Source organism: Topomyia yanbarensis, chromosome 3 (genome assembly GCF_030247195.1).
Source record: "Topomyia yanbarensis strain Yona2022 chromosome 3, ASM3024719v1, whole genome shotgun sequence".
NCBI lineage: Eukaryota > Metazoa > Arthropoda > Insecta > Diptera > Culicidae > Topomyia > Topomyia yanbarensis.
This window is the reverse complement of record NC_080672.1, coordinates 235,025,052-235,169,230: the sequence shown is the minus strand read 5'-3', so window position 1 is coordinate 235,169,230 and position 144,179 is coordinate 235,025,052. Positions and strand designations below refer to the sequence as shown.

Here is a 144,179-nt window from a genome sequence, read left to right as displayed (position 1 = left end):
GACCGTGTTTTTTAGAGCGTTGCTGTAGTTGCTCTCTCCACATGAATCTCGGGGATGGATAACCGCGTTGAAGTCCCCCGCTAGTATCGTATGTGTGTTTGTTTGTCGGAGGTAGTGTGCGATGGTCTCGTTGAAGAAGCGTTCACGTTGTAAACGCATCTGATTGCCAGAAGGGGCATATACATTGCATAGGGTGATACACTCATTTATTCGAAGAGCAATAAGGCGTGAGTCGATACTTTTTTCGATTTGAGAGAATCGCATATGAAGTTTCAGCGCGATCGCAGTCCCTCTTCTGGTATAATCGACATTGGTTATAACGTTAAAGCCGGGAATTGAGAGATCGGACATTGCTACTTCTTGGAGAAACACAATATCGAGGTCTAATGAGCGTATGAACTTCCGAAGTGCGTTGAGTTTCGTTTCGTTAGTAATTGTACATATATTAATTGTTGCAAGATTGTAGCTATTGTAGTCCATTAGGGGAATGTTACATCCATCTCCGTGTCCGAACCGTTTTGTCCTTTGTTCCGTTTTGAGCGAGTTCGAATCCTACGCTCTGAGTTGATCGATGAAGCATTGGATGCATCACTGCCATATTCGTCGTCTTTGGAGCGTTTACTGTAGATGATCGCGCGCTCTGGGAGAATTGTCGTTGGTTGTTTGAACTCCGACACTGGAGTGTGAGTTTCAACCGTGAGGTCGGTTTTAGAGTGTGATTCGATCTGTTGAGAGTCTAAAGATGTATTCGAAGCAGGCTCCGAGATTTGATGACGGTCAGAGCGTGCTTGTTCGTTTACCTTGTTGAGTACAACCATTCCTTCGTCGCGGGGTGAAACAGGGAACGGTTGCTGCGAAAAGCCTTTAACAGCCGCAGCGTAGGAATTATCTGTCGATCTCAGTCGATCGTTTACACTTACTTTTTGCACAAGCAGTTTTTTATTTTGTATGCACGTTATACCATTGTGGATATATTCGCCACAATGGCGACATGTCTGCCTTTGGCCTTCGTAAGATACGTGTGTGGTCTCACCAGCAATATTGACGTAGGACTTTATATGTGCCCTAAGAATCATTTTCACCGAACGAATACCCGTTGGAAGACCTGCAAATAGGAATTTGTCGTCCCAGAGCAACTCCCTAATTGCTAGAACTTTCCCGCATTGAGATAGGTAACGTTTAATTTGTTCATCTGTTACCTCCTGTATCAGGTCATGAAGTTTAACTTCCACGCTGCCATCTTCCAGTCGCAGGCGAAGTTTGGCTTTATTTTTGTCATGTACTATTTCATGCTTATTATCGTGTTGTTCTACCACGTCTTTTTCGGTGGCAAGATCACTACATTGAACAAAGGCACAGTTTTGAGTATGATTGACTTGAATACGCACTAGCTGTTCACGAGTGAGACCTAATTTTTGTCCAACGAATTGGTGTACTTCTTCGAGATTCTGTCTACGAGGCATGCCAGCATACTCGATGCGGAAAGTGTTTTCGCGGCGTTTTGGTGGATTCATCTCGGATAATATCGACGAGACGAGTACATGTCGGACGCGAAACCGGTTAGACCGGAGCAACTGATTTTGCTATTATAATCACAGCTTCGATACAATCGTAGGAGAAATTTGATTTGCGACTTCTCTCCGCAACTGTTGAGAGCTAACTATATTGAGAAGAATCGCAAATCTTTCAAAAAGAATTACGATAAAAACACTCGCCAACTACCAGAGCTTCAAACCGGCTCACCTGTGTACGTACAGTTGCATCCAGATACTTCCAAACTGTGGACTGCTGGAACGATTGCAGACCGCCTTAGTGAACGCTCCTACCGCGTAAACGTTGATGGAGTTGGTGCATTTGAAGCCACGTAAGGAACCCAACATACTGTCTGACCGCCAATTACCGTCTTCGGTTCCACAAAATTTTACAGTTGAACGCACAACTCTACCAACTGCTACCTCTGGAGATGAAAACTTGAATAACTGTCAGCATGAAAATGTAACTAACCCAAAGCCTGCTGCGATGTATGCACCAGAAATTTTGCTTCCTGCGGTACCAGCCGTATCGCATGTCAGCCCACCTGCACATAAGAGTCCATCACAGAAGAGAGTCGCCGCGTCATCTACTATTACAAATTTTAGACCTAAGAGACAAATTCATATTCCAGATAGACTTAAAGATTTCGATGTTACTTTTGAATGGTTTTCTTTTTAAAGTGGAGAGGATGTTGCATTATTAATACCCTGTTATACTCATACAAGATGGCACCCTATGTATCACCTTGTAAAATATCTCACGCTTATATATACAGTTTGATTCAGTCTCATTTGATTCGTAGTCGAGTTAAGATCGTTGAATAAATGAATTATTACCCGAATAGTTCGAGTATTATTTGAGAATAAAACAGTTATTATTATATTTTTCATCCTATGTAATATTTTTATTCTTTTGTTTGTCAAACAGCGATACGGAACGAGTCCATTTTTTTCGGCAACGAGTCGTAAGCTTCCACTGTTAGATAAATGAGCATTATCGAGGAATAGAAATATGTGATTATCGAAATAGAATCAGGTTACATTTACTGAGTAAGATTGGTATCGTGGGTCATGACAGCAACTGCTCGGGTGAAGCAATAAGCTCCTGATGTTATTCCTAAGGATGCAGCTCGTCAGTTTCCCTTTCTGCGCTCATTTGAAGAAAATGCTATTTGGAAAGCAACTGATCAGTTGAAGCAAGAAGTTCCTGACGTTTATTCTAAGGATGCAGCCCGTCGTGTTCCCATCATGGAACACATTGACCTGGTTGATTATTTCTATGGTAGGTTATTATTATATTTTTCATCCTATGTAATATTTTTATTCTTTTGTTTGTCAAACAGCGATATGGAACGAGTCCATTATTTTTGGCAGCGACTCGTAAGCTTCCACTGTTAGATAAATGAGCATTATCGAGGAATATAGATATGTGATTATGTGGTTACATTTACTGAGAAAGATTGGTATCCTGCGTCATGACAGCAACTGCTCGGGTGAAGCAAGAAGCTCCTGATGTTATTCCTAAGGATGCAGCTCGTCAGCTTCCCTTTGTCAGATGTTTTGCTCGATTCGTGCTAAATTCTACCAGGTAGGAATTGCCAGGATCTTTGCATAGTTTATGTCCTGGCATAACGGGTTTTGCTCGGTTCCGATCAAAATTTGCCAGAAAGCGCGAGCGAAACCGAGTTCGCCCTAGCTCAACTAACCCGACAGGATACGCGCAGAAATCTGACAGGGCTGCCAAACCAAGACTTACAGAAATCTAGCAGAGCGGTCTCTGCCAGAAAATTTGCTCACTGGGAAGCTCCAGATGTTATTCCTAAGGATGCAGTTCGTCAGTTTCCCTTCCTGCGCTAATTTGAAGAAAATGCTATTTGGAAAGAAACTGGTCAGTTGAAGTAAGAAGCTCCTGACGTTATTTCTAATGATGCAACTCGTCGTGCTCCCTTCATGGAACACATTGATCTGGTTGATTATTTCTATGGTAGGTTATTATTATATTTTTCACCCTATGATGTATTTTTATTCTTTTGTTTGTCAAACAGCGATATGGAACGAGTCCATTATTTTCGGCAAAGACTCGTAAGCTTCCACTGTTAGATAAATGAGCATTACCGAGGAATAGAGATATGTGATTATCGAAATAGAATCAGGTTACATTTACTGAGAAAGATTGGTATCCTGCGTCATGACAGCAACTGCTCGGGTGAAGCAAGAAGCTCCTGATGTTATTCCCACAGAGAACAGACATCCATTATCGAACAAAAATATTTAAAAAACGTGTGTAAACATTCGAATTAATATACGATAAACATCAGCGCCGCCACACCAACCTATCCCAACTATCCGTCAAATCCATTCCGGAACCGGTTCGAAATCCTGAATGGATTCAGTATGGAATCTTGCTCAAATAAAACAACCGATACCGACTCTATCATATATGCCGACAGTAGCGCACCTGGTTTGGATATCCCAACTACCTTCGAAACCGGTAGGGATTTTACACAAGTTGAATGCTGAAGATGGACGTCTGTTCTCTGTGTTATTCCTAAGGATGCAGCTCGTCAGTTTCCCTTCCTGCGCTAATTTGAAGAAAATGCTATTTTGAAAGCAACTGGTCAGTTGAAGCAAGAAGCTCCTGACGTTATTTCTAAGGATGCAGATGGTCAGTTTCCCTTCCTGCGCTAATTTGAAGAAAATGCTATTTCGAAAGCAACTGGTCAGTTGAAGCTAGAAGCTCCTGACGTTATTTCTAAGGATGCAGCTCGTCGTGTTCCCTTTATGGAACACATTGATCTGGTTGATGATTTCTATGGTAGGTTATTATTATATTTTGCATCCTATGATATATTTTTATTCTTTTGTTTGTCAAACAGCGTTATGAAACGAGTCCATTATTTTCGGCAACGACTCGTAAGCTTCCAGTTTTAGATAAATGAGCATTACCGAGGAATAGAATAAGTGAGAGAAGCTCCTGACGTTATTCCTAAGGATGCAGCTCGTCAGTTTCCCTTCCCACACAAATTCGGAGAAAATGCTATTTCGAAAGCAACTGGTCAGTTGAAGCTAGAAGCTCCTGACGTTATTTCTAAGGATGCAGCTAGTCGTGTTGCCTTCATGGAACACATTGATCTGGTTGATTATTTCTATGGTAGGTTATTATTATATTTTTCATCCTATGTAATATTTTTATTCTTTTGTTTGTCAAACAGCGATATGGAACGAGTCCATTATTTTTGGCAGCGACTCGTAAGCTTCCACTGTTAGATAAATAAGCATTATTGAGGAATAGAGATATGTGATTATCGAAATAGAATTAGGTTACATTTACTGAGACAGATTGGTATCCTGCGTCATGACAGCAACTGCTCGGGTGAAGCAAGAAGCTTCTGATGTTATTCCTAAGGATGCAGCTCGTCAGTTTCCCTTCCTGCGCTAATTTGAAGAAAATGCTATTTGGAAAGCAACTGGTCAGTTGAAGCAAGAAGCTCCTGAGGTTATTTCCACAGAGAACAGAGTCCATCTTCAGCATTCAACTTGTGTAAAATCTCTAACGGTTTCAAAGTTAGTTGGGATTTCCAAACTAGGTGTGCTACTGTCGTCATGTTTTTTTGTGGCTGAGTTCGACAGAATTGACAGCGGTTATTCCTCTACCCAGTCAAACTAGTCCGGAATCGGTTCGGACTTCTAGCATGAATTCCAGCTCAAATGAATCAACCGATAGAGTCGGAATCGGTTGTTTTCTTTGAGCAAGATTCCATACTGAATCCATTAAGGATTTCGAACCGGTTCCGGAATGGATTTGACGGATAGTTGGGATAGGTTGGTGTGGCGGCGCTAGTGATTATCGTATATTAATTCAAATGATTACGCACGTTTTTTAAATATTTTTGTTCGATCATGGATGTCTGTTCTCTGTGCTGTTACCAAACTTAGGAAATTCCTAGGAATTGCAAATTATTATCGGCGTTTTATTTCCCAGTTTAGTGGTGTTACGTCCGCCCTTACCGATTTGTTAAAACAAAAACCAAGAAAATATGTTGGACCGATGACGCTGAAAAGGCGTTCTGTACCATTAAAGAGTTATTAATTACAACTCCCATTCTTGGTAGCCCAAATTTCACTAAACAGTTCACAATTCAAACCGATACCAGTGACGTAGCTGTTGCTGGCATCCTTACTCAAGAACAGGAGGGAGAAGAGAAAGTAATCTACTATTTCTCTCACAAGCTTACGACTCCGCAGAGAAATTACCATGCTGCGGAGAAGGAGGCTTTGGCCGCCTTATTAGCCATATGCATTCAGGTGCTATATTGAGGGGTATCACATTACCCTTGTCACTGATTCATCTGCGCTAACCCACATTTCAAAAACTAAGTGGAAATTAGGGTCCCGCTGTAGTAGGTGGAGCTTAGACCTACAGCAGTATAACATGACAGTGGTGCACAGGAAGGGAAAAGACAATGTGGTCCCAGACGCCCTATCACGCAGTACTTCTGTCGTCCAAGATTCACCTACCCCGTCATGGCACTCGAAACTTAAAGACAAAGTGACAAAATAGCCCGATAAATTTGTCGATTTCAAGATGGAAAATGGCCAATTGTGTAAATTCGTAACTGCGAAGAACGAATTATATGATTGTACATTTGAATGAAAACAAGTTCCCGAACCTGATACAATACAATCAATTCTTAAAGAGAGTTTTCTATCTCCTGTTTAACAGAACCTTAATCCGCATTCAAAAGCGCTACTATTGGTCAAAGATGGCTTCAACCATACATTCCTATGTGCAAAATTGTCAAACTTGTAAGGAGGTAGAACCTTTTTACGTACCGCTAGTCCCCGAAATGGGAAAACTTCGGGAAGCGTCTCGTCCCTGGCAAATAATCTCGGTAGATTTCGTTGGTCCACTTCCTCGAAGTCGCAAAGGTCATCAACATCTGTTAGTCGTAACAGACTATTTTTCCAAATAGGTGATGATTCATGCCATGAGGAAGATTGAAAGCTCATTGACTTGTGCTGTACTCCGAGACCAGTGGTTCTTTCGGAATTCTGTCCCGGAAATTATCATTTCAGATAACGGCAGTACGTTTGTCTCGAAAGAATTTAAAGCACTGTTGGATCGATTCGGAATAACGCACTGGTTGAACTCCAGGTACCACTCTCAAGCAAATCCAGTAGAGCGCGTAAACCGAACCATAAACGCCGCTATACACACCTACGTCAAAGACGACCAACGTTTGTGGGACACTAAGCTTTCGGAAATTGGGCTTATGCTCAACACGAGCATACACTCGTCAACGTGGTTTACCCCGTACTATATAACACACGGGCAAGAATTATCGGAGAATGGTTGGGATCATCGCCTCTTCCGACACGATGAAATTTTGACCGAAGAAGAGAAACAAACTCAACGAAAACTAAGGTTCTCTAGAATGTATGAACTAGTCATCCGCAATTTGACCAAAATCCATGAATCATCACAAAAGCAGTACAATCTGCGACACCGAAGGTTTGCCAAAGCTTTCACAGCAGGCCAGTTAGTTTTCAAGAAAATATGAAACTATCGAACGCCACAGAACACTATAATGCCAAATATGGGCGGCAGTATTTTCCCTGCAAAATAGTATTCAAAATAGAAACCAGTTCTTATGAACTGGAAGATCTGTCCGAGAAAAAACTGTTTATCTGGCCAGCAACCCACTTGAAACCTGGATGAATTAAAACGCGCGCATTTCTACCGTTTATATTGCCAGTTTTATTACAGATCGGTACAAATAATTAACCGAGAAAAAACATCACTGATCGGGTTGCGATGCTCGTGTAGAACCAGCCGCAACAATCGCATATTTGATGAGCACTTTCATCTGGGGCTGGGCGCTTCCACAAATAATGGACATGTCCGTCCGATTTCGAAGGAGCGGCCCTTGTCTTTGAAAAAAAACTAGCGCAATATATTCACCAGCAAATGGGATCCTAAAAACGAAAAAAATCCAGGTAGTTCTTCATTTTAATAATGATTTAACCCTTTTTACCTGTGAAACTTTCAAACTTAGTCATCTTCCTCGATTCACACGCCATTGAAGAAAATATTATTGTTGACAGCCCAGTTCGTTGACAGCTCAAACGGTTGGCCTACCGGGTACCCGGTCAGCGTGGCAAACAGAGAGTTAGTGTAGGGTCTTACCCCTCGCTATAAATTCCACCTGGCACTGACAGTATTGTAACTGTAGGGTCTTACCCCTCGATATAAATCCCACCTGGCACTGACAGTATAGCAACCTTGCCTATTGAGTGTGTTAGCGTTGGTGGTGCGCTAAAATAGTACAGTTGTGCGGCAGTGAGGATTAAGTGTTTAGACGAGTCAAACGTGTTTTTTTTTATCTTAAATACGTTTATTTAGGCCCAAATGCTTTAGCTTAACGAGGCCGATAATTCATTTTTTTTAATTACATGTCACATGTTAGTGGGGGAAAGGAAAGCCGTATTTAGGGGCGGCTTGCTCCCCTCTTATGTAAGTAAAGGAAAAAGGTAGGAAGTGGGATACATATTGTGTAATTGACATCGTCGTTTGCTGATTGATCATTGTGGCGGATATGCACACTTTGTTGTAGTGTTGTAGTTTCCAGCCTGTAATCGCAGGGGCCAGGGGAGGGTCGATATTTCGGATAATTATTGGCACTCTGATACTGTCATGATGTTCTCTATATCATCTGCATGTGAGGTATGTCATGATGTTCTGGGTAGACGGTTATCAAGAAGGGTATGCACCGAGGACTCGTGAAGCAATGCCATATTGTAGATACAGGGATAGGTTGGTGAGATTCTACTGTGAATGAGAGAGGGGAAAATGTATTAAACTTGGACATCAATGGTTTTCAAAAAGATATAGATGAGAAAAATATAGGGGTGGTCACGGCTTGCCAGGACGTCCCGGACTGGCACATAGGGTGATCTACCTCGGACCCGAAGGGAATCTATTAGTTGGGACCTGGCAACACAGTACTCTGCGCACAGCCAAACAACATGCTCGATGTCGTGGTAGCCGTTCTCACAAACACAATGATTACTTTCAGCAAGCCCTATACGACGGAGATGCGCGTCAAACGAGTAATGGTTGGACATGATCCTTGACATCGTACGAACAAAGTCCCGGTTCACATCCAACCCCTTAAACCAAGCATTCGTTGATACCTTCGGGATAATGGAATGTAGCCACCGTCCCAGATGCCCATTGCTCCATGAGGTTTGCCAACTATCGAGCGTCCTCTGACGAGAGATACTGAAAAATTCGTTGAAGCAAATTGGTCTTTCGTAAGTGTCGCCTTCTAATGCGCCCACCTTGGCTAAAGAGTCCGCCTTCTCATTCCCCGCAATACAACAATGTGACGGGACCCAAACCAAGGTAATCTGGTAAGATTTTTCAGATAAAGCACTCAGATATTCCCGTATTTTCCCCAGGAAATACGGTGAGTGCTTTCCAGGCTTCGCCGCACGGATGGCCTCAATGGAGCTGAGACTATCCGAAACGATGAAGTAATGGTCTGAGGGCAGGGTGTCAATGATCCCGAGAGTATACTGAATGGCAGCTAATTCTGCGACGTAAATTGAAGCAGGATCATTGAGTTTGAATGAGGCAGCAAGATTTTCGTTGAAGATACCGAAGCGTGGACCCGTTGAGAATTGATCCGTCAGTGTAGAACATTTTGGCGCAGTCGACTTGATGGTATTTGTTATAGAAAATATTTGGGACCACTTGTGGACGAATATGATCCGGAATTCCACATATCTCTTCCTTCATGGATGTATCGAAAAATACAGTTGGATCAGAAGTATCTAAGAGATGAGCACGGTTGACGTTATACGTAGATGAATTGATGTTCTGTGCCATGTAATCGAAGTACAAGGACATGAATCGGGTCTGAGAATTAAGCTCGACAAGCCTTTCGCAATTTGCAATCACCAATGGGTTCAGAATATCGCATCGAATGAGTAATCGATATGAGAGGTCCCAAAATCGATTTTTCAGAGGAAGTACGCCCGCCAGCACTTCGAGACTCATCGTATGGGTCGAGTGCATGCAACCCAAGGCAATACGCAAGCAACGATACTGGATTCGCTCCAGTTTGATGAAGTGTATGTTCGCAGCGGAGCGAAAGCAGAAACATCCGTACTCCAACACTGATAATATCGTTGTTTGGTACAGCCTGATTAGGTCTCCTGGATGGGAACCCCACCATGTTCCAGTTATTGTACGGAAAAAGTTGATCCTTTGTTGGCACTTCTGTTTCAGATACCTAATGTGACATCCCCAGGTACCCTTAGAGTCGAACCATACCCCGAGATATTTGAATGTTGAAGCCTGAGCAATAGTTTGATCCATTAATTGAAGCTGTAGTTGCGCTGGTTCACGCTTTCTAGAAAACTCGAATACCCAGCTGGAGAGCCCAAGCAGACAAATTGTCCAAGGTATCTTGCAGTGGTCCTTGCAAGTCGACGGCTTTAGGACCTGTAATAGAGACCACACCGTCATCTGCAAGCTGCCTTAGCGTGCAGGAATTGACAAGACATTCGTCAATGTCATTCACGTAAAAATTGTAGAGGAGAGGGCTTAGACATGAGCCCTGGGGAAGGCCCATGTAGCTAAATCGTGATGTCGATAAATCGCCATGCGAGAAATGCATTTGTTTTTCAGACAACAGGTTTAGCAAAAAGTTATTTAAAATTGGCGAAAGACCATGCTGATGCAACTTCTCATAAAGAATGTTGATCGAAACTGAATCGAAAGCCCCCTTAATATCCAAGAATACTGATGCCATCTGCTCTTTGTTAGCATATGCCATTTGAATTTCTGTTGAGAGCAACGCAAGGCAATCGTTCGTCCCTTTGCCTTTGCGGAAGCCAAATTGCGTATCTGACAGTAAGCCATTTGTTTCGACCCAATTATCGAGGCGAAACAAGATCATTTTTTCGAATAACTTCCGGATACAGGACAGCATTGCAATCGGACGATACGAATTGTGGTCGGAGGCTGGTTTTCCTGGTTTTCGGATGGCGATGACCCTCACCTGTCTCCAGTCATGTGGGACAATGTTACCCTCAAGAAACCTATTAAATAAATTCAACAAGCGTCTTTTGGCAGAGTCTGGCAGATGCTTCAACAAGTTGAATTTGATTCTATCTGGCCCCGGGGCTTTATTGTTACATGATAAGAGAGCAAGTGAGAGCTCCACCATCGTAAACGGTGTTTCGTTCGCGGTATTGTAAGGCGACGCGGCGCGGTAGATTTTCTGTGCCGGGGCGGAATCCGGACAAACGTTCTTGGCGAAATCGAATATCCAACGGTTTGAATATTCCACGCTCTCGTTAGTACTGTTTCGGTTTCGCATACGTCGGGCCGTGCCCCAAAGAGTGCTCATCGATGTTTCTCTTGTTAACCCGTCGACAAATCGGCGCCAGTAACTGCGTTTCTTAGCTTTCATTAAATTTTTCATTCGCTTTTCTAATATCGCGTACACTCGATAACTAGCAACTAACCCGTCGTTCCGGAAGGTTTTATACGCGGCAGCTTTCTCCGCGTACACGTTTGAGCACTCTTTGTCCCACCACGGGTTGGGAGAACGTTTTTGGGTGTTCACGTCAGGTACTCGTTTCGTCTGAGTTTGAATCGCGCTATCGAGAATCGAGTTGGACAAAAACTTATATTCTTCCTCCGGGGGAAGTACCTGTGTTGAATCGATAGTTTTGGATATCGCAGCAGCGTAGCTCTTCCAATCAATGTTTCGTGTGAGGTCATAGGGAACATTGATTGGTGCCGATGGTCTTGAACCAGTGGTGATTGCAATTACAATTGGTAAGTGGTCACTACCGTGGGGATCAGATATTACCTTCCACTTGCAATCTAACCGTAGTGATGTGGAGCATAAAGATATGTCCAGTGCACTTGCTTGCGCAGGTGGTCTAGGGATCCGTGTCATTTCCCCTGAGTTCAGAATTGTCATATTGAAGTTGTCACAAAGGTCTTGAATTGTCGAAGATCGATTATCGTCGTATAGACAGCCCCACCCCGTACCGTGAGAGTTAAAGTCTCCAAGAAGCAGGAGGGGCGAGGGAAGATGTTCAATCACGTTGGAGAATCTTCGATATCCCAGGAATGTAAATAGAAGCAATGCAAAGATCTTTGCCTTTGATTGTTGTTTGACAAGCGACAACTTCAATGCCTGGCGTCGAAGGGAGGTTGATTCGATTGAAGGAGTAGCACTTTTTGATCCCTAAAAGTACCCCCCCATATGAGTCTTCTCGATCCAAGCGGATAATGTTAAAATCGTGGAAGTTGAGGTTTATATTAGAAGTTAGCCATGTTTCACATAGAGAAAATGCATCACAATGATTGTAATTTAGCAAGTGTTTTAATGAATCGATTTTGGGGATAATACTTCTGCAGTTCCACTGTAAAACAGTGATCAGATCCCTGATTCCGTCTAATAAGTTAGCCATCGAAGGATACGATCGCTGTAAGGAGGGGCCATTGTTCAGTCAACTGTTTTAAAAATGTTCTTACTGTTGGTAGAATAGCAACCAGCAAGCTTTACATAGGATCGGTAATGTTGAAAGCTGTGAATATCCAGTCCACAATGTCAGAAAATTTAAGGAATCCCGTTTTAGGTTGAGTTTCTGACTGTAAAATTGGAGCACTTGGGATTTTTGATGCCCCGGGGAGTGCTGGGAACTCCTGGTTGTATCTCAATTTCCCAAAACCAGGAGGTATTATCTTCGGATTTGTACCAGCACTTCCAGTTGATGAATTATTTTTATTTTGTACCCTTGTTTGGGACAACCTAGGACCCTTACGAGGAAGTTCAGGTGAGTTTTGATTAGGTCTTTTCCTAGAGTTTCCAAGCGGAGCCAAAGAATGCCCCTCGCAAGGGTCGTTAGAGGCATTATCGTCAGTTGGCAAGAGAGCGAATGGGTTTTCGGAGATAAGTGGAACAGCTCTTTTAAGCATTTCTGCGTAAGAGCGTCTGGAGCGATCTTTGGCGGATCGCTTCAGTTTATCCGCGCGAAGTTTGTACGTTGGGCATGTCAAAAGTGCATGCGGATTCTCCCCACAGTAAACACACTTCTCAGCGGGCCTACTGCAAGTATCATCCGCATGGCGTTCCCCACATTTACCGCACCGTTGCTTGTTGCTACAGTAGGTGGCCGTGTGACCTAGCTGCTTGCAATTGGAACAATTCATGACCCGCGGTACAAACAGGCGTACAGGTAGACGAGCTCCTCCCACTTCAACGTAGCTCGGAAGTGCAGATCCGGCGAAGGTTACGCGAAACGAGTCTGATGGATAGTAATTACCATCTTCGATGGACTTTGAGTGCAATTGCTTGCACTCCAAAATCTTAACTGATTGAAGGCTAGGGTCCTTAAAACAGCCAGCCCCATCATTCATCAGATCATCGACAGTTAGACCCGCATCACTTACCACACCGTCGATCTCCACATCACGAGAAGGGATGTAGACGCGATACTCCAGCGTAAAGAGGCTATTGCTAACGATATCATTGGCCTGTTTCAAGTCAGTAACGACTACGCGCAGTTTATCTGACTGAACCTTTTTAATCTCGGTTACGGCCGAGTAACGTTTTGTCAGCTCCCGTGCAACAGTTATGCTGTTTAACGGTTTATTTTTGGGCCGAAAGTATACCACCCAAGGACCAGCGGATCCATCCTGGTAAACCTTGACTCGGGGGGGCTGTGAGACATTGGGGGGAAGTGGATCGACCATAACATTATCTGTCTCAGTATCAGATATATGTTCTTCTTCCCCATAATATTCGTCTTCGGAGGGTGATCCTTCTGTTTGTTCCATTTTGTTGCGGGAGCAACACGCTCGACCGCACTGTTTAACTTAAATCAAAATAAAAAATCAAAAGCAATAAAAAGAAAAAAAAATCGATAAGAAAAGTAAAAAACAAAACACTTCACCAGTTGGTTCCTGACGAGCTGGTAGGTGAAGTGATCCTTCGTTTGTTTTATCCGTCACCCGCGTGACCTTCACACAATAGAGCTGATATAGCTCGTCTAAACAAAGCCGTCTTTCAGGCAAGAAAACTGTTTTGTAACTTCACTGCACCGATATCGCAGGTAATAATTATCACTCGCGGGACTGTTTATTACTAATGCTTTACTGCAGCCTCTGCCACAGCAAGCACCTTCGTACTACCGAAAAAACTAAACCACACCGGAGAGAACAAAAAGCACTTGTTTCCCGGTACAAAGTTGGGTTACGAATGAGTCAAACGTGTTATGTCGTATCTAATAAAACTATTCAACAGCGTTATTGAATCGAGTGCTTTATTTACGGGTAATCCTACAACCTTGCGACGAGGATTTAAAAACAGTAAGCATATAATTGTGAATTATTGCTGTGTTGATGTTGAGATGTAAAGAGAAAAATCTGTAAACGAAAAAAATAATAAAATAAGATGGCGGTATAGTGATGTGTTTTTATTAGAAACAAAACAAAATAGGATGGAGAATTTCGCAATCGCAGTATTTTTTTCTGTTTCCTTATAATATTGATCGAATGCGTTAGAGAGTGTACTCTTGCATAGAAGTTATTTAAGCTGTATGGAACAAAAGTGAAAAAAATCGCTTTAACTGTGATACCTATCGATTAAGTGTGTGTATGGTGAGCTACTCAACAAATCACCAGTACTGTGTATGGGTAGCAACGAGTAAAGGTAGGTGCGAAATATTTCATTTTTATAACGAACTGCATTTGTGTGGGTAAATTTTAACATGGATGCCAATGGTTGAAATTGAAATGAGCTTGGACTGAATCAGGGGCGTTCAAAGCAGTAAACATTTGAACCAGGAGCGTTCAGGGAGCTAAATGGTGGATGACAAACGATTATCTAGAAGCGTTTAGAGTGAATAAAATATGTTCTACCAGGAGCGTAGAATGGAGATCGACATTGAAAATGAAATTGCGTAAATGAATGAAGTGGACCGAAATGTTATAATATTTGAACCAGATGCATTCAAGGGTGATGATTTTGACAAGTTGTAGCTATGTTAATCATTTATCTGAACCAGGAGCGTTCAATGAGAATTGGATGTAGTATGTTTTGATGGATAAGTGAATTTAGTGGACTCGGTATACAGTTTTGTTAAAGAAAATAAATTGCTTGATCTGGAAATCTCCATCCAAAATAAGCGTTATATATATATATATATATATATATATATATATATATATATATATATATATATATATATATATATATATATATATATATATATATATATATATATATATATATATATATATATATATATATATATATATATATATATATATATATATATATATATATATATATATATATATATATATATATATATATATATATATATATATATATATATATATATATATATATATATATATATATATATATATATATATATATATATATATATATATATATATATATATATATATATATATATACATATTGATACTATATTGTTAATTTTAGTATATAGATAAATCAAGCTTTAGAATTATATCTCAATATTACCATCATAAAGTTGGTTTCAAAGTAGGTTGAAAACAATTGCTGTTTTTTCACAGATGGAGGATGGTCGACAAATTCCACCGTTTCGTTGTGAATCAATAGAGAAAAGCAAGCTATCGCGAGAGTAGGATGTAGGGAAAGTGTCTTTAGAATGCTATTTCGAAGCATATGGTATAACCGACCAACGGATGATGCGAGCAAAGTTGGCGGTGTTGGTTGGTGGTTGCATTGGAGCCGCAATTTTACGATTTGGCAATACAGCTTTTGGACAGCTATTTCCAAGTCGGCAGGCAAGATGTCATTGAACGAAAGAAGCTTCGCAAGCTTAAGCAGGAGCCGGGCGGAAATTTTTCACACTTTATTGTCCGTCTTCGACAGCAATCAATGAACTGTGGGTTTGAAAAGTATTCGATGGAGTTCACCGAAATACTGAGGGAAATGTACATCACTGATGTGGTTGTTGAAAACTGTCGGTCTGACGAGCTGCGCAGATATATATTGAAGCGGGACCGTACTTTAAGATGGATTGAAGAGTTAGCCGAAAGTATTGAAAATACGGAACATCAGTTGAAAGATTTACGGGAATCCACCAGTAGCGTGCGTAAATCAGCTGTTTATGAGATAAGTGAGAGAAAAAGACCGCTTGCAAGGACATTTGGCAAAGTCTCCAAACTGCCCTGCAAGGGGTCGTACCTGTCGTCGATGCAACCAACTAGGTCATTTTGAAGCAACTTGTCGCAAACGTAAGGACGATAGTAAATCCTGGCCTAAAACAAAGAGAATCTACAACGTTGAGCAGCCACTAGAGCCAGTTGTGGATACGAAATGTGAAGAAGATAACAAACTGCAAACTGATGATAAAGTTTACTATGCGTTCTACGGTAGAAACGATTCCAATATTCTTCCCGTAATAATTGGAGGCGTACCAGCGAAGTTTCTCGTAGATTCAGGTGCAGATTCGAATCTGATAACCTTGGAAACTTGGGAAATGCTGAAGAAAAAGAAAGTAAGTGTCGTTAATTCTGTTAAAGGAAGTACCAGAATTTTCAAGGGATACGCAAGCGACAAACCACTATCCGTTGCTGGAACGTTCCGAGCGGGAATAATTATTGGCGAAAAGGAAGTAGTTGCAGATTTTTTCGTTGTAGGGGGAGGTCAACGGGACATTTTGGGTGACCTTACCTCAAAACAGCTCGGGGTACTAAAGGTTGGGTTGAATGTGAATTAGATGACCATAGAAATGAAGCCATTTAGCAAAATAGCAGGAGTACAAGCACACATTCGTACACATGCGCACATCAAACCCGTATTCCAACCATAACTGGAACAGATCCTGGCCCGTGATATAATCGAAACAAAACAAGGGCCAACGTCATGGGTATCGCCACTGGTGGTAGTTGGTAAAGCCAGTGGCAAACTTAGGATTTGTTCAGATTTAAGGCAAGTTACTGAAGCGGTTGTGCGTGAAAGATTTCCAATGCCAATCGTCGATGAGTATTTAGCTCGTCTTGGCAAAGGAAAAGATTGGAGTAAGCTCGATATTCGGGATGCTTTCCATCAGGTTGAATTAGATGAAGACTCCAGAGATATTACGACCTTCATCACAATTCGTGGTCTTTTCCGATTCAAGCGTCTACCTTTTGGGCTTGTGACTGCCTTGGGAAATGCTGAAGAAAAAGAAAGTAAGTGTCGTTAATTCTGTTAAAGGAAGTACCAGAATTTTCAAGGGATACGCAAGCGACAAACCACTATCCGTTGCTGGAACGTTCCGAGCGGGAATAATTATTGGCGAAAAGGAAGTAGTTGCAGATTTTTTCGTTGTAGGGGGAGGTCAACGGGACATTTTGGGTGACCTTACCTCAAAACAGCTCGGGGTACTAAAGGTTGGGTTGAATGTGAATTAGATGACCATAGAAATGAAGCCATTTAGCAAAATAGCAGGAGTACAAGCACACATTCGTACACATGCGCACATCAAACCCGTATTCCAACCATAACTGGAACAGCTCCTGGTCCGTGATATAATCGAAACAAAACAAGGGCCAACGTCATGGGTATCGCCACTGGTGGTAGTTGGTAAAGCCAGTGGCAAACTTAGGATTTGTTTGGATTTAAGGCGAGTTACTGAAGCGGTTGTGCGTGAAAGATTTCCAATGCCAATCGTCGATGAGTATTTAGCTCGTCTTGGCAAAGGAAAAGATTGGAGTAAGCTCGATATTCGGGATGCTTTCCATCAGGTTGAATTAGATGAAGACTCCAGAGATATTACGACCTTCATTACAATTCGTGGTCTTTTCCGATTCAAGCGTCTACCTTTTGGGCTTGTGACTGCCCCAGAAATCTTTCAGCGTATAATGTTGTGGAAGGAGAGACAAAGGAAATCCATGACCGAAACTTGAACAAGGTAAAATAAACTTTTCTGATGTTTTAATTACTTATATTTGTTTATCCAATAAATATGAATTTGTTTTACCCAATAAATATTAATTTGAATTGGATTTGAATGAGTCTTTTTTTTACTCGTGCAGGTACTTGATAGGTTGAAGCAGAGAGGAGTTGAATTAAATTGGGAAAAATGTGCGTTTGGTGTTTCAGAGCTGACGTTTTTAGGCCATCGAATCTCAGTTAGTGGTATTAGTCCATCCCAAGCAAAAGTAAATGCAGTTTTATCCTTTCGACCACCATTATCGGAATCCGAAATAAGAAGTTTTTTGGGGTTAGCCAACTACATGGGTAAATTTATTCCTAACTTGGCATCACTTTCTGAGCCTTTGCAATGAATGAATGGACACAAATTCAAGATAATTCTTTCGATGCAATTAATAAAGCTATCGCAGCAGCGATAAATTAGGATTTTTTGACCCCAGTGATCAAACAGTAGTAATGGCTGATGCCAGCCCTATTGGTTTGGGAGCAGTCTTGCTCCAAACGGACAAGCAGGGTGCACAACGGATTATTTGTCATGCTTCTAAGTCATTAACGGAAACAGAACGCAGGTATTGTCAGACTGAGAAGGAGGCTCTGGCTTTAGTATGGAGCGTCGAACGATTCCGTATGTATCTCTATGGCCGGTCTTTTGATTTGATAACAGATTGCAAATCCTTAGAGTTCTTATTTACTGCCCGTTCAAAACCATGTGCCAGAATTGAGAGGTGGGTCTTGCGCTTACAGGCATTTGATTACCAAGTTCCTGGTAATCAGAATATTGCAGATGCACTTTCTCGTCTAGCTACACTGAAAGCTATCCCCTTCGACACGGAGGAAGAACTTTTCATCCAGGAAATTGTAGTCACCGCTGCAACAGATTCAGCTTCAAAGTGGGATGAAATTGAAGAAGAAAGTCGAAGAAATTAAAGAAGTCATTGAAATGATGAAAAGAGGAGCTCAAACGGATTTGCCATTGGCATACAAAGTTATAGCCAATGAACTTTGTATAATTAATGACGTTCTTTTGAGAGTAGACCGAATAATCATACCAACTAGCCTTCGCGAACGAGTGTTAAATTTAGCTCATAAAGGACACCCTGGAATGCGGATGATGAAATGTCATCTTCGGACCAATGTATGGTGGCCTAAAATGGATAGACAAGTAGGAAAATTCGTCAAAGAATGTAAGGGATGTTCTTTGGTAGCAGGTCCGAATCCACCGGAACCTATGATCCGACGAGAGCTTCCAGACCAACCATGGATAAATGTTGCAGCCGATTTCCTTGGCCCCTTGCCCGATGGTCAATATTTGCTACTTGTTGTAGACTATTATAGTCGATTTATGGAAATTGTTGAAATGACCTCAATTACTGCTACCGAAACTATATCTGAACTGGCTACTATATTTAGTCGATACGGTCTACCACGTACGTTGCGAACAGATAACGGACCACAGTTGAGCGAAAAATGTGAGGAGTTTCGCGCGTTTTTTGAGTCTAATGGTATCAGACTTGTTAACACTAAACCGTTTTGGCCCGCTATGAATGGTGAAGTAGAACGACAAAATAGGTTAATTCTCAAAAGATTAAAGATAGCTCAAGAACTCGGAAAGGATTGGAGAAGAGAAATGAGACACTACGTTTTGACTTACCACTCAACAAATCATACGACTACAGGAAAATCTCCAGCCGAACTTATGTTCGGCAGAAAAATACGCAACAAGTTACCACAAGTTCCAGCAACTAGATTGGAAGATGGAGAAGTTCGACACCGCGATAAAATAATGAAGGAGCAAGGTAAGCTGTATACAGACGCGAAACGAATGGCTAAAGCAAGCGATGTTGAAATGGGAGACTTGGTAGTCGCACAGAGGATGAGAAAAGATCAACTAGACGCGAATTTTTCGCCTGAAGAATATAGGTTATTCGTAAAAATGGTAGTGATACATCAATAAGATCGCAAACTTCTGGTAAGGAGTTTCACCGTAACATATCGCATCTGAAAAAGCTGGAAATCTCAGATACGCATCTTATACGAAGGACAACAAGAATTAGAGGAGAGCTGTTACGTTATAAAGACTACATTATACATTAACTCTATAAAAGCTAGGGGGATTGTAGGGTCTTACCCCTCGATATAAATCTCACCTGGCACTGACAGTATAGCAACCTTGACTATTGAGTTAGTGGCGCGCTAAAATAGTACAGTTGTGCGGCAGTGAGGATTAAGTGTTTAGGCGAGTCAAACGTGTTATGTCGTATCTAATAAAATTATTCAACAGCGTTATTGAATCGAGTGCTTTATTTGCGGATAATCCTACAGTTAGCAAAAGTTGAGCAAAGCAAAATTGAATTGATGCTGGCAGAGTTTCGCGAGCATTTTGCGCGATTTCTGCGAGAATTCTGGCAACGAATTCGCTCAAATGCAACAACCGTTTCTGACAGAAGCGGTTAAACCAACCGATGCTGCTCACTTTTATCCAGAATCCATCCAGAAATGTACGAATGATCTCTGCACGTTTCCTGCCACATCTTTGTCAGATGTTTTGCTTGATTCGTGCTAGATACTACCAGGTAGGAATTTCCAGGATCTTTGCACAGTTTATGTCCGAGTTATGCCAGGGTTTTGCTCGGTTCCTGTCAAAATTTGCCAGAAAACGCGAGCGAAACCGAGTTCGCCTTAGCTCAACTAACCCGACAGGATACGCGCAGAAATCTGACATGGCTGCCAAAACAAGACTTACAGAAATCTAGCACAGCGGTCTCTGCCAGAAAATTTGCTCACTGGGTAATTCCATAAATACCCAGGTGGTAAATATAAATTACCAAAATTTTAAGAGCGAGAACCCCTCGAACATTTTCGATGTTTTCGTCAAATGAAATAGGGTAAAGTAATTAATTGCAGAACCGGATGCTTATCACATTGTTCAACACAAACGTGATAGCCAACGTAAATTAACTTCTAAATTAGGGCGCCCTAGAAATTTTTAAGATATTTATGCATAAGTGTGCGAGTGGGAATCATGAATCAGAAGGGAATGATAGTGTATGCAAGAGAGGAGCAAATGGTTAGTGGGTAGAATGATCGAGAACGAATGAGAAAGAGTATGAAAGTGAAAGGAATGAATGATGGTATGTAAACGGAAGGAAAGGAAGAGAAACTATTGTTATTAAATTTGTTTTTGTCTTTGCCGAATGGCTTTAGACAGTATCGGGATAGAATGAAGACGGTAAAAAGTTTTGTCTTGTCTTCTACGAATTACATAACCTGTTTGGTTTGGGCGGCAGCTGTTGACTTTTTTTCTGGAGGAGCATGGGGATGGAAAATGCTTATTTTTTTCTGACGGACCCTGAGTAGGCTGAGGGATGGTGAGTCTCACCGTTGGAGATTCTCATAAATTGGAAGAAAAGAGCTCCCTCACGGGAAAAATCATTGTTTCAAATTAAATAGCATCTCCGAAGGAAGTAGGCCAATAGTTAAGGCCAATCTCCATATCTGTTTTGAGACTAAAAATTATTAATATTATTACTTTTTTTTGCTAAATCTATAAAACAGTTATTGTTTTGGCATGGCGAGTCTCACCGTTGGAGATTCGCATAAATTAGAAGAAAAGAGCTCCCTCATAGGAAAATCATTGTTCTAAATTAACTTGCATCTCCAAAGGAAGTAGGCCCATAGTTAATATCATTATTTATATATGCTTCGAGTTATTACTTAATTGCTATATTCATAAAGCTATTATTGCTTCGGTATGGCGAGTCTAACCCCTTAAGATTTGTAGCCCCTCGACTTGCTCAGTGGGTGGTTGGAGGGGGATTATGCTCTCTACTGCTGGTATACATTCAGGGTTTTAGTTGTACTCACCACGGAACTCATTCACTTCGGGAACAGGGGAAACCGGACCATCAATCGCTGCTGCAACCAAGGTGAACAACTAAAAAGGTAAAGCAATATTTTAATATGCTCAAAAGCGATACCGTGAATGCTCTTTCAGCGGAAACATCCTAGGACGAGGACTGACGACTCCTTTCGAGTCCGGAAACCGATTCAAAGTACTGGTGTTATTGTACGGACAATGTTATATGAGAATATACAGATGGTACAGAAATTTAATTTATACATACAATTTATTACCATACCCTAACTAAACTTAATGCTATGTGACGTCACGATTTAGCTACTTGCGGATCTTTTTATCTGGTGCAGGTTTACAGTGGTTGTGCGGCTGACTATTCCAGCCATGGCAAATTCTGGTGGTTCTGGGTTCGCTGGTGGCAGGAAAACGGTCCGGAAATTTGAAGGCGACAAACCTGCCGACCTCGTACTTGTACACCGTCAATAACAATGGCGGAGTTAGCCCACTGGCGGAGTTGCCAAAAATGGCGGCGAATCTCCCAGCGCGTCGGATCTAGGGTTCTTCAGCAAGGACTCTCGGTTCTCTAATCGGTTCGCTTTGAAGATTTCTGTTTAGCGTGCTTCCTGCGAAGAAACCCTTCGGACGTAGTCCGAAGCCAGAGAAAAAAAGGCCCGCTGTGGACCTGCACAGCGCAAATTAGCATATACTAAGGTGTTTCGAAACCCTATCCCGCACCATCTTTTAACCAATTTATGTAGCAATTTTACCTTTTTAACTTGATTTTAATTTGTATGTGATTCGTGCTTTTCAATTTCTTCGTTTTTTCTTCGTTTTGTGACACTGTTAAAATACATACAAAATTTACAATTTGTTTTATACTAGGACAATACGCTATCACTATTTACTAACCGTACTATAACCGTTTACTTTTACTTTTAATCTAATCTATCTATATCTAAAACAAAAAAAAAACATTATTCACACAATACACCACTTAAACTGTACAAGAAAAATCACATTGAATAATGAGAAAAAACCGCGCGCACTTCTGACTTCCTCGAATGTCGAGAACCGAAAGAACTATCTTGGCGACCGCCGAGCCTAACTCAGCTCGGATGATACCGAAAAACCTCAATTTTTGCAATATCATCCGAACTGACATTTAAATTGTCAAAACCTTGGCAGCCCTTCCAATGGCTGCGACAGCGATGGATAGCATGTTGCGCTACGTTATGCTCACACCGTTGTGATGAGACACCTTGGGTGAGCGCCTGCAACCCTTCTGCGTGAGTGACCCACCCGTCTCAGATGACAACCTGGACTTGGAAGGCCATCACTCACACATTTTGATGTTTTACACAGAGTAGGAGTTAGGGATTGGGAAAGGGAATGAGCAAACCTAGCGACACTTATCAATTTGGCAAAGCCAACTAACAACTGTCGTAACCGGTGGTTACAGATTCTCATAATGATCTGGAAGGAAAGAGCTCCGTGCTACGGAAAAATAATTGTTTTAGATTAATTGGAAACTTTAGAGGAAGTAGACCCATGCCGATGATAGTCATTAAAACAAAAACAATCTGCTTTTTTTATCCCGACTCCGTAAGGATTGTAACCTCCTAGTTCGGTTACCCTGACGGTTCCTATATGAACGTGCACAATTTGTTTAAAAATTACCTGTAAATAAAGGTATTGTAAATATTCCCTATCCTCTATCCCTAAGCTAAAAATAAAATAATTTAAATTTACATTACTATAGAATTAAATTAGCCTAAATCATACTATATACTTTCCTATTCCATAATGGTGTCAGAATTTATCCTATTAAATGAAAACAAATGAAGTAAAGCAAATGAATTATATTTATATCACAGATAACAGACGTTTAGGCTAGAACAAAATTTCTTCAAAAACCTGAGTAATCTTTCAAATTGATAAAGGTTGGAAATCCGTGTTTCACTATTGCCATCTGCGCAACTGTTTGCTTCACATGTTTGACAGCTGCACTCTAACTGCATTGTATCGATCACTGCGCCATCTGCAAACGTTTGCCAAACGTGTTTCAGACGTCTGTGTTTATATTAAATTAACTAAAACTATGAACCTACCCTATGGAATTTGAATTTGCTATAAATCATACTCATACCCCTTGACGCCATAATATCAATCCTTTGACATTACCCTCCACGGATATTAGACTGTCATTCGCCGGACCGACCTTCTCGGTCAGGACGTCAAGAGGGATAAAAAGGACCGAAGACGATGGACAAGCTCTCTTTTTCGGTAACAAAAGTTGATTAATACAAACTGTGTGCTTAACGTCAGTTCTTTCAGCGACAAAAGTTTCACATAGTGCACGTGTATCGCCAGTTTGGACAACCCTGCACCGGGTGACATCAAAAACCGATCTGAAGGAGGTGCCCAGTGTTTCATCGCACATAAGTTGGGCCAATCCGCCATTGGGTCGCGCCGAGCCGGTTTGTGCAATCGACGATGACATTATCGGTCGAATCGGTTTCGATCAAGCCGGAGACTAAATCGAGGAACGACAGGTGTTGTTGCTGCTGCGACCGCTCGATGGCGGTTCCCGACAGAGTCAACCAAAGAATCATCTGCTGACAGCTGCCTTGGTTTCTGTCGCTGCTACATGGCGACATTTGCGAGCGAAGCTGTGACATCTAGATGGATCTATTAACCGCATGGACAACCGTAAGCGTGTGTTACATTATTCCTATCTACCCTATCCAATAAATTTTGAAAGTTTTTTCGCTGAATTGAAATTAAATGAAAGGCCGTTTATAATTGTGCATGTTATATTTAATTAATGAATTTCAATACCAGACCCGTTTCCACTAGCGATTTTCGGTTGGCTTTGGTACAAATAGGGAAGTCAGTCCGCGCAATTCCTCCGGAGCGAATCGCCCAAGCCGGGAAAAGTAAGTAATGTAATTAGTTACAATTTGCTGCACATTTTATTTTGGGAATGTGTAGAGTTTGGACGAAAACGTGATATGGTTAATAACGAGTATAACACATTCCGAAAGTAAAGGGATTTTTTATGAAAAATGGCATTTTCCGTTCGACTCTAGCAGGTCCTGATCGATTTTGATGAGCATTTTGTTTTTGTTGTATTACCAATTATATGAATAGCTATAATAAATGTTCGAAAATAGTAATTTAAGGTCAAGATCACATCATTTTGAAACCGCCAATTTTGGAAAGTTACCATCTTCGATGCATTTTACAAACATTAAACAGCACATCATTTGATAAAATAATTTTGGCGCTATATCCTCCAAGAAGTATTTATGGAGAGTTTACTCTTCAAACAAATTTAATTCTTGGGGAACGCGCATAGCATAGTTGGTAAATCGATTGTTTTGTACGCAGCTCACCTGGGTTCGATTCCCAACCACGCACATAGGATCAGAGATTTTTCCACAAGAGATTTCTCTAACCCGAAAAGAGGCCATCGACCCTATGGTTTAAAGCTCTATATTCAAAATTTAAAGAAATAATTCGAGACTCAATGTCTTCAGCAAAATCTTGGGGAGTGTTATTACAAACCACTTTGTTGAAGACACGAAGGCTCCAATGGGGATGCCACATTGAATTCTGTACTGATTTTACTGTTTATGATAAATCTCTTCTACTGTTTATAATCAATAAAATTTACATTTAATAAAGCTTACAATAGAAAGTAATTTGAGAAAAAAATAGATTAGGGATCATTTCATAAATATCATTTTAAAACTCGATATACTGCCTACACGTAGTATTCATGCCAGCAATATTTTTTTTAAATGATGGTCTCAACAAATTCGCTAAAGACAGGAACTTTGCTACAATTTTTTGAAAAACTGATTCTCCATAATTTTAATACTTCAAAGATGACCAATTGCCAATTGGATATTAACTTCGATTTTCACCAAACCGAATTTCTGGCTATGCCGCTGACTCCAAGTAAGTAGCAGCAAAGTCGTTTTACACTCGTCCACAAGAAACTTCATCGAATACTGCCTATCCATCATAATACATTGAAGACCCGATTTGATCAGCCCCCGATTTAGTCTGCCTCCGATTTTGTCAGTCGCATATGAAAATATGTTTAGGCTCTAGCAGACTGAATTCGAGTAAATCCTTTCTTGAGCATGTTTTCCTTATCTTAAAGACGCCAATGAGCCATTTTTTTTTTTAAATTTGCGCTAGAAGCCCCTTTTAGAAAAATTTATATTAGATAATCAATCAAGAAGAATATTTCAACAGCTTCAGTTTATTATAAAGAAAGAAAAAATATGTCCCGATTTCAGTGGCGTAGCCAGAAATTTGGTTTGGAGGGGGTTTTGATGAAAATCGCAAATTTTTTGAAAAAATGCTAAAATTTAATATGAGTTTGATAAATTATTGAAAACTCAAAAACATAAGTAGTCTAACAGATGTCATTCCAGTCTACAAACAAGAAGGATCAACATGGAACAGTTTTCAAACCTCTATAGATTATTTTCTTGTATAATATGTCAATGAAGTCAAAAATTGCGATCTTTTATAGTGGGATAAATGATCTAAAAAATTTTCAACGTTCAAGATCACCTAATATAATAATCCTTGACTTTGAAGGTTTGACAACTTCGGGAAGTTATCAACATAAAACAGCTTTGATATAGAAATTTTAGTGATTAACTCTCATAGAGGTAATTATGGTGAATTAATTTTTCAAAAATATTAAGAGACATGGTGTCTTCAGCAAAGTTTTTGATAATGTCATTTCAAACAATTTTGTTGAAAATATGAAGGCTACATGAATTCAACATATAGGGATTTAAATGGACTGGGCCTGCTATATTTCTTTTTAGTGAAGAAAAATTTAGGTGAAAACTATTTTTTTCTGCGCTACGGATAAAATTGTTTGAAACAATCATTGCGAGTTGAGAACACAAAACCTATAACTAAATTATGGATGGATGGAACTGAAACTTGCGTTTCGACTTCATCTCATCAGAATCCGACACTAACTTGGTGGGCGGACTAAGCTAGCGCCGAATTGATGCTAGCTCCTGAAAATGGAATCACTCTTTGTGTTTTTGAGTCCTTTTAATATCTGGGAATTATTTGTTTTAAATCCAGTTCCCTTATTTTTTTTGTAAGCTTCAAAGGCACCTTGAACGCAATGTGAATTTATTATTTAATTACCGCAGAAGAGATTTATCAAATACAGTAACTTCAGAATAGCTTGTTGTAAAGGTTTTCTACTACTATATTTCGATACTCTGAATATGTGGGATATTTATGTCTTTGACAAAGTTGTTTGAAATAGCACTTTCGAAAACTTTTCTGGAGACATTAAGTCTCGACCCAAATTTGGTTGAAGAGTAATTCTTGTCTATAATTACTTCTAGGAGGATTAACTGTCAAAATTATTCTATCAGCAGGTGAACAGTTTTACGTTTCGAAATTCTTCAATGTTACTTAACATCGAAATTTGGCAGTTTCGAATGAATGTGATCGTGACCGTTAAAAATTTATCGAGCATTAATTTTACTTTTCTTCATTAGTCAACCTTACAACTTGCAGTACTAGGACATAGCATACAAAATTTTAGTACGCCATTCATTGCATCCTGCTAAGAGGCTATTCATTTAGTTGATAATACAACAAAAATCCAATGCTCATAAAACCGATCCTGACCTGCTAGAGACAAAATTACATCAGCTTTCAACTAGTTTATGAAATGTTATTCTTGTTGTTAACCATATTGAATTGTTGTCTAAACTCTACACAATCTAAAAAAATACATTTTCAGCAAATGTTGAAATGTATGTAAGTTTTCGGTAAACAAGCTTATGTTTTATATGCAATCAACCTATTCAAATTTAGATTCCCATTCGAAAAATTTTCTCTAATCCATATTTTGAAGCATCTTTCCAAAAAGGAGCTCATAATAATTCAGACAGTTATTTTATTTTACATTGAAGTAATTTGACAACTATGGGATTTTGGCTAAGAGATAAGTTACAAGATCCCCTTCCCACAATTTTTCAAAAGTTCTCATGACGCTTTAAACACAGTTCTCAATGTAGTTATCAGAGAATATTTTTCCAAAAATATTTTGTGGAATATTAAATTAAATTCGTCAGCATCAATTTTTTTTTCAATCCAATTAATTTTGGTTTGGGGGGGGGGGGGGGGGGGTTTAACCCCCAAAACCCCCCCTGGCTACGCCACTGCCCGATTTAGTCAATGTCCTCATCTTGTCAACCTAAAATACACCATAGGGCTGATAAAAACGGGTCTTCACTGAATGAATATTCAAAGTGTCCCACATTATTAGGTACATCCAATTGTGTAAGGATATTGTTATCAATTGCATCGAATCACACCAATTTTTTTTATAGTTTTCAAGGGGTTATTATATCGAATTCTTCTAAAATTTGACAAACCTGTTCCCATTCGTACGATAGTTTATGTTAAAAGGGTATCCTAAATTAATTGGTATACTTAGGAATTTATATGTTGCAGATTGAGAAAATACAGAAGTTTTCAGCTTTTCTCCTACACAATATTACAAAAGCTTATTGAACAACTTTCCCTAGTAAGGTTGTGAAAATTTCAAAGCATTTGAAAATTTTCAATAGTTTTATTGTGTAATAAACGAACAGTGACCGTCGCTCCACAACGCAATTTATTCTTCTATGGCTTGCGGTAAGCACGATCTCTCGTATTACTGAACTGAAAATTATGGAATTGAACTTTTTTCTAAAAATTATGGAATAGTTTTTAGAACTCTTCTCCGATTTACCCGCCGAAAATCGCGCAAATGGATCTGAATGAGACCAGCTGGTGCTCTAAGACGATTTCGCTAGATCTTTAGAGCAGGGTGTACCCAGTGCATTAACGTAAGTGACGGAGAGTTACCGGCAAGTTGCGTGAAAAAGAAAATTTCAGGGAATGATGATGATTTTCCCTAACGGGTTTCCAAAGTTTTTTATTTGTTCTTTGGTATTAGGATTAGCGATAATATCACGATCACTTTTAGAAAAAGTCGATATCGAAGTAAAGTGAACTATGCACTTCAGAGGTTGCATGATATCAAGAGCTGCAATGCAGTTCTTAGTTCTCAGTGGCGTTGGAAATTTGAGTTAACGCTATTGAGAGTATGAACTTCAAATTAATTAAAAAAAAAATTTGATTTTTTTGGCCCAGCACAACATATATAAGCCCATTAGGAAAATTCAGTTTTCCCTACACAATGCATTGATTAAAGAATTTAGATATGTTATTAACAGAGCATTAGCAATAATTCGTTTGTATGTCTATTTTATGGACCATTTTTCCGCTTTTCCATTGATTGGTTAAGCCTTTGAGAGTTCTAGCCCTGATGTTGTCCTATGCTGATTTGAGCGATTCTCTGAGTCCTGCCACTATACCATTTTGTATGTGTTATCAAAAAATCGCGAAGCATCATGTTCAAAATGTTTGTAATCGATATAATATCCGAAGAACGTGATAAGAGTTATAAGAAATGTCTCATCACACTGGTAGGTTGTTTAAAAGCACTCCCACATGAGGCTGACTTTTGTGCTCACCTTTTTCGTTCCTCGCGAGGCTGACTTGTGTGCTCACCTTACTCATTCCTTGCTAGGCTTACTTTTGCGCTCGCCCCACCCATACCATGTGAGGCTGACTTGGGTGCTCACCCTATCACCTGATTCACTCTCGATCGTGCTACTCAATTGTACCTCTGTCACTCCCCCTGGCATCCCATGTGGGACATTTTTCTTAGGCCCCACTTCTGACATACCATGCGAGGCTGACTTGTGTGCTCACCTTTTTCATTCCTTGCTAGGTTTACTTTTGTGCTAGCCTCCACCATACCATGTGAGGCTGACTTTTGTGCTCACCCTTAACATGCCGTGTGAGACTGACTTGGAATCTCACCCTTTCACTCCTCTGCCACGCCATGAGGCATCGATAGCTAAGTCCCAATATACTACGCTACGACCCTCCCGTCTTGGCATGAGGCAGTCCACTTATACGCCTATATACTCACTCTTCTGTCTTGCTTCGGGGTGGCTGGGTTTACCCCTTACTCGATTGCCAGTCGCTGCGCCAAACCTGCCTCGGCATGAACAGACCATTCACTCCCTTTTTTGCGCTTGGCCTTTTTCGCTCCAGCTAACCAATCACTAGTTAGCCGTGCCGGTCGTCTGTTGCTCGGTTTGCCAGATTACCTGTAGCCTACAGGCAATCTGGATGCTAGCAGCCGAGACTGCGTTCCACTTCTCGACCGATTGACACATCCGCTGAATAAGGGTATCAGGGGTTGTGTCCCAGCCACAGACGTCAAGCATTGCTCTTCTTTCGACGTCGAACCGATGACATACGAACAGTATGTGTTCGGCAGTTTCGTCTACAGCTGGGCAGTCCGGGCAGACTGGGACCTCCGCGTGCCCGAACCTGTGGAAACAGCCATGGCCTGACAGGAATTGTGTCAGGTGGAAGTGAACTTCCCCATGGGGTCTTCCCACCCAGCTCGATATGCTAGGTATCAGCCGGGGGGTCCACCTACCTTTCGAGGAGTTGTCCCACTCACGCTGCTATCTGGCGACAGAGGTCGCCCTGGTGCGCTCGCGGGCTCCCCTGTTTCCACGTAGCTCGAAGCACTCCTCATCTTCCCGAATGACCAGCCCGACTGGCATCATGCTCGCTATCACGCAGGATGCATCGTGTGATACCGTGCGGTAGGCAGATATCACTCTGAGGCACATCACGCGGTAGGTGCTCTCCAGTTTCTGTAGGCAACTGGTTACCCTCAGTGCTCTTGACCATGACGGGCCGCCGTACTTGAGGATAGATACGGCAACGCCTGCCAGTAACCTGCGTCTACTGGCGCACACCTTTGAGCTGTTGGACATCATTCTCGATAGAGCCGCAACAGCAGTCGACGCTCTCTTGCATGTATAGTCGACATGGCTGCCGAAGGTCAGCTTGTTGTCTATGATGACTCCGAGAGACTTCAGACTTCGCTGTGAAGTGATCGCGACTTCTCCCACATGGATAACTGCATGTTGTGCCGACTTGCGGTTGTTGACGATAACTACCTCCGTCTTATGATGAGCGAGCTCCAGGCCTCTCGCGCTCATCCATTCCTCCACCGTGCTGATCGCGTGTTCTGCGGTTAGTTCTACCTCAGGAATTGACTCCCCGTAGACCTCCAAGGTTACGTCGTCAGCAAAGCCGACGATCTTGACCCCAGGAGGGAACTTCAGTCTCAGAACCCCATCATACATAAGGTTCCATAGCACCGGGCCTAGGATCAAGCCCTGCGGGACTCCGGCGGTAATCGGAACCCTTTTCTGACCGGCATCGGTCTCGTATAGCAGTACGCGGTTCTGGAAGTAACTTTCCAGGCTCCGGTACAGACCCACCGGTAGGCTAAGCCGGTGTAACGAGAGCGCGATGGCATCCCAGCTTGCGCTGTTGAATGCGTTCTTCACGTCAAGTGTCACTAACGCACAGTATCGAATACCTCGCCTTTTCCGTTGGATCGCTATCTCGGCAGTATTTATCACTGAGTTGAGAGCGTCCACTGTGGACTTACCCTTCCGAAAGCCAAACTGATTGCTTGACAGACCGTTCGTACCTTCCGCGTACGGGGTTAGCCTGTTGAGGATGATCCTCTCAAGCAGTTTGCCAGCCGTGACGATTAGACAGATTGGTCTGTATGCTGATAGGTCGCCTGGCGGCTTCCCGGGCTTCGGCAACAGCACCAATTTCTGCCTTTTCCATCTATCGGGGAAACGGCACTCGTCAAGGTATCTCTGCATAGCTAGCCTGAACATGTTCGGGTTCGCTATGATCGCTGCCTTGAGAGCGTTGTTTGGAACTCCATCCGGCCCTGGAGCTTTGTTCATTGCTGGGGATTTAGCCACTACGAGTAGTTCTTCAATCTTCACTGGAGCCACCATTTCGGCCGTGCCCGCACTGTCTCGTAGTGCAGGTGGCCAGGGGCTTGTGGCTCGAGACGGGAAGAGTACTTCGATAATCGTTGCCAACCGGTCCGGAGACCGTTCTGGGGGTGAAGAGCCCCCTTTGGTCTTGGCCATCACAATCCTGTAGGCGTCACCCCACGGATTCGCGTTGGCACTCTCACACAGGTTGTCGAAACACGCTCTCTTGCTGCTTTTGATGGCCTTGTTAAGGGCCAATTTCGCAGCTCGAAACACTTCACGGCGGTTCTCTTTTGCATCCTCGGTGCGAGCTCTTTGCATCCTACGTCTAGCTCTGAGGCAGGCTAACCGTAGAGCTGCAATCTCGGCACTCCATCAATATACAGGGCATCTGCCGTTTCTTGGCAGTGTTTTCCTCGGCATAGTGGCGTCGCACGCGCGTGATTGAACAGCTACCAGCGCATCCCCACTTAGACTGTCGGTGTTGGCCTCCAGTCCCAGGGCCGCGGTGAAAGCTTCGCTGTCGAAGTAATTGGACTTCCACCCGCGTACCTGACAGTGATCTCCCGCCCTCGGATGCTGCACACCATGGTTGATCCTAAAGCGGATTGCTAAATGATCGCTATGGGTGTAGCCATCGTCTACCCTCCATTCCATGCCTGGAGCCAGACTCGGGCTGGCAAATGGTAGGTCAATTCACGCCTCCACCCCGTTTCTACGGAATGTACTCACCGAAGGTACACGAAGGTCCGCTAATAGCATGTTTATGGGCTTGCTTCTTAGCGGTGCAGATAAGGCACTTGTGCGCCTTAGTGCAACCCCGCTCTTTATGCCCCTCTTCACCGCAGCGACGACATAGTTTGCTCCTATCTATGCCCTTGCACTCGTTGGCTTTGTGGCCGGACTCAAGGCACCGATAGCACCTATCCACTGAAGGCGGCTGGGGTATGCTAATTGGGCATACCGATCAGCCGATCTTCAGCTTACCTTTCTCGGTTACCTTTTTGGCATCCGCCTTCAGTAGCCTGAGGTAGGCTATTTGGGTGCCAGAGTGTCCCTCTCTAAGTCGCACAGAGGCCCGCTCGATTGTGACGTCGCATTGCTCCTTAACAGCTGCGACGAAATCTGCGGTTGTGAACTCGTCCAGATGCTTGCACTGGAGAGTCATTTCCGCCCCTAGCGACCTGACTTGGGCGCCTTCACCAAGGACCTCTTGGGCCAAGGCCTTGTACACCGCACTAGATTGTGCGCCTCGCTTCAGCACCAGAAGCATTTCTCCCGTGTTGGTGCGTCTCACGCTACGCACATCTTGCTCAAGGGCCGAAAGGCTTTCGGCCGCCTTCATCGACTTTAGGACGTCGGCGTATTTGTCCTTGTCGGTTTTAACCACAAGGCCTCGACTCTGTCCTTGGTCTTCTTCGCGGGCCGCGGTACCTCCGGTGTTGGTGCCGGCTTCTTCTTGGTGACCAGCGTCCAGGGGTTTGGGCCCCCCTGCCTTGGTCGCGCTGGGTAGCTGGTACCATCGCTCTGCCCAGCGAGGTCACTCTCGCCCTCGCTTACCTCGGCCAGACGGCGTTTGGCCTTAACGGTTGCACGCCGTGTGGTGTCGGTTTTTGCACCCTCGCCTGGCGACTTTCTAGGGCGCTTCGCGTTCGACGCCGTCTTACGATTGCCCTTGCCCTTTCCTTTTCCCTTCGAGGGGAACTCGGCCGCCGCTTCGAGCGACATGGCTGCTCCATAGAAGGTGAAGGCCACTGTTTGAGTGCCTGTATCGACCTTCTCTCTTCCCTCCCTCTTGGAGGCCACTGTCTGGGTTTCTTTGTCGGACTTCTCCCGACATTCCACCCTCTTGGCATAAGCCTGCTGTTTCTGTCTTGCGACACGAACAGTTTTCCGGAGCTCCAGGAGACTCTGCTTTAACTCCTTGCTTATGTTTTGCTTTGCGCTAGTGAACTCGATTATTGAATCGAGCTGCTCCACCACTTTGCGCATCGCGGATAGTGGCCCGTCCAGTGCGTTGGTAGGGCTATTTCCTACCACTACTGGGGGTCACTGGTGCTATCAGATGCAGCACTCGTCGCTCCACTACTCTCCCTACGGGGGGAGACCTCGCCAAACCACCTCTAGCAAAGGGGTTTGACACCTCCGCTTGTTTATTATAATTTTTGTTTTTGTTCGCCATTTCAGTACCCACGAGTAGCGCGAGAATAAATGTCCGACACGCCAGAGCTCCGCATTAACGTGGTAAGGGACGCTTACTGTGGTGGTTGCTCAGGTACCCCACAGGCTCCGTTAACGATCGAGCATCTTTTTCACCCCCTCGATCACTCATCCCTCGGCACGGGTCGCTTCACGCCTTGGAATTGGGGTTATGGCCTATCTTGCTTTACTTGGTGACCGCGGCTCAGATCATCACAACCATCCTCCTTTACCAGGGCTTTGGACCTGTAGCTCTGGTTCTCAATAGTTCCATGTACGTATATTATTACAGACATGCTACTATTGAGATCCGTCATTCACTAGCGGAATTCATTATTTGACGTCTAGGATACCAATACAGTTGCAATGTGTATAGACAACATACATATAACGGATTGGACTTGCCATCAACGTTTCGAAGACAAAATACATGAGATGAAGAAGTTCTAGAGACGGCAATGTGAACCTCCCATCCCGAGTTCAGATTGACGGTGCACAGAGGAGTAACTAGAACAAATTCCTGGCTAATAACCAAAATATTTTCTTTCTCGATTTTTAGTTTCGTTATAATTTTTTGACATACCTGGAAGCCTACTGAATAACGTGGTAAAATTAGTAGTATGTCAAAAATTGTTAAAGAATTTTTGCATATATGCAAAATGGTGATATTTTAAGGGTTTTTTTAAATAATATTCATTATATATCCAGTAATATCGCTTTCTAGTGATGATGACTCAATTGAATAAGACAATATATATATATATATATATATATATATATATATATATATATATATATATATATATATATATATATATATATATATATATATATATATATATATATATATATATATATATATATATATATATATATATATATATATATATATATATATATATATATATATATATATATATATATATATATATATATATATATATATATACAGGGTGTTTGGTTCATGAGTAAGAATTTCTCGAGGAGTGATTTACTATCATATTTGGAGCAAAAAATCGTTCTACACATACCATCAAATCATCTCAACAGAGTTATTGAACCTTTTGTGTAAAAAACTTGTTTATCTTAAAACAACTCTAACTCAAAAAGTATAGCTCGTATTTTAAATCTTTTAGTGCCACTGGAAAGGTGAGAAAATTTTCTATTGAATAATGTCCTCATATCTTTCAGATAATAGTTTTAATTACCTTTTAGTTGTAAAGTAGTTAAAAGTTAAGATAAGTGTGTCATGTCAAAGAACAAATTATACAACTTTTGAAGACTAACAATTTGAATTATTAAAATAGTGATGTTAACTATTAAGATTTTCGCGAAGTGAACGAAAAATCGATCAAAATTTTAAATAAATTACTGTGAAAAGATTACTTAACCTCATTAGCTGAAACATTTGAGGACATTTTTAGTGGAAAATTTTCTCACCTATCCAATGGATCTAAAAGATATGAAATACAAAGTATATTTTTTGATTTAGAGCTATTTTAAGACAACTAAGTTTTTAACACAAAAAGTTCAATAACTTAGTAACGATTGAGATTTCATGGTATGTGTAGAATGATTTTTTCTCCAAATACGACAGTCAATCATCTCTCGAGAGGTTCTTAATTATGAACCAAACACCCTGTTTTAAATCTTTTAGTGCCACTGGAAAGGTAAGAAAATTTTCTATTGAATAATGTCCTCATATCTTTCAGATAATAGTTTTAATTACCTTTTAGTTGTAAAGTAGTTAAAAATTGGTGTTTTTGATGAGGTTTTTGTTAATTTTCTAAACTTTTCCTGTAATTGACTTGCAAGTTCTTAAATGACTCTAATCTAAAAAAATATGCTTTATATCGCTATTACCAGGACTTCATTGGAAAGCTGAGAAAATTTCCTTTCGATGTATGAACAGATATCTTTTAGTTAAGTGTACTACATGACTTTTTACTAGTAAAATAACTCAAAATTTGCGTCTTTTTGGTGATTTTTGTAATTATTCCAATTATTATTCAACTAAATTTATCGTCACTATTGTTCATTTGGTACCCCTTCATATTATCTACAACTTGTTATTTGACACTTTAGCCCTATCGCTTTTCATTTCGCTGCAATTTAATAGTTAACACAGGATGGCCTCATCACAAATGCAGTTGTTTCGAAATCGTTGTTTTTGCATATGAAACGAGAAGATAAAAATGATTTTTCTTCGAAACTAAAAGAGATAATTGAATGGAGTCAAAGGAAGAATTGTAGAACTTGCTGAGATGCATTAATTCCATGATAATAATGGTGAAGTTTATTATTTACTATTTTAAGAAAATAACGAAAATGCTACTAATAACACTAACTAAACTAATTAACTTCTAAAAGAATATTAAATTCACTTAACTAAAAGGTACTAATACATTTTTCTCTGCAAAGTTAAATAAGTAAAGGTACAATAAGTGCCATACTTTTTTGATAAGAGCTATTATTAGTGAATATGAGATAAAATATCCAAGTTCAATAACCCAAACACATGAAAACAAGACAAGATAAGTGTATCATGTCAAAGAACAAATTATACAACTTTTCAAGACTAACAATTTGAATTATTAAAATAGTGATGTTAACTATTAAGATTTTCGCGAAGTGAACGAAAAATCGATCAAAATTGTTAAATTTTAAATAAATTACTGTGACAAGATTACTTAACCTCATTAGCTGAAACATTTAAGGACATTTTTTAGTGGAAAATTTTCTCACCTATCCAATGGATCTAAAAGTTTTGAAATACAAAGTATATTTTTTGAGTTAGAGCTATTTCAAGACAACTAGGTTTTTAACACAAAAAGTTCAATAACTTAGTAACGGTTGAGATTTCATGGTATGTGTAGAACGATTTTTTTCTCCAAATACGACAGTCAATCATCCCTCGAGAGGTTCTTAACCATGATATATATATATATATATATATATATATATATATATATATATATATATATATATATATATATATATATATATATATATATATATATATATATATATATATATATATATATATATATATATATATATATATATATATATATATATATATATATATATATATATATATATATATATATATATATATATATATATATATATATATATATATGTATTTGGAGAAAAAAATCGTTCTACACATACCATGAAGTCTCAACCGTTACTAAGTTATTGAACTTTTTGTGTTAAAAACCTAGTTGTCTTGAAATAGCTCTAACTCAAAAAATATACTTTGTATTTCAAAACTTTTAGATCCATTGGATAGGTGAGAAAATTTTCCACTAAAAAATGTCCTTAAATGTTTCAGCTAATGAGGTTAAGTAATCTTGTCACAGTAATTTATTTAAAATTTAACAATTTTGATCGATTTTTCGTTCACTTCGCGAAAATCTTAATAGTTAACATCACTATTTTAATAATTCAAATTGTTAGTCTTGAAAAGTTGTATAATTTGTTCTTTGACATGATACACTTATCTTGTCTTGTTTTCATGTGTTTGGGTTATTGAACTTGGATGTTTTATCTCATATTCACTAATACTAGCTCTTATTAAAAAAGTATGGCACTTATTGTACCTTTACTTATTTAACTTTGCAGAGAAAAATGTATTAGTACCTTTTAGTTAAGTGAATTTAATATTCTTTTAGAAGTTAATTAGTTTAGTTAGTGTTATTAGTAGCATTTTCGTTATTTTCTTAAAATAGTAAATAATAAACTTCACCATTATTATCATGGAATTAATGCATCTCAGCAAGTTCTACAATTCTTCCTTTGACTCCATTCAATTATCTCTTTTAGTTTCGAAGCAAAATCATTTTTATCTTCTCGTTTCATATGCAAAAACAACGATTTCGAAACAACTGCATTTGTGATGAGGCCATCCTGTGTTAACTATTAAATTGCAGCGAAATGAAAAGCGATAGGGCTAAAGTGTCAAATAACAAGTTGTAGATAATATGAAGGGGTACCAAATGAACAATAGTGACGATAAATTTAGTTGAATAATAATTGGAATAATTACAAAAATTTTGAGTTATTTTACTAGTAAAAAGTCATGTAGTACACTTAACTAAAAGATATCTGTTCATACATCGAAAGGAAATTTTCTCAGCTTTCCAATGAAGTCCTGGTAATAGCGATATAAAGCATATTTTTTAGATTAGAGTCATTTAAGAACTTGCAAGTCAATTACAGGAAAAGTTTAGAAAATTAACAAAAACCTCATCAAAAACACCAATTTTTAACTACTTTACAACTAAAAGGTAATTAAAACTATTATCTGAAAGATATGAGGACATTATTCAATAGAAAATTTTATTACCTTTCCAGTGGCACTAAAAGATTTAAAATACGAGCTATACTTTTTGAGTTAGAGTTGTTTTAAGATAAACAAGTTTTTTACACAAAAAGTTCAATAACTCTGTAACGGTTGAGATTTGATAGTATGTGTAGAACGATTTTTTGCTCCAAATATGATAGTAAATCATCCCTCGAGAGATTCTTACTCATGAACCAAACACCCTATATATATAGAGTTATATATATGTATATATATATATATATATATATATATATATATATATATATATATATATATATATATATATATATATATATATATATATATATATATATATATATATATATATATATATATATATATATATATATATATATATATATATATATATATATATATATATATATATATATATATATATATATATATATATATATATATTGTCTTATTCAATTCAGTCATCATCACTAGAAAGCGATATTACTGGATATATAATGAATATTATTAAAAAAAACCCTTAAAATATCACCATTTTGCATATATGCAAAAATTCTTTAACAATTTTTGACATACTACTAATTTTACCACGTTATTCAGTATGCTTCCAGGTATGTCAAAAAATTATAACGAAACTAAAAATCGAGAAAGAAAATATTTTGGTTATTGGCCAGGAATTTGTTCTAGTTACTCCTCTGTGCACCGTCAATCTGAACTTGGGATGGGAGGTTCACATTGCCGTCTCTAGAACCTCTTCATCTCATGTATTTTGTCTTCGAAACGTTGATGGCAAGTCCAATCCGTTATATGTATGTTGTCTATACACATTGCAACTGTGTTGGTGTCCTAGACGTCAAATAAGTCAATTGTCCAACTAAAAAGCATTTTAATGTCAAAATTTCACGTCAAATTCCCTTGGACAATCAAACTGACAACAATTAGAGATGTGAACATATGCATTTGCGGTCCAACTAGCGAATCAAATTCGTTAGTTGGACAGAGGCTGTGACCAAACGAGCGAATTACGACTGTAAGGGATTGTCGTATAGGTTGGGACGCTGTATAGATTGGGACAGCTCGATATTTTCGTTCCTATGCAGTGTTGCCATCTGTTATTTTTAGCACATACTAGACTCGATCGTAGCTCACTTTTTATACCAAGTTGAAATTATAGTTCATTATTGTCACAGCTGTACTAAGCAGTGTCAAAAACGAGCGAAAAATCTTTTGTTGTGCTGATTTTGGCGCCATCTTAAATTGAATCTTTTTCATTGAAATTTCAACGTAAATAATTTTAAAGTGTTAAGAAGTAACTAAATGTTATTACCGTTCAGAGTTTTGCGTTTGCTTCATTGGATTTTTTTCTCCGAAAAATTGGTTGGGACAAGCGTGTCGTATAGGTTGGGACACCATACAACTACGCATGCGTACAAGATTGCGTACAAGTTTTACATGTAAAAACTGGTAGTCAGATTAACTTTGTCAAATGAAAGTAAATAGATCTTTCAGTTACTTATTCTTATTCCAAAATACCAATTAACAAATAAATATTAACCAAAAAATAAATATAATGCAGTTTAAATTGCCTTTAATTATTTAAATTGTTTGAAGTGTCCCAACTTATACAACACTTTTTTTGGCCATTTTGCCGTCATGTAGAAAATTGATCCTGAGTCTAATTTAAAATTACATCTTCAATTCGCAGGCATTAAGCCACATAATATATCTACAAAATAGTGTACTACAAGCTAAAAAATATTGTCATGGAAACAAGACATCAGCCTCTAAACAAACCCGTCCCAACCTAAACTACAATCCCTTACTTGCAAGCATTTTCTTAAACCTGTATCCAATTTTTATATTTGTGTTGAACGAGCGAATACTATGTTTTGCTTTTGTCAAAATATAACGTTAAATTTGAACTAGAAGATCAAGCATCATTCTTCAATTTTAGCGTAAAGTAGCCCCTATGGGGAAAATAACCCCCAATGACGGTATGCAATCATCTGCAATTTTTTAGATGAACAGGTTGCATTCAATGCATGAAGAGCTCCTACAAGTCGATCAAAACTGGAAAAGGAGTATTCTTGCATTCCGACAATTTTCGGAGAAAAAGTGTCTGAGGGCCGATTTCGATAACGCTTAAGCCAGGTTATTGGTAAACTTGGTTTAAGGTTGCACAGAGAATGCGCAAAATTCGCAAACGAAAAAAGCAGTTTTTTCCACACCGCATGTCAGATCTTCATAAAGATCAATCAGCGTATGTAGAATATTGTTACAGTACTGCTGATTGATTTTTATGAAGATCTGACATACGGTGTGGAAAAAAACTGCTTTTTTCGTTTGCGAATTTTGCGCATTCTCTGTGCAACCTTAAAGGTAAAGTGAGGATGAAGAAATCGGCTCTAAGTGGAAAGAGTGTGTACTGTGTATCTCAATAACGACAATAACTTATCAATAATGATACGTCGTAGTATCTTCATGCTACTTATTTTGATATGGGGTGGTGCGCGGAAATGAAGATGGTGTACGGGATTCTAATCCCAAACCGCACCCTTTGTTTATTTTGGAGTGGTGGTGTGAAGGGAGGGGACGGAAGAGGCAAGTTGAAGAGCTAAGTCTGGTTACCTATTACAGTAAAAAGGCCGGGATAGGGTTGTTGGTTTCCAAAGTGATTGCATAACCTCAATGTATGAGAAAGGCCAAAGGAATTTCGAAAGACATAATATTATTTTATCTACACTGATAGTTTATTAAATAGGGTTAAATCTCCCTATATATAAAATCATTCGTGTTAAATTATGTCTTATTACGAACATAAATGGTTTATTAAATCTGATAGTTGTATTTTCGTTATCTGGTGATGTCTGTCTGTGATTAGCCGTCCCTTGAATCGTTTCTGTTGGAAAATATAAACCATTATAATCTGTTTGCTCAAAAACTGTCGACTGTGGCTTCTGGTTTATCATTTTGCAAAGTATAATATGATTGACTTGTAACATTTCTGAGAGATGAATATTAGTTGTGGTGATTCCTTGAAGACCTTTTAAGTTCGTTGTGTTGCTAAATAGTAGATCGCTTAGTCCTAGTTCGAATAACTGCTCTGAATTGTTCATAACAGATTTGATATGGATACGAGGCAGTTGAAGAGAGCGGAATACTGGTTTGATATTGTGCAGTAACAAATCAATATTTCGTGAAAAATCGCCCTGTAGAAACTTCGCTTCCATATTCGTTAAGCTATCCTTTTGTAGTATACCTCCTTGCTGTCCAGGCATGATCAATATAGTTGAAATATCTTGGGATTCTGCCTCAATTACAGCAACAGTAACGTCCATCTCTGTTAAATATCCCGACTTAAAGTGCTTTTTAATAGTAATGGCGGGAAGCGTCACCATTCTTCGTTTCCCGTGTGACTCGATTAGATGGAAATATATTTCGCTCTCGACATCTTGTGTTGAGCAATCAATCTGCAAAATAGAAACATTTTATTAAAATGTTGATGAAAAACTTTTTTTAATCCACCTAGCAGTGTGATCTGACTTTTCTTATATAACGCTATATACATAATCCGCAATTGTAGGGATGACTAGGGTAATTTGATGCAGATTTCGTGTTTTGTGACATAAGTTAGAATATGTTTTTTTCTATTTTACTGTACATATATACTTTCAAACAGGCACCGTGTCATAGCGTCCGAGGTCATAACGTCCGAAGGGTGGTGCGTCATAACGTCAGGGACATTATGACGCATCAGGCTGCGTCATAACATCCGAAAACGGATGAGCGTCATTATGTCCCGGACGTTATCACGCACATTCAATAACAAGGTTAGTCAATTCGGTTGGTTGTTTTTATTTCTCTGTGCTAATATTGTGTTTTTATCGGTTTTTTTCGGATTTATTCGTTGTGGATTACTACATATCAAACGTATTTTTCATCACTGCATCGGTGTGGCTTGGAGTACAACGTTGTTTGTTAAATTATATCGACAAATCGCCAAAAACTGCACCGCATTCGCTCTGTGTTGAGATCGTACGGAAAAAAAGCAATGGAGCCGTTTTGTTGTGCTTGTACTCGCAGTATTGACGAGGCTGATGAAATAGTTTTTAATGGCTTTTGTAAATCATCTTTCCACTTCAAATGTGCTCACCAGTCAGGGGAAATTCGTGACGCTGTATCTGGATGTTCGCAATTGTTTTGTATGTGCAAAGCTTGTACAAAAATGATGGCAAATGCTTGTTTTCGTCAACTTATTTTATCGACGAATAACGCAATGCAGTCAATGGTTGAGGAATACTTCAGCGAACGCCCTTTCCCACCACACCACGTAGAACACAACTAAACCCAAAATCACGCAAGAGACCACGGCTGTTAATCCCGGATGAACCACCGCACCGCGAAAACATTTTCGAAGGTACAAAAGATATTGAACCGGACGACGCTATACCATTGGTGGCAGCTAAAAAGGATACACAGTTTTAGCTGTACTTATCTGGTTTCGATCCTCAGGCAACAGTGCATCAAATCGAAAAGCTGATCAGGACCAATTTGAAAACAGACACAGCTGTGAACATTGTTAAACTTGTACCTAAAGGCAGAACACTTGATGAACTTTCATTCGTATCGTTCAAAGCTGGTATTGATTTGCAGCTGAAAGATTTATCCCTATCCAAATCAACGTGGCAGAAGGGAATTGTTTTCCGGCCATTTGATTTCCAGCCCTCGTCGAACACACGTAATATTTTTCGCTTCTTGCCAACACCAGCAGACACTAAATCACAATAAGCCACTCTTCGCACTTTCCTACTGTAACACAGGAAGTTCTACTGATGCTCAAGAATTACCAGCGGATTTAACCTGCATCCGCACACCTCCGTCTGCACATCAGATGTCTGCTACCAACAGACGTGGTCCGAATCGTGAAAACAGTTACCGTCAAATCTCGCTTTATTATCAGAACACGCGTGGAATTCGGACTAAGACAAATAAGTTACTATTAAATATTTCTCAGTGCGATTATGTTGTTGCCTTTTCTGAAACTTGGTTGAATAGCGACGTTTCAAACTCTGAGCTAGCTCTGAACTATACTATTTACCGTTGTGATAGAAACCCCCAAACCAGCCAGCACAGACGAGGAGGGGGGGGGGTCCTGATAGCAGTAAAAAACGGCCTTCAGAGCTCTGCTATTTGTATTGCTGACTGTGATCAATTGGAGCAAATTATCCTTCGCATCTCATCACCAAACTTTGATATGATAGTGTGTTGTATATATCTGCCGCCCAACAGTGAGCCCCTGTTGTACGAGCAACATGCAATATGTGTGAAAAAATTAATTGATCTTGCGGGTGATCGTGGTGTGGTTTTGACTGTTGGGGATTATAATCTCCCTCAATTACGCTGGATGTCGGATAAAAATTTGAACTGTATGCTACCGGTAAATGCTTCATCTGAACAGGAAATATCCCTGGTTGAGTCGGTTATGGCCAACGGAATGTCTTAAATAAACGATCTCAAAAACGTAAACGAGAGACTTCTTGACTTAGCGTTCATTGGTGACACTGATTGCGTTGAATTGTGTGAGCCACCGTTACCATTGCTGAAGATCGACCAACATCACCGGCCTTTTATCTTGCTATTCGAGCTTGACGTTGTTAAGCAAAACGCTCCTGGTATTGTTGTTGATTCTCTTGGCTTTGATTTTACCCGCTGTGATTTCGAGAGGCTCAACACATTGTTCGCCGAAGTTCATTGGGAGGAATTTCTTGTTGGTTGCAGTATTAATGAAGCTGTGACAAATATGTATGACAGTCTATTTTCAACCATCAAAGGCATCGGTCACAATACCCAGTGTGCTCCTGCTTCTGTCCGAGCCAGTGCAAAGCGAACGAAAAAAACAGTTACTTGTGTGCATTGTCCGAACAACAAAGGATACCGTTATTTTTTATTTTTGTGTGATCTATTAAGATGACTGAGTCTCATCAACAAAACGTGATTATTCGGCCTAACACAGTGGCCATTGACTTCAGGTATTTTCACATAAGACCAAGTATTCATGATGTGGAACATCTGCACACGTTAGGCTGCTTGCTAGTGCTTGAACGAATACGAATGATGAGAAAAACCAACCGACCAATATTCATATATGGCCTGTGTTAAGCCAGACCGGACTGAACGCCAAAAACATAGTTTTCAAATATTTCATGTTAAAGTTCTTTTGTCAATAACTTCATTATCAAACAATGCAAGGGATCAGCTATGGTTGGAATCGAATTGAAAATAAGTTTTTAACTAAAACGCTCCATATATTCAGAAAATTAATTTCTGTTCTTGTATAAAAATGAATAGTTAAAAAGACGTGTTTGCACTTAGTCCACTCTGGCTGAATTCATTTTCTAATGTTGGATGCCTGTGTGTTGCAGCTGTAATCTTGGATTTTTTGGATGGCACAATATATCCTTCGACGTTAATATAGCACTCTCCAGCATTCCTTCGATGCTTGCGGATATTTTTCATCCACTTACTAGGTTCAGCATGCTTCCTCTTTTTAGGACGCTCACAAGGGCCACTTCTTTGGAGTCATCCAGGCTATCTTGATATTCTTCCGTTTCCCGATCGCAGTCAGACACATCATCATCACTGCTACAAGCTATTATCATAAAATGTTTTGCATTTAGATTGTAACATATACCAACAATAAGCGACATTTTTCGTTTTTCTTATTTTGCGATCAGCCAAAGTGAAAGAGGATCCAATAAGATCTTTGATTCTATTATTTTCAACATAGCCCACAAGCAAGTGCGGCTTTGTGTATTTTGTCAAAAAACAATTCCATAAACAATTGTTTTTCACAAGTAAATGGAAGAGTACACCGCCATGAACTTATGAAATCATAATAATTTCATAGGTTCGTAATAATTTCATACAAGTTCATTTAATTAATTTCTGATGGCTCTTGGTTCACTTTGTCTGAACTCAAAATGCAAAACATATAGAATATTGAAGCACTTGTTTATATACTCGTTTCACTTTTTTTGCCGCTCAAATACTTACAATCGTTCTCTTCATCCGATGATGAGAGAATCCACGAACTTTCCGACACTGTAAAATCGGAAATGTCTTCGGATATATCGCAGGATTCATTTTCCGAAAAATCGGAACAGCTTTGGCGTCCATGATAATTGTCGTTCGGTCCGGTTTGGTTGTTTTCAAATCAGTCACTCTCATCATCTGCCAAACAAGAATTTCTTGTGTGTGTTTAAATTCTATCCAAATGCTTTTTAAAATATGTATGTGCGTGTTGTTTGTGCATGATTTGATGCGATTGCGTCATTTTCACAGTTTTTTTTTTAAATGGCGCTTGGTCCCCTTTGGTTTAACACAGGCCATATGAAAACACGAGAAAGCACTACTATCGCTCTCTCGATCGTTTTCGTGCCATTCCTGTGCCTTTTCTTTCCGTTCGGCTACCAATACTAGCATAACCAAAACGAATATTCTGTCTTTCCATCGCCTTCAATCTAGTGGCCAGTGCTAGCAAACTTGCATGTTTAGTTTTTCAATAACAACATTCCAACAATATTTTCAAAGAATGTTGCAGATTTGAAAAGAAAGAAGGAAAAGATTTTCACAAATTTAAATTCTTTTGTCTTATTTGTTAGCGCTGATGGGATGGGCCATGGGATGGTGGGGGAACATTCGTTTTAGTTATGCTGGTAATAGCAGCAGAAAGGAATGGAAAAGCAGTGCACGAAAACGAGCGAGAGAGGATAATTTAAATTCTCTTTTTTTCCACACATCGTATTTCTTATATAGTATTCTGAAAATTATTTGTTATACACCATAAAATGTAAATTTCAGTTTAACCCTTATTAGAACACAATTAATTGGTCCTGTAAAGAACCGTTTATTGTTTTATTGCGGGAGCATAATCCAGACGCACTCCCTGCGGACACGGTGAGCCAGTTTAATGTATTTGGCCTGAAAGTTATGCGCTTGGCGCACTATTTTGCATTCTCGAACAAACCGACCAAGTAGGCATCGTTGGCTTCTCGGGGCATCATTACGACTGAGCTTTGTAAGCGTGGCTCGATTTTGCAGTCCTGCACAATCTCACGACCCAGACGCTGGAACGATAGCCTACAGATTAGTTGCTCTGTTGCCCTTTAGTTGGGGCGAAATTCTTGCAGGGCGACAGTTCCTGATCGGGTTGCGATGAGTCATCAGCAGCTGGGGCACTTTTTCCGACCGTCGTCATCGCCAACTGCTTTCATTCGGTGGACTGGCTGCTTGCTAGTGCTTGAACGAATACGAATGATGAGAAAAACCGACCAACCAATATTCATATATGAACACACGAGAAAGCACTACTATCGCTCTCTCGCTCGTTTTCGTGCCATTCTTGTGCCTTTCCTTTCCGTTCGGCTACCAATACTAGCATAACCAAAACGAATATTCTGTCTTTCCATCGCCTTCAATCTAGTGGCCAGTGCTAGCAAACTTGCATGTTCAGTTTTTCAATAACAACATTCCAACAATATTTTCATAGAATGTTGCAGATTTGAAAAGAAGGAAAAGATTTTCACAGATTTAAATTCTTTTGTGTTATTTGTTAGCGCTGATAAAGGCTAATTAGTTTGCTACTAGCAAGGAGCTGCACAAACAAATCGATTTACCGTAAACCGGGGCGACATTGATCACTTTTCGAAGTAATCTACATATTTCTAGACGCAATACATTTTTTTCAAGTTTAAGTTTTTTAAACCTTGTACTGATGTATGGAGAACAAGATTGGATGGTTTTACTTAAAATTGTCCGCTTACAGCTATTTTTCCAAAAATGATTTCAAGTTGAAGTCCGTTTTCGTGTTCCGGGGTGACTTTTTTTTAAATACGTTTATTTAGGCCCAAATGCTGTAGCTTAACGAGGCCGATAATTCATTTTTTTTAAATTACATGTCACATGTTAGTGGGGGAAGGGAAAGCCGTATTTAGGGGCGGCTTGCTCCCCTCTTATGTAAGTAAAGGAGAAAGGTAGGAAGTGGGATACATATTGTGTAATTGACATCGTCGTTTGCTGATTGATCATTGTGGCGGATATGCACACTTTGTTGTAGTGTTGTAGTTTCCAGGCTGTAATCGCAGGGGAGAGGGGAGGGTCGATATTTCGGATAATTATTGGCACTCTGATGCTGTCATGATGTTCTCTATATCATCTGCATGTGAGGTATGTCATGATGTTCTGGATAGACGGTTATCAAGAAGGGTATGCACCGAAGACTCGTGAAGCAATGCCATATTGTAGATACAGGGATAGGTTGGTGAGATTCTACTGTGAATGAGAAAGGGGAAAATGCATTAAACTTGGATATCAATGGTTTTCAAAAAGATATAGATAAGAAAAATATAGGGGTGGTCACGGCTCGCCAGGACGTCCCGGACTGGCACATAGGGTGATCTACCTCGGGCCCGAATGGAATCTATTAGTTGGGACCTGGCAACACAGTACTCTGCGCACAGCCAAACAACATGCTCGATGTCGTGATAGCCGTTCTCACAAACACAATGATTACTTTCAGCAAGCCCTATACGACGGAGATGCGCGTCAAACGAGTAATGGTTGGACATGATCCTTGACATCGTACGAATAAAGTCCCGGTTCACATCCAACCCCTTAAACCAAGCATTCGTTGATACCTTCGGGATAATGGAATGTAGCCACCGTCCCAGATGCCCATTGCTCCATGAGGTTTACCAACTATCGAGCGTCCTCTGACGAGAGATACTGAAAAATTCATTGAAGCAAATTGGTCTTTCGTAAGTGTCGCCTTCTAATGCGCCCACCTTGGCTAAAGAGTCCGCCTTCTCGTTGCCTGCAATAGAACAATGTGACGGGACCCAAACCAAGGTAATCTGGTAAGATTTTTCAGATAAAGCGCTCAGATATTCCCGTATTTTCCCCAGAAAATACGGTGAGTGCTTTCCAGGCTTCGCCGCACGGATGGCCTCAATGGAGCTGAGACTATCCGAAACGATGAAGTAATGGTCTGAGGGCAGGGTGTCAATGATCCCGAGAGTATACTGAATGGCAGCTAATTCTGCAACGTAAATTGAAGCAGGATCATTGAGTTTGAATGAGGCAGCAAGATTTTCGTTGAAGATACCGAAGCCTGTGGACCCGTCGAGAATTGATCCGTCAGTGTAGAACATTTTGGCGCAGTCGACTTGATGGTATTTGTTATAGAAAATATTTGGGACCACTTGTGGACGAATATGATCCGGAATTCCACATATCTCTTCCTTCATGGATGTATCGAAAAATACAGTTGGATCAGAAGTATCTAAGAGATGAGCACGGTTGACGTTATACGTAGATGAATTGATGTTCTGTGCCATGTAATCGAAGTACAAGGACATGAATCGGGTCTGAGAATTAAGCTCGACAAGCCTTTCGCAATTTGCAATCACCAATGGGTTCAGAATATCGCATCGAATGAGCAATCGATATGAGAGGTCCCAGAATCGATTTTTCAGCGGAAGAACGCCCGCCAGCACTTCGAGACTCATCGTGTGGGTCGAGTGCATGCAACCCAAGGCAATACGCAAGCAACGATACTGGATTCGCTCCAGTTTGATGAAGTGTTTGTTCGCAGCGAAGCGAAAGCAGAAACATCCGTACTCCAGCACTGATAATATCGTTGTTTGGTACAGCCTGATTAGGTCTCCTGGATGGGTACCCCACCATGTTCCAGTTATTGTACGGAAAAAGTTGATCCTTTGTTGGCACTTCTGTTTCAGATACCTAATGTGACATCCCCAGGTACCCTTAGAGTCGAACCATACCCCGAGATATTTGAATGTTGAAGCCTGAGCGATAGTTTGATCCATTAACTGAAGCTGTAGTTGCGCTGGTTCACGCTTTCTAGAAAATACGACTAGCTCAGTTTTCTCCGTGGAGAACTCGATACCCAGCTGGAGAGCCCAAGTAGACAAATTGTCCAAGGTATCTTGCAGTGGTCCTTGCAAGTCGACGGCTTTAGGACCTGTAATAGAGACCACACCGTCATCTGCAAGCTGCCTTAGCGTGCAGGAATTGACAAGACATTCGTCAATGTCATTCACGTAAAAATTGTAGAGGAGAGGGCTTAAACATGAGCCCTGGGGAAGGCCCATGTAGCTAAATCGTGATGTCGATAAATCGCCATGCGAGAAATGCATTTGTTTTTCAGACAACAGGTTTAGCAAAAAGTTATTTAAAATTGGCGGAAGACCATGCTGGTGCAACTTCTCATAAAGAATGTTGATAGAAACTGAATCGAAAGCCCCCTTAATATCCAAGAATACTGATGCCATCTGCTCTTTGTTAGCATATGCCATTTGAATTTCTGTTGAGAGCAACGCAAGGCAATCGTTCGTCCCTTTGCCTTTGCGAAAGCCAAATTGTGTATCTGACAGTAAGCCATTTGCTTCGACCCAATTGTCGAGGCGGAATAGGATCATTTTCTCGAATAACTTCCGGATACAGGACAGCATTGCAATCGGACGATACGAATTGTGGTCGGAGGCTGGTTTTCCTGGTTTTTGGATGGCGATGACCCTCACCTGTCTCCAGTCATGTGGGACAATGTTACCCTCAAGAAACCTATTAAATAAATTCAACAAGCGTCTTTTGGCAGAGTCTGGCTGATTCTTCAACAAGTTGAATTTGATTCTATCTGGCCCCGGGGCTTTATTGTTACATGATAAGAGAGCAAGTGAGAACTCCACCATCGTAAACGGTGTTTCGTTCGCGGTATTGTAAGGCGACGCGGCGCGGTAGATTTTCTGTGCCGGGGCGGAATCCGGACAAACGTTCTTGGCGAAATCGAATATCCAACGGTTTGAATATTCCACGCTCTCGTTAGTACTGTTTCGGTTTCGCATACGTCGGGCCGTGCCCCAAAGAGTGCTCATCGATGTTTCTCTTGTCGACAAACCGGCGCCAGTAACTGCGTTTCTTAGCTTTCATTAAATTTTTCATTCGCTTTTCCAATATCGCGTACACTCGATAACTAGCAACTAACCCGTCGTTCTGGAAGGTTTTATACGCGGCAGCTTTCTCCGCGTAGACGTCTGAACACTCTTTGTCCCACCACGGGTTGGGAGAACGTTTTTGGGTGTTCACGTCGGGTACTCGTTTCGTCTGAGTTTGAATCGCGGTATCGAGAATCGAGTTGGACAAAAACTTATATTCTTCCTCCGGGGGAAGTACCTGTGTTGAATCGATAGTTTTGGATATCTCAGCAGCGTAGCTCTTCCAATCAATGTTTCGTGTGAGGTCATAGGGAACATTGATTGGTGCCGATGGTCTTGAACCAGTGGTGATTGCAATTACAATTGGTAAGTGGTCACTACCGTGGGGATCAGATATTACCTTCCACTTGCAATCTAACCGTAGTGATGTCGAGCATAAAGATATGTCCAGTGCACTTGCTTGCGCAGGTGGTCTAGGAATCCGTGTCATTTCCCCTGTGTTCAGAATTGTCATATTGAAGTTGTCACAAAGGTCTTGAATTGTCGAAGATCGATTATCGTCGTATAGACAGCCCCACCCCGTACCGTGAGAGTTAAAGTCTCCAAGAAGCAGGCGGGGCGAGGGAAGGTGTTCAATCACGTTGGAGAATCTTCGATATCCCATCATGGCCCTAGGAGGAATGTAAATAGAAGCAATGCAAAGATATTTGCCTTTGATTGTTGTTTGACCAGCGACAACTTCAATGCCTGGCGTCGAAGGGAGGTTGATTCGATTGAAGGAGTAGCACTTTTTGATCCCTAAAAGTACCCCTCCATATGAGTCTTCTCGATCCAAGCGGATAATGTTAAAATCGTGGAAGTTGAGGTTTATATTAGAAGTTAGCCATGTTTCACATAGGGAAAATGCATCACAATGATTGTAATTTAGCAAGTGTTTTAATGAATCAATTTTGGGGATAATACTTCTGCAGTTCCACTGTAAAACAGTGATCAGATCCCTGATTCCGTCTAATAAGTTAGCCATCGAAGGATACGATCGCTGTAAGGAGGGGCCATTGTTCAGTCAACTGTTTTAAAAATGTTCTTACTGTTGGTAGAATAGCAACCAGCAAGCTTTTCAGAGGATCGGTAATGTTGAAAGCTGTGCATATCCAGTCCACAATGTCAGAAAATTTAAGGAATCCTGTTTTAGGTTGAGTTTCTGACTGTAAAATTGGAGCACTTGGGATTTTTGGTGCCCCGGGGAGTGCTGGGAACTCCTGGTTGTATCTCAATTTCCCAAAACCAGGAGGTATTATCTTCGGATTTGTACCAGCACTTCCAGTTGATGATTTATTTATATTTTGTACCCTTGTTTGGGACAACCTAGGACCCTTACGAGGAAGTTCAGGTGAGTTTTGATTAGGTCTTTTCCTAGAGTTTCCTCGCAAGGGTCGTTAGAGGCGTTATCGTCAGTTGGCAAGAGAGCGAATGGGTTTTCGGAGATAAGTGGAACAGCTCTTTTAAGCATTTCTGCGTAAGAGCGTCTGGAGCGATCTTTGGCGGATCGGTTAAGTTTATCCGCGCGAAGTTTGTACGTTGGGCATGTCAAAAGTGCATGCGGATTCTCCCCACAGTAAACACACTTCTCAGCGGGCCTATTGCAAGTATCATCCGCATGGCGTTCCCCACATTTACCGCACCGTTGCTCGTTGCTACAGTAGGTGGCCGTGTGACCTAGCTGCTTGCAATTGGAACAATTCATGACCCGCGGTTCAAACAGGCGTACAGGTAGACGAGCTTCTCCCACTTCAACGTAGCTCGGAAGTGCAGATCCGGCGAAGGTTACGCGAAACAAGTCTGATGGATAGTAATTCCCATCTTCGATGGACTTTGAGTGCAATTGCTTGCACTCCAAAATCTTAACTGATTAAAGGTTAGGGTCCTTAAAGCGGCCAGCTCCATCATTCATCAGATCATCGACAGTTAGACCCGCATCACTTACCACACCGTCGATCTCCACATCACGAGAAGGAATGTAGACGCGATACTCCAGCGTAAAGAGGCTATTGCTAACGATATCATTGGCCTGTTTCAAGTCAGTAACGACTACGCGCAGTTTATCTGACTGAACCTTTTTAATCTCGGTTATGGCCGAGTAACGTTTTGTCTGCTTCCGTGCAACAGTTATGCTGTTTAACGGTTTATTTTTGGGCCGAAAGTATACCACCCAAGGACCAGCGGATCCATCCTGGTAAACCTTGACTCGGGGGGGCTGTGAGACATTGTGGGAAGTGGATCGACCATAACATTATCTGTCTCCGAATCAGATATACGTTCCTCTTCCCCATAAGATTCGTATTCGGAGGGTGATCCTTCTGTTTGTTCCATTTTGTTGCGGGAGCAACACTCTCGACCGCACTGTTTAACTTAAATCAAAATAAAAAATCAAAAGCAACAAAAAGAAAAAAATCGATAAGAAAAGTAAAACACGAAACACTTCACCAGTTGGTTCCTGACGAGCTGGTAGGTGAATTGATCCTTCGTTTGTTTTATCCGTCACCCGAGTGACCTTCACACAGTAGAGAGCTGATATAGCTCGTCTAAACAAAGCCGTCTTTCAGGCAAGAAAACTGTTCAGCAACGCACTTCACTGCACTACCTTCAACGATATCGCAGGTAATAATTATCACTCGCGGGGCTGTTAGTAATGCTTTGCTGCAGCCTCTGCCACAGCAAGCACCTTCGTACTACCGAAAAAACTGAACCACACCGGAGAGAACAAAAAGCACTTGTTTCTCGGTACAAAGTTCGGTTACGAATCAAACCCGGGGTGACTTTGATAACCTGCATGTTCACCCACATTAAGTTATCGTTGTCAATGTTTTTCATTGAAATGTTTTATCGATGTACAAAAAGTTCCATCCATTCTAACACGTTGGAATATTGAACAATAAAAAACTGTTGCGAGTTTTAAACAATAAAACAATAAAAAAATGTTGCGAATTAAAAATAATTTGAAATAATTGCCAACTAGAAAAAAAATGTATTTAAAATAAACAAACTCTTAAAACTAAAGTTGGTACATCCCAATCTAAATGAAAATAAAAACTCGCTTGTTATTTATTACTTTTGCTCCAATCTGAGATTTATTTGTTTTATAAAAAATAGACACTTTACGCAGCTTCGTAAAAATAAAGTCAAATTTCGGATTTCTGTAGTTTTTGTACCCAAAAACCGAACAATATACTCAAAAAGTAGAACAAATCAGTATTTTATAAGTTTAGAGTAAAAATTCAAATTCAGTTCAGTTCAATTCGGTAAATTATTCTGGTTTAATAAGCGATCTAGGAAAAAAGTTTCGAGTGATCAAAGTCACCACGCTGATCAAAGTCACCCCGGTTTACGATATGCAGTTAATCAACGGAGGTTGCCAAATAGTTCGAATAAAAGCATGCGACTAGTGTACTTTGCACGTTCTATATTTTATCAATACTAGAGAGGATCAATAAAATAATTCAAATTGTAATAGTGACATGCAATTGTGGCAACACTGATCATGGGATGGTGGGAGAAAACGCACATTCGTTTTGGTTATGATGGTATTAGCAGCAGAAAGGAATGGAAAAACAGTGAACGAAAACGAGCGAGAGAGGATAATTTAAATTCTCTTTCTTTCTTTCCACACATCGTATTTCTTATATAGCTTTCTGAAAAGTATTTGTTTTGATCTTGCTATCGAAGGGTGCAATTAAACCTGTAATACACTTGTTTGCCCGGTATACTCAAACATAGGGGCTATCCCTAGTTTAAGTCCGACTGATCGCAGCGAAGTCGGACAGCATGACAAAAAGCGATGTGGCGTAGCCACATTAGGCATTAACAATGTTTTATTTAGTAACAATAGGATAGTATTTATTTACAAAAATAAAATGTTGTCACTGCCGATTGTGGCTACGCCACATCGCTTCATTCAAGTGCTGTCCGACTTCGCTGCCGCTCAGTCGGATTTAAACTAGGGATAGCCCCTATGTTTGAGTATATCGGGCAAACGAGTTGATTACACCCCTCGATAGCAAGATCAAAACCACCTCGTCCGTCAGTTTCTCAGCGGCTTTGCGCCGCTTCGAATCCTTGGACTCGACTATGCGGCAAAGCCGCATCACACTACCTTCACCCTGAACGTCACTTTCTCATGAGCAATGCCATTGTTAGTAAGGTAAGTGGGAACAACTTATTTTTCCAGTTTAAACTACTTTAAAGCTTTCCTCCTGATTTTTTTTCATTGCTTGTTATAAAATGGGCCTTTTAGAACCATTTCCAAAAGAAATTAACCCTCTTTTCAAAAAAGCCGCGATTCGGAACAATTACCGAACCGTTTATTGTTTTATTACGGGAGCATAATTCAGACGCACTCCCCGCGGACACAGTGAGCCAGTTTGATGTATTTGGCCTGAAAGGCATCGTTGGCTTCTAGGGGCATCATTACGACTGAGCTTTGTAAGCGTAGCTCGACTTTGCAGTCCTGCACAATCTCACGACCCAGACGCTGGAACGATAGCCTACAGATTAGTTGCTCTGTTGCCCTTTAGTTGGGGCGAAATTCTTGCAGGGCGACAGTTCCTGATCGGGTTGCGATGAGTCACCAGCAGCTGGGGCACTTTTTCGACCGTCGTCATCGCCAACTGCTTTCCTTCGGTGGACTGGCTGCTTGCTAGTGCTTGAACGAATACGAATGATGATAAAAACCGACCGACAGATATTTATATAATCGAGCTAATATGCAAGTTATGAACAGTCTAGCCGAGGCCCAGGTACGAACCCTACACCTGGCCCAACAACAACAACAACTGGAACAGTCGCTATCCCGCTTAGAGCAGGCGCATGTGGCATAGCATGGGTCAGCGATAAGAACTGGACACCTCAACCAACGTGGGAACCGTCTGGAGTGAGAATTTGCTGAGTAGGGACTTTTGTTAGGTTAGCCAGGCCTCTGTAAAACAAAGCTAGAAATAAAATTTCAGTTTAGCCGGAGCAACCGGACAGATCAGTTCATTTTAATTTTTTAAAAACTCCCTTACTATGGTAGGGACCTTTACTGGCGCAGTCTAACGGATAAGTGCAGTGAATCGTGCAATTCCCGGCAATAGCCATCTGCGACGGCTCATCGCGGACTTGAGGAAAAGCCTAACCATCCACTGCCAAAGAACCAGCTCGACGGATCATCGGACATCTAGCTCCTAGGACCCCGAAATAATATCGGGTAAGTAATTTTAAGCTTATTCAATAACATAATCGGTTGTAATAATTGCTTCCTGAAAAAAATAAAGCATTATTCCTCCCACCGCCCAATAATCATTACTAATTTAGAGGTTCTAGCCCCGACCACCGGTAAGCGAAAACCTTCAATATCACAAAGGTGAATTACTAACGTAAAAATCTTAAACAAATAAATAACCACCTGATCATTCTAACCAGTGAGTGATATTAAGAAAATTATCTAGTGAAAACAGTGCCAAAAACCAGCCCATGCTAACGAGAGCCATGGCAGACGATTTACAGAAAAGAATCGATGACCTGACCGCTCTGCTAAAAGCACAGACAGTCAGAATAGCGGCTCTTGAGAGAGTCCCATCGCCGGTGGCTCAACCTTCTACCAGCCAGCCGCGCGCAAATATTTTCGACCCATCTAAAATCCCAGATGCGATCAAAATGGTCACAACTTTTAGTGGCGACCCAAAAGATCTACCCTTGTGGATAGAATCCGTTGAGAGGAAACTCCTCTTTGCTAAATCGCTTGTTCCAGAGCAAGACGTAAATATTGCCCTACCTCTCTGGCTCGGAGTAATCCGCGATAAAATAATTAAAATTGCCAGTGAAGCCTTAATAGCAAACCATACCCCTTTGGAATGGAGTGCTATGAAAAATACATTGAAGGACTGCTTTGGTGATAAACGCGATTTTTCAACGTTAACATCGCAAATCACTTACTTGACGCAAGGTAACAGTGATATCACGGAATTTTACCAGCGATGTCGAGCTTTATTGTCCGACATAACGGCTAAAGTAAATCTGAATGAAAATATGAGACCTTGTGCAAAAGTTATCACAGACAATTATGAAATGATGATAACTAATGCATTCATAGATGGATTAAGAGACCCATATTCCTCTATCACCAGAACATACACGCCGGAAAATTTACTTACAGCATACCAATGCGCAATAGAGCAAGCGAATGCTCACCAAAGAAGAAAAGAGAAATTTCCAAATTCTCCTCGTCCACAAGTTTTAATACCAAAACCCCAGCTACCGAAGAATTTCTCAAACCCCAACCCGGGACAACCCGGTTATACACCAGGAAACTCCAATGCCCAATACTTTCACCAAAATCAACCCCAAAGAAATCAACCTCGTCCCATTCAACAACAACCCAACTCACCTAGGCCACCTTATCCATGGCCTCAATATGGCCAATCACCATACCAGGCTCGATACCCCCAGCAAGCCATCGAAAACGAGCCAAAGTCACAACAAAATGTGAGAAATGCAGTCTATTGCCACGAAATGGAGGAGGAAACCACTGATCTACCTGATCTGGGAAACATCCTCCTTACAGACGAAAACCAAAACGACCAGGATAATTGTGTTGACGAATTAAATTTTCCGTCAGCCGAGGAGCAGAATCCCGAGGTATGACGAGTAACAATTTCCTCCCCTATGTCGAAATGGAAACCCGACTTGGTACGATTCGGTTCCTAATCGACACGGGAACCAACAAAAATTACATCTTCCCCCGCCTTGCTCCAAAAAATTTCCGCAAGGCTGGACCCCCCAGACAGCTTAAAAATATCAGCGGAACTCACACAGTCAACGAATACACCTTTCTGAACCTGTTCTACAGTCACCAGAAAGGAAATTTTTCATCTTCAGATTTCACGAGTTTTTCGACGGACTCGTCGGTTACGAAAGTTTGAGAAATATTGGAGCTGTGATTAACACAGCTACTAACAAAATCAATATTGGAAAATCAGAAATTCCTATGAAGAAAAAATTTCTAAATAGAACTGAAGTTAATTTTCAAGAAAGTGGATGCCAAATAAAGGCATTACCGGTATCATCCAAAGCAGAGTTCTTTCTCGAACGAGACATAAATGTTGACCAGAATATTTACATCCCCGCAGGGCTGTACGCAGCGCATGACGATACTCTATATTTACCTTTTATAAACATCGGAACAGGGCCATCAAAATGTGAGTTAGATGCCGAAAGCATCATGTTGGAAATGAATAATTTCGAAGAACAACGATTCGCATCTCACACGCATCGTATCCAACCAGAATTATTTCAGCAGTTAAGAACTGATCATTTAAACCATGAGGAAAAATCCCATTTAATGAAACTTATCTCGAAACATTCCAATGTGTTTTATATAGAAGGTTCAGACCTCAGCTTTACAAATATCATAAAACATAAAATTGAAACTAAAGACGAATCTCCAATTTTTACCAAAAGCTACCGTTACCCTTACTGCCATAAGGAAGAGGTGCAACGGCAAATTTCTGAAATGCTGAGACAAGGTATTATTCAACATAGTTCATCCCCCTGGGTTTCTCCAATTTGGATCGTGCCAAAGAAAGCCGATGCTTTTGGACAGCAAAAATGGCGACTGGATGTCGATTACAGGAAACTTAATGACAAAACTGTAAGTGACAAATATCTTCTGCCTAATATCACAGAAATATTAGACAAATTAGGGAAATGTCAATATTTCACTACATTAGACTTAGCATCTGGCTTTCACTAGATCGAAGTCGACCCTAAAGATGTTCAAAAGACCGCATTTTCAGTCGAAAGTGGGTTGTATGAATATCTCAGAATGCCATTTGGTCTGAAAAACGCACCTGCTACCTTTCAGCGCGTTATGGACCATGTTTTGAGAGAATTTATTGGTAAATGTTGTCTGGTTTATATGGACGACATTATAGTGTTTTCCACATCACTTCAAGAGCATATGGAAAACCTAGAAAAAAATTTACAGCTCTAGAAAAGGTCAATTTAAAAATACAATTGGATAAAAGTGAGTTCCTGAAAAAAGAAGTGAACTTTCTAGGACACTTCGTTACCGAACAGGGAGTTAAACCAAACCCCGCAAAAATCGATGCCATTAAAAATTGGCCAGTCCCAAAAAACCAGAAAGAATTGAAAGGTTTTCTGGGAATTCTTGGCTACTATAGGAGATTTGTTCGAGATTTTGCCAGAATCACCAAACCCCTTACCGCCCAATTGCGGAAAGGTGAGCAAGTGGAACATACTCAACAATTTCTGAAAACATTTCACTTTTGCAAGGAGTTACTAACACAAAGTGACATTCTTCAATATCCGGACTTCGATAAACCTTTCGTACTGACAACCGATGCAAGCAACTTTGCACTCGGAGCTGCACTCTCACAAGGAGCCATAGGCATATGCCTCCCGTACACTAACACGGTCTGAGGAAAATTACTCAGCCATTGAGAAAGAATTGCTAGCTATTGTGTGGGCATGCCAATACTTCCGCCCATATCTTTTTGGTAAACGATTCACACTCTACACCGATCATCAACCTCTCACCTATGGACTAAATCTCAAAACTCCAAATTCTAAACTTGTTAAATGGAGATTACGATTAACAGAATATGATTTCGAGATAAAACACCGCCCAGGCAAGCAAAATGTTGTGGCCGATGCTTTATCGCGAATCAAAAATGAAATTAATATGAATGAAGCGAATTCTTCATCAAGTGATGCTTCTGTCCATTCTGCAGACACCGATCAATCAGAATATATAGAATGTACCGAAATACCGTTAAACGTTTTCTCCAACCAAATTGTTCTCCAAATTGGGGCCGACGAAAATGAAATTTACGAAGAAATATTTCCCGGAGTTCATCGGCGTACGATCACAAAGATTTGTTTTGGCGTACCTGCACTCATCAGAATTGTCAAGGACTGTATGGATTTGCGGAAAGTAAATTGCATATATTGCCCCGAAAATATTATGCAATCGCTACAGGTAGTCTACAAAAACTATTTCAGTAGGTGTAGAACGTTTAAAGTGAAAATATGCCAGAAAATATTAATTGATTTGCGCACTAACGAAGAGCAAGATCAAATCATCGAAGAAACTCATGAAACTCCTCACCGAGGAATTCGTGAAAATCGAGATGAAATTATTAAACGCTTCTATTTTCCCAAAATGAAAGCAAAGGTTAGAAAATATATAATCCTTTGTGAAATCTGCAACAAAAACAAATATGAAAGGAAAGCCTATAAAATCCACCTAGGCGAGACCCCCATTCCCAAACAACCGCTCGACATAATACATGTCGATATCTTTATTTGCCAACCCAATATGTTCCTATCAGTCGTTGATAAATTATCTCGATTCGGTACTCTTCTTCCTATCAAATCTCGTTCAACTCCAGATGTACGCAAAGCTGTTCTTAAATACATCTCTTTATATGGCAAACCTAAATTGATGGTTTCAGACAATGAACCGTCCTTGAAATCTATCGAAATAAGAGGAATCCTGAATGATCTGAATATTCAACAATATTTCATTGCAACTAACAATAGTGAATCGAATGGAATAGTCGAAAGATTTCATTCAACGATTAGCGAAATATTTAGGTGCAATCGTCATAAGTTCCAAGGATTATCCAATAAAGAAATGTTTTTGATTGCTTGCACACTATATAATAACAGCATTCATTCGTCCACAAATCTCAAACCTCGAGAGATTTTTTATGGAATTAAAGACGATGAAGAAAGACCGCTAAATATGGATGAAATGATAGAATACCGAAACAAAATTTACGACGAAACCGTTTTGAAAATAACCCAGACACAGCAAAAACAAAACGATTACCATAATCAAGGAAAAGACATACCACCCGGTCTCGAACCTGACCAAGTGGTCTTTAATAAAGGACGACGAATAAATTCAAAAAGAAATAATCGTTTTGACCCGGTTAAAGTCGTTGCAGACCGAAACCAAACATACACTGACGAAAGAGGACGTAAATTACATAAAACTCTATTACGACGCATCCGAAAGTAACTTATTAAAAATATTTGAAATCACCATTTACAAAGATATCTAACCAATCATCCCTTATTTTTCAGATACCTCTATCATGGCTACCTCACATATTATTATTCTCGTAATCAGCCTCTTTCTATCTACAGGGTCACCGCATTCAATCGAAATTACAGACCTAAACAACAACCCAGGTCTCCTAGCTATGAAGACAGATGAATACGGCTTTCTGAAAATTGGCGATCACAAAATTTTTCATATAATCGATCTTGAAAATTACTCTCCAATTCTCAGAAGACTAAAAGTAATTATTAACGGGCTAAAATCAATTGCTGAAATTAAGGAAATCGTCGAATCAATCGAACTGAAATTTAATAAAGCCCAAGAAATTTACACAGACTTAATTCCCCGAACTAGAACTAAGCGAGGAATATTGAATTTCTTGGGAACAGGAATCAAACAAATAACCGGCAATCTAGATAACAATGATTTGATTGAGCTCTCACATGATATTTATAACTTACAAGTTGGAAATTCAATTCTCACAAACCAAAATAACGAGCAAGTCAAAATAAACCTGAAATTACAAGATAGAATTAACGCCGTTATAAAGCACCTTAATAATCAACAAGATCAGATAGTTAAAGGATTTATATCTGCTAGGGAAAACCGTAACAATAGAACCATATCAATGATAATGGAAATATTCAAATTAAATTTAAATCTTGATCGATTGACACAACACCTTCAGGATATTCAGGACGCTATTCGCCTAGCCAAATTAAATGTAATCTCAAAAAGAATATTAGCGCCGGAAGAGTTAAATTTTGCCAGTCTTAAGCTTGAGAGCCAAGGAATTATAACCAATAATTTAGAAGAAGTCTACGAATTCTTGAGTTTAAAAGCTTTCTTCAACCAATCAAAATTGTTTTTTGTTGTATCGGTACCTTTCATAAAAAATTGTACTTTTAACGTTTTATTATTGGAAACTCTACCAGTAGGGAAAACATTATTAAAACTACCCTCCCCGCATGCCATGCTGAGCGACCAGAAGACCTTCTTCATCATGACCCCCTGTCAACGAATCAATCAGAACCTCCTATGCACTGACGAAAACTTACTAGAAGCCACAAACGATGCTTGCTTTTCAAAATTACTTAGAGGCTTGCACAGCAACTGTCACTTTGAATCTCATCCCAACACGACGATAGTGAAACCGTTAACAAGTAATATTGTCATTATCAAAGCCGCAAGAAATATTAATCTCCAAACGACATGCGAACTACCTACGAGGAATTTAACAGGCACCTTTTTAGTTGAATTTCATAACTGCACCATGCACATCATGAGTTTGCTAACACCGAAATCTTTAGAACAGAATCACCGATTATCATCCCATTAAGTGGTCTTGAAATAAATCAGCAAAGCGTAGAAAATCATACAACCTTGGATGAACTCCATTTTGCCAACAGAATTCATTTAGATAATCTGTATTGGCTTAAAACACACACATACGCAAGTATAAGTATTTCAAGTTTCTGCATGTTTTCTATGCTAGTAATCATCTTTTTGCTAGCCCGAAAAATTCAATGCAACGTTTTTAAATACAAAAACCACATTCAACCGAATCGGGACGATTCGGACTTGTACGATGGAGTAGTTATGAACAGTCTAGCCGAGGCCCAGGTACGAACCCTACACCTGGCCCAACAACAACAACAACTGGAACAGTCGCTATCCCGCTTAGAGCAGGCGCATGTGGCATAGCATGGGTCAACGATAAGAACTGGACACCTCAACCAACGTGGGAACCGTCTGGAGTGAGAATTTGCTGAGTAGGGACTTTTGTTAGGTTAGCCAGGCCTCTGTAAAACAAAGCTAGAAATAAAATTTCAGTTCAGCCGGAGCAACCGGACAGATCAGTTCATTTTAATTTTTTAAAAACTCCCTTACTATGGTAGGGACCTTTACCTGCACTACTATCGCTTTCTCGCTCGTTCTCGTGCCGTGCATGAGCCTTTCCTTTCCGTCCGGCTTCTAATGGCCTAACCAAAGGAATATGCCGTCTTTCCCCCACCAACTGATCTCGTCAAGCAACCCAATGCGAATAATCATAGGAACAAACATGTAGTGGACCTATATATAAACTTTTCATTATTTTATTGTTCGGTTGGTCCACCATAGTGACGGCTCTATGCGGGATTGGCTGAAAATTTTCACTTTTCCGAGTCGTTTTCGAAGGATTTTTCAAAACACAATTTTTTGTTATTAGTGCATTTAATACATACTTCAAATTTTAATACAGCATAGAGGAACATATTTTCAACAAATTGGCCTAAAAATCAAATCATTCAGTTAAGTATGATAAAAGTTATTAACGTTCAAAATCTGACGCGGCGCCGCAGCCGATATTTTGAAACGGGACCCCTATATTGAAAGCTTAAATGTATTCTACATTAAAATAAATAAATATGTATGATAAAATGTATGCTATATTTCGTGATGTTGTTCATGTGAAGCGACCTCGTCGTCCGCGTGGTAAAAAGCAGCCTTGGTGGAATAACGAGCTACAGAATCTACGGAACCATCTTCGCAAGGTTAGGAAACGATACTTTCGCTGGAGAGATGATCGGCACAAAGCTGAGCTGCATTCCATTGAGAGCGAACATAACTCTTTGCTTGCGCATTGCCTTTGTTGCTATATTCATCGCACGGAGGAGAACCTGAAGCAGGACCCCAATTCATTTTGGTCATTTGTAAGAAGCCGTAAGAAGTCGTCCGGAATCCCAGAACGGGTTAGTTACAACGCAATTACAGCCAAGTCCCCGATTGAATCGGCAAATCTATTCTCATCCTTTTTTCAAAGTGTGCAAAGTAATAACCGAGCACCTTTGTCTGAAGCATAATTGAATAGTCTGCCGTTGTTCGATTTGAATATGTCGCTATTCAATTTCTCGCCGCGTGATGTGGAGCTGAAGTTGTAGTCTATTGATGGTTCTAAGGGTGCTGGTCCAGATGGCTTACCGCCTATCTTCTTCAAGAGCTGTGCTGTAACGTTGGCTGTTCCTGCGAGTATAATTTTCAACAGGTCATTGTCCGAAGGAATGTTCCCGAGTGTCTGGAAGACAGCATCTATTACACCGATCCACAAGGCAGGTAGCATCCACGATGTTGAAAATTATCGAGCCAGTTGATGCCGTTTACGTTGACTTTGAAAAAGTGTTCGATAGGGTACCTTATTTGTTAATCGTGGCCAAATTTGAGCGCATGAGACTTCCTGAATTGTTGACACGGTGGATAATGTCATACCTCACCGAGCGTAGTGCATTTGTGCGCATAGATGAAACGAGATCATCTCCGTTTGTGATAGAGTCGGGTGTGCCTCAGGGAAGTCATTTGGGCCCGCTACTGTTTATTTTATTCGTAAACGATTTATGCTCCGCTATACAGTCTCCTAAGTATATGTTTGCTGATGATCTGAAATTTTTCCGTGTAATTGCGTCGGCAGTCGATTGCTGTGCTATTCAAGCCGATATTGATATGCTGCTAAATTGGTGTACTCATAACGGGATGGAAGTAAATGTGCAAAAGTGCAATGTGATATCGTTCTGTCGAAACAGGCACGTCCTGACATTATAGAATGGCAGAAAGCAGTATCAACCGAGTTAATACGATAAAGGACCTAGGCATTCTCATCGATAACAAACTAAATTTCGCGCAGCACATTGCAATGACTACAGCCAAGGCCTATGCCGTGCTGGGGTTCATTAAACGAGACACGCAGCAATTCATCGATATTTATTGTCTAAAACCGCTCTTTTGTGCATTCGTGCGTAGCATCCTGGAGTACGGCGTGCTTGTGTGGGCACCCTATCATGCTGTTCAAATTAATCGCATCGAACGAATTCAGCTTCACTTTGTTCGTTACGCTCTGCGGTTACTACCTTGGACTGATCCTATTCGTCTACCGTCCTATGAACATCGATGCAATCTTCGTTTGCCAACTCTTGCAAGTCGGAGGATAATGCTGCAACGGATCTTCGTGTTCGATCTTCTGGGAAACAATATAGATAGCCCGGAGTTGTTGAGCCAGCTCCGATTCAACGTACCACCTAGACCCACCAGACGAACTGATTTCCTTCGGTTACCGATGTATCGTACTCTTTTTTCTCAAAACAATCCGTTCAATGTATGCTGTCGTAATTTTAATGATGTAGCTAACAAGTATGATTTTAACATTACTAACACTACATTTAAACATAGAATTATTATTAATTAAGGAGCTGTCTGTACGAGAAAATCGAAGACCAGTATAAATAAACAAATAAATAAATTTTCGGATCTGATGATGCACTCCTAGTGCGTCGTAATATCCCGGACGTTATAACGCACATTCGATTTCGGATCTTATGTCGCAGTCGATACCCTGGACACTGTTACGCACTTATAGGTTCGGATATTGTGACGCATAAACTCTGCGTCATAATGTCCTAGGTCAAATCGTCTCAAAATAATGTGCGTCGTAACGTCCGGGACATTGTGACGCACGATGGTGCGTCATAAGGTCTTAAAATAAATATACGTCATAAAGTCCGCAACCATTCTAGTGTCACAACGCCCGAAAGTAGTCCTGGGTCACAATGTCCGGGATCTTATGAAGCACACTAATACTAGGATGTTATGACGCAGAGGGATTGCGTCATAAAGTCCGGGATAATATGTACTGCGTCATAGCGTCCCAAGTCATAAGGTCCCAAAGAAGGACGCGTTATAATAACTGGGACAATATGACGCACCAGGCTGCGTCATAATAGGTAATTGTTTACTTTGGGTACTTTTCCTCCTGTAACTTGTTCCCTTGTTACTTTTCATCGGAATCGCAACCTGTGATCCACTCGTTTTCCTGGTATACTTAAACATAGGGGCTATCCCTAGTTGAAGTTCGACTGAGCGGCAGCGAAGTCAGACAGCGCTAAAAAAATCGATGTGACGTAGCCACATTAGGCATTTACAATATCTTATTTAGTAACAATAGGATAGTATTCATTGACGTAAAATAAAATATTGCCGCTGCTTTATGTGGCTACGCCACATCGTTTCATTCGTGTGCTGTCCGACTTCGCTGTCGCTCAGTCAGACTTAAAACTAGGGATAGCCGCTATGTTTGAGTATACCGGGCAAACGAGTAGATCACAGGTTTGCTTGCGATTCCGATGACAAATAACAAGGCACCTCGTCCGGCGGATCCTCAGCGGCTTTGCGCCGCTTCGGATCCTTGGACTCGGCTATGCGGCATAACCGCATTAAGCTAGCTTCGCCACAAGCCTTACTTTCGTGGGCACAATAACCGGTATAGCAGGTACAACTTATTTTTGAACTTATTAATGAATTATTAAAATTTTCGCTTTCCGCTCCTTTTTTTAAGAATCTACAACACTAAACTAGCATATTTTAAAAGAAAAACATGTTTTCCGCTTACAAGAGAAGAAGTACCTAAAGTAAACAATTACCTCATATTCGGAAACAAGTGTGCGTCATGCGTTCCTGCACTTTATAACGCATATTTCTTTTCGGATCTTATGACGCACACCTTGTGCGTCACAATGTCCCGGACGTTATGACGCACGTTCGTTTTCGGATCTTATGTCGCAGTTGATTTCGTGGACTCTGTGGCGCACATATAGTTTCGGATATTATGACGCATAAGAACTGCGTCATAATGTCCCAATGCTGTATGACTTCGGACGTTATGACGCAGTACCTGTGCGTCAAAATATCTGAAACAATGAGTGCGTTATATTATTCCAGACTTTATGACGCAACTCCCCTGCGTCATAACATCCCAATATCAGTGTGCGTCATACGATCCCGGACATTATGACACAGGACTATATCGGACGTTGTGACACAAGAATAACTTCAGATGTTATGACGCATTCTTGCTTTCGAATATAATGACACACTCTCGTTCGTCATAATGCCCCGGACGGTATGACGCTCAATGTTTTGGGATATTATGACGCAGTACCTGTTCGTCATAATATCCGACACTATAAGTGCGTCACAGTGTCCAACTTGTCCATTGTGACATACGATCCGAAAACGATAATGCGTCATAACATTCGGGACATTAAGACGCACAGCGAGTACGCCATAACATCCGAAAACGGATATGCGTCATAAAGTTTCGGACTTTATGACGCACATTTATTTTCGGATTCTATGACGCACCTCTTGTGCGTCACAATGTCCCAGACGTTATGACGCACCCCCTTTTGGGACCTTATGACCCGGGACGTTGAGACGCAGTGCCTATGCGTCATAATATCCGAAACTATGAGTACGTCATATTATCCCGGACTTTATGACGCAATACCACTGCGTCATAATATCCCAATATCAGTGTGCGTCATAATGTCCCGGACGTTATGATGCAGCACCTCTTTCGGACGCTGTGACACAACAACGGTTTCGTATCTTTTGACGCATTATTGGTTTCGGATATTATGACGCACCCTTGTGGTACTTTAAGGTTGTCGGTAATTTTTGGTGCATCTAGCACTTGTATTGTAATTAAGTAATTTAGCGGTAGTAATAAGCCTCCCATTTTGGTTTAAACGCAAGGACAGTTTTTAAAACAGAATTTGATTGATTAGTTTAATTCATTTTACCATGTTTATCAATTCTGTAATCATTAAAGAATTTTTGAATTATACTGAACGTGGTGAATTTGGCACCACTTGCACTATAATCAACTTGCACGAAACGTTGCGTTGTTTTTTGGAACAACATGTGTTATCATTTAGCCCTTCGTTATGAAAAATCGCGAAATTATGACAGATGGGCTAAGCGCGGTGTTTCACGAAGCGCGGCCGTTCCTTTCAATCGGGAAAGGCCGCGTGGAATTTTGGGGAAATGCGCTAATATTATTTGTATTTGTATTTAAACAATTTAAGTCCAACTGACACTGAGTCCTAATGAACTATATCTAAACTATATACAATTAACCAAAAGTGGCAACAAACGGTTTCGAAACTGTGCAGAACTAATGACGAAGTCGAAGATGTCAGTAAAATCGTTGAAGCGACGGATCATTGTTAATATCGTGCTGTTGGCAGCGTATTTAGTGTTGCGCATTTCTGTCTGCAACAGTGTTCGAGGACGAAGGACACGGGTTGGTGTGCACAGGCTAATTTGTGATAGGAAATTGGGAACATCACCTTCAGCCAGAAGAAGGTGGCTTGCGAGGCGTGTCTACGTTCTTTTAAGGTGTAATAATCGACAACGGACTTTGTATGGTGGCAAGTTCAGCGGATCATTTTAAGGCAATTGACGTAACTTATCGTATGAATCTGCGCTGGATGGCTTCGATTCTTTCGCTCCAAGTTGCATGGTAGGGGCCCCAGACGACGTTAGCGAATCCCAACTGTAAGCGGACCAGTGAACAATACAACGCTTTGAAACATAAAGGATCCCGGAATTCATTGGATATTTTGAACATAAAATCTTGTAGACGATTTTCTTTGACAATGGTCGCTGAGAAGTGATGGGTGTACGTTAGCTTTTCATCTAGGATGACGCCCAAATCTTTTACCTGGTCAACGCGTTGGAGCTGAGTGCCAGCAATATTGTAGTTGAAAGTAAATATGCTCCTCGTTTGATGAAAGCTGATAACAAAGCATTTAGCAACACTAAGAACCATCATATTTCTTTTACACCAACTGTAAAAGGTATCAACGAGATATTGTAACTCATGGTAACAGTTCCTCGTTTATGAGCGATTAGAAAACCTTCGACTCTAATCGCAATGAAGTTATTCCACGACAATTTTCGATGTTGCGTTTGACACCTTTTGACATTAAAAATGTCTTACTCCACTATCTGGGGCTAGGTGTCATTCTAAAATCTAAACTATCTCCCATGTAACGAAACTATGTAAGGTTTGCACGCTTATAACTCCGATATTACTTGATGGATTTTAATCATTCATACACCAACCGATTCAGAAACACCTAACTTAAATATTGGTAATAATTTAATATCTCCCCAATAAAAGTAGACTTTTGGAAATTGGTAAAATTAAAAAGTTCACAAAAACGGGAAAAATACCATTCGTGAGGCAGATTTCTCAGACACAGCCGTCAAAAGAGGGCAGCTTAGTTGCTCAATGAAACACGAAAAGTCATAAATAGAAGCAACGCATGTCCGTTTAAATCAGTTGTTGCTCTTATCCCACACGAGCAACGTCGTCTCCGGGCGATGCAATAAGCGCTATCGATTTTCGGTAACGTTGGCCTTTGCACACACTCGCACCTAAGTGACTAAACCATATACGGTTAGTTTATAAATAGAGGTGACGCGTACCCGTTTGAATCAGTTTTTGTCCTTATGTCGAACGGGTAAGATCATGACTGCAGCGTCTGGGCACTACAATAAGCGGTAGACGCTATGCATTTTCGGCAGCGGTGGCCGTGTGCGGATTTGTCGGGTACCAGCATGGTGTCACAGAATGATTTGCAAAGTGGGTGGGCGGGGTGGTTTGGATTTAATTCAATACGGTGTGTGCTGCTTAAGAGTGTTGCGTTTGAAAAAAATATATTTATTTTTATGCATGCGTGTGCGTTGTAACTTGTTAATCCATGTTTACGGCGCTTTGTAGCTGCGTAGGGTAAAGAGCCAATTGGTTTTCATGTTTCATATTTCGGTTATATGTTTTTTATCAGTAAGGCATCTGACAACGTGCTTCTGTAGTTATTGCACTGTTCAGCAGCGTAGTATTTTATATAGGAGAGTACACTCAGGTTTTTTACGCGGATTTTGAAATTTACGCGGTTTTCATTAACGCGTTTTTTTAAATTTACGCGGTTTTCATTTACACGGCCTGTATCCCCTGCGTGAAAAATCTGAGTGTAATTGCATCGGAAACAATCACATTCCCAGCAGAACTTTTTGTTTTCTAATTTCAAACACTTTTGTTTCGTCCTGCACACAACGGAAAATTTTAAAACAGAACTTACCGTCCCAGCAGCAGTTGAAGCGGGTGTTCTTTTTCGATTCAAATTCAAGCCATGTCTTAAGCGTTACTGGACTCAAAATTGTTTTCCCAGTTTAACCAGTCAGAATATCTGTCCTACCCTATGTATTTAAAACACAGTTCTAATTGCGTTTTAAGGTATACAACAAATACGGTTGGGTATACTAATTTAAATTTTAAAATAAATCTGTTTTAAATTATGAAACAAACCGCTGTACTGAAGATATAATTATGTCAGTCCTATTATCACATAAAACACCTATATAACATAAAACGCTGCAGAATTGGTTTGATAATACAATGTTTACACTACAGAGTTATAACACGTTTTTATAATTAGCAACAAGAAAAATGTCACCAAGATAGCATAAAAACCCGTTTTAACTGGTAGTGCGAACGTTGCATAACAATGTAATTTATCAAATAATTTCATTTTTCCACCACTAATCGATCAAGAAATACTTACACTTAAGATTGTTTACTTAAGTTCATTAGTACATTATTGAAAATTTAAATGGAAAATGAAATTTCATATTTTATGGAGAATCTGTATATTTCCGTTGGCGGGCGTGGGTTTCCTCATCACAACTCTCAATATGGAACTTTTCTTTTGAATATATTTTCTGGACAGACCAGTCTATTTTTACTAGATGGATCAGCCAAATAATGCCAATCACCTAGTGAGATACTTGATTAATTAATAGATTACCGTTAAAAGACCTTCAATAAATTATGTTTTAATGGGGAGGGTATATAGCAAATTGTAACATATGAAAAAACAGGCGAGTGAACAAGAACGTGTGTCGATATGTGTGATAGATAAAAAAGCTATATTTTTAATGTCACCGTGGTCGTGTCCTGTACACAACCCTTTATTTTTTTTTGTACACCGGAAACATCACCGAACACATCATCAACGCGGTTATATTCCGGACATTACCCGCCCCTAATTTTATGTTTCCAATGCCACACTGCGATGGCCACTCATTCCGCAACCTTATCTGGAAAATTACACAAAAACTCTGCAACTAGCCGCCCGGAAAACTTTCTTGTCAAGCTTTTGCAGTGCTGGATATGCTGGGCTTCCGTTCTCATTACGAACTTTTTTGAATCTAGCCTAGCCTTGCCATATTAATTAGATTGCATGCGCATACAAGCTTGATTAACAGTACACCAACAAAATAACGTTTTAGCAAAGCAAATGTCAACGAAATCTGAAATTATATACGATAAAATTACAACTCTCGGTGAAAATAGAGTAAAAAGCCAACTTGAAGGAAGGGTGTTGCACTCTTTTTAAGCGACCTTCAATCGATGGAATGCGTATAAATCGGCATCAGGCTCTTTGGTTTTTTTTTTCAAGAATCAATATAATAATGAAAATGGCCTGTTGATGACGAAAAGTATTTGTTTGAGCGTAACGAAAACTCGAATCGAATGCTATCGTTCAATATTGCTCTATAACTGGTAGATGCTCTAAAGAACGGCATCAAATTGATAGGATGATAATAGAAATAGAGCGAAAATAGGTTCACCACGCTATTTCGCTCTGAAAAATGATGGAACCCCCAAGCGACGTCAATAAGCTAATAGCGACAAATTCTCTTCAAATAAATTCGATACCTGCAACTTGAGAAGAACCTTTTCTTCGATCTTGTGTAATGCTTTCGAGTGTCAACGAAACTTTGCAGAAAGAATACCTTAATTACGACGTACACATTTGCCGAAGCAATGCAGAAGTATGTTCTTCTGATCCATCCTGCAAAAACACGTAGGCTGGTCTACTCAGCAAACATATGTGGAACGATCGGTGTTGTCAAACATCGAATTCAAAAATAAAGCAATCGAGTTTGAAAAAATCGCATCGACATCGCTCATTCCTAGGAAGTATTCCGGAGCAAGGTAGAAAACCGTTCTAGTATTCTCTTCTTTTTTCTTCTTTAGGTAGCAAACCGGAGTAAAAGTCCAGTTAAGTTCAGCCGGAAATGAGCCACAATTCTGACTGGTTATAATTAGTATTCCGGCTCCAGTGACACAACCGATGCTAACTAGAATCGGTTGAGTCATTGGAGCTGGAATACAAACTGGAATCAACCAGCTTTTCGGTTCACTTTCCGGGCTAACTTTACTGGGAAGGACTAAGTATTTTTTGCTCCGGAGCGGTTTCCGTGTACTGGAACAAGCCGACACGAACCAAGCGGAATTTTTTGCTTTTTCTACACCTTTCCTCCTATGTCGCGGCTACACAAGCTTACTTTGCCAGTACGTGTGTAACAAACGAATGATGCTTGCACTCGCATACGACCCCTGGTTTTGTACTTGGTTTAGTTCGCGTTCGAAACCAAATGAGCAGGCCATCGAATGAAATCCGCTTTGCTTCGATCGAGGAGGAACTTCGAACAAAGTCGGCTTTTTCCCGCTAAAAACCACTGCTCTTGCCCAGAATCCGATTCCTCCCCGGCACTACCTTTCGGCATTATTTCGGGGAGGGGTTTTATGTACTACCCACTCTATTTTAACTACTTAGAATTTAGTTTCTTCAGTAGGGTACAGCGCTACTCCTTGACACACTACTAGTCACCACCATCCATCCAGACCATGGCAGTCACAGAGCTAGCTGTGGGTCCAGACTTAGTGCTCTTCCCCTACGAAAACAATTTCGGGGGCAACTTCCGATTGTCTAATTTACCGATCCCTTCGGCTCCCTTGTGCCATTCAGCACCACGGCTCGGCTCGCTTGTGCCGTTCAGCACCGCAACTCCCTTCTCGTACTATTCAGCACCACTTACTCGTTGAGCTCCCGACTTGTTTGCGAACTACTCGGTCTAGTTCCCGACCATGAACCTAGCCTACTCCGACGGAGAGTTCTCCCGAAACCGATCCAACCAACCAGGTGTCGAGGTCAGTTCGGCGAATTCGGTGGATCAGGGCGCCCGGTACGCTGGTGCCCCGACGACCTGCGACTGGTGGTATCTCGTCGCGGTCTACTCAGTCTAGCTCCCGGCGGTGAATCTAGCTTAGGCCTACGGAGAGTTCCCCGGCGAAGAAAGTTCCCTGATACTAATTTTTCTTTGGTTTTAGCACCACGATTTCTGAAGCACTCTGGCTCCCTGTCCGGTGCCATTTAGGACAGCAACTCCTTTGAGTCCTTTGGTTCCCCTTTCGTTCCATTTCGCTCTACTTTCCCAATGAGCTATTCAGTTCTCGCCCTTACTTGTTCCCGAACTACTGGGTCTAGTCCCCGACAATGAATCTAGCCTATTCCGACGGAAAATTCCCCAGTGAGAGAGGTTCTCCCGAAACCGAGCGGTAGATTTCTCCTGATACAGATGTTCGTTTCCGTGAGCCATTTATCTTCACGGTTCGTCCCGATCTACTCGATCTAGTCCCTGGCGATGGATCTAGTCTGCTCAACGGTCTAGCCAGTAGGTGCTGAGGTCTATCCAGCGATTCCGGGTGTAGCTTCCGGTTGATTGGTGCTCCAACGACTGCTAGCTATGCGACGCGGTCTACTCGATCTAATCCCCGGCGGCGGATCTAGCCTACTCACGAGCTATTCGGTAGGGTGTCGAGATCGGTCCGGCGATTCCGTTGAAGCTTGCCGTCCGGTTCACTGGCACCCCGACAACCCAATCCCAGTGCTACGTCACTTACTACTCATCTGGTCCCCGGCGGTGGACCTAGTCTCCACCGTTGGAGAGTTCCCCGGCGGCGGAATTTCTCTCGAAACCCGAATCGTGGCTTTCTAGCCAATGACGCTCCTTTGTTGGTTCCTTCGCCACTTCCTCTGCAGCTCGGAGAATATGCGCGTTACCACTCTGTTGATAGTGTCCCAGGTACGCTCGTCGTGGCACATTTCATCGACGATATTGTCCACTATCCCACCAGGTATACCCCTACGAACTTCTTCGAACCTAGGGCATTCGAAGACAACGTGTTCCGGTGTCTCTTGCACGTTCGCGCACTCCTGGTGAAGCATGTCTATACCGATGCAAGCACTTCCGAAAGCATCCTTGCCCGGATAAAAACTGCGTCAAATGTAAGATAACCTCCCCATGCTTCCTATGCACCCAAGCCAGCACATTTGGGATGAGTCGGTGGTTCCACCTTCCTTTCTACGCGTTATCCCATTCCTGCTGCCATTTAGCCAACGAGTCCACTCGGGCCAGTCTTCTTGCGTTACGTGAATTTCTTTTCTGGTAGCATTCCACGTCCTTAGTCAGGGTGATGCAGATGGGGATCATCCCGGCGATAACGCAAACTGCCTCCGACGATATTGTTCTGAAGGCACTCGCGACTCGTACAGCCATCAACCGGTATATCTTGTTCAGCTTTTCACGGTTACACTTGGTTTTTAGCGTAGCACCCCAGGCAGGAACCCCATATCGGAGTATCAATGACGAAACAGTAGATAGCAGATGTCTCGTGCAGCTTTTCGGGCCGCCGACATGATTCTTTGGCATGATTCTCGCTATTGTGTTCGTTACTTTCGCCGATTTTTCGCAGGCGTAGTCGACGTGGTTGTTGAAGCTCAACCGGTCGTCGATTATAACTCCCAATCGCTTGAGTAGTGTATACTAGCGATACAATCACGTACCCTCCGACGTCGATCTGCATCCGCTGAACCGCTTTGCAGTTACTGATCAACAACACCTCCGTCTTGTGGTGGACTATTTGCAGCTTGACCCCGTTCATCCAGCTCTCTATCGCGTCTGTTATCTCCGTCACCGACACCTCCACTTCTTCAAGTATCAAACCTATCACCGTTACAGACAGGTCGTCCGTGAAACCCACGATTTTCACTTTCCTAGGCAGCTGCAGCGTTAAGACCCCATCGTACATCCTGTTCCAAAGAGTTGGACCGAGAATGGAGCCCTGAGGAACGCCCGCTGTGACTCGCATTGACTTCTGCCCTTCGCTCATCTCGTACAGCAGCACTCTGCTCTAGAAGTAGCTCTTTCAGGATCTGGCATAGATTGTCGGGAACCCTTATTCTGTACAGCGCTGCAGCGATTGCTTCCTAGCTGGTGCTGTTAAATGCATTCTTTACATCTATTGTGACCACAGCGCATTATCGATCTTCTTTTCGCTTCTGTTTAGACGCCTTCTCAGCATTCTCGATCACTGTCCGAATTGCATCTACTGTCGATGCTTCTTTGTGGAATCCGAACTGCATCTTGAACAGTCCGCACTCACCTTCCGTGAACTTCGTCAACCCGTTAAGGATGATTCTTTCCAGGAGTGGCGCCCTCTTTACATAGCCTATCATCCATCTTTGCTTGAGCTACACAAAAATTGAAATCACCTCCAGTGACGGCCGGGTCTTTTTTCAGAATCTCGTTAACCATTTCTTGACCAACTTTTTTCTACCGCGTATAGGGTCCCAAAACTATTTTTCCTTAAAACTTGGCGTCAAGAAACACGAAAAGCCTGGTTTAAGAAAGATAGGTGCTTCTTTTGCAGCTGCTCAATATTTACCTTCCGATCTATTCTAATTGCATGAAAAAGGTAATTGAGGGCAATCTAAATTAGAAAGTTTTAGCAGTTTTCAATAATATTCCCAGGCTAAGAAAATATTCCAAAATTTCATTTTCGCCATTAACAGAAACTATCCCTGGCAGCACTGCTTCAGCGGAACCCAATCAGATTAATAGTAATAACTTCTGTTCTAATGCTAATATTTATAATTTTTAGTGCTCAAATGAAAGATCTTAGTCGCAGTTATTAGCCTTACTTGACGTTGCGTAAACCAAAAGTTATAGTCATATAGAAACATGGTTGTTCATCAACCAGAAGGGCACGAACGGGTTAAAGATGCTATTGGAATTCTGAGCAGGACTCACTTATTAAAGGGGATAATGGGAGAAGAGCAATATTGTTTGTGTCAAAGTCCACTGGAACTCAAATTATTATTATTATTATTATTATTATTATTATTATTATTATTATTATTATTATTATTATTATTATTATTATTATTATTATTATTATTATTATTATTATTATTATTATTATTATTATTATTATTATTATTATTATTATTATTATTATTATTATTATTATTATTATTATTATTATTAATATTATTATTATTATTATTATATTACTTTTTTTCATCAGACATTATTGTCTTAGTGAAAACTAACCTAACGCTTAATTAAAGTTCACACTATAATAAAAAACAGCTAAACATTGCATAGTAAGATTTTTTGGTGGAAAGCATTAGTCGTTTCGTTCAAATCAAATAGATTGTAAAAGCCGTTAAATTCCCTGATCATTGCTGTCATCGGTTCGTTCATGCCATAGTTGGTTCTGTGTCGGGAGGTTTGGAGCAGCATAATAGTACGCCTAGGTCGTAATGGTATAGCCAGTAATAGTTTGGATAACAGTGACGGGGCGTCGATTTCGGATATCAGAAGTTTGGCTATGAAAACAGCTTGGTCTGCCTTTCTTCTTCTCTCGAGAGTGTTCATCTCAATCAACCGGCACCTCTCGACATATGGCGGTAGATTAAGAGGATCCTGCCAGGGTAACGATTTAAGCGCATACCGGATAAATTTCTTCTGCACTCTCTCAATACGCTCGACCCAGGTTGTCTGATAGGGTGTCCATACCACAGAGGATGATTCTAGTATCGGTCGCACCAATGAGCAGTACAGTGCTCGCAAGCAATGTGGGTCTTTGAACTCTCGCGAAAGTTTTAGCATGAAGCCTAATTGACGATTGGCTCTATCAATAATCGCATTTCGGTGTTCGTTGAAGGAGAGTGCACTATCTAAAGTCACACCAAAATCTTGTACAGCAACAGACCTCAAGAGGATAGTCCCATTTGTTTGGTAGTCAAATAGGATTGGATTTTTTTTTGCGGTGATAAGAAATGACGACGCACTTTTCAATGCTTAGAATCAGGTGGTTATAACGGCACCAATCGGCGAATGAATCTAACATTCGCTGTAAAATCCAACAGTCTTCGATTCGGCGAACAACAAGGTATATATATACAACCACGAGGTAGATGATCCACAGCATCGTTAAAGAAAAACGCGAATAGTAGTGGTCCAAGATTGAGCCGTTATGGAATGGTTCGGAAGTGGATGAACCAATACGTACACGTAATTGTCTGGCTACCAGGTAACTTCGAAACCAGCTAATTAATGTTTCGGAAGCACCAATTCGCCGCAACTTTTCCAGGAAGATTTTGTGATCGATTCTATCAAACGCCGCCTTAAGATCAGTGTAGATAGCGTCCACCTGATATCCGTGCTCAATTTGTGATATACACGTTGAAGTGAAATTTACTAACTAAATTGGTAGTTACAGATCGACGCGCAGAAAACACGTGCTGATCACATGAGATATGGGTTTTCATGCGGAAGAATAAATATTCATTAACAATTAGCTCAAATAACTTGGAGCCAGCACAAAGAGAAGTGATTCCACGATAATTCGCAATATTTTGCTTATCGCCTTTTTTGAAAACAGGAAACATGAATGACTGTTTCCAGGGCTTAAGAAAGCGGTGCTGGCTGAATGATTTGTTGAAGATTGCAGCAAGCGGTACCAGCAAGGAAGCGATGCACTTTTTGTATACTACAGCAGGAATTCCATCGGGTCCAGGCGAGAATGAGGATTTAAGTTTACTTGCCGCTCTCAATATCACTGAATGTGTCACATCGAAAATATCCAGTTGCAAAGAGTTCGCCGCAATATTCTCTGCAGCTCGCCGAGTAGCGTCATCGGGGGTTGTCCCATAACAGAATGCACTGGCAAAGTGGTTGGCAAATAACGAGCATTTGTCGGAGGTATTACAGCAGTTCTGCTCTCTTAAAACCATGCTTACTGGTAGACCAGTATGCTTACGCTTACTGTCAACAAAGCTCCAAAATGATTTAGGATTTCTGCGTAGATTGGTTTGTGTCCTTCGAACATATCTTGTGTAAAGTGACGCATTCAATCTTGTATACGCAGTGCTAATACGCCGGAATCTTCTCTTCATTCCAGCCGTTTTATAGCGACGATATTCTCGTAGTAATAAATTCTTCCTGCGTTTCAGTTTTTTGAGAGCATTGTTACTCCATCGAGGGTCACCTTGATATTTTATTCTAGGAACGTTCGCGTTGAACCAATCAATGATGATATTAGTGAAGCAATGTACAGCGGCGTCTACATCAACGTTATCAGTTACAGGAGACCAATCGAAAGCGGCTAAATATTCGGCTAGTGCAACATAATTGGCTCGTTTTAGGTCAAGTAAAGAAAAAGCTTCTTCGTCATCTTCCAACAATGGCTCTGATGTAACAAATAACAAAACTTCCAGGGGAGGATGGTGAGCGTCAGCTTCAATCAAAACGTCAACAGATTCGGACACTTCATGGGTCGACGAGTTCGAAAATACCAAGTCCAAGGTTCTACCATTGGTATTGTACACCAAGTTCCTCTGATCAAGATTAGAAAAAGCCATACCATCGATCAAAGCATAACCAGCACGTCCAACTGTTGACTTTACTGGATCGATTTTTGCGCAACCTTCTTCTTTATGCATCCAGCATAGACCGGGTAGATTGTAATCACCAACTAAAACAATTTCATCACCGACGGATGAAGAAGCATTAATCGTAGAAACCGAAGCGAGATAGTTTTCCAGAATTTGATGCTCATTAACTCTATCAGGTGGGAGGTAGAAAGAGCAAACAAAAAGCGTTTTGTTCGGTAGCACAACTCGAACCCAAATCTGCTCCAGCGCACGGCAATACTCTGTCACAACTACCGAGGAGTCCAAACTTCTTCTCACAGCAATAAGAACTCCTCCTCCAGTGCTCTTAGAACTGTTCTGTTTGTTACGATCACGCCTGTGAACATCAAACGCTGAGCCGAACAACTGTTCCAACTGTATTCGTTCACCCAACCAGGTTTCTGTCAGAATGATAATATTGTATTCGCAGCATGTTGCAGCAAGGAACCAAGAATCCAGTTTTGTTTTTAATCCACGTACGTTTTGATAATATATGCTTAACAAGTTCCCTGCAGGTTCTGATGTCGAGAGTTGCGTATTACTGTTTGCCGGGAATTCGTAGACGTCGGGCTGCAATTGTGAGTTGCTTTCAGAACGTGTAGAATCTTGCCAAGCTTCGGCCGAACATATACGTTCGTGAATATTACCTGGACAAAGACGAATGATGTCATCGCATATATTACTGTCTTCCACCGCTTCGAAGGAGGGCCAAAAGGGATCAGTTTGGGCATCGGGCTGCAATCGTGAGTAACTTTCAGATGGTGCAGAATCTTTAGCAAACAGCATTTATACATTCAGATGCTTTATGACCGTATTCTGAGCAATTAAAACACCGATGAACATCAACCGCTTCGACTACTCTGCAACGTTCCCATCCAATATTGATTCGTTGACATTTCATCAAAAATTCGAATGATCGGGCGTCGGTTGCTAACACAGCAATCATTGGATTATGTAGCCATTTTTCATTCTTTTTTACACGAATGGTATTCAGTACAGCCGAGTCAGGTAGTCCGTTCTGTTTCCTCAATTTTGGTACAAGCTCATCTTCAAGAATCTCTTCGGAAAATCCAACAATCTTGATCCAGGGTTTGAAGGCCTTCATGATTTCGATATCGTATTTCTCACCAAGCAGCGCATTGGCTTTCTCTGTCAGCATTTGAGCAAACTGACTCGATTCACATCTAACGCTGATTTCTCCAATATTTCTACAACGAACTTCTTTCACAGCGAAGATAATGGGATCAATTTGGCTTTGAATCTCGCATTTAGTAACCTCAGCTGGTTGGACACATTTTGGTTTGAACAAAACTGTTTGCTCGATCAACGAGATTGTTTTCGACTTTTGCACAAACGGGCTAGAGTTAAGGTTGGACGAATCTGATAATACAACAGTGGTTCTAGGGTTTTTAGCTGGCGGTAGAACTGCACGAGAGGTGGTCAACAGATGTCGTTTTCCAGACCGTAAAGACCTAACTCCGCTAGCGAATGACGGATCTCAATAGTAGCACGTCTGTAATAACATACGTACATGGAACTATTGAGAACCAGAGCTACAGGTCCAAAGCCCTGGTAAAGGAGGATGGTTGTGGTGATCCGGGCCGAGATCACCACGTAAAGCAAGGTAGGGCATAACCCCAATTCCAAGGCGTGAAGCGACCCGTGCCGAGGGATGAGTGATCGAGGGGGTGAAAAAGATGCTCGATCGTTAACGGAGCCTGTGGGGTACCTGGGCAACCCCCACAGTAAGCGTCCCTTACCACGCTAATGCGGAGCTCTGGCGTGGCGGACATACATTTCTCGCGCTACTCGTGGGACTATACATGGAGATAAACAAAAATAAAAACAAACAGACGGAGGTGCCAAACCCCTTCGCTAGAGGTGGTTTGGCGAGGTCTCCCCCCCGTGGGGAGAGTAGTGGAGCGATGAGTGCTGCATCCGAAAGCACCAGTGACCCCCCAGCGGCGGTAGGCAATAACCCTACCAATGCATCGGAGGGGCCAATATCTGCGATGCGCAAAGTAGCGAAGCAACTCGATTCTATAATCGACTTCGCTAGCGGAAAGCAGAGTATAGCCAAGGAGTTGAAGTTGAGCCTCCTGGAGCTCCGGAAAGCTGTTCGTGTCGCAAGACAGGAACAGCAGGCATATGTTGAGAGGGTGGAATGTCGGGAGAGGCCCGACAGAGAAACCCAGACAGTGGCCTCCAATAGGGAGGAAAGAGAGAAGGTCGATAGAGGTTCACAGACAGTGGCCTTCACCTTCTACGGAGCAGCCACGTCGATCGGAGCGGCGACCGAGTTCCCCTCGAAGGGAAAAGGAAAGGGCAATCGCAAGACGGCATCGAATGCGAAGCGCCCTAGGAAGTCGCCAGGCGAGGGTGCCAAAACCGACACCACTCGGCGTGCAACCGTCAAGGTCAAACGCCGCCTGGGTGAGGTAAGCGAGGGCGAGAGTGACCTCGCTGTGGAGAGCGACGGTACCAGCAACCCGGCACGACCGGGGCAGGGGGGCCCAAACCCCTGGACGCTGGTAACCAAGAAAAAGCCGGCACCGAAACCGGAGGTACCGCGGCCTGCGAGGAAGGCCAAGGACAGAGGCGAAGCCTTGTGGTTAAAAACCGACAAGGACAAATACGCCGATGTCCTTAAATCGATGAAGGCGGCCGAAAGTCTCTCGGCCCTTGGGCAAGATGTGCGTAGCGTAAGACGCACCAACACGGGAGAGATGCTTCTGGTGCTGAAGCGAGGCGCACAATCAAGTGCAGTATATAAGGCCTTGGCCCAAGAGGTCCTTGGCGAGGGCGCCCAAATCAGGTCGCTAGGTGCGGAAACAACTCTCCAGTGCAAGCACTTGGACGAGTTCATGACCGCAGAAGACGTCGTCGCAGCCGTCAAGGAGCACTGCGGCGTCACAATCGAGCGGGCCTCTGTGCGATTGAGAGACGGACCCTCTGGCACCCAAGTAGCCTACCTCAGGCTACTGAATGCGGATGCCAAAAAGGTAACCGAGAAAGGGAAGCTGAAGATCGGCTGGTCGGTATGCCCTATTAGTATACCCCAGCCGCCTTCAGTGGATAGGTGCTATCGGTGCCTCGAATCCGGCCATAAAGCATACGAATGTAAAGGCATAGATAGGAGCAAGCTATGTCGTCGCTGCGGCGAGTAGGGACATAAAGAGCGGGGGTGCACTAAGGCATATAAGTGCCTTATCTGCACCGCTAAGAAGCAAGCCCATAAACATGCTATGGGCGGACCTTCGTGTCCCTTCGGTGAGTTAAATAAGAAGAAGCCGTGAGAGTCACACAGCTAAATCTTAACCATTGTGCAGCAGCCCAACAGCTACTGTTACAGTCGGTCTCGGAGTCGAGGACAGATGTCGCCCTCTTATCAGACCCGTACAGCATCCCTGCCGACAACGGCAATTGGGTGTCGGACGGGTCTGGAATGGTGGCAATCTGTACAACGGGAAGGTTCCCGGTTCAAGAGGTAATACACCCCTCCGCCGAGGGTGTGGCGATTGCCAAGATCAATGGTGTGTTCTATTGCAGCTGCTATGCCCCACCAAGGTGGCCAATAGAACAGTTCTACCAGATGATCGACAGGCTCTCGTCGGACCTCGTGGGCCGGAAACCGGTAGTAATAGCGGGAGACTTTAACGCTTGGGCAGTGGAGTGGGGTAGCCGCTGTACAAATAGCAGGGGTCAAGCGCTAATGGAAGCGTTTGCGAAACTCGATACTGTGCTAGCTAATGATGGCTCCGCTAGTACATTCCGTAGAAACGGAGTGGAGGCGTGGATTGATTTGACCTTTGCCAGCCCGAGTCTGGCTCCAGGCATGGAATGGAGGGTAGACGAAGGCTACACCCATAGCGATCATTTAGCAATCCGCTTTAAGATCAACTATGGTGTGCAGCATCCGAGGGCGGGAGATCCCTGTCAGGTGCGCGGGTGGAAGTCCAATCACTTCGACAGCGAAGCTTTCACCGCGGCCCTGGGACTGGAGGCCAACACCGACAGTCTAAGCGGGGATGCGCTGGTAGCTGTTCTATCACGCGCGTGCGACGCCACTATGCCGAGAAAAACACTGCCAAGAAACGGTAGATGCCCGGTATACTGGTGGAGTGCCGAGATTGCAGCTCTACGGTCAGCCTGTCTCAGAGCTAGACGTAGGATGCAAAGAGCTCGCACCGAGGATGCAAGAGAGAACCGCCGTGAAGTGTTTCGAGCTGCGAAATTGGCCCTTAACAAGGCTATTAAGAGCAGCAAGAGAGCGTGTTTCGACAACCTGTGTGAGAGTGCCAACGCGAATCCGTGGGGTGACGCCTACCGGAGTTCTACGGGGAGTCAATTCCTGAGGTAGAACTAACCGCAGAACACGCGATTAGCACGGTGGAGGAATGGATGAGCGCGAGAGGCCTGGAGCTCGCTCATCATAAGACGGAGGTAGTTATCGTCAACAACCGCAAGTCGGCACAACATGCAGTTATCCATGTGGGAGAAGTCGCGATCACTTCACAGCGAAGTCTGAAGTCTCTCGGAGTCATTGTAGACGACAAGCTGACCTTCGGCAGCCATGTCGACTATACGTGCAAGAGAGCGTCAACTGCTGTTGCGGCACTATCGAGAATGATGTCCAACAGCTCAAAGGTGTGCGCCAGTAGACGTAGGTTACTGGCAGGCGTTGCCGTATCTATCCTCAGGTACGGCGGCCCGTCATGGTCAAGAGCACTGAGGGTAACCAGTTACCTACAGAAACTGGAGAGCACCTACCGCGTGATGTGCCTCAGAGTGATATCTGCCTACCGCACGGTATCACACGATGCATCCTGCGTGATAGCGAGCATGATGCCAGTCGGGCTGGTCATTCGAGAAGATGAGGAGTGCTTTGAGCTACGTGGAAATAGGGGAGCCCGCGAGCGCACCAGGGTGACCTCGGTCGCCAGATGGCAGCGTGAGTGGGACAACTCCTCGAAAGGTAGGTGGACCCACCGGCTGATACCTAGCATATCGAGCTGGGTGGGAAGACCCCATGGGGAAGTTCACTTCCACCTGACACAATTCCTGTCAGGCCATGGCTGTTTCCGTCAGTACCTCAACAGGTTCGGGCACGCGGAGGTCCCAGTCTGCCCGGACTGCCCAGGTGTAGATGAAACTGCCGAACACATACTGTTCGTATGTCATCGGTTCGACGTCGAAAGAAGAGCAATGCTTGACGTCTGTGGCTGGGACACAACCCCGGATACCCTTATCCAGCGGATGTGTCAAACGGTGGAGAAGTGGAACGCAGTCTCGGCTGCTACCATCCAGATTGCCAGTAGGCTACAGGTAATCTGGCGAACCGAGCAACAGACGGCGGGCACGGCTAACTAGTGATTGGTTAGCTGGAGCAAAAAAGGCCAAGCGCAAAAAAGGGAGTGAATGGTCTGTTCATGCCGAGGCAGGTTTGGCACAGCGAATGGCAACCGTGTAAGGGGTAAACCCAGCCACCCCGAAGCAAGACAGAAGAGTGAGTGTATAGGCGTATAAGTGGACTGCCTCATGCCAAGACGGGAGGGTCGTAGCGTAGTATGTTGGAACTAAGCTATCGATGCCTCATGGCGTGGCAGAGGAGTGAAAGGGTGAGCATCCAAGTCAGTCTCACACTGCATGTTAAGGGTGAGCATAAAAGTCAGCCTCACAGGTTGGTAGAGGCTAGCACAAAAGTCAGCCTAGCAAGGAATGAAAAAGGTGAGCATAAAAGTCAGCCTCGCATGGTATGTCAGAAGTGGGGCCTAAGAAAAATGTCCCACATGGGATGCCAGGGGGAGTGACAAAGGTACAATAGAGTGGCACGATTGAGAGTGAATCAGGTGATAGGGTGAGCACCCAAGTCAGCCTCACATGGTATGGGTAGGGCGAGCACAAAAGTAAGCCTAGCAAGGAATGAGTAAGGTGAGCACACAAGTCAGCCTCGCATGGAACGTAAAAGGTGAGCACAAAAGTCAGCCTCATGTGGGAGTGTTTGAGAGTGAATCAAAGTGTGATTGAGAGAGCACCCAAGTAAGCCTCATACAGGATGTATGATCGCGTGAGTGAGAGTGAATGAGTACATTCAGTACAGCCATCCCCCCAGAAGTAATACCGAGAGGTAGTTCCTGGGAGGAATGATGGCGGAGCCCAATGGCGTTTAGTCGGTATTAATGGCTGGTCACCATTCGAGTCCGACACGCCCCCAGTGCACCCAGTGTGGTAGATTGGACCCTACCGTTAGCACGTGTACTGGGCTAGGACATAAAGGTCTTCTCCATTGTAAAAAAAAAAGACCGTAAAGACCTCCGCTAGCGAATGACGGATCTCAATAGTGGCATGTCTGTAATAATATACGTACATGGAACTATTGAGGGAGGGAAGAGAGAAGGTCAATACGGGCACTCAGACAGTGGCCTTCACCTTCTATGGAGCAGCCACGTCGCTCGAAGCGGCGGCCGAGTTCCCCTCGAAGGGAAAAGGCAAGGGCAAGGGCAATCGCAAGACGACGTCGAACGCGAAGCTCCCTAGGAAGTCGCCAGGCGAGGTTGCAAAAAGCGACACCACACGGCGTGCAACCGTTAAGGTCAAACGCCGTCTGGGCGAGGTAAGCGAGGGCGAGAGTGACCTCGCTGAGCAGAGCGTTGGTACCAGCAACCCGGCGCGACCGGGGCAGGGGGGCCCAAACCCCTGGACGCTGGTCACCAAGAAGAAGCCGGCACCGACACCGGAGGTACCGTGGCCCGCGAAGAAGGCCAAGGACAGAGGCGAGGTCTTGTGGTTGAAAACCGACAAGGACAAATATGCCGATGTCCTAAAGTCGATGAAGGCGGCCGAAAGCCTTTCGGCCCTTGGGCAAGATGTGCGTAGCGTAAGACGCACCAACACGGGAGAAATGCTTCTGGTGCTGAAGCGAGGCGCACAATCTAGTGCGGTATACAAGGCCTTGGCCCAAGAGGTCCTTGGTGAGGGCGCCCAAGTCAGGTCGCTAGGGGCGGAAATGACTCTCCAGTGCAAGCATCTGGACGAGTTCACGACCGCAGAAGACGTCGTCGCAGCCGTTAAGGAACATTGCGACGTCACAATCGAGCGGGCCTCTGTGCGATTGAGAGATGGACCCTCTGGCACCGAAATAGCCTACCTCAGGCTACTGAAGGCGGATGCCAAAAAGGTAACCGAGAAAGGTAAGCTGAAGATCGGCTGGTCGGTATGCCCTATTAGCATACCCCAGCCGCCTTCAGTGGATAGGTGCTATCGGTGCCTTGAGTCCGGCCACAAAGCCTACGAGTGCAAGGGCATAGATAGGAGCAAACTATGTCGTCGCTGCGGCGAGGAGGGACATAAAGAGCGGGGGTGCACTAAGGCACACAAGTGCCTTATCTGCATCGCTAAGAAGCAAGCCCATAAACATGCTATGGGCGGACCTTCGTGTCCCTTCGGTGAGTTAAATAAGAAGAAGCCGTGAACGTCACACAGCTAAATCTTAACCATTTTGCAGCATCCCAACAGCTGCTGTGGCAGTCGGTCTCGGAGTCGAGGATAGATGTCACCCTCTTATCAGACCCGTACCGCATCCCTGCCGGCAACGGCAATTGTGTGTCGGACGGGTCTGGAATGGTGCCAATCTGTACAACGGGACGGTTCCCGGTTCAAGAGGTATTACACCCCTCCGCCGAGGGTGTGGCGATTGCCAAGATCAATGGTGTGTTCTATTGCAGCTGCTACGCCCCACCAAGGTGGCCAATAGAACAGTTCAACCAGATGATCGACAGGCTCTCGTCGGACCTAGTGGGCCGGAAACCGGTAGTAATAGCGGGAGACTTTAACGCTTGGGCAGGGGAGTGGGGCAGCCGCTGTACAAATAGCAGGGGTCAAGCGCTAAACGAAATAACTGTTCAATTTTTCAGCTATTATTTGCTCAGATTGTTCTTCTACCCCGTTAAAAGTTATGGACTGCGAGGAACTAGGTTTAGGTTTAATTAAATTCTTTAGGACTTTCCATAACTCTTTGCTGTTGTTTTGATGTTGATCGATCTTCCTTTGAATGTACTCACATTTGGTCTTTTTCAAAGCTCGTGAATAAATATTTCGCGCGTGTGTGTACCGATTCCAAAGACGTTCACTATTAATTCTGCAAAATTTCTTGTACTTTTTATCCCTTTTACGTTTCAGGCGCAAAAGATCTAAAGAGTACCAGCTGTTCGAGTTATTTAAATTAATATACTTTTGAGAAACTAAACTATTTGTACACTCTTTTAACACATTAGTTAGAACAGCTGCCTTGTTATCCAAATTTCCATTCAATTCCGTAAAATCCAGGCTTCTCGAAACCAGTTGAGACATGGCTTGTTTCGAATATCTTTTCCAGCACTTAATTTTAACTTTATCCTCCTCACGGTTGGGTTCACTCTCCAGCAAAATTGAAATTGTCTCATGATCTGAAATTTTACAATCGGCCTCTACATACGAATGAACCCCATCAAAATTGGAATACACGTGATCTATCAATGTTCTACTGTGTCTGGAAATTCTTGTAAACTCACTAACCGTTTGCTTGAAATTGAAAAACTCTGCCAACTGCTTCAACTGATTCGAATTTTGATCGTTGAGCCAATCAATATTGAAATCGCCCGAAATTACATTAAGTTTGCTTAAATCAACGAAATTCTCCCACCAGTTTTCTTAAATTTCTAAAAATCGTCGATCGCTAGAACTAGGAGAATGGTATACTACTGCAAAGTTTCCCATCTGCATGCCTCTTTCAACTGATATACCCAAGAACCAATTATTATCAACTGCTTCGTTTAACCGAACGTTGAATTTAATCGATTCTTTGGCGTAAATAGCAACTCCACCGGTATGTCTGGAATGAGATAGGCAAAAAGCAACTTTATAACCCGGAATGCTATACTGATCAAATGCATCAGCATTAACAACATGTGTTTCTGATAGAAAAACCAACAATGGACGTTTGTTTTCTACAAGATGTCGCATTGCAACAAAGTTTGTAGACAACCCAGCTATATTTAAACATAATATTTCAGACAGCCTCCCGTTTGTTAGTTGCTATTCACTCAACAAAACGTTGCTTTTTTTCGATTCTAGCAGTCTCCGATATACTGAATACTGCTTACTAAATGCCGCATGGTTTACGTCCAAATTCATTTTGCGTTCACTATTCTTTTTTATACAATTTACACATTTAAAATCAGTTGACGAGCATTCAGATGTTCTATGTGCTCCATTACATCTGGAGCATGTTTCTTTATTAACGCATCCCGTACTCTTATGACCAAATTCTCCACAGTTGAAGCAGCGCAGCACGTTAAAGGCCTCTAAAACAGAACACCTATCCCAACCAATGTTCACCGTACGGGCTGACATCAGGCCGCTATAAGTGTTCTTATCAACTTCAATTATAACATTGTATTTGTTATATTTGAAGCGTGGATTTTCAAAATTGGCAACAACTTTAACAAAATCGACCGGAATGCCCTCATTCTGATTCTTTAATAAGTCAACGAAAACTTCCTCAGAGTATCGATCACTCATCCCCATTATTTTCAACTTCGGTTTACCGGGTATCGGTATAACAGCATTATACTTTTCACCCAGATTGCTTACAATGTTTTCTTTCACCGATTCAATATTATCCCGAGTTGCACACTCCACAATAATCGAGCCATCTTTACCGTTTTTAAAGTTGCTAATTTTGTGCACCTTTGGATCTAATTTATTTTTTAATTCATTCCTCGTGTCGTCACTCGATTGCAACGGCTCGACTGGTTTAATCACAATGACCGGGCGAGCCTTACGTTTCGTTTGACTTCTAGTTCTAATTTTATTCGTCCCAGTAGCTCCCGACAAAACATTCGCGTAAGTAATTCTACTATTTTTATCAAAAACCTCGTCATTATTTCCATCATCGTCTATTTCAATTAACATCGGTTCGTCTTCTTTATTCGTCAAAATTTTTCGTTTTCTACTGGGATTCCCGTCAGATTCAGAATGAACCTTCCTATTACTAAAATTCCTCTTTCTGTTCATTCCAACTAATTCAATTTCACGCTTAACATTTTCATTTAAACAACTTTTCAAATCTTCCAACTTTTTGGCAACACTGTTTTCCAAGCTAGCCAATTTACTCTCGAGAGAGTTGTTGAAAGACTTGATCAGTTTTTCTATTCCGTTTTCTACTGCGATGTTTATCTGTGCATCGATGTTTTTTCGGGCATCAGTGAGAGACTCAAAAATGGAAGCGAATTGTTCCATCTTCTTATTCAACTCAATGGATATCGAACTAACATCCTGCACACCAGAAGACTGATCTGATAAACACTTCGCACACTTGTAGCAAAGACTTGCATTATCAGCCACCCAATTTACCATGGCCTTTGTTAGCCTGGAACATTTTTGATGATATTTATCACCGCAAAAAAGACATACAACCAGGCCTTCGGCGAGACTCACCGTGCTCGTACACTTTGCACACAGGCCGCTCATTATAGGCAAATTAAACTACAGCTGGGGAAGCGGGACAATACCAAAGAACAATATAACACTGCGTCTTCCACTGCGGGCAAGCTTATAAAGCCAGCCGCAGCGAAATGAAATCTTAAAATCACAGAGCAATAATAGTCTGTATGACTACACACTATACTTATCTGAATGATATTTCGATTAGCAATAGGCGCCCACAAAGTTTTCAACGAAAAGTAAAGTATTTCACACGATTTAACCGATTGATGTTTACGCACTCTTTCACACAAGTTACCATATTCACTTTCACAAAAGCAATGCCTGGCCTGGTAATCTGGCGAACCGAGCAACAGACGACGGGCACGGCCAACTAGTGATTGGTTAGCTGGAGCGAAAAAGGCCAAGCGCAAAAAAGGGAGTGAATGGTCTGTTCATGCCGAGGCAGGTTTGGCGCAGCGAATGGCAACCGCGTAAGGGGTAAATCCAGCCACCCCGAAGCTAGACAGAAGAGTGAGTGTATAGGCGTATAAGTGGACTGCCTCTTGCCAAGATGGGAGAGTCGTAGCGTAGTATGTTGGGACTTAGCTATCGATTCCTCATGGCGTGGCAGAGGAGTGAAAGGGTGAGCATCCAAGTCAGTCTCACACTGCATGTTAAGGGCGAGCACAAAAGTCAGCCTCACATGGTATGGTAGAGGCTAGCACAAAAGTCAGCCTAGCAATGAATGAAAAAGGTGAGCACACAAGTCAGCCTCGCATGGTATGTCAGAAGTGGGGCCTAAGAAAAATGTCCCACATGGGATGCCAGGGGGAGTGACAAAGGTACAATAGAGTGGCACGATTGAGAGTGAATAGAAGAATAGTAGAAACGGAGTAGAGGCCTGGATTGACGTAACATTTGCCAGCCCGAGTCTGGCTCCAGGCATGGAATGGAGGGTAGACGAAGGCTACACCCATAGCGATCATCTAGCAATCCGCTTTAGGATCAACTATGGTGTGCAGCATCCGAGGGCGGGAGATCCCTGTCAGGTACGCGGGTGGAAGTCCAGGTGATAGGGTGAGCACCCAAGTCAGCCTCACATGGTATGGGTGGGGCGAGCACAAAAGTAAGCCTAGCAAGGAATGAGTAAGGTGAGCACACAATTCAGCCTCGCGAGGAACGAAAAAAGTTAGCACAAAAGTCAGCCTCATGTGGGAGTGTTTGAGAGTGAATCAAAGTGCGATTGAGAGAGCACCCAAGTAAGCCTCATACAGGACGTATGAACGCGTGAGTGAGAGTGAATGAGTACATTTAGTACAGCCATCCCCCCAGAAGTAATAGCGAGAGGTAGTTCCTGGGAGGAATGATGGCGGAGCCCAATGGAGTTTAGTCGGTATTAATGGCTGGTCACCATTCGAGCCCGACACGCCCCCAGTGCACCCCGTGTGGTAGATTGGACCCTACCGTTAGCACGTGTACTGGGCTAGGACGTAAAGGTCTTCTCCATTGTAAAAAAAGACCGTAAAGACCCTCCTTCTTCCACTGATATGTCTTTTTCTGCATCCAAAACAAAAATATTCAATCGCCGCATTATCTCTCATTGCTTTAGCTCCAACCGAGCTGATATTGGAGCAATTCACATGCCAGATTTTTTCACAACTACCGAAGCAATAAACTCGATCATTTTCAGTAACAATTGCCGTATCACAGGCACTACATACACCAGTCGTCATTGTTGCGGCAGAGGAGCTCATATGAGCCTACCTCGCCGCTAAGAGGGCTAGGTATGCGAAATTGAATCGTGTCCGATGCCAATTATATAGCCGTGGTGATGTATTTTAAAGAACAGAATATTTCACTTCTTCCGCGGAGAATTCACTACCAAATATTGTATACTGAACACTTACGCGTTTGTTCACCGGTTGGCTAAAATAGAACCACAAAACAGAAACATTCCACAACAAAATTAACGAAAAACTTGGAGAGCGCTCTGATTGCGTGATTGTATACAAAATGCAACTCATCAAAACAAAGCAGGATATTCATCAGAACATTACACCGAATTCCAATGATAATAGGACCATGATTCTATAAGTATCTGGAATAAAGCATAATCTTCAGCGGAATTCTATCTTGAGAAAGATTCCACTAGACATTGAAGCTTTTCTCTAGAATCCTGCATCAAAATTCAACGAAAAAACCGTTCTGAAATAGATTCCATTGGAATGCTAAGAAAACTTCGATCAGAATCTTGAAAAATATCCAAACAGAATTCTGAAAAGCATGTCATCATTATTTATTTATTTATTTATTTATTTATTTATTTTATTTTTCATCTGACCTACATGGTCTACATGAAATATAGAATGAGGAAAAGCCCATTTGGAGTCCATCAAACAACCTCCAAATGCGCGTAAAAACCTCATTATCTTTTCACATATACATATTAAACAATATTACACATTACATTACATAACATTACATTACATTACAATGTGTTACTAATAATACATCTAACAAATCAAAATCACTATCTAAATCACATCTTATGCACTAAGTTAGCCGTTTAAGCCTATTTTTAAAAACGTCACTTGATACAGAGAAGTCAAAACATTCATAAACATTATTAAATACGCTACACATCGCCCTTATGGGTTCATTCTGTCCATAATCAGTACTTTGATAGTCAAGTCTTAAAAAATTCCACGATCTTATACTTCTAGCGAGCACATTTACATTAATCTGAGAAAGTATATTTGGGGCATCTATTTCACCAGTTAGAACTTTCCCTACAAACACGGCTCTGGATATATTTCGCCTTTTTGAAAGAGGGTCCATGTCGAGCAGACGACAGCGTTCAATGTAAGGTGGCAACTCTATCGGGTTGCGCCATGGCAAGGTTTTAAGGGCATATCGGAGAAACCTAGCTTGTATAGATTCAATTCTGGTAATCCAGACATTTGTGTACGGGCACCAAATGATAGCTGAAGCTTCCAGGATGGAGCGTACAAGAGAGAAGTACAGTGCTCTCAGACAGTATGGGTCAGTAAACTCTTTGGCTATTCTAATGATAAAACCAAGGTTCCGATTGGCTTTCGCAATGATGTGGGAATAGTGATCTCTAAACGTCAATTTAGAATCCAGCTGTACACCAAGGTCCCTGACAACTGACACTCTATCCAGTAGTTTCCCTGAGATAGTATAACACCACAAAATTGGATTTTTTCTGCGCGTGAAAGAAATTACTGAGCATTTGGATACACTGATAGTCAACCGATTTCGAGTGCACCAGTTACAAAATTCATCTAGTTGTCGCTGTAGTTCAATGCAGTCCAATTCAGATCGTACAATAAGAAACAGTTTAAGGTCATCTGCATAGATAAGTTTGCATCCTGGTGGAAGGACATTACAAACGTCATTGAAGAACAAGGAGAACAGCAAGGGTCCAAGATTACTACCCTGGGGCACACCTGATAAATTTATAAAATTATGTGACTCAACATTTCCTAGTTTGACAGATAAGGTACGACCTACAAGGTATGATTTAAGCCACTTGGTGAAGTTGAGTGAGGCACCCAATCTTTCTATCTTCGCCAGTAGGAGCGAGTGATCAACACGATCGAATGCTGCTTTGAGATCTGTATAAATAGTATCCACTTGTGCTCCGCATTCAAAACTTTTAATACAGTGTGAAGTGAATTGTGCTAAATTCGTGGATGTTGATCTACCTGGGAAGAACCCGTGTTGATCTGTTGATATATATGTTTTGGCTTCCCGGAACAATACATTGCTTACTAGAATTTCAAATAACTTGGACCCCGCACAGAGAGAGGTTATGCCCCGATAATTTGCTATGTCCTGCTTATCACCTTTTTTAAAAACAGGAAACATAACCGATTTTTTCCAACAAAGAGGAAACGTCCCTTGCGACAAAGATAGATTGAAAATCAGCTTTAGGGGAGCGGAAAGGGCACTCGCACATCTTTTTAAAATAATGGCAGGAATCCCATCAGGACCAGCCGAAGTCGAAGATTTCAATTTATCAGTAGCAGCAACAATGTCTTCCTCCGTAAAATGGATGTTACCTAGGTCCATCACACCCCTGGGAACATCTCGTAGTCCGATTTCGACCTGTTCTGGAGTAGTCGGAACTGTTTCAAATGCACACGAAAAATGTTTTGCCAACAGGTTACAGATACCGCGAGTCGTGCTAGAAGTTTCATTTGCCAGAGTCATACTAGAAGGAAGTCCACTCTCTTTACGCTTCTCATTTACAAAAGACCAGAAACGTTTCGGATTTCGCTCAAGGTCAGATTGCGTTTGTAATACATGCCGAGAGTATAGGAAGCGGTTATAAGCTTTGTAATTGTTGCTAGCATATATGAATTCCCGCTTTGTATTGGGATTTCGTCGGTTGGTGTAGTGCCGAAGCGCGGCTGCCCTCAGTCGTTTAAGTTCTCGGAGACGTCGATTGGACCAAAGTGGTTTTGGTTTAGGACGCGGGGCTGGGACATATATTTCAAACAGTTGGGTCAGGATCGATGAGAACTCTTCTACTGCGTCATTTACATCGGTTGCGTTATTGAGCAAAGTCACCCAGTCAATCGTTTGCAGTGAGTTGTTGAGTCCAGGAAAATCGGTTTTTGAAAAGTTATACTTCAAATCGTCAAGAATCTCGTCAAAAATAACCTGTCCAGGACAGGTCTGCTCAACTAAGAGGGGAGGGTGATGCGAATCTATTTCAACGAGTGGCTCATCTGCACGATAGACATGGCAGTTCTTGTATGCATCTTCATTTACAAACAGAAGATTTAACGTGCGATTTAGTCTGTTCGTGATGGTACACATTTGCAGCATGTTGAGTAATGACATCCCGTCTAGTAAAGCAACGCTAGATCCTGAAAGGGATGAGTCGGAATGGTCGGCGTAAGCATAACCGAAAGAAGTCGTTTTCCATACAAGACCAGGCTGGTTGTAATCTCCAAATAACAAATGAGAAGCTTGGGGTTCTAGCGAATTAGCAATGTCAAGTGCGGATTGAATATGGTTCTGAATAACGTTTATGTTATCTGCGGAGTCCGGAGGGAGGTATACGACGCCCACGCATGTGTTAATACCATGGCTATTAAGGTTTACCCAGAGTTGTTCTACGCCGTTATTGTTAAAACTTTTTTGTTTAGACGCTAACCGATTAGAAACAGCTATAAGTACACCCCCGCCCCTTTTTTACCAGAAACGACTGGGTCACGATCGTTACGATAGACCGTATATCTAGGTCCAAACAGCTGCAGGGAATTGATTTCGTCGTTCAGCCATGTTTCTGTAAGGATAATGACGTCGTGCTCTGCGTCGGCTACAGCTACGAACAGCTCATCGATCTTTCTGCGTAGTCCTCTCACGTTTTGGTAGTATATTCTGAGCTGGGAACGGGAATTCATTTGAAGGGAGGCAGTATCTGTATGTCTAGCTTCGGAGCAACATATACATTCCTGGCATTTACCTGGAGAAACAGTCGTGGTGTCTTCATAATTTGAGTCACGGATAGCTAGGTGGAAGTCAGCTACGGAGTCGGAAGTATGTTGTCCAACGGTAGACTGGAACCGAAAATTACTTTGAGGGGGTGCAGTATCAAAGGTAGCTTCGAGAGGACATATACCCTCTTTGGCTTTACCTGGAGAAACAGTCGTGAGGTCATCATAATTTAGATTGCAGATGGCTTGATGAATATCAGCTACGGAGCCGGGAGTGTGTTGTCCAACGGTAGACTGGAACCGAAAATTGCTTTGAGGGGGTGCAGTATCAAAAGTAGCTTCGAGAGGACATATACTCTCTTTGGCTTTACCTGGAGAAACAGTCGTGAGGTCATCATAATTTAGATTGCAGATGGTTTGATGAATATCAGCTACGGAGCCGGGAGTGTGTTGTCCAACGGTAGACTGGAACCGAAAATTACTTTGAGGGGATGCAGTATCAAGGGTAGCTTCGAGAGGACATATACCCTCTTTGGCTTTACCTGGAGAAACAGTTGCGAGTTCATCATCGTTTGGATTGCAGATTGCTGGATGAATATCAGCTACGGAGCCGGGAGTATGTTGTCCAACGGTAGACTGGAACCGAAAATTGCTTTGAGGGGGTGCAGTATCAAAAGTAGCTTCGAGAGGACATATACTCTCTTTGGCTTTACCTGGAGAAACAGTCGTGAGGTCATCATAATTTAGATTGCAGATGGTTTGATGAATATCAGCTACGGAGCCGGGAGTGTGTTGTCCAACGGTAGACTGGAACCGAAAATTACTTTGAGGGGATGCAGTATCAAGGGTAGCTTCGAGAGGACATATACCCTCTTTGGCTTTACCTGGAGAAACAGTTGCGAGTTCATCATCGTTTGGATTGCAGATTGCTGGATGATATCAGCTACGGAGCCGGGAGTATGTTGTCCAACAGAAGACTGGAACCGAAAATTATTTTGAGGGGGTACAGTATCAAGGGTAGCTTCGAGAGGACATATACCCTCTTTGGCTTTACCTGGAGTAACAGAAAGTAATCCGTTCAGATATCCTGGTATGCTGGTCAACGGTAATTGCTATTCGTCACGACTAATTTGCTGACGCTTTCTTTCAACAAGCTTCCTATACACAGCTCATTCGAAACTGTAGGCTGCATGTTTTGTCTCCAGATTCAGCTTCCGGTCCTTATTCATCTGAGCGCAATTAGCACAGCAAAGTAATTCTGATGCACATTCTGCTGTAATGTGGTCCCCTGCGCATTTAGAGCAGACCTGAGAGTTTTTACATTCAGTACTCTTATGTCCATACGCACAGCATTTAAAGCAACGTACTATTCCAAAACACTCAACCACTCTACATCTTTCCCAGCCAATGTTTACACGCCCTAACTTGAGCATGGTCTCAAACGAATCAGTATTCACTTCAATCACATAATTATATGCTGTGTAATCATTCCGCTTAGTTTTAAATAACGTTATGAGTTTTAACTCTGTTAAGTTCACTGATTCATTTTGTTCTTCCAGGCTATTTTTAAGTTCACTCTCTGACAACTGTTCCGCAATCCCCACAATCTTCAATCTTGGTTTTGCCGGTTTCGGAACTGAGATTTCATAATTCTCCCCAAACTTCTCTCTCACCACTGCCACAACTGATTCTATTGCCTCCGCACTTTTCACACCGAGGATGATTGAGTCACCATTGCCTTCTCGAACAGTTTGAATTTTATTCGATGCACGGTCAATTTGGCTACGCAATTCATTTTTTGTTTTCCTAGCACTTTGATTCAATTCTTTAGGGCGCACTAAAATAACGGGTTCATTCTTACGAGGCTGTTTCGGGGTTTCACTGTTACACTTTTCACTAACTTGCGAGTATGGTTCCAACGAACTAGAGCTTTCACCAATTTTTTGTTCATTTTCAACTCTGGGCCGTTTTCTAGGCCTGAGATTCCTGCTCGGACCAGCCGGTGTAGCATCTTTTTCGCCAGCAACACTTCCGTTTTTCAAAACTTCAGCAAATGTGCACGATTTCTGTTCGACCAATTTTCTGCTTTCAGTTAATTCCCGCAAGATTTCTAGCTTGACACTTTCAACTGCACGTTGTATCTGTGACCCAATAGCATCTTCCAATGACTCAATCTTCTCGCTCATTTCATTTTTCCACAACTTCATACTTCAGTTATTTCCACTAGAATGCTATTACATTTGGCCAGAATATCGTTGTGACCGCTTTGATGCTTCCGACAGCCATGGCACAAATATTTTAACCCGCGATTTGTTGTCATTGCTTTCAGCCCATGCTTATCGATATCATCTGTACACTTTAAATGCAATATCACTCCACACGGGCCGGTGCAGAAAACTTTTTCATTCTCTTCGCTTATCGCTCTCGTACAGGCACCGCATTGTAGCGTTGTGGTCATCCCCGCGGCCGCTGACCCGTAGGTCGCCCGCCAAGCAGCACAATAGTATCACTTCGCTTGGGTGTAACTATAACGTTTCTTTAATCACCTCCTGTGCAAGTTAGTTCACGTATACCGACACACCAAAAATATCACAGGAATCTTCGTTTGACGAGCTTCCAAATACACTAATAATCTCCTCCCAAAACAACTTAAAACACCGATAAAAAGCAATAAAAACACGACGAATTTGTAGAAGACAACTGACGGTCCTGCGCTTCACTACACATTATCCCAAGAAATAGCCAGAAACCGACCGAGCAATGTAGGTAGGTATAACGTTTTATGTGGCCTACAGTAACCGATGTATTACGAGAAAAATGTACTTTTAGTGTAAAATTAAAAGGTTGGATATTTGGCAATATTGGCATTCAAAACTTTCCATTTTTTTGGAATACCTAAACAAATCTTTAAAAAAAATATCTCGCTGATTGATTCTAGTGCAAACAGTACAACAGATATAATCCGAAGAAAAACATTTTTTTAAACAATTTGTTAAAATTAACCGTTATGTGTCCAACAAAAAAAAACACCTATAACAGGCTCATAACTATGGCTTCCTTTAGCCGACTTTGACACTTTTAGATGTTTTAGATTCAGGAACTCGTCCACTTTTGGATTCTGTACCATTGAACTGGATGAATGGATCTGGTTCTTGGTAATCCGGATTTTCCGGAGTAATGTTCCAGTACTAGGGAATGATTTGTAAATTTAAATAATGCCCTAGCAAAATGAGTATCAAAACTCTTCAAATTGTCTCGGAAGTCTGTTATTTATTGTTACGGGACCCTATGGTAGTTTGAAAAATGGGGTTGGAATGGAATGGCCATTCACGACCCTACGGGAACCTGCTCCGGAATGTCCGTTCTGGGGTGAAATCACCAAATGGTTCCAATACAACGAGATTCAGCCTATTGATGCTATGCCAAGAATTTTGATACCCATATTGCTAGTATTCCATTGAAATTCACAAATGGTATCCAAGCACTGGAACATGCTTCCGGAAGTCCGGATTCCCGGAAACCGGTTGAAATAACCCGATTCATTTTTACCAAGTCTAAAAGTGGATGAGTTCTTGAATCCAAAACACCCAAAAGCATCAAAATCAGTTGGAAATTATTTTAGTTATTGTCATTTCAGTTTTGGGGGTGCCCGGGTATCCACGTCGTAGTAAAAAATTCAGGAGCGCCTCCTCATTCCCTTCTTACTACATCAAAAACATTATTATCCCAAAAGCTTGACTTAGTGAAGTTCTAAGATGTCACAAAGTTTCAATTTCCAGCTACGGATAAAACATCGGAATTTCATTATTTGTAACCTAAAAAGGTATCCGGGTACCGTGTCGGACACATAACGGTTAAGAGTGTTCCCATGGACTGAGGGGCTGTTTAAACGACACAACAATTTAGGTTATTATAAATTGGTTCTAAATGAACAATTTCTTCTAAACTGGTTCCAATCCATGAAGGTCGATTCCAAGTTTTGTTTTTAGGTCACTTTGCAGGGAATAACCCATATATAAGCTATTTTTGAGGTAGGTTAAAATTTGAGAGAAGGTTAACCCTAGACCCCCCAATCGACCAAAAAAATGTTCTATTTGTATTTGTATTTGTATTTATATAAAAAAAGTCCAACTGACAATTTGTCTTAATGAACTATACTAAACTAAGGTAAACTAAACATAATTAAAATAGTTACAATACACGACGACGAAACTGCGAAGAGTTCATGACGAAGTCAAAAATTTCAGCAAACTCGTTGAAGCGACGACTCATTGCTAAAATTGGACTATTGGCAGCGTAGTTAGTGCTGCGCATTTCAGAATTCAGCAGGGCTCGAGGGCGAAGAGAACGGGTAGGCGCGTAGAGGTTGATTTGCGCTAGTAGTTCCGGATCATCATATTCAGCCATCAGAATCTTTGACACGAAGGTAGCTTGCGCTGCATGTCTCCGGCGTGTTAAAGTATTAAGTCCTAAAAGACGACAACGGTCCTCGTACGGTGGCAGGTTTAATGGATCGTTCCACAGCAATTGACGTAACGCATATCGTATGAATTTATGCTGGACTGCTTCGATCCTAAGGCTCCACGGGCACCAAACGACGTTTGCAAATTCCAACTGCAGGCGCACCAATGAGCAATAAAGAGCCTTGAAGCATAGAGGATCCCGAAATTCGTTGGATATTTTGAAAATAAATCACAGCAAACGATTGGCTCTGTCGATGGTCGCTGAGACGTGATGAGTATACGTTAGCTTATCATCAAGAATGACTCCTAGATCCTTCACGTGGTCAACGCGTTGTAGTGGAGTCCTGCGATGTTATAGTTGAAGGTAAGCATATTTCTCGTTCGATAATAGCTGATGACAAAACATATTGCAACGCTAAGGACCATCATGTTTCTTACACACCAGCTATAAAAGGTGTCAATAAGATGCTGTAGCTCACGGCAATCGGCTTCATTCCGTATAACAAGAAAAAAATTTAAGTCGTCGGCAAAAAACAGCTTTCCTCCACGGCTTAGAACGAAAACCGCATCGTTCACGAACAGTGAAAAAAGTAGTGGACCTAGCGTACTACCTTGAGGAACTCTGGAAGTGTTGAAAAAGGATTCTGAAACAATATCGCCAATTTGAACAACGATTTCACGGTGCACAAGGTAGGATCGAAGCCAATGGCAGAATCTTGTAGAACATCCTAGCTTATCAAGCTTTGTTATCAGTATCTCATGATTAACTCTATCAAAAGCTGCCTTTAGATCAGTGTAAATAGTATCCACCTGCAATTTCTTAGACATTTGTTCCATGTAAAATGACGTAAAGCAGACGAGATTCGTCTCGACTGAACGTCCTGGGAAAAATCCGTGCTGAGATGTACTAATGTAGTGTCGACAAGCAGAAAATAACGCCTCGTTGATAGTTGATTCAAACCTAGGGGCAGATCACTCTAGGAATGTATAAAAAATTTGCATCAAATTAGAAAAAATGCATTTAATTTCCATTTTTGCACCAACTTTGCACTCCCTCGCAGAAAAGTTTGTTCAAGAAACGTTCTACGCTGATCCGCTTTGTTCGACGTTTTGTGGAATGTAGGGCTAGTTTGTTCGTAGGGTTTTGACGTCTTACACTTAACTCAAAAGACATTGCACGCAACGCAAAATGCATTATGAATTTCTATTTTGATGGAAATAAATGCATTTAATTTCGCTGATTTTTAAAAATGCATCACAAGTGATCTGCCCCTAGATTCAAACACTTTAGATTCGACTCCTAGCGAAGTGATTCCGCGATAGTTCGCTATGTTGCGTTTGTCACCTTTCTTAAATACCGGGAACATTACTGAGCATTTCCAATCCTCAGGAAACGTTTGCTGCTGAAGCGATAGGTTAAAAATATATGCAAGTGGTGTTACAAGTAAGTGCGAACATTTTTTCAATACAGTTGAAGGTATAACACTGAGGCCGGGTGCATAAGATGACTTGGTTTTCCGAATCGCAGATATAACCATTTGTTCAGAGACAGTAAACACATCCAAATCAACAGCACAAGCAGGAACGTTTGACTGCAATGATCGAATTAGCACTATAATTAGACATTATAGTTGAAATTTGATTTTTTTTTCAAAACACTCGGATAATCGACTCATTTTCCCCGGATAATCGAATCACGGATAATCGAATCCCCGGATAATCGAGTCCGACCTGTATGAATTATGTTAGAAATCTATTTTCTCACCACTAGGTGGATAAGTTGGTGATCTTTGCATTCATATACCATCCAAAGTCTATCTCACAATTGAGCGCAATGCTTAATCGGATAAATACATCAACTCTGAACAAATATTCACTTTGAAGTGAATTTAAACATTGTTTTGTCTTTGAAGTAAACTTGTGTATTAATTTTCTTGAAATAGTTAATTAATTATTGAGTAAATTCACAAAATATTCTCGGAATCGAGTTCCTTGAATCATGCCGATGTGTTTTGATACCCCGATATGCGAAATCGGTTTAGTTTTGCCCCTAAAACACCCGTAAAGCAATACTCTGTATGTAACGATCTCATTTATAGTTAGTGGAAATTGGAAGAATAAAAATAAAAAATGTTTAATATCTCTGCCGTTCGTGAACGGATTTTGACAATCTATAGCTTGTTTGAAAGGTATTTCTAATTATGTACACATAGTATGCATTGCATTGCATTGCTTTGTTCGAAAGTTATTTGCTTTGAACCCTTTGTGTTTTGACAAAATCATCCATATCTCAGTAAGTAAACAACATATCGAAAAACAAAAATAATAGTGTCAAAAGGCACCGTTAGGCCTTTCATTTGAAACTTAATTACATGACATTAGTGCACATACATACATGACATTAGTGCACATACATACCCACGCACACACACACGGTGATGGAGATGACCCAGATAAACCTGAATCACTGTGATACCGCACAGCAACTGTTGTGGCAGTCTACGACAGAAACTATGTGCGATGTCGTTTTGATCGCAGAACTTTATCAAGTCCCCCCTAATAACGGTAACTGGGTGGCGGATCCGCTGTGATACAAGGAATGGGAAGATTCCCCATCCAAGAAATGGTAGAACGTTCATACGAGGGTTTCGTGATAGCCAAAATCAACGGCATCTTCGTATGTAGCTTCTACGCTCCTCCAAGGTGGACAGTAGAGCAGTCCAGCCTAATGCTGGAGCAGTTAACTGATCAGTTGATCGATCGGAAGCCGGTAGTCATTGGTGGTGACTTCAACGCCTGGACTGTGGAATGGGGCAGTAGAGTAACCAACACAAGAGGGTGTATCCTGTAGGAAGCTCTAGCGAAGTTAGACGTACGATTGTGCAATGAAGGCTCTGTTAGCACATTTCGGAGAGACGGGAGCGAGTCTATAATCGACGTCACATTCTGTAGTCCCTCATTGACGGCGAACGAAAGTGGAAGACGAAAGCCTTCAACAAAGACCTCGCCTAAAATCAAAGAAAGCCCTTGGTCCGGATGGAATACCAAACGTGGTACTGGAAGCTGCGATCCTGGTATATCCGGACATGTTCAGGATAGTGATGCAGTAGTGCCTAAATGAAGGCAACTTCCCCGAAATGTGGAAGGTCCAGAAGCTGGTGTGGCTGCCGCAACCAGGGAAGCCACCTGGCGACCCGACCTCGTACAGGCCCATATGCCTGCTGGATACACTCGGAAAAATCCTGGAAAGGATCATTCTTAACAGGTTGACGAAATTCACGGAAGGTGAGCGCGGACTGTCCAAGATGCAGTTCGGTTTCCGCAAAGGAACATCGACAATGGATACAATTCGGATAGTGCTCGAGAGTGCTGAGAAGTCATCTAAACAGAAGCGAAGAGGAGATCAATACTGCGCTGTGGTCACGATATATGTGAAGAACGCGTTCAACAGTACCAGCTGGGAAGCCATCGCTGCAGCGCTGCATAGAATGAGGGTTCCCGACTATCTATACCAGATCCTGAAGAGCTACTTTCAGAGCAGAGTGCTGCTGTACGAGACGAGCGCAGGGCAGAAGTCATTGCGTGTCACAGCGGGCGTTCCTCAGGGCTCCATTCTCGGTCCAACCCTTTGGAACGGGATGTACGATGGGGTCTTAACGCTGCAGCTGCCTAGGAGAGTGAAAATCGTAGGTTTCGCGGACGACGTGTCACTAACAGTGATGGGTGAGACACTTGAAGAAGTGGAGGTGTCGGTGATGGAGACAATAGACGCGATCGAGAGCTTGATGAACGTGGTCAAACTGCAAACAGCTCACCACAAGACGGAGGTGTTATAGGTCAGTAACTGCAGATCGGTTCAACGGATGCAGATCGACGTCGGAGGGCACGTGATTGCATCGAAGTGTGCATTGAAGCAATTGGGAGTTATAATAGACGACCGGTTGAGCTTCAACAACCACGTTGATTACGCCTGTGAAAAGTCGGCGAAGGCAACGAACGCAATAGCGAGAATCATGCCAAACGTCGGCGGACCTTGAAGCAGCACGAGACGTCTGCTATCTACTATTTCGTCATCGATACTCCGATATGGGGTTCCTGCCTGGAGTTCTGCGCTGAAAACCAAGCGGAACCGTGAAAAGCTAAACAAGACATTCCGACTGATGGCCGTACGAGTCGCGAGTGCCTACAGAACAATATCGTCGGAGGCAGTATGCGTTATCGCCGGGATGATTCCCATCTGCATCACCCTGGGGGAGGACGTGGAATCAGCGGAAAAATGCACGTAACGCTAGGAGACTGGTTCGAACGGACTCGTTGGCTAAATGGCAACAGGAGTGGGACAACGCGGAGAAAGGAAAGTGGACCCACCGACTCATCCCAAATGTATCGGCCTGGGTACATAGGAAGCATTGAGAGGTGAACTTCCATTTGACGCAGTTTTTGTACGGGCGCGGATGCTTCCGGAAGTACTTGCATCGGTTTTGACATGCTTCGTCACCCTTTTGCCCGGAGTGTGCGACTGTGCAGGAGACACCAGAACACGTGGTTTTCGAATGCCCTAGGTTCGAAGAAGTTCGTAGGGGTATACCTGGTATGACAGTGGACAATATCGTCGAAGAGATGTGCCGTGACGAACATACCTGGGACGCTGTCAACAGAGTGGTCTCGAGCATACTCACCGAGCTGCAGAGGAAGTGGCAAAGAGACCAACAAGAAGCCACAAATCGGGTTTCGAGAGAAATTCCGCCGCTGGGGAACTCTCCAACTGTCTAGACTAGGTCCACCGCCGGGGACCAGTTGAGTAGTACGTGACGTATCACCGAGTTGGGTCGTCGGGGCGCCTGGGAACCGGAATCGCTGAACCGACCTCGACACCCTCGTGAGTAGGCTAGATCCACCGCCGGGGATTAGACCGAGTAGACTGCGTCGCAGAGCTAGCAGTGGGTCGTTGGGGCGCTGGTGAACCGGAAGTTACGCTACACCCGGAATCGCCGGATAGACCTCAGCACCTACTGTATGGCCCGTTGAGTAGGCTAGATCCACCGCCGGGGACTAGATCGAGTAGATCGGGACGACGCGAAGAGCTAAATGGCTCACGAAAACGAACATCGGAATCAGGAGAAATCTACCGCTCGGTTGCAGGAGTATAGGCTAGATCCATTATTGGGGACTAGACTGAGTAGTTCGCGAACAAGTGAGAGCGGGAGCTGAATGGCTCATCGGGAAAGTAGAGCGAAACGGAACGAGAGGAAGCCAAAGGGCTCAAGAAATTGTGGTGCTAAAACAAAAGAAAAATCGGTACCGGGAGAGCCTCCTTCGCCGGCGACCTCTCCGTCGGCGTAAGCTAGATTCACCGCCGGGGACTAAACTGAGTAGACCGCGACGAAATACCACCAGTCGCAGGTCGTCAGGGCATCAGCGAACCGGACGCCCTGCTCCACCGGAATCGCCGAACTGAACTCGACATCTGGTTGGTCGGCTCGGTTTCGGGAGAACTTCTCTCGCCGGGGAATTTTCTGTCGGAGTAGGCTAGGTCCATCGACGGGGACTAGACCGAGTAGTTCGCGAACGAGTCTGGTGCTCAACGAATATACGGCGCTGAATGGTGCGAGAAGGGAGTTGCGGTGCTAACTGTCACAAGGGAGCCGAAGGTCTCGGTGAATTAGACAGTCTGAAGTTTGCCGCCCAGATTGTATTCGTAGGGGAGGAGCACTAAGTCTCGACTCACAACCAGCTTTCCGACTGCCATGCAGAAATTGCCAGTCTGTGTGGATGGTAGAGAATTGGTGGTGTGTCGAGGAGTGGGGCTGTGACCCTGCTGAAAAAAACGAACTATTAAGTAGTTGAATTAAAGTGCTGCTGCTCCTCGAAGTAATTCCTAATGGTAGTGCCGGGGAGGAATCAGGTTCTGGGCAAAAGCAGTGGTTTTTAGCGGGTCACGTGATGGCAGCCCAATCCCGTTCCCTGAGACATTGGGGTTTTGTACATTTTCCCTCAGGTCTAGGGTTTTCCTGATAAGTTTTTTACTGCTCTCTAAAAAAAACACGCACACACACAGACAACAGACGACGGGCACGACTAACTAGTGATTGGTTAGTGCTCCATGCTCCATGCTGAGGTAGGTTTGGCAACCGCGTAAGGGGTAAACCCAGCCACCCCGAAGCAAGGCAGAAGAGCGATTGTATAGGCGTATATGTGGACTGCCTCATGCCAAGATGGGAGGGTCGTAGCGTAGTATGTTGGGACTTAGCTATCGATGCCTCGTGGTGTGGCAGAGGAGTGAAAGGGTGAGCATCCAAGTCAGTCTCACACGGTATGTTAAGGGTGAGCACAAAAGTCAGCCTCATGTGGAGTGTTAGAGAGTGAATCAAGGTGCGACAGAGAGAGCACCCAAGTAAGCCTCATACAGGACGTATGAACGCGTGAGCGAGAGTGAATGAGCACATCAAGTACAGCCATCCCCCCAGAAGTAATACTGAGAGGTAGTCCCTGGGGGGAACGATGGCGGAGCCCAATGGAGTTTAGTCGGTATTAATGGCAACGTCACCATTCGAGCCCGACACACCCCCAGTACACCCAATTCCGCCAGCGAATGACGGATCTCAATAGTAGCATGTCTGTAATAATCTACGTACTTGGAACTATTGATAACCAGAAGAACAGGTCCAAGGCGGTGGTAAAGGAGGATGGTTGTGATGATCTGGGCCGCGGTCACCACGTAAAGCAAGATAGGTCATAACCCCAAGTCCAAGGCGTGAAGCGACTCGTGCCGAGGGATGAGTGATCGAGGGGGTGAAAAAGATGCTCGATCGTTAACGGAGCCTGTGGGGTACCTGGGCAACCCCCATAGTAAGCGTTCCTTACCACGTTACTGCGGAGCTCTGGCGTGGCGGACCTTCCTTTCTCGCGCGACTCGTAGGATCAATGAGCGACGTGAAAAATAACAAAAACCAAAAAACGGATGTGCCGAACCCTTTTGCTAAAGGTGGTTTGACGAGGTCTCCCCCCAATGGGAAGAGTAGTGGAGAGACGAGGGCTGTATCCGATAGCATCAGTGACCCCCCAGCAGTGGTAGGAAATAGCCCTACCAACGCGCTGGACGGGCCACTATCCGCGATGCGTAAAGTGGTGGAGCAGCTCGATACTATAATCGAGTTCACTAACGCGAAGCAAAATATCAGCAATGAGCTAAAACAGAGTCTGCTGGTGCTCCGGAAGGCTGTTCGTGTCGCAAGACAGGAACAGCAGGCTTACGCCAAGAGGGTGGAGTGTGGAGAAAAGTCCGACAGAGGAACCCAGACAGTGGCCTCCAAGAGGGAGGGAAGGGAGAAGGCCGACATAGGTACCCAGACAAGGGCCTTCCCCTTCTATGGAGCAGCCAAGTCGCTCGAAGCGGTGGCTGAGTTCCCCTCTAAGGGAAAGGGCAAGCGCAAGACGACGTCGAACGCGAAGCGCCCTGGGAAGTCACCAGGCGAGGGTGAAAAAACCAACACCATACGGCGTGTAACCGTCACGGCCAAACGCCGTTTGGTCGAGGTAAACTGGGACGAAAATGACCCCGCCGGGCAGAGAGAAGGTGCCAGCAACTCGGCGCAACCGGGGCAGGGGGTGTAAACCCCTGGACGCTGGGCACCAAGAACTAGCCGTCACCGACACCGGATGTACCGCGCCCCGCGAAGAAGGCCATGGACAGAGGCGAGGCCTTATGGTTAAAGACCGACAAGGACAAATATGCTGACGTCCAAAAGTCGATGAGGGCGGCCGAAAGCCTCTCGGCCCTCGGGTAAGACGTGCGCAGCGTGAGACGCACCAATACAGGAGAAATGCTTTTGGTGCTGAAGCGAGGCGCACAATCCAGTGCTGTCTATAAGGCCTTGGCCCAAGAGGTCCTGGGTGAAGGCGCCCAGGTGAGGTCGTTAGGGGCGGAAATGACTCTCCAACTGCAACTGGACGAGTTCACGACCGCAGACGATGTCGTCGCAGCCGTCAAGGAGCAATGCGTTGTAACAATCGAGTGAGCCTCTGTGCGCTTGAGGGGGGACCCTCCGGCACGCAAGTAGCCTACCTCAGGCTACTGAAAGCAGCTGCCAACAAGGTTACCGTGATAGGTAAACTGAAGATCGGATGGTCAGTATGCCCAAATAGCATACCCCAGCCGCCTTCAGTGGATAGGTGCTATCGGTGCCTTGAGTCCGGCCATAAATCGTACGAATGTAAGGGTACAGACAGGAGCAAACTATGTCGTCGCTGCGGCGAGAAGGAGCATAAGGAGCGGGTCTGCACTAAGGCGCATAAATACCTTATCTGCACCGCTAATAAGCAAGCCCGTAATCATGCTATGGGTGAACCTTCGTGTCCCTTCGGTGAGGGAAATAAGAAGAAGCCGTGAACGTCACACAGCTAAATCTTAACCATTGTGCAGCAGCCCAACAGCTGTTGTGGCAGTCGGTCTCGGAGTCGAGGACAGATGTCGCTCTCCTATCAGACCCGTACAACATCCCTGCCGTCAACGGCAATTGGGTGTCGGACGGGTCTGGGATGGTGGCAATCTGTACAACGGGACGGTTCCCGGTTCAAGAGGTAATACACTCCTCCGCCGAGGGTGTTGCGATTGCCAAGATCAATGGTGTGTTCTATTGTAGCTGCTACGCTCCACCAAGGTGGCCCATAGACCAATTCAACCAGATGATCGACAGGCTCTCGTCAGACCTAGTGGGCCGGAAACCGGTAGTCATAGCGGGAGACTTTAACGCTTGGGCAGTAGAGTGGGACAGCCGCTGTACAAATAGCAGGGGCCAAGCGCTAATGGAGGCGCATACGAAACTGGATACTGTGCTAGCTAATAATGGCTCCGCTAGCACATTCCGTAGAAACGGGGTGGAGGCATGGATTGACGTAACATTTGCCAGCCCGAGTCTGGCTCCAGGCATGGAATGGAGGGTAGCCGAAGGCTACACCCATAGCGATCATTTAGCAATCCGCTTTAGGATCAACTATGGTGTGCAGCATCCGAGGGCGGGAGATCCCTGTCAGGTACGCGGGTGGAAGTTCAATCACTGCGACAGCGAAGCTTTCCCCGCGGCCAACACCAACAGCCTAAGCGGGGATGCGCTGGTAGCCGTTCTTTAACGCGCGTGCGACGCCACTATGCCGAGAAAAACCCTGCCAAGAAACGGCAGATGCCCGGTATACTGGTGGAGAGCCGAGATTGCAGCTCTACGATCAGCCTGCCTTAGAGCTAGACGTAGGATGCAAAGAGCCCGCATCGAGGATGCAAGAGAGAACCGCCGTGAAGTGTTTCGAGCTGCGAAATTGGCCCTTAACAAGGCCATTAAAAGCAGCAAGAGAGCGTGTTTCGACAACCTGTGTGAGAGTGCCAACGCGAATCCGTGGGGTGACGCCTACAGGATTGTGATGGCCAAGACCAAAGGGGGCTCCTCACCCCCAGAACGGTCTCCGGACTGGTTGGCAACGATTATCGAAGTACTATTCCCGTCTCGAGCCCCAAGCCCCTGGCCACCTGCACTACGAGACAGTGCGGGCACGGCCGAAATGGTGGCTCCGGTGACGAATGAAGAACTACTCGCAGTGGCTAAATCCCTAGCAATGAACAAAGCTCCAGGGCCGGATGGAGTTCCAAACAACGCTCTCAAGGCAGCGATCATAGCGAACCTGAACATGTTCAGGCTAGCTATGCAGAGATGCCTTGACGAGTGCCGTTTCCCCGATAGATGGAAAAGGCAGAAATTGGTGTTGTTGCCGAAGCCCGGGAATCGTCAGGCGACCCATCGGCGTACAGACCAATCTGTCTGATAGACACGACTGGCAAATTGCTTGAGAGGATCATCCTCAACAGGCTAACCCCGTACGCGGAAGGTACGGACGGCCTGTCAAGCAACCAGTTTGGCTTTCGGAAGGGTAAGTCCACAGTGGACGCTATCAACTCAGTGATAAAGACTGCCGAGATAGCAATCCAACGAAAAAGGCGAGGCATTCGATACTGTGCGTTAGTGACACTTGAAGTGAAGAACGCATTCAACAGCGCAAGCTGGGATGCCATCGCGCTCTCGTTACACCGGCTTAGCCTACCGGTAGGTCTGTACTGGATCCTGGAAAGCTACTTTCAGAACCGCGTACTGCTATACGAGACAAATGACGGTCAGAAAAGGGTTTCAATTACCGCCGGAGTCCCGCAGGGCACGATCCTAGGCCCGGTGCTATGGAACCTTATGTATGAACGGGTTCTGAGACTGAAGTTCCCTCCTGGGGCCAAGATCGTCGGTTTTGCTGACGACGTAACCTTGGAGGTCTACGGGGAGTCAATCCCTGAGGTAGAACTAACTGCTGAACTCGCGTTCAACACGGTGGAGGAATGGATGAGCGCGAGAGGCCTGGATCTGCATAAGACGGAGGTAGTTATCGCCAACAACAGCGAGTCGGCACAACATACAGTTATCCATGTAGGAGAAGTCGCGATCACCTCACAGCGGAGTCTGAAGTCTCTCGGAGTCATTATAGACGACAAGCTGACCTTCGGCAGCCACGTCGACTATACATGCAATAGAGCGTCGACTGCTGTTGCGGCTCTGTCGAGGATGATGTCCAACAGCTCAAAGGTGTGCGCCAGTAGACGTAGGTTACTGGCAGGCGGTGCCGTATCTATCCTCAGGTACGGCGGCCCGTCATGCTCAAGAGCACCGAGGGTAACCAGTTACCTACAGAAACTGGAGCGCACCTACCGCGTGATGTGCCTCAGAGTGATATCTGCCTAACGCACGATATCACACGATGCATTCTGCGTGATAGCGAGCATGATGCCAGTCGGGCTGGTCATTCGGGAAGATGAGGAGTGCTTCGAGCTACGTGGAAATAGAGGATCCCGCGAGCGCACCGAGCGGATAACTCTTCGAAAGGTAGGTGGACTCACCGGCTCATACCTAACATATCGAGTTGGGTGGGCAGACCCCATGGTGAAATTCACTTCCATCTGACACAATTCCTGTCAGACCATGGCTGCTTCCGACAGTACTTTCACAGGTTCGGGCACGCGGAGGTCCCAGCCTGCCCTGACTGCCCAGGTGTAGACGAAACTGCCGAACACATACTGTTCGTATGTCCTCGGTTCGACGTCGAAAGAAGAGCAATGCTTGACGTCTTTGGCTGGGACACAACCACTGATACCCTTATTCAGCGGATGTGTCAATCGGTGGAGAAGTGGAACGCATTCTTGACTGCAACCACCCAGATTGCCTATAGGCTACAGGTAATCTGGCGAACCGAGCAACAGACGACGGGCACGACTAACTAGGGACTGGTTAGTTGGAGCGAAAAAGACCAAGAGCGAAAAAAGTGAGTGAATGGTCTGTCCATGCTGAGGCAGGTTTGGCGCAGCGACTGGCAACCGCGTAAGGGGTAAACCCAGCCACCCCGAAGCAAGGCAGAAGAGCGAGTGTATAGGCGTATATGTGGACTGCCTCATGCCAAGATGGGAGGGTCGTAGCGTAGTATGTTGGGACTTAGCTATCGATTCCTCGTGGCGTGGCAGAGGAGTGAAAGGGTGAGCATCCAAGTCAGTCTCACACGGTATGTTAAGGGTGAGCACAAAAGTCAGCCTTACATGGTATGGTAGAGGTGAGCACAAAAGTCAGCCTCACAAGGTATGAAAACGGTGAGCACCCAAGAAAGCCTCGCACGGTATGTCAGGAGTGGGGCCTAAGAAAAATGTCCCACATGGGATGCCAGGGGGAGCGACAGGGGTATAATAGAGTGCTACGATCGAGAGGTCAGGTGATAGGGTGAGCATCCAAGTCAGCCTCACATGGTATGTTAGAGGCTAGCACAAAAGTAAGCCTAGCAAGGAATGAAAAAAGGTGAGCACACAAGTCAGCCTCGCAAGGAACGAAAAAGGTGAGCACAATAGTCAGCCTCATGTGGAGTGTTAGAGAGTGAATCAAGGTGTGACAGAGAGAGCACCCAAGTAAGCGTCATACAGGACGTATGAACGCGTGAGCGAGAGTGAATGAGTACATCAAGTACAGCCATCCCCCCAGAAGTAATACCGAGCCCGACACACCCCTAGTACACTCCGTTAGTGAATGACGGATCTCAATAGTAGCATGTCTGTAATAACCTACGTAGTTGGAACTATTGAGAACCAGAGCTACGGGTCCGAAGCCTTGGTAAAGGAGGATGGTTGTGATGATCTGGGCCGCGGTCACCACGTAAAGCAACAAAAGGTATAACCCCAAGTCCAAGGCGTGAAAGGACCCGTACGGAGGGATGAGTGATCGAGGGGGTGAAAAAGATGCTCGATCGTTAACGGAGCCTGTGGGGTACCTGGGCAACCACCACAGTAAGCATCCCTTACCACGTTACTGCGGAGCTCTGGCGTGGCGGACCTTTCTTTCTCGCGCGACTCGTGGGATCGATGAGCGACGTGAAAAATAACAAAAACCAAAAAACGGATGTGCCGAACCCCTTTTGCCGTGGTTTCACGAGGTCTCCCCCCAGTGAGGAGAGTAGCGGAGCGACGGGGGCTGCATGCGACAGCACCAGTGACCCCCCAGCAGTGGTAGAAAATAGCCCTACCAATGCACTGAATAGGCCACTAACCGCGATGCGTAAAGTGGTGGAGCAGCTCGATGCAATAATCGAGTTCACTAACGCGAAGCAAAATATCAGCAAGGAGCTGAAACAGAGCCTGCTGGTGCTCCGGAAGGCTGTTCGTGTCGCAAGACAGGAACAGCAGGCTTACGCCAAGAGGGTGGAATGTCGGGAGAAGTCCGACAGACGAACCCAGACAGTGGCCTTCAATAGGGAGGGAAAAGAGAAGGCCAACATAGTTACCAAGACAGGGGCCTTCCCCTTCCCCTTCTATGGAGCAGCCATGTCGCTCGAAGCGGCGGCTGAGTTCCCCTCGAAGCGAAAGGGCAAGGGCAAGCGCAAGACGACGTTGGCACAAATCCCCGACTATGTACGGGGAACGTGCCATTTGAGCCAATATATTCTGATTCCTGATGAACCGTCACGGCCAAACGCCGTTTGGTCGAGGTAAACCGGGACGAAAATGACCCCGCCGGGCAGCGAGAAGGTACCAGCAACTCGGCGCAACCGGGGCAGGGGGGCGTAAACCTCTGGAAGCTGGTCACCTAAAAGAAGCCGACACCGACACCGGATGCACCGCACCCCGCGAAGAAGGCCATGGACAGAGGCGAGGCCTTATGGTTAAAGAACGACAAGGACAAATATGCCGACGTCCAAAAGTCGATGAGGGCGGCCGAAAGCCTCTCGGCCCTCGAGTAAGACGTGCGCAGCGTGAGACGCACTAATACAGGAGAAATGCTTTTGGTGCTGAAGCGAGGCGCACATTCCAGTGCTGTCTATAAGGCCTTGGCCCAAGAGGTCCTGGGTGAAGGCGCCCAGGTGAGGTCGTTAGGGGCGGAAATGACTCTCCAGTGCAAACAACTGGACGAGTTCACGACCACAGACGATGTCGTCGCAGCCGTCAAGGAGCAATGCGCCGTAACAATAGAGCGAGCCTCTGTGCGATTGAGAGAGGGATCCTCCGGCACGCAAGTAGCCTACCTCAGGCTACTGAAGGCAGATGCCAAAAAAGGTTACCGTGATAGGTAAACTGAAGATCGGCTGGTCAGTATGCCCAGTTAGCATACCCCAGCCGCCTTCAGTGGATAGGTGCTATCGGTGCCTTGAGTCCGGCCATAAATCGTACGAATGTAAGGGTACAGACAGGAGCAAACTATGCGTCGCTGCGGCGAGGAGGGGCATAAGGAGCAGGTCTGCACTAAGGCACATAAATGCCTTATCTGCACCGCTAATAAGCAAGCCCGTAATCATGCTATGGGTGGACCTTCGTGTCCCTTCGGTAAGGTAAATAAGAAGAAGCCGTGAACGTCACACAGCTAAATCTTAACCATTGTGCAGCAGCCCAACAGCTGTTGTGGCAGTCGGTCTCGGAGTCGAGGACAGATGTCGCCCTCCTATCAGACCCGTACAACATCCCTGCCGTCAACGGCAATTGGGTGTCGGACGGGTCTGGGATGGTGGCAATCTGTACAACGGGACGGTTCCCGGTTCAAGAGGTAATACACTCCTCCGCCGAGCGTGTTGCGATTGCCAAGATCAATGGTGTGTTCTATTGTAGCTGCTACGCTCCACCAAGGTGACCCATAGAACAGTTCAACCAGATGATCGACAGGCTTTCGTCAGATCTAGTGGGCCGGAAACCGGTAGTCATAGCGGGAGACTTTAACGCTTGGGCAGAAGAGTGGGGCAGCCGCTGTAGGGGCCAATACTAATGGAGGCGCATACGAAACTCGATACTGTGCTAGCTAATAATGGCTCCGCTAGCACATTCCGTAGAAACGGGGTGGAGGCATGGATTGACGTAACATTTGTCAGTCCGAGTCGGGCTCCAGGCATGGAATGGTAGACGAAGGCTACACCCATAGCGATCATTTAGCAATCCGCTTTAGGATCAACTATGGTGTGCAGCATCCGAGGGTGGGAGATCCCTGTCAGGTACGCGGGTGGAAGTCCAATCACTTCGACAGCGACCGCGGTCCTGGGACTGGAGGCCAACCCCGACAGTCTAAGCGGGGATGCGCTGGTAACGGTTCCATCACGCGCGTGCGACGCCACTATGCCGAGAAAAACCCTGCCAAGAAACGGCAGATGCCCGGTATACTGGTGGAGAGCCGAGATTGCAGCTCTACGATCAGCCTGCCTCAGAGCTAGACGTAGGATGCAAAGAGCCCGCATCGAGGATGCAAGAGAGAACCGCCGTGAAGTATTCCATTGTCGTATTATCACCTTCGATACTTTTAACTGCATTATGGAATATTTCAGCTTGATTGTGTATGAAATAGAGCCACAACCACCTAGTTTTGCTATACCCCAACAACTTCATGTATTCGACATCAGCTGCTTCGCAAAATTCCTTTAGCAGTTCTACTCTGACCGTAAATATGTGAAAATTACCATAAATTTTAACAATCACCCCTTCAATATCGACTGGAAGTAAATCTGCTGCAGACTGAAGAGTGTGGTGCATTATGTGTGCAGCGCATCTGACACCAATGCTCGGCCACTTTAGTAAATCTTTTAGTTTGCTATATACGTTGTTCGTCCCTTTCCTTTCTAAACCTCAAAATTTGTATTCGTATTATCTACGCAAAGTTCAATGATTTTACCCTGTATATTATGTTTATTGGCTATTTCATATATAGAATTACCAATTATCTCCGAGGTTTCGCCTGGAAGAGAGACAAAATCCAACTTTACCTGGACGCATGCCTTATAATCGTAGTAACGAATCAGTAAAGCAAATAACTTAAGGAGTTATACACAAAGTTTTGGCGAAAAAGTGAGCTAAGTTCGTGATTTTTTAAAAGTGTTTTATGCAAATTTTATTTGAAAAAGCAAAAGACAGTTCGTTAGTAGTACTATCGAAGTTCGAAAAAAAACAGATTGAATTAAAAAAAATATTCAAGGTTGGTGAAGTTATGGCCTATCTCCCGAAACGTGTTTTTGGTAGAGGTTTGCGGTGAACGCTCTCAAAGCCGAACCGCTCAACAGAAATAAAAAAAAAGTAAAAATATTATTGAAGAAAAATGGATTGTGGTGTACTTGAATGGATCAGCCGTGAAGGTACAAAGCCGTTTCCTAGACATGATTTCCTAACAAGAAAAACTAAATCAGTAAGGAATTAATGCAATTGGTACCATTTACCTCAAAACGAAATAGCTTGTCACTATTCTTACTATCTAGCTCCTGTTTATTTCCGTTTTTTGTAGAAAAACTCGTATGCGTTCTGCTTTTCTGAAACTATCGCGTTATCTCCTTCAGATTGCTTGGATCCAAAATAATGGCTAATCAAACCTAGTCGAAATGTTAAACACTTACTGCGTCCAAGGATAGGAAGAATCGCATCGTTTTACGCTCACTCAAGGCTCATGCGCACTCACCTACCTCCGATGCTTTATACTGTTCTTCTTGTTTATGAGTGTGCATCTGTTGAGCGCCCGATCGGCCAAAGCCAAGTGAATATGGTATCTCACATGTTCGTATTTTTTCTCTCTTACGCTCACCTTGGATCGTTGCGATTTTGGTTCTTTCCGATACATGTTCGGAATTGTATCCGAACAATGATGATCGGATCCGTTCGGCAATGCGATTCTTCCTCAAAAATTTGGATCGCGATCTATGTTCGCCTAAATTGAAAATCGATTCAATTCCCACCGCATGCAAGCGGGAGCGGTGCTTGCGATTGTTTGCATTGACGCTGCCGCGGTGTTTTGTATCGATGGAGTGGTGTAGTGTCAGTCGAGTGCATGTGCGTGTTTGTAATTTGCTAAGCGAGCAGATTGTCCCTTTGTATATCGTTGATATTCCACATAGGTATAAATGAATAGCGGACTTTACGCGTTCAATATTTTTGATGCACATCGTCAATCCAACTTTGTTATACCACAATGGATTATTGAACGCTTAGGAGCCGCTAATCATTAACAGACTTTGGAGTTTTTGTTTTCAAGACAGTTTGATGTTTTGCATAATTTGTAGTATGATAGTACAGTAAGTTGACTTTGTGGCCATGCCGGGGTGCGTGGAATCGGTTTCTTCCTTAGGCTGTTCACAGCGCTGTCATGTGAATCTAATTCGGAATGATGAGCGGTCAAGAATGGATCTGGAACGTGATGTTCCGGGTACGACGATTTATCCATCTGTTCTAAATATTGTTTCCCGATGTTTTGATTGCTTATCCTTTTTGTGGTGCTTTTTGTTTTTCCTGCTGTCAATCATCATATATACTAGTGAAAAATGCTTGATCTTGTTCCATATTAGCAGTCCTTACACGTTCAGTTGTTTTGTCAATACTGGAGCGTATTGACAAAGTTATTTAACGTGTAATGGAATGGGGGAAGTATTGACGATGTGTTTTTTTATGTTTCTTGGAGGCTGTTCAATGATAGTACAGTAAGATTCCGTTTTTGGCACGTTCCGATTTTTGCATGCTCCATTTTCGGTACACTCACACACACATTATTGTTGTACATAATAGGTCTTTTAAAAATGTGCAATAGATATTTTTTGTATCAATTGATATAACATTTTACTTTATTTCCAAACATGGGAGTCATATTAATCCTCAAAGGCGCAAACAATTTTTTTTTAATTTTGTGAAAATTGTTTCATAGTTTCAATACATTACTGTGAAAATTTTGAGACGTTTTGCGTAATATTGTTTTAAAATAGCGTTATGCATTTAAGGGTTAACTATATTTTATGCTATACGTGTTATATTTATTGATTTCAATGTATAGAAATATATTATTTATGTACACAGAAAAAAATATTTTGTAATTTTAAATTTATTTTCATGCACGTATCTGGAGCATGAATATAAATGTAAAAATAAGTTCCACCACAAATCCACACGACTTCTCCTGCTTTCTTCATCGAATTTTACTATAATTTTACACGTGGATTGAAAATTACAGTTTCTTTAAACAGAAAACCAATGCACTTCAATGTATTTTTACACGCATATTGCTGTAAAATGAATGACATGTAATATTGCACGAATGAAATTGTAAAATTGTATGCTTTTTGATGCTCCAATTAAGTGCATTGATTTTAACGTAATTTTCAATCAAGATTATGATTCAATCTGTGTATGTTTACATGCGTATTGATTTACATGTCATACAAATTTCATTATTTTTTTTGGTGTATAATATAACTGGTAACAGTGTAACTAGTGTCTGACGGAATCAATTTTTATAGTAAGACCCAGAGTGTGTGCACTTTAGGAGTCAAATACAGAGGAATGCGCTACACTGGATAATAAAACTATTTCTGGAGAAAATTTTCAAAAGATCTTTTTGTTTGGACAGTCGAAAGTGATTTTTACAACAAAAATGGTTTTCTTCAAACCTAAATATCTTCAGGCATTACAATTCGATTTTCAATCTAACGAACTCGGTCACTAAAAAACATGACGACAGTAACGCACCGGAGCCCAATTAGCTTCGACAACGCTTGTGATTTTTACACAAGTTGAACGCTAAAGATGGACGTCTGTTCTCTGTGGTATGTGCTTCTCGTTCAGTAATAAGCTACTACTCAATGTTTACTTTGCGAAGCACAATCGAATTCCCTTAGAATTTTTGCAAAAATCCAGTTGCCTGGAAAAGATAGCCGAAGACTGTCCAATTTGATAGTATTTATAAGTTCTTCAGTTCTGCGCAGTTCTGTGTCGTAAGTGCCTCACTTATCGCAATGAACACCATTCTCAGCAGATAGCTAAGCTTTTACAGGATTGTCGCAAAGACAAATAATAAAGACGTGAATCGTGCGAAGAAAGTCTACAAAATTTGTGGCTCAAATCACAATTTCGAACGAGTGACTCTGGTCCCTTCAGATTTGACCGCTCTCACCACTAGATGGCGCTCAAGTTTGATGTTTCTGTTGAGAGTATACCACAGACTAACAGACATAACACTATGAGGGAATTCCCTCAAAAAACATCGATCCGACAATTTTCCCAGAACACTAGCTCCACCTTTTATTCACAATCTCAAACACTTATTTACTGGTGGGTTACCCCTCAGGTTTGGGAACAATTTTTCACTAGTGGTCTATCCCCCATATGCTTGTTCATATGTCAGTGGCGCCATAATTTCAAATGTGGCCACAGTCCCAATTACAAATATATTTAAAATGACCGTTAAAGCGGGCGAAGCTTTGTTTTTGAGTGTTATGTCTGTTAGTCTGTGAGTATACTGTGAAAAGGAAAATCATCAACGCATGCCTAGATACAGGTAAATGCATCTAAACAAAGTGTTATCTCCAAGAATACCGCTGTCAGCAGAGAACGCTGACAAAATTTTCGCCAGACATGTTTGGTTTTCGTAAGTGATATTTTGTTGGTGCATCGTATCCTTTTTTCCTTCCTGTTCTAAAATTTTCGTTATTTTTCAGCTAACGAGTCTAATCGTATTGATTGTATAGTTAGTGCCAGCTGCTAAGAGAAAATCGACCAGTTCCACAAATTCTACGAGGTTAAGCAAATACCTGCACCAGATGTGATACTGGAAATCAAACGAACACGAACCACGTGGGTAGTGCGATGTTCCTGCCAGAAGTTGAATATGGCGGTGTATAGTCGAAACGATTCCAAACCATTTAGTGGGTCAATTTTTACAATTTCTTTATTCCTTTGTAGAAAACGAAGACTTCCGAGTTTTAACGAAAGGCTAAGATTAAAACTGCTGATCTGGTGACCAAACCCGAATACAGCCTGTGGCATCCTGCGTACAAGCCGGTATACCTTAGTCAGCAAAGCGCCGATTGGGCTCTATAGATGGCTCATTTCAATGTTCATGATCATACCTTGAGGTAAAGGTAGAGTAAATACTTCTTTAGACATATTTTTTATACATTTTAAATAGGTAGCATAGATAATAAAAAGTAATGAAATCTATTAAAACGACTTTATGTATACAAGTATAAGATTATTGTAAACACAATAAATTACTTCAATTAGGACTTTTCACACTTCGTACAAGGCGACTGTTATCACGATAAACTGACAATAGAGTACTCGGAGATTTTTCATGCACCATGGAGGATCCTCTGTGTCACCGGCATCACTAGTCAGTTTCGTTGTTCTATTTTGAACTCGTCACATTCAACCGGTTCCTACGCATTATCGTTCCTGATTTGGCTGTCGTTGTTGGACTATCGGCGAGTTAGTTGGTTCTCAAAATGGATCCGATAGGTCACGTTGGTCTCGATCATATCGTTGGTTTCGCTCTCGTTCAGGTCTAGCTTGGGCAGTTGTCAGATCCCGTAAGTAATTAATAATTTTGGAATTAGTTTTCTTCGGTCAATTTGAATTCATTGGTAAGCGATTCGACCGCTGCGACAAATCATCCCAATAGGTTACACTTTATCAGTGTCTCGATCATAATATAGAAAAATACGAATCTGTCAGGTCGAACTTGGACGTAGGGCAGACGTCGCATTTGTGCGAGTTGCACTCGTTCATCGCATTCAAGTTAACATTAATATTTATATATATCATTAATGGCGGTCAAATAACACTGTTGGAAATCATGTAATTGCTGGAGTTTCCTACAACGATACTGATTTATTACTTGATGATGTCAAAGTCTTCCGTTCGCTTATGTTGATTTCGTTTTTAAATCAGAGTTGCTCTAGGTTCGCTCGGAGCTGTCACTTTTGCATGGAAACTGTAAACATTAGAGTGAACCTAGGGCGACTCGATTCTAAAACCGAAAACAGCATTAGTGTAGCATTAGTGAAACCTTCTTTTGCATTCCACTCGTCCGTACTCCGTACGGGATCCAGCAGGCGCGACAGTATGCTGCGAAGTTCTTGTCAATTTAAATCCCCTAGCTTTACTATGTTCACTGTTTGACTGAAAATAAAAGAAAACTGTCATTCGAAATACATCACTTAGGGATTTATTAATTTATGTATGGAGAAGTTTTTTCTGTAATTTTTTATGCAGATACCATAAAATATTCCATGTGACCTTCCGAACCAAAAATGGATTTATTTCAACCCGAAGGGGTAATGCGATTGTGAATCGGTACACCGCTGGTAATCGAACTCGATCCAGTGCGTAGTTCTGCATTGTGCTGGTGGAATATTATTCGACTTTCCTCTATGATACTCATTCCCATATTTGACTGTTCCTCAGTGTCGTAATATTCTCCGCTTCAGCAACGGTGGCCAACAAGGCGGGCTTCAAGGTGGTTCCAATTAGAGGCTGTTGTCGTTCTACGGAGTACCTTATGTTCCACTGTTCACTTTTTAGTAACAAATTTTCAGATCATTTGCTGCGTCTGTTCAGTACTACCCGCAGTTTAGGAATACTTTTAAATTGAGATTTTTCCACGACTGTTGTTTTCGTCACCATTAAATTTTTTTAGTCCTTTGCTAAAAAGCTCTGCCCAACGCAAACCACTTTTTTATTATGGATTGTTTATTTCTAGTTCAGTTGTTTTTCCCATAGATACAATTTAGTTTGTTATTTTTTCCTTAGATACCATTCGTCGAAAGAAAAATGAGAGCCCGTGTTTTGATGTCAGTGAAACGTCATTATTCGATTTGACATTTCGAGGGACCGTGAGTTACTTATTGGCGAATCCATAATGAACCAAAAATTAATCGCTAGTGGCACGGCCCTGATTGTCGTCACTTCTTCCATCTGACACCACACAAGAACATGATTAAACATACAATTTTTTTATATAAACACAAAGATGTAATTCAGTTTGAGACTCCAACAGCTTTTCTGTGCTGCCTGAAGGCTTTTCACATTTTTTTGGGTCTGACCCTAATGAGAACAGTTTGGTTTAAATTCTAATATAATTCACACAATACTCACAATCATAGAATTGCGACCTGGATTAAAATTCGCATCTTCGTCAAATTAACCATGTAACATTTTTCAAATTTGAATCTTAGGAAAGTATCTTTATACCGTGAGATTTAACCAATTTTCAAAGTATTACACACCAAAAAAATCTGAATTTTATCGTTGACGTAATTGAAAACATGACACAATTCAACAAACCGTAATTTACGAAATGACGGAACATTACCGTGTTCCATCTAATTTTACATGAAACATATACTTTACATGCGCAATGACATAAAATTACACTTCCTACCATTCAGAACAAACGCTGTATGTGGAGTAAAATTACATGGTTTACGAAATTAAACGTCATGTAAAATTAAAATCAAACGTAAAACTAAGTCATTTTTGATGCTCGTATATGTCAGGGTCAGGAGACGTAAATTTACACTATTTTTTCTAGGTGTGTATATAACATGGGGTCTACTATTAATATTAGATTCAAACTCAACCGATCTTGTCCGATTCGGAAATTCCAATCGATTTGAAAATACTGTGATTTTAAACAATTTGAGGCGGATCGAAATGTTGTTGGCCAGTTATTATGATTGGAAAACTATATGGCTACGAAAGTTGCACACGTTTTCCATCCCCGGTTTTTGAATGATGTCTATAAACAAATTCATTCACACCGATCACTCGAAACCTTTCATTCTAAACTTTTTTTTGATTTGTTTGTATCAAGAAACACTAAAAACCTCTGATTATCAAGAGTGATGCTTCTATCAGAGTGCTATGGCCTGCTCAATTGTTCAATAGCCCATAGCACAGGGAAGATAGACAAAGATAGTCTACATTTATGTGATTTTATCAGCTTTCAATAATAATGCAATATAACGAAAATATCTACAAATTTCATTTTCACTGCTAACTGAAAATGTCCCTGGCAGCACTGCTCCAGCGGAATCCTTTCAGACTAATATCAATAACTGCAGTGCTGTAGATAATACAACTGTAAGCGCATAAATGAATAGTTATAGTCCTAGTTACTAGCCTTATCTATTTTTGTGAACAAATCTTGCCTGCAACAAACACCAATAGTTACTCCGCCAGAAAGGTGATCCGTGTTACTAAATTTCATGCAATCCGCATTCCAATTTTTAGTTCCAAGAAATTTAATAAACTTAACAGCATTTCAGTGAAAATTTCGTTTGGTAAACTGTTTTTAAAATTTCGATTTATCTATTGACATCAAAAATGTCTTACTCCACTATCTGGGGCTAGGTGTCATTCTAAAATCTAAACTATCTCCCATGTAACGAAACTATGTAAGGTTTGCACGCTTATAACTCCGATATTACTAGATGGATTTTAATCATTCATACACCAACCGATTCAGAAACACCTAACTTAAATATTGGTAATAATTTAATATCTCCTTAATAAAAGTAGACTTTTGGAAATTGGTAAAATTAAAAAGTTCACGAAAAACCGGAAAATTACCATTCGTGAGGCAGATTTCTCAGACACAGCCGTCAAGAGAGGGCAGCTTAGTTGCTCAATGAAACACGAAAAGTCATAAATAGAAGCAACCATAGTTGGAACCTGTGTACATTTTTCGCGACATGTCAAGCCACCCGTACATTCACGCTCTGCTGAAAATGTCTCATGTCTCAAACAGGTTAGCTTCCAAGCCTCGATGGTTGGTCTCGTGACATGTCATGGAATTTAAATGCGTCATCGGTCTTAAGACTGGTCATGAGGATAATTTACCTGTCGCGCGTAAGGCGATACCAGTCACACAGTTTACGAACCTGTACAAAGATGAACATTTTGTTATGGTTTGCTTGTTTGACCTGTATCTTATTCTTGATCGTTTAAGTACCGTGCAGTGGCAGATAAACGGAATGGTAGACGCTATATAAATTGAATTATTTTGAACTTTTTCAACTTTTTGATAGTAAATGTAGCGAGTTACGAGGAGTTAAAAATCAATAGTTTTAGACATTTTAAACGCACACTGGGAAGTAAATGCGTCAAAATTGAAAATTTTTCATCTTTTCACAGATAAATATTGTTCGTTATTGCAAGCTACGAGGAGTTGAAAATCAATAGTTTTAGACATTTTAAACGCACACTGGGAAGTAAATGCGTCAAAATCCAAAAATTTTCAACTTTTCACAGATAAACATTGTTTGTTATTGCGAGTTAAGAGGTGTTGAAAATCAATAATTTTAGACATTCTAAACGCACACTGGGAGGTAAATGCGTCAAAATTGGAAAATTTTCATCTCTTCACAGATAAATATTGTTTGTTATTGCGAGTTACGAGGTGTTGAAAATCAATAATTTTAGACATTTTAAACGCACACTGGGAGGTAAATGCGTCAAAATTGAAAAATTTTCATCTCTTCATAGATGAATATTGTTTGTTATTGCGAGTTAAGAGGTATTGAAAATCAATAGTTTTAGACATTTTAAACGCACAAGGGGATGTAAATGCGTCAAAATTGAAATTTTTTCATCTTTTAACAGATAAATATTGTTCGTTATTGCAAGCTACGAGGAGTTAAAAATCAATAGTTTTAGACATTTTAAACGCACACTGGGAAGTAAATGCGTCAAAATCGAAAAATTTTTAACTTTTCACAGATAAACATTGTTTGTTATTGCGAGTTAAGAGGTGTTGAAAATCAATAGTTTTAGACATTTTAAACGCACACTGGGAAGTAAATGCGTCAAAATTTGAAAATTTTCATCTCTTCACAGATAAATATTGTTTGTTATTGCGAGTTAAGAGGTGTTGAAAATCAATCGTTTTATACATTTTAAACGCACAAGGGGAAGTAAATGCGTCAAAATCGAAAAATTTTCATCTTTTCACAGATAAATATTGTTCGTTATTGCAAGCTACGAGGAGTTGAAAATCAATTGTTTTAGACATTTTAAACGCACACTGGGAAGTAAATGCATCAAAATCGAAAATTTTCCAACTTTTCACAGGTCAATATTTTTTGTTATTGCGAGTTACGAGGTTTTGGAAATCAATAGTTTTAGACATTTTAAACGTACACTGGGAAGTAAATGCGTCAAAATCGTAAAATTTTCAATTTTTCACAGATAAACATGGTTTGTTATTGCGAGTTAAGAGGTGTTGAAAATCAATAGTTTTAGATATTTTAAACGCACACTGGGAAGTAAATGCGTCAAAATTTGAAAATTTTCATCTCTTCACAGATAAATATTGTTTGTTATTGCGAGTTCAGAGGTGTTGAAAATCAGTCGTTTTAGACATTTTAAACGCACAAGGGGAAGTAAATGCGTCAAAATTGAAAAATTTTCATCTTTCACAGGTAAATATTGTTCGTTAGTGCAAGCTACGAGGAGTTGAAAATCAATTGTTTTAGACATTTTAAACGCACACTGGGAAATAAATGCGTCAAAATCGAAAATTTTACAACTTTTCACAGATAAATATTGCTTGTTATTGCGAGTTACGAGGATTTGAAAATCAATAGTTTTAGACATTTTAAACGCACACTTGAAAGTAAATGCGTCATAATGGAAAAAATCTACTTTCACACAATTTTTTTTTGTTATTGCTAGTTACGTGAAGTTGAAAAACGATAGTTTTGGACTTTTTAGACACACATTAGTAAGTAAATGCGTCAAAATGGAGTAAGATTCCGTTTTGGCACGTTCCGTTGTTGGCATGCTCCCATTTTGGCACACTCCGTTTTTGTCAACATTCTTGTTGTACATAATAAATCTTTTAAAAATGTGCAATAGATATTTTTTGTATCAATTGACATTGCATTTGACTTTATTTCCAAACATGGGAGTCATATTAATCCTCAAAAGCCCAAATCATTTTTTTTTAATTTTGTTAAAATTGTCTTACAGTTTCAATACTTTACTGTGATAATTTTGTGATGTTTTTCGCAATGTTGTTTTAAAAAAGCGTTATGCATTTAAAGGTTAAGGTGAAAATATGCGGAAGCCACGTTGCTAGGCACCGACTCGCTTGTTTACATTAGGAAAAACTCAAATCTGAAGTGAAAATTCAAACGCACAAATGAGAGTTTCCGAACATTTTTCTTTGGTCATCTGCACATTGGCAGAAAATTTGAAGTTTTGTTAGTAAACGATTAAAGTTTCGCAAGTGTTTTTGCAGTGGTGTGTGAGAAAAGTGCATTTGAAAAAGTGCAATGAAAACGAGAAGTGTTTCGAAAAGAAACCCCAAGTGAAGAGGGGCGATATTTTCGCACAAAATAGGAGCTACAGATGGCATTCCGTCAAAAACTCGGATTGATTGTATAGGAAAATATTCTAGCTTCCTTAAGTAGCAGTTTCGTGGCACACCAGCAAGGTTAGTGTGTTGAAAAACTTATTTTTATATTTGCTCATGTCAGATACTAGGTTAGGCAGGGGAGAGGGGTGTGTGTGGCGCACCAGCTATGTTGTGGCTCGCATGTATAATGTCCTTAACTATGTTTTACACTATATGTGTCGTATTTAATGATAACAATAAGTATAGAAATGTATTGTTTATGTATAATACAAGTGGTAGCAGTGTAACTAGTGTTAGACGGAATCAATTTTTATAGTCGAATGCAGATGAATGCGCTACACCGCATAATACAACGTCGCTACAAAACTTGGCACTAAATTTGCAATACATATCGAAAGCCCGTATTTAGGAATACAAAACTGATAGCTCCCAAATAGTTTACGATGTCTTTTTGAAAATGCATTTTCAGATATAGTGCACTTTATAATCGTAAATGTTGATTTTGCAAACCTCCCTAGGTGCCAAAATTTTCGGGTAAAAAGAAATAATAAATTAACACCAAACATGAATTCAGCGACGTAAAATTACCCCAATGTGAAGTTTTTATCAAATTCGGATCCCTTTTGAGGTTTTGACCGACTTTTTTATGGAAGGTGATCACTGTGTGAAGACTGAATTTGATAAACATATGAATAAAATTGAATTTTCTTATTTTTTCCTTTCATCTAATTCCATTTCACACATGGTTAAAAATCCTTGAAACATTTTTGAAGTCGTAAATTTAAAAATAAGGTTCAATTTTTGGCACGGTTCCGGTTTTGGCAACAGCAAAAAATAAAATTGTTGCCAAAAACGGAATCCTACTGTACTAGGATATGAAAATCACTAGTTTTGAACATTTTAAACGCACATGGGGAAGTAAATGCGTCAAAATCGCGAAATTGACTTTTTACAGATGAATGTTGCTTGTTTTTCCGAGTTATTAGGACTTGAAAATCAAAGGTTTTGAACATTTGAAATGCACAACGGGAAGTAATTTCGACAAAATGGAAATTTAAAAATGCGTTTAAAATTAGAGGTGTGCCCAGCGCCGCCACGCCGACGGTTGCAGGTAAAAATAGTAAACAACTCGTAATAACAAACAATGTTTATCTGCGAAAAGTTGAAAAATTTTCGATTTCGATGCAATTTACTTCCCAATGTGCGTTTAACATGTCTAAAACTATTGATTTTCAACACCTCGTAACTCGCAATAACAAACAATGTTTATCTGTGAAAAGTTGAATTTTTTTCGATTTGGACGCATTTACTTCCCAGTGTGCGTTTAAAATGTCTAAAACTATTGATTTTCAACATCTCTTAACTCGCAATAACAAACAATGTTTATCTGTGAAAAGTTGAATTGTTTTCGATTTTGACGCATTTACTTCCTAATGTGCGTTTAAAATGTCTAAAACTATTGATTTTCAACACCTCTTAACACGCAATAACAAACAATGTTTATCTGTGAAAAGTTGAATTTTTTTTCGATTTTGACGAATTTATTTCCTAATGTGCGTTTAAAATGTCTAAAACCATGTTTATCTGTGAAAAGTTGATTTTTTCGATTTTGACGCATTTAGTTCCTAATGCGCGTTTAAAATGTCTAAAACTATTGATTTTCAACACCTCTTAACTCGCAATAACAAACCATGTATATCTGTGAAAAGTTGATTTTTTCGATTTTGACGCATTTACTTCCTAATGTGCGTTTAAAATGTCTAAAACAATTGATTTTAAACACCTCTTAACTCGCAATAACAAACAATGTTTATCTGTGAAAAGATGAATTTTTTTCGATTTTGACGCATTTACTGCCTAGTGTGCGTTTAAAATGTCTAAAACAATTGATTTTAAACATCTCTTAACTCGCAATAACAAGCAATGTTTATCTGTGAAAAGTTGAATTTTTTTCGATTTTGACGCATTTACTTCCCAGTGTGCGTTTAAAATGTCTAAAACTATTGATTTTCAACACCTCTTAACTCGCAATAACAAACAATGTTTATCTGTGAAAAGATGAATTTTTTTTTCGATTTTGACGCATTTACTTCCCAGTGTGCGTTTAAAATGTCTAAAACCATTCATTTTCAACACCTTTTAACTCGCAATAACAAACCATGTTTATCTGTGAAAAGTTGATTTTTTCGATTTTGACGCATTTACTTCCTAATGTGCGTTTAAAATGTCTAAAACTATTGATTTTCAACACCTCTTAACTCGCAATAACAAACAATGTTTATCTGTGAAAAGTTGAATTTTTTTCGATTTTGACGCATTTACTGCCTAGTGTGCGTTTAAAATGTCTAAAACAATTGATTTTAAACATCTCTTAACTCGCAATAACAAACAATGTTTATCTGTGAAAAGTTGAAATTTTTTCGATTTTGACGCATTTACTTCCCAGTGTGCGTTTAAAATGTCTAAAACTATTGATTTTCAACACCTCTTAACTCGCAATAACAAACAATGTTTATCTGTGAAAAGATGATTTTTTTATTCGATTTTGACGCATTTACTTCCCAGTGTGCGTTTAAAATGTCTAAAACAATTGATTTTAAACACCTCTTAACTCGCAATAACAAACAATGTTTATCTGTGAAAAGATGAATTTTTTTTTCGATTTTGACGCATTTACTTTCCAGTGTGCGTTTAAAATGTCTAAAACTATTGATTTTCAACACCTCTTAACTCGCAATAACAAACAATGTTTATCTGTGAAAAGATGATTTTTTTTTCGATTTTCACGCATTTACTTCCCAGTGTGTGTTTAAAATGTCTAAAACTATTGATTTTCAACACCTCTTAACTCGCAATAACAAACAATGTTTATCTGTGAAAAGTTAAATTTTTTTCGATTTTGACGCATTTACTGCCTAGTGTGCGTTTAAAATGTCTAAAACAATTGATTTTAAACACCTCTTAACTCGCAATAACAAACAATGTTTATCTGTGAAAAGATGATTTTTTTTTTTCGATTTTGACGCATTTACTTCCCAGTGTGCGTTTAAAATGTCTAAAACTATTGTTTTTCAACACCTCTTAACTCGCAATAACAAACAATGTTTATCTGTGAAAAGTTAAATTTTTTTCGATTTTGACGCATTTACAGCCTAGTGTGCGTTTAAAATGTCTAAAACAATTGATTTTAAACACCTCTTAACTCGCAATAACAAACAATGTTTATCTGTGAAAAGATGATTTTTTTTTTTCGATTTTGACGCATTTACTTCCCAGTGTGCGTTTAAAATGTCTAAAACTATTGTTTTTCAACACCTCTAAACCGCAATAACAAACAATATTTATTTGTGAAATGTTGAAAGAAAAACAATTATCTCATTTTCTATATTTCCAATTATCCACCAAAGTACGGTATCCAATATTTTACCCATTTTAAATACCGGTTCATTGTCGACATGTCACATAACAACCAAACCTGTTTTTCTATTGTCGCGACCGTTCGCAAACGAACATACATGTCACAGTTCAGTAAATGTACAGCCGCTTGACAAACCAGTTTTGTTTTGAAACATGTACAAATTTTATGACATGTCACGGGGAAAATGTATCGTGTCATAGTACACGCGCTTGTGTCACATGTCGCAAGAATCCGCAACTTGTACATGTCACGAGCAAACATGCGACCAGTCACCAGATGACTGGTCATAACCATGACATTTTCCAGCTATGGAAGCAACGCATGTTCGTTTAAATCGTTTATCCCATACGAGCAACATCGTCTCCGGGCGATGCAATAAGCGCTATCGATTTTCGGCAACGTTGGCATTTGCACACACTCGCACCTAAGTGACTAAACCATATACGGTTAGTTTATAAATAGAGGTGACGCGTACTCGTTTGAATCAGTTTTTGTTCTTATGTCGAACGGGTAAGATCATCCCAACAAACATTAGGAGCTGAACTATAAGACTACGTGTTGATTTAAAGCAGATTAAAGGTTATGTAAGCTGAATAAAACTTTCGCTGAACTATTTAAAAATTAACAGTTTATTCAGCTTATTTAAAATCCAGTATTCGCCAGTTCCAACTAGGCTGAACTATACTGCTAATAAAGGTAATAGCGACAATATTAAAGCTTTTATTCAACCATCTTAATTAGACTGAATTGCGAGTTGAATAAACGATACTGTTACCAATAGTACTACCTTTAATCATTAAGCTGCACTACATGTCTTCAAAAGGTTCTTTCTACCTTTACATTTGCTGTTATACCACCTTTGACTTTTAGCTGAATTATGTGTTTAACAAAGGTAATTGTAACTACTACAAAAATTGGCGCGATTAGCAAATCATGAGGAATGGCAACCGACCTGGGTTCGAGTCCCAATATACACACAATATTTTTTTACTATTAAGTGAAGGATTTTTTTATTATTTCGGTATATTCCAATTGAGATGTTTTGCATTTATTACAGTTAAGGAGCAATAGATCAATAAATGAATAAAGAAATAGAGAAAGTTTATTTAGTTTTTTTATATCTACTGAACAAAAGAGAAACTTTTTTTCCAATGTTGCTATAAATTTTTGACACCAGCATTGTTACCATGATTTTTTTCTATCCATCGACTTGCAAACAAAGGTACAATGAAATGATTATTCACGCTGGCGAACTTAATGGATATAAATAAATAAACTATTGAATTCGAACAGCGACTTCCGCTTACCAAAAAAATGACAATGGAAAGAAAATCATTTGGCAGGGAGTGGTAAAGAAATTGAGGAGATGGCCACCTTAGAATTATAAACGACTTCAATCCATCATTCCGTTACCACCACTTTCATATAACACCCATTTTTACTTATCTAAATGTTTTGTGACAACCATAAATCCTCACCTTGGAAACAAAAATGACTATAATCATCATTTTTGAAATAAATTATCTAATTTAAAATTCCCGAATGTTCTAAAAATTAATAATTAAAAAAATTGAAATAAAAAAATTATCGTAGGTTGGGATTCGAACCCAAGCCAACTAGGTTCACTCAAATCTATAGTAGGCTACTGTAGCCTTTGTACAGACTCTATTCAGCAGCCTAGACTTGTCGGTACATCGGTGAAATGTTTAGCATTCTATGTATGCAAGATTGGTGCAGACAGTAAGGTAAGTGCTTAGTATTCAACAGGTTGCTGGTTCGGATCCAGGTACGTGATATGATATCCAACAAGGTAATACAATTTTTCTCTAACTGAAACGTAGCACTAATAAAAGAATATGGCTTCCAAAGAGATTGATGGCGTGTGTAATTTGAAATAAATGTCTTTTTTAACAATTTTCCTATGATAATTTTCTCAGCTGAATAGCGGTAACGAAAAGGTTTATTGATAAAGCTGAACTGTGGTTTTCTTCAGGCTGTATACGTGCTGAAGAATTGTTCTTTCATGTGTCTTAATCAGACAAGCTGAATAAATTCTCCAAATCCCGGATGTTTAAGGGTGGAATAAACGATATATGATTACACGTATACTTCCAATGTTCAGCTAGAGCTGAATAAAGCAACTGTTAAAACGTTTATAAAACCACGAAATGTTTGTTGGGATGGCTGCAGCGTCTAGGCACTACACTAAGCGGTAGACGCTATGCATTTTCGGCAGCGGTGGCCGTGTGCGGATTTTTCGGGTACCAGCACGGTGCCACAGAATGATTTGCAAAGTGGGTGGGTGGGGTGGTTTGGATTTAATTAAATACGGTGTGAGCTGCTTAAGAGTGTTGCGTTTGAAAAAAATATATTTATTTTTATGCATGCGTGTGCGTTGTAACTTGTTAATCCATGTTTACGGCGCTTTGTAGCTGCGTAGGGTAAAGAGCCTATTGGTTTTCATGTTTCATATTTCGGTTATATGTTTTTTATGAGTAAGGCATCTGACAACGTGCTTCTGTAGTTATTGCACTGTTCAGCAGCGTAGTATTTTATATAGGAGAGTACACTCAGGTTTTTTTACGCAGATTTTTAAATTTACGCGGTTTTCATTAACGCGTTTTCTTTTAAATTTACGCGGTTTTCATTCACACGGCCTGTATCTCCTGCGTGAAAAATCTGAGTGTAATTGCATCGGAAACAATCACATTCCCAGCAGAACTTTTTTTTTCTAATTTCAAACACTTTTGTTTCGTACTGCACACAACGGAAAATTTGAAAACAGAACTTACCGTCCCAGCAGCAGTTTAAGCGGGTGTTCTTTTTCGATTCAAATTCAAGCCATGTCTTAAGCGTTACTGGACTTAAAATTGTTTTCCCAGTTTATCCAGTCAGAATATCTGTCCTACCCTATGTATTTAAAACACAGTTCTAATTGCGTTTTAAAGTATACAACAAATGGAACGGTTGGGTATACTAATTTAAATTTTAAAATAAATCTGTTTTAAATTATGAAACAAACCGCTGTACTGAAGATATAATTATGTCAGTCCTATTACCACATAAAACACCTATATAACATAAAACGCTGCAGCATTGGTTTAATAATACAATGTTTACACTACAGAGTTATAACACGTTTTAATAATTAGCAACAAGAAAAATGTCACCAAGATAGCATAAAAAACCGTTTTAACTGGTAGTGCGAACGTTGCATAACAATGTAATTTATCAAATAATTTCATTTTTTCCACCACTAATCGATCAAGAAATACTTAAACTTAAGATTGTTTACTTAAGTTCATTAGTACATTATTGAAAATTTAAATGGAAAATGAAATTTCATATTTCATGGAGAATCTGTATATTTCCGTTGGCGGGCGTGGGCTTCCTCATCACAGCTCTCAATATGGAACTTTTCTTTTGAATACATTTTCTGGACAGACCAGCCTATTTGTACTAGATGGATCAGCCAAATAATGCCAATCACCTAGTGAGATACTTGATTAATTAATAGATTACCGTTAAAAAACCTTCAATAAATTATGTTTTGATGCGCAGGATATATAGCAAATTGTAACATATGAAAACAGGCGAGTGAACAAGAACGTGAGTCGATATGTGTGATAGATAAAATTCATTTGCACGCTCTTGAAAAAAGCTACATTTTTAATGTCACCGTGGTCGTGTCCTGTACACAACCCTTTAATTTTATATTGTATTATATTGTAATTAGTTGATATATATGATTCCCTTTCTATCTGTTCATTCCCACCTAATTTCATGCACACAAAAAGGTATGAACTTTATGCGCCGGACTCGTATGCCCTAGCACGAATGCGTTTTTGTTTGATCCCGAAACTGAGTCAGGTTTCAACCGAAACTGTTATCACTTCATTTATTTAGACATCAATTTGAGTTATAACCTGGGCCAGCTTCGCCGCAAGCCAAAACCACCTAAACGTGGATAATCATATGATTGATGCAAAAAATATTATCATTACAGTTAAAAACAAGAAAATTGATCAGCGACAATCGATATTTTGTCAATTCTATGTAAATGCATATCACCGAAAGTAGTGAGCTATATTCGCGCAATGATACGCTATAAAACGCACAACTTTCGAGATTATTTATTGGCATAGAAAAGAAAACAAATCTAAGTTTCCTCTCGAATGTAGCGCATGGAAGGAGCCGAATGCGCATGAACATTGAAAATTAAACTAAATCCAAACAAATCTAAACCAATAATGTACATTACCACACATCTTGTCTACATCGCAAGTACGGTATTTGTACATACAATGGTAGAGTTCAACTCGAGCAATTAACACGCAGCAAGGAAATGACTGCGAGTTGAACCTACACAGCAGAAATTGCCACTCCGTGCGGTGTCCAGGCGGACACTGACTCCTACCGATATTTTCAGGCCAGCCATATATTTCAATCGTTCAGTTTCAGGTTTGCGCACGAAGATTTGGATCATTTTTCCGAACGAACATGTTCGCTGCCGAATATGTTCGATGGCAGTCATTAACTCACTGCATCGGCAATGCGGAACGCATTAAAAAATTTTGCTATTTCCGATTCTGTCTCTCTTCGTAATCGCATACGGTGTGATGCGGAATGAGTTGTGTGGGTCTGTATCTTTTTAACGAGAGCGTAAACCCCCGACGATGTATAAGGAAACAAATTCATGTACGCTCATGGCGGTGAGCGAGTTTTCCGCACCTTGATTGCGTATTTTTTACTGAGTTTATTCGAAATGCGAACTGTCATTTCTCCAAAGCCCTTCAGGAATACACATACAGGATGTTTTAAAAGTGAACCATTTATGTGATCATTAAGTAAAAATATAAATATGGAAAAATCAACTTGGCAACTGAAGCAATGCGGGACACTTTCCGGGACGCCTGATGATACGGGACAGGTAGATAAAATCCGGGACAGTCCCGCCTGATCCGGGACAGTCCCGCCTGATCCGGGACGTCTGGTCTTGAAGATAGTCGATATTCATATTATTTGTAAGGTTATTTATCAATCCGCTTACTCTTTCCTTTATCAATTCTGTTTCATCAAATGATATTTCTTCAACATGAGCGGAATACAGTTGTTTTATCTGTGCTTTGTAAAAACTTAACAGTTGTCCATTTTGAATGGGGATTGAAAGAAGTCATTTCATCTAAACCGATTAGTTTGTTTAGCTTATCAGCACTTTTTCCTTTGGCACCCAAATGTAGCATTGCTAGCATAAAAAGCACCGAAAAAGGAGAAAATGCAACATTTCCAATTTTTGAATGAATTTGTTTTGATATAAGAGATTTGTAAGCATTTGAGCCTATTTTGTTACACAACTTGAAAAATTTTTCAAATTCACTGTCTTCGTACGCGTCATTGCTTGTATCCGGTGCAGCTGAATATCCCAACACATGTTTGATTTGAACATTGTCATATGGATCCTGGTAAATTTGAGGGGTGTTTGATTTTTTATCTGTTGTTTCGCATTCTCCCAGCTTTGCGAATACCTGAATAATTTGTTCCTCTTCAGACATTTTTGAATTTTCGGGATTCTTATCTCGTTCAAGATAGTTGAACATGTGAGGCTGAGTTATACTGTTTTCGATGTATGATGGTCGTTTTGATTCTGTTGGATGAAAGTTAAATACTGATGCAACTGTTGCTGTTTCGTTTACGTAATTGCCCATGTTCTTTTTTTTGACAGACAGTAACCCAAGCAAGTTTACAAGATTGGGATTTCCTATTGATTCTGCAAGTGTAAATGGATCCTTATTGTTAAGAATCATTTCAGCAATCGAAACAAGAGGTTTGGTGTGAGTTAGTACACCTTTGTCGGTTAGATTGCTAGACGGATTGGTTATCGTCGTATTATTATGAAACAAACCGCTGTACTGAAGATATAATTATGTCAGTCCTATTACCACATAAAACACCTATATAACATAAAACGCTGCAGCATTGGTTTAATAATACAATGTTTACACTACAGAGTTATAACACGTTTTAATAATTAGCAACAAGAAAAATGTCACCAAGATAGCATAAAAAACCGTTTTAACTGGTAGTGCGAACGTTGCATAACAATGTAATTTATCAAATAATTTCATTTTTTCCACCACTAATCGATCAAGAAATACTTAAACTTAAGATTGTTTACTTAAGTTCATTAGTACATTATTGAAAATTTAAATGGAAAATGAAATTTCATATTTCATGGAGAATCTGTATATTTCCGTTGGCGGGCGTGGGCTTCCTCATCACAGCTCTCAATATGGAACTTTTCTTTTGAATACATTTTCTGGACAGACCAGCCTATTTTTACTAGATGGATCAGCCAAATAATGCCAATCACCTAGTGAGATACTTGATTAATTAATAGATTACCGTTAAAAAACCTTCAATAAATTATGTTTTGATGCGCAGGATATATAGCAAATTGTAACATATGAAAACAGGCGAGTGAACAAGAACGTGAGTCGATATGTGTGATAGATAAAATTCATTTGCACGCTCTTGAAAAAAGCTACATTTTTAATGTCACCGTGGTCGCGTCCTGTACACAACCCTTTAATTTTATATTGTATTATATTGTTATTAGTTGATATATATGATTCCCTTTCTATCTGTTCATTCACACCTAATTTCATGCACACAAAAAGGTATGAACTTTATGCGCCGGACTCGTATGCCCTAGCATGAATGCGTTTTTGTTTGATCCCGAAACTGAGTCAGGTTTCAACCGAAACTGTTATCACTTCATTTATTTAGACATCAATTTGAGTTATAACCTGGGCCAGCTTCGCCGCAAGCCAAAACCACCTAAACGTGGATAATCATATGATTGAAGCAAAAGATATTATCATTACAGTTAAAAACAAGAAAATTGATCAGCGACAATCGATATTTTGTCAATTCTATGTAAATGCATATCACCGAAAGTAGTGAGCTATATTCGCGCAATGATACGCTATAAAACGCACAACTTTCGAGATTATTTATTGGCATAGAAAAGAAAACAAATCTAAGTTTCCTCTCGAATGTAGCGCATGGAAGGAGCCGAATGCGCATGAACATTGAAAATTAAACTAAATCCAAACAAATCTAAACCAATGTACATTACCACACATCTTGTCTACATCGCAAGTACGGTATTTGTACATACAATGGTAGAGTTCAACTCTAGCAATTAACACGCAGCAAGGAAATGACTGCGAGTTGAACCTACACAGCAGAAATTGCCACTCCGTGCGGTGTCCAGGCGGACACTGACTCCTACCGATATTTTCAGGCCAGCAATATATTTCAATCGTTCAGTTTCAGGTTTGCGCACGAAGATTTGGATCATTTTTCCGAACGAACATGTTCGCTGCCGAATATGTTCGATGGCAGTCATTAACTCACTGCATCGGCAATGCGGAACGCATTAAAAAATTTTGCTATTTCCGATTCTCTCTCTCTTCGTAATCGCATACGGTGTGATGCGGAATGAGTTGTGTGGGTCTGTATCTTTTTAACGAGAGCGTAAACCCCCGACGATGTATAAGGAAACAAATTCATGTACGCTCATGGCGGTGAGCAAGTTTTCCGCACCTTGATTGCGTATTTTTTACTGAGTTTATTCGAAATGCGAACTGTCATTTCTCCAAAGCCCTTCAGGAATACACATACAGGATGTTTTAAAAGTGAACCATTTATGTGATCATTAAGTAAAAATATAAATATGGAAAAATCAACTTGGCAACTGAAGCAATGCGGGACACTTTCCGGGACGCCTGATGATACGGGACAGGTAGATAAAATCCGGGACAGTCCCGCCTGATCCGGGACGTCTGGTCACTAACGGTTATATACCCTACAAAAAACGGTTTGACGCAAAATTGGATTAGAAAAATGTTCGCCTGTGGTTGCCATTTTCGGAGCCTTGACCATATGCAATTAAATATCACTTTCATGTGCGTTATCATGTTGAAAAGTAAAAGAAATGATTTCCGATGATCGCATACTTGTCACGTTTTCTATGGGATTTCCTATCTTTATGGGATTGACTTGCGATCATAGGCAGTATAGTAGTCGCGAAATTTAAAATAATTTCGTAATATTTTTTTCGGTCGGATATCAATAGAATGTACTTACCGTAAAAGCGTTTACAGAAATTACGATGAGTGGTGGTTTTGGTAGAAATTCAATATCTTGAAGATAGTCGATATTCATATTATTTGTAAGGTTATTTATCAATCCGCTTACTCTTTCCTTTATCAATTCTGTTTCATCAAATGATATTTCTTCAACATGAGCGGAATACAGTTGTTTTATCTGTGCTTTGTAAAAACTTAACAGTTGTCCATTTTGAATGGGGATTGAAAGAAGTCATTTCATCTAAACCGATTAGTTTGTTTAGCTTATCAGCACTTTTTCCTTTGGCACCCAAATGTAGCATTGCTAGCATAGAAAGCACCGAAAAAGGAGAAAATGCAACATTTCCAATTTTTGAATGAATTTGTTTTGATATAAGAGATTTGTAAGCATTTGAGCCTATTTTGTTACACAACTTGAAAAAATTTTCAAATTCACTGTCTTCGTACGCGTCATTGCTTGTATCCGGTGCAGCTGAATATCCCAACACATGTTTGATTTGAACATTGTCATATGGATCCTGGTAAATTTGAGGGGTGTTTGATTTTTTATCTGTTGTTTCGCATTCTCCCAGCTTTGCGAATACCTGAATAATTTGTTCCTCTTCAGACATTTTTGAATTTTCGGGATTCTTATCTCGTTCAAGATAGTTGAACATGTGAGGCTGCGTTATACTGTTTTCGATGTATGATGGTCGTTTTGATTCTGTTGGATGAAAGTTAAATACTGATGCAACTGTTGCTGTTTCGTTTACATAATTGCCCATGTTCTTTTTTTTGACAGACAGTAACCCAAGCAAGTTTACAAGATTGGGATTTCCTATTGATTCTGCAAGTGTAAATGGATCCTTATTGTTAAGAATCATTTCAGCAATCGAAACAAGAGGTTTGGTGTGAGTTAGTACACCTTTGTCGGTTAGATTGCTAGACGGATTGGTTATCGTCGTATTATTATGAAACAAACCGCTGTACTGAAGATATAATTATGTCAGTCCTATTACCACATAAAACACCTATATAACATAAAACGCTGCAGCATTGGTTTAATAATACAATGTTTACACTACAGAGTTATAACACGTTTTAATAATTAGCAACAAGAAAAATGTCACCAAGATAGCATAAAAAACCGTTTTAACTGGTAGTGCGAACGTTGCATAAGAATGTAATTTATCAAATAATTTCATTTTTTCCACCACTAATCGATCAAGAAATACTTAAACTTAAGATTGTTTACTTAAGTTCATTAGTACATTATTGAAAATTTAAATGGAAAATGAAATTTCATATTTCATGGAGAATCTGTATATTTCCGTTGGCGGGCGTGGGCTTCCTCATCACAGCTCTCAATATGGAACTTTTCTTTTGAATACATTTTCTGGACAGACCAGCCTATTTTTACTAGATGGATCAGCCAAATAATGCCAATCACCTAGTGAGATACTTGATTAATTAATAGATTACCGTTAAAAAACCTTCAATAAATTATGTTTTGATGCGCAGGATATATAGCAAATTGTAACATATGAAAACAGGCGAGTGAACAAGAACGTGAGTCGATATGTGTGATAGATAAAATTCATTTGCACGCTCTTGAAAAAAGCTACATTTTTAATGTCACCGTGGTCGCGTCCTGTACACAACCCTTTAATTTTATATTGTATTATATTGTTATTAGTTGATATATATGATTCCCTTTCTATCTGTTCATTCACACCTAATTTCATGCACACAAAAAGGTATGAACTTTATGCGCCGGACTCGTATGCCCTAGCATGAATGCGTTTTTGTTTGATCCCGAAACTGAGTCAGGTTTCAACCGAAACTGTTATCACTTCATTTATTTAGACATCAATTTGAGTTATAACCTGGGCCAGCTTCGCCGCAAGCCAAAACCACCTAAACGTGGATAATCATATGATTGAAGCAAAAGATATTATCATTACAGTTAAAAACAAGAAAATTGATCAGCGACAATCGATATTTTGTCAATTCTATGTAAATGCATATCACCGAAAGTAGTGAGCTATATTCGCGCAATGATACGCTATAAAACGCACAACTTTCGAGATTATTTATTGGCATAGAAAAGAAAACAAATCTAAGTTTCCTCTCGAATGTAGCGCATGGAAGGAGCCGAATGCGCATGAACATTGAAAATTAAACTAAATCCAAACAAATCTAAACCAATAATGTACATTACCACACATCTTGTCTACATCGCAAGTACGGTATTTGTACATACAATGGTAGAGTTCAACTCTAGCAATTAACACGCAGCAAGGAAATGACTGCGAGTTGAACCTACAGAGCAGAAATTGCCACTCCGTGCGGTGTCCAGGCGGACACTGACTCCTACCGATATTTTCAGGCCAGCCATATATTTCAATCGTTCAGTTTCAGGTTTGCGCACGAAGATTTGGATCATTTTTCCGAACGAACATGTTCGCTGCCGAATATGTTCGATGGCAGTCATTAACTTACTGCATCGGCAATGCGGAACGCATTAAAAAATTTTGCTATTTCCGATTCTCTCTCTCTCTCTCTCTCTCTTCGTAATCGCATACGGTGTGATGCGGAATGAGTTGTGTGGGTCTGTATCTTTTTAACGAGAGCGTAAACCCCCGACGATGTATAAGGAAACAAATTCATGTACGCTCATGGCGGTGAGCGAGTTTTCCGCACCTTGACTGCGTATTTTTTACTGAGTTTATTCGAAATGCGAACTGTCATTTCTCCAAAGCCCTTCAGGAATACACATACAGGATGTTTTAAAAGTGAACCATTTATGTGATCATTAAGTAAAAATATAAATATGGAAAAATCAACTTGGCAACTGAAGCAATGCGGGACACTTTCCGGGACGCCTGATGATACGGGACAGGTAGATAAAATCCGGGACAGTCCCGCCTGATCCGGGACGTCTGGTCACTAACGGTTATATACCCTACAAAAAACGGTTTGACGCAAAATTGGATTAGAAAAATGTTCGCCTGTGGTTGCCATTTTCGGAGCCTTGACCATATGCAATTAAATATCACTTTCATGTGCGTTATCATGTTAAAAAGTAAAAGAAATGATTTCCGATGATCGCATACTTGTCACGTTTTCTATGGGATTTCCTATCTTTATGGGATTGACTTGCGATCATAGGCAGTATAGTAGTCGCGAAATTTAAAATAATTTCGTAATATTTTTTTCGGTCGGATATCAATAGAATGTACTTACCGTAAAAGCGTTTACAGAAATTACGATGAGTGGTGGTTTTGGTAGAAATTCAATATCTTGAAGATAGTCGATATTCATATTATTTGTAAGGTTATTTATCAATCCGCTTACTCTTTCCTTTATCAATTCTGTTTCATCAAATGATATTTCTTCAACATGAGCGGAATACAGTTGTTTTATCTGTGCTTTGTAAAAACTTAACAGTTGTCCATTTTGTTTATCACTAAACAGGAAGCGCGTGAAATGCGAATCATAATTTCCCTTTTCCACCGATGAGGAGATTCCTTTGAAAGTTAAATGGGGATTGAAAGAAGTCATGTCATCTAAACCGATTAGTTTGTTTAGCTTATCAGCACTTTTTCCTTTGGCACCCAAATGTAGCATTGCTACCATAGAAAGCACCGAAAAAGGAGAAAATGCAACATTTCCAATTTTTGAATGAATTTGTTTTGATATAAGAGATTTGTAAGCATTTGAGCCTATTTTGTTACACAACTTGAAAAATTTTTCAAATTCACTGTCTTCGTACGCGTCATTGCTTGTATCCAGTGCAGCTGAATATCCCAACACATGTTTGATTTGAACATTGTCATATGGATCCTGGTAAATTTGAGGGGTGTTTGATTTTTTATCTGTTGTTTCGCATTCTCCCAGCTTTGCGAATACCTGAATAATTTGTTCCTCTTCAGACATTTTTGAATTTTCGGGATTCTTATCTCGTTCAAGATAGTTGAACATGTGAGGCTGCGTTACACTGTTTTCGATGTATGATGGTCGTTTTGATTCTGTTGGATGAAAGTTAAATACTGATGCAACTGTTGCTGTTTCGTTTACATAATTGCCCATGTTCTTTTTTTTGACAGACAGTAACCCAAGCAAGTTTACAAGATTGGGATTTCCTATTGATTCTGCAAGTGTAAATGGATCCTTATTGTTAAGAATCATTTCAGCAATCGAAACAAGAGGTTTGGTGTGAGTTAGTACACCTTTGTCGGTTAGATTGCTAGACGGATTGGTTATCGTCGCCGAAATTTTTGGGAAGTTAGCCATACTTTGTACATTCGAGTTTATAGTGCTGTTTTCTACAAAATCGTTTTCAGACAAAATATCAGTTGTAGACTTGGTTACGGAGAACGTGTATGCTTCAGGTGTTGATGTATATTCATGAATATTTTTGATGCTTTGCATTTTCTCACTGTTTGTTTTCAATGCGTCAATAATTTCATCAATTGAACTTTGCGCATCAAATGGCACAGTTGTGTGCCGATATGCAAGAGATGTCTCCGTGACTTCATCCAAATCATTTGTAGCAGCCAAATCTGTAAATGTTGTAGTTGGTTGTTCTGTTGTATGTTCATACTTTGAAGTGGAATCAATGACTATCGTGTCATCACGATCGATCCAACTTACTGGTGTTTCGAATTCTGTTGTATGTCCATACTTTGAAGTGGAATCACTGACTATCGGGCCATCACGATCGATCCAACTTACCGGTGTTTCGAATTCTGTTGTGTACTCAGGGTTCATTTCTGTTAACATCTCCCAATTATAGCTGTTAGATTTTGTAAATGAATTCGTGAACGTTTTTTGGGTGACTTTTTCGGTCATGTAATTTTCAATTGAGGGATCAATCGCATCTGATTCAACAAATAAATAATTTGTCGTTCTGATTTGATTAATTTCCGTTGTAGTCGCTATTGTTTTTAGTTCAGTGCTAATCGATATATTGTTTATAATGGACAAAGCTTTATTATTGTCTTCTGTGATCAAGTTATTTACATATCTATTAGTTGTCTGTTGATTTTGCTCTAGATCACTACTATGCAATTCATAATCTGTTTCGAGCGCACCATGTTGTGGATCTTCCGCGACCAAGTTGTGTACGCTTATATGATGAGATCCCGTGAGCAAAATAGCCTCTGTTTCTGATTCGTTATTGATACTTGTTTCATGCATACTTAATTTGCTTATAATGGACCCGTCTTCAATGGGATTGGTAAGTAACTCATTGCTTAGCACATTTTTTATGTTACTTACTATATTTTTTATTATACCTGTAGGTAGCTCATAACTATTGAAGGAAGGTTCTCTAGTATCGAAACTTGCAACAATGCTTTGTATTTCCTCCGAAGTCATAATGCGTTTAATTATATCTCCTTGGGTATTCTTAGAATAAAACTCATACTTATCTGGATTCAACAAAACAATAGGACTCACTATATGTTGCTGAGCATCGTGTAACATAACATAATGTGGAAGACTGAAAATACATCAAATTACATACAAATCCAAATTAGTAGCAGTGGGCGATTGCAAAGTAAAAGTCTATTCATAATCTAAATAAAATTCGTTGGTAACTTTTATTAACCAACAGTGATCAAGATCAATAAATCTACCAAGAATCTCTGGACCGGAGCTCATATCCAAATACAATTCAATTGCAGTATGTAGAGTGCTGTAGATAGAAGTGGACCACAGACAGAAGTGGGTCACTCGAAGTTTTTTGAGTACTACAGCGGAGACCCGATTTTATCAGCCCCCGATTTTATCAGCCACCGATTTTGTCTACTTCCGAATTTGTCAGCTTTTTGACCCGATTTTGTCAGGTTCATATAAAAATTGATAGTTGGTAATTTGATGGGCTCTAGCAGACGAACCAAGTTGGATTCGAGTAAATACTTTATTGAGCATATTTTTGACATCTTGGTGATCCGAAATATGCGAAAAAAAATTAATTTCTTTTTACAAATGAAATGTATAGGATTCGCAAAAATTTTGAAAACTTTTTTCGAGGCCGGGCCGAGTCTCATACCAATCGACTTAGCTTGACAAATTGGGGCAATATCTGTATGTGTGTGTGCTGTTTTTTGAGAGCTGTAAAAATTTTTGCAAGAAAACCCTGAGACAGGGAGAACGCACAAACACCCTATTGTCTGAGGGAACGGGTTTGGGCTGCCATCACCCGACCCGCTAAAAACCACTGCTCTTGCCCAAAACCTGATTCCTCCCTGGCACTCCTTACGGCATTACTTCGGGGCGGGGTTTTTATGTGCATAGTACACACTTAAGTTCAACTACTTCCTAGTTCGTTTCTTCCGCAGGGTTACAGCGCCACTCCTCGACACACCACCAATTCTCCATCATCCACACATACTGGAAATGTCTGCATGGCAGTCGGAAAGCTGGCTGTGAGTCGAGACTTAGTGCTCCTCCTCTACGAAGACAATCTAGTCGACAAACTTCAGATTGTCTAGTTCACCGAGCCCTTGAACTCCTTTATGCCATTCAGCACCACGACTCGGCTCCCTTGTGCCAGTTGGCACCGCAACTCCCTTATCGTACAATTCAGCGCCATTTACTCGTTGAGCTCCCGACTTGATCGCGAACTACTCGGTTTAGTCCCCGACGGTGGACTTAGGTCAGCCAGGTGTCGAGGTCAGTTCGGCGATTCCGATGGAGCAGGGCGTCCGGTTGGCTGGTGCTCCAACGACCCGCGACTGGTGGTGTCTCTTCGCGGTCTACTCCCCGGCGGTGAATCTAGCTTACGCCAACGAAGAGTTCCCCGGCGAAGGAAGTTCTCCCGACACCGATTCTTCTTTGGTTTTAGCACCACAATTTCTTGAGCCCTTTGGCTTCCTCTCGTTCCATTTCGCTCTGCTTTCCCGATGAGCCATTCAGCTCCCCTCAATTGTTCGCGAACTACTCAGTCTAGTCCCCAACAATGGATCTAGCCTGTTCTCCTGCAATCGAGCGGTAGATTTCTCCTGATACCAATATTTGTTTCTGTGAGCCATTTAGTTCTCCGCGTCGTCCCGATCTACTCGATCTAGTCCACGGCGGTGGATCTAGCCTGCACGCTTCGATGCAATCACGTGCCCTCCGGCGTCGATCTGCATCCGTTGAACCGCTTTGTAGTTACTGACCAACATCACCTCCGTCTTGTGGTGAGCTATTTGCAGCTTGACTCGTTCATCCAGCTCTCTATCGCGTCTATTGTCTCCGTCACTGACACCTCTACTTCTTTAAGTGTCTCACCCATCACCATTAGTGACACGTCGTCCGTGAAACCCACGATTTTCACTTTCCTAGGCAGCTGCAGCGTTAAGACCCCATCGTACATCCCGTTCGAAATAGTTGGACCGAGAATGGAGCCCAAAGGAACGCCCGCTGTGACTCGCATTGACTTCTGCCCTTCGCTCGTCTCGTACAGCAGCACTCTGCTCTGAAAGTAGCTCCTCAGGATCTGGCATAGATAGCCGGGAACCTCATTCCATGCAGCGATGGCTTCCCAGCTGGCAATGTTGAACGCGTTCTTCACATATATCGTGACCACAGCGCAGTATAGATCTCCTCTTCGCTTCTGTTTAGATAACTTCTCAGCACTCTCGAACACTGTCCGAATTGCATCCACTGTCGATGCTTCTTTGCGTAAACCGAATTGCAGCTTGAACAGTCCGAGCTCATCTTCCGTGAATTTCGTCAATCTGTTAAGAATGATCCTTTCCAGGAGTTTTCCGTGTGTATCTAGCACGCATATGGGCCTGTACGAGGCCGGATCGCTCGGTGGCTTCGCTGACTTTGGCAGCAACACCAGCTTCTGGACCTTCCACGCTTCGGGGAAGTTGCCTTTATTTAGGCACTTCTGCAGCACTATCCAAAACATATCCGGATATGCCAGGAGCGCAGCTTTCAGTACCACGTTTGGTATTCCATCCGGACCAGGGGCTTTCTTTGATTTTAGGAGCTTCGATGCTTCTGCTAGTTCATCGTTAGTCACTTGCCGATCCGTGTTTGTTCCTTCTTCTTAGCCGCACGGTGTCGATGGCCATATAGTTGGATCGTGCTTCGGGAAAAAAACCCTCGACGATTATCTTCAGCTTGCACGGACACATTTCGGCTGGCGTCGTCGAGCCTTTCATTTCCGCCATCACGACTCGGTATGCGTCACCCCAGGGATTGGCGTCTACTTCTCGGCATAGCTCCTTGTGACAATCTGACTTGCTAAGTCTGATCTCCCGTTTTAAAGCGGCCAAGCTTCCCGAAACACTGCCCTACGCTCTTCTCTATCTGGTTCCGACATTGCTCTGTGAGCCGCTTTCCTGCTCTGAGACAAGCAGCGCGTAGCGTACTAAGCGTCTCATTCCACCAGTAAGCTGGACGCCGTTTGGTGCGTGGTTCCAGTTTTCGCGGCATTGTGGCATCACAAGCCGCCATAATCTTTCTTGTTAGGTTAGCCGCATCCACGTTCTCGGTCCCGCCTTTCAGCCGAAGCGTCTCAAAAAAGAGGTCTCTGTTGAAGGCTTTCGTCTCCACTTTCGTTGTTTCGTTCGCCGGTCTTTCTTCTCCGTACAGCCGCGGGGTTCCGTTGACCGATACGGTAGCGAATCGCCTGGTGGTCACTATGCGTATATATTTCGCAAACTCTCAAATCCATGTTCACCGTCAATGAGGGACTACAGAAGGTGACATCGGTGATAGACTCCCTCCCATCTCTCCGTAGTATGCTAACAGAACTTTCATTGCACAATCGTACGTCTAACTTCGCTAGAGCTTCCTGCACGATACACGCTCTTATGTTGGTTACTTTACTACCCCATTCCACAGCCCAGGCGTTGAAGTCACCACCAATGACTACCGGCTTCCGACCGATCAACTGCTCGGTTAACTGCTCCAGCATTAGGCTGCTTTACTGTCCGCCTTGGAGGAGCGTAGTAGCTACACACGAAGATGCCGTTGATTTTGGCTATCACGAAACGCTCAAATGAGGCTTCTACCACTTCTTGGATGGGGAATCTTC

At 41.6% G+C, this 144,179-nt stretch overlaps 1 protein-coding gene and 1 long non-coding RNA gene across 2 annotated transcripts; both read right to left on the bottom strand.

Moving 5' to 3' along the window:
* Positions 1-40,621: 40,621 nt before the first annotated feature.
* On the bottom strand, positions 40,622-135,358 carry LOC131687773 (leukocyte elastase inhibitor-like). Its single transcript, XM_058971866.1, has 2 exons — positions 135,156-135,358; positions 40,622-41,338 (listed from the first exon to the last, which is right to left on the bottom strand). The coding sequence occupies exons 1-2, from the start codon at positions 135,231-135,233 to the stop codon at positions 40,622-40,624; spliced, it is 795 nt and encodes a 264-aa protein (XP_058827849.1). The 5' UTR covers positions 135,234-135,358.
* Positions 117,468-118,966, bottom strand: LOC131692270 (uncharacterized). The gene is made up of 3 exons (XR_009305946.1): positions 118,445-118,966; positions 118,235-118,347; positions 117,468-118,040 (listed from the first exon to the last, which is right to left on the bottom strand). It is a non-coding gene; the product is annotated as an uncharacterized LOC131692270 (long non-coding RNA).
* Positions 135,359-144,179: the final 8,821 nt, after the last annotated feature.

What these genes read in the sequence shown, in the direction of transcription:
- LOC131687773 (XM_058971866.1), bottom strand. Translation starts at nt 135,233, where the DNA reads ATGAATATCGACTATCTTCAAGATATTGAATTTCTACCAAAACCACCA. An exon ending in TTTCTGTAAACGCTTTTACG is followed by an intron (nt 41,339 to 135,155) that starts GTAAGTACATTC and finishes TCTATTTTGCAG; the next exon opens with ATTGATTGCTCAACACAAGA.